The following is a 128,760-nucleotide window of genomic DNA, read 5'->3' as shown; positions in this document are numbered from 1 at the left end:
ATCAAACAAGTAGCTTTGTTGTTGCTATTATACCGGCGGGATAAATGAGTCTTGTGCCCGACGCAAATCTAAAATGGGTTGGTCTGAAGTAGCTAGGTGTGGTTTGGGCGTAACGTGCAATAAACCAAACAGAGCGTCATCTCACATTCCCTTTAAGACTTGTTCTATGGCGGATTGCTATAAAGCTATTAGCCTGGCGCACGCCAGTGAGCTGAAATTGCAAAATAGCACCAGGGAACGTTTGCACCTGAACACACCTCCTCTTTTTGTTGAACCGCCCCCATGAGCGCAAATACATTCCCTAATTTACCAATGTGCGTCTGTGGAGGGAAAAGTCCGCTGTGCGTCGGGTGCAAAATAGGAATGATACATGCATCGGTGTACAAAGGCAATTGCGCTGGGTGCAAGATAGGGCCCAAAGAGTGTTCATCCGTTACATATGTGGACAACAAGGTGCAGCAGGTCAGCATCCTTGAACTTTTTATTACAGAAAGATCTGCTTCATTTTTTCATCCATCTGTCATCGTTCAATTACTCTTTCTATCTGTGCCGATCAATATTTCTCTCCGTTTATCCATCTGTCTCGATTTCATGTTAGAAAACAAAACTGAAGCTGTGTCTGAAATCTCTCGCTCACTGTTCCATATAATAGATTCTCAGTAGTTTCAGTACTCAGTGAGCAGTAAATTGAGATTTCGGACACTAACTTACCTGTACTGCTTGCATTGTAATTTTGAGTTTAATGGCTCTTTTATAGTTTTGTATTTTCAATCAATATTTTAAGAGATTTTAATTAGTCACATAAACATTCAAGTACGTACAAAAAATGTTAACGTCAAACCCCAAGGCAGTGCACAATTCAAGACCATAAATGTCCCCAGTTTTTTATGGCAAAATATTTTTTATGGCAATCCATCAACATGTCAATAAAAGCCCAAAATGTCAAGCTAGAAGAAAAGTCAAGAGATAACCAAAGTTATTTCTCTTCTGGGCCACATGAATATGGAATGTCTGTACCACATTTTGTGCCAATCCATCCAGTAGATTTCACAGAATTAGTAATCACTTTGACCTGCTGGTGGCACTAGAGGAAAGGTCAGAGGATCATCAACATCAGTTTGATTGAGCCTCCGAGGACCATGTGTGTCTGTACCAAGTTGTATAGCAATCTAACAATTGTCAAGATATTTTATTACAAGATAGAAATGTCAGCGTCATAGTGGTGCTTGAAGAAAAGTCAGAGGATCCTTAGGATTATTTGGATTACTCTTCTGGGGACCATGAATGACTCTACAAATGTTATATGGCAGTCCATCCAAAAGTGTTCAAGATATGTGTCTAAAAGCTATAAATGTCAACCTCAAGGTTGTACTGAAGGACTAGGGTGTAATTTCCACTGGGGACAGGGGGGAAATGTTCGTTTGTTGCTGTGATTGTATTTGTAAAAGCCAGACCTGGGACAAGAACTGCAAATTAGCAGAGGCTAGACATCCCAAAAAAAACCTTGCAACTCTCACATTTGGTTGTGATAATGGTATAGGTAATGTCCCTGATAAATAAACAATACATACATAAATAGTTCCTATAAATGTATGTAGAAATGCAGGAAATGGGATTCAAATCGAAAACATTTTTCTGGCAGAGGACCCCAGACCCCCCCTTTTGTGTGTCCCCCCACTTCTCAAACCAAAGTTACACCCTTGCTGAAGGATCACCAAAGTCAGCAGCATTCATCCTCTGGGGACCATTTTGAATGACAAAATCTTGTGCCAATCCATCCAGCAGACGTTTAAGGTCCCATGACATGGTGCTCTTTGGATGCTTTTATATAGGCCCCAGTGGTCTCCTAATACTGTATCTGAAGTCTCTTTTATATAGACCTTAGTGGTCTCCTAATACTGTATCTGAAGTCTCTTTTATATAGACCTTAGTGGTCCCCTAATACTGTATCTGAAGTCTCTTTTATATAGACCTTAGTGGTCCCCTAATACTGTATCTGAAGTCTCTTTTATATAGACCTTAGTGGTCCCCTAATACTGTATCTGAAGTCTCTTTTATATAGACCATAGTGGTCCCCTAATACTGTATCTGAAGTCTCTTTTATATAGACCTTAGTGGTCCCCTAATACTGTATCTGAAGTCTCTTTTATATAGACCTTAGTGGTCCCCTAATACTGTATCTGAAGTCTCTTTTATACAGACCTAAGTGGTCCCCTAATACTGTATCTGAAGTCTCTTTTATATAGACCTTAGTGGTCCCCTAATACTGTATCTGAAGTCTCTTTCCCAAAATTCAGTCTTGGTGCAGAATTACAGCCACTAGAGCCAGTCCCACAATGAGCTTTCCTTAGGATGTGCCATTTCTGTGTCTGTAGCTATTGAGGAGGAGAGGGGTGGGGGTGTGGCCTTGACCAACTGCCACTTTGCTCGTTTGAAAGCCATGATGTCTCTCTCTCTCTCTCATGGGTGGGCCAAATTCTCTGGGCGGGCAAAGCAGAGAAAGTGGAGGTAACCTTGCTCCTTATGACCTCATAAGGAGAAGATTCCTGATTGGTCCATCTGAGCTTTCATTTTCTCAAAGGCAGAGCAGGATACCCAGGGCTCGGTTTACACCTATCACCATTTCTAGTCACTGGGGGACCATAGGCAGGCTGGGGAAAATCATATTAATGTTAAAAAACTTCATAAAGTGAAATTTTCATGCCATGGGACCTTTAAGATATTTCATGGAATAAGTGAACACTTTGACCTGCTGGTGGTGCTAGAGGAAAAGTCAGAGGATCACTAAAGTCATTAGTGTTCCTCTTCCAGGGACCATGAATGTCTCTACAAATGTTTTATGGCAATCCATCCAAAAGTGTTCAAGATATGTGATTAAAACCTAAAAAGGCCAACTTCAAAGTAGTACAAGAGGATCCCCAAAGTCATTAAGATTTATCTTTTGGGGACCATGAATGTCTTTACAAAATGTTGTGCCAATCGAACCGATAGTTGTTAAGATATTTCAGTCAAGAGCAAAAATGGGGGACAAGCCGACAGAACGCCCCCATGGATGGGTCAAACGAACAAAAAGTGAAACAAAAGTAAAAGGCAAGTTGTTTTTAACATTACGAACGCCACATTTAGTGTCATGTGGGTAACCGGAAGTGAAGTAATGTCTGATTTTAAATCAAACCACAATCTTTTTCTAAACTTAACTAAGTATGTTCGCCTTTCAGTGGAAAATATGTGATAAATTCCCTCAAGGGTGGCCTTAAAAATTAAGAAACACGATGCAGTGCCATTTAGGCTGCCCTACATGCAAGAAAACCCCTTTTATTTTCTTAACCCCTGCCTGTCAGACAGCTGGAGTCCGCCACTGGCCTGAGGTGACAGATATGTATCATGAGATCAATTTACAGGAAAGGATGAGTGAATTCCTCCAGCAGCAGCGTCACATAGACCATGCAGATGCAGGTCCAGGCCCAGGGTGTGGAGAATTGATTGCGTCTTGTCAGCGTTTCCGGTGGCAGCTCTTTATTTATCAAGTGGCCCTGTTCCTGCAGACCTGGCAGAGCTGCAGCAGGTGTGAAGGTCAGCAGGAGAGTCATATTTTAATCAAAGACCAAAGAGCTAAAAATAAAACTCCCCCAGCGGGCACCGCACTGAGAGACTCAAGGAGATGTGAAAAGGCTCTGTAGTGCACACATCTTAATTATCATGCATACACACTGGGGTTGTTGTTATGCATAAATGTCAGTTGGACAGGTTTTCTGCTTAGGGAGCCATTAGCGGAGAAGAATGTGCCGCAATGCACCTGAAGTCTGAACTGGAGCCAAGACTGGCAGCAGGAATCACATGCAATGACTGAGTGACAGCCCTGAAAAGACAACGTAGACCGCATTAAGTGAGTGTGTGTATGCCGAAATTCAACAGTCATCTAATGTCATTGTTTGGGTGTGACTGTTGACAATATACAATGTAATTATGGCAGTTAGAATAATTGCCTAAATACTTATTTGCGTATGATATATTTGCCAGGGCGTATTATTTACAGTAAAGGTTCATCAAATAAGCCACGGTGTTCATTAATACTGTTAATTAAACGGCCTAGGGAAATTAGGATTCAAGTACATACTGTGCAGAGATAGATAAAAAAAAAGAGAAGAAAGGAGAGCTTTTGTTCAAGAGCTCCGTATTGTGTTTAATTGACTTTCCGTAAAGTAAAATTTAATGCCGATGTTTAGGGAAATATCATTTCATCTTACAGTTTCTACAATGTGTTGTTGCTTTAAATAACAAGAACTGAAGAACTGGGTCTGTACTTCTTGCGTTATATAAGTTAAGTAAGCTTTCTCTGCACACAGGACAAAGTCTGAACATCTGGCTCACTACACAGTAACAGCGTTGGGGAATAGTGAACACTACTACTAGTATTTTAACTACATTTTGCAGGAGCTTGCTGGTACAGTAGTTCAACTACATTCTCCTTTGCATAGTGAGTTGTTATGACCCGGCTCTTATGCCACAACAAATAGGAGACACACCATAATGAATATTTACAAAAATATATTTTACTAAATCAAACCAAACTAGACCAAATTATTGTGATGTCAAGTACTTCTAATTCTGCACAACACTGTTTCTAATTATGTCAGGATGCATGGGAAATTATGAAACACTAAATAATGATTTATAAAGGTTTAAAGAAAGAAATTTGCCCAGATGTGACCAGTGTAATGTGACTAAGTACATTTACTCAAGTAATGTCAGTGGTGGAAGAAGTAGACAACTTTACTTAAAGGTCCCATACCATGCTAATTTGCAGGTTGGAACTTGTGTTTTGGGTTTCTATACTAGAACATGGTCACATGCTTTAATGTTCAAAAAACATTTTATTTTTCTCATACTGTCTAAATATACCTGTATTCCCCCTTGTCCAAAACGCTCCGTTTTAGCGCCTTTGCCCTCCTGAAAAATGTCCTGGTCTTCTGCCTCTGCACTCTCGCCGTCTCTGCTCCGTCCTTGCAGCCGGGGAACGACTCTGTAACGTCACTTTCTACCTATATACAGAGGTGTATAAAGTACTACAGACTGAAATAACTCAGGAATAGCTTAATCTGCTATAATAGCTAAATAGAAAGAGTACAAACTTACATTGTCTCTGACTTCTGAACAGACAATTGCCGTAATGAAAAGAAATGCGAGGTGAGTAATTAGCGTACCTAACTAACGTAGCCGTAAATACACACTCACTGTAACCTACACAGTCTCCATAGCGTGAGGAATTCACAACAGTAACGAGTAACGATGCAGCACATAAAAAATTTATCAGAGTAAAATTGTTAAACTCATCGAAAATATGTACTCAAGTAAAAGTAAATAAAAAAATAATACTCCAGTAGAGTACAGATACAGCCTTTTAGTACTTAAGTACAGTAGTGAAGTAGTTCTACTTCGTTACTAGCTCTGCCTATATATAGTGTAGTTGTGACATCATAAACCATAAACGGTCCTGACTGCTCGTTTAAAGTCACAGTTACAACAGCAGCTACGGAGAATAAAATGTGGAAGGTTATCAACGGAGAATCACTGCAACAATTAATTAAATTAAACACAACAACAACATAAAAACTGACTTTCAAGCCAAACCTTTCAAGGATTTTACTCAATCCATGACTTTTCAAGGCCTGGACAATAAGATTTTGAAATTGCATGGCTTTTTCAGTTCATTTTCAGTTTCCCATGACGGTGGGAACCCTGTTAACACCCACAGGCATCACACAGCAGCAGCATCGATATGATTGGTCCGTCTCAGTGTGAGAGAGTTTCTGTACTTTTCTACAGTTCAGACGGCTGTTTATGGGCTGTGTTGACCGAGGGTCGTCAGCTGAGTCTCTGGGCTATAAAAACTAACCCATGTGCACACTCATGTCTCTTTATTCCAACAGCTGACTTATTGTAACATTTTATTATTAAGGGGAGTTTTGCTGTTCAAATTTAAAGTCTCAGAGTGACATCATTGTGCGTTTGGATGTGTTCCCATATATACAGCCGTAACATCTAACAGCATAGACCTTTTTTTTCAGAGTCGCACCTTGGCCTGCTGTGTCGAGGAGTAAACCTCTATATATGGGCGCCCGCTTTACCAACTGAACTATCCGGGTGCCCAGTATAGACCTTTTTAATGGAATTCCATTGCTAGGCAACAGCCTGGCCCTTTGTTAACTTCCTATCAGTTGATATCATTCACATACACTGCAACAGGAAATTAGCCTGGGGCCATTTAGCATGTTTATGTTTACAACCGTGAAATGGTCTATATGGCGACATGAAGTAATGCCGAAAACACATTTTATCGTATCATAAGTTAGTTGGATACATTTCATCACACATGGACAGGATCTTCAGTGTCATCCTCAAATCATAAATTCAACTAAAAAAAGTTGTTTTGACAAAACAAGTTTTCTGTGTGACCCCCGGGTCGCCAGATATGAAACACAAACAGAGCGTGCTGCCGTCATCATGGGAGCAGCAACCCAACAACAAGGAGCAACAGCAGATTCATTCTACCCAACCTAAAAAAAAAAACGGCATCTTTCTAAACAGTTGCATGACCAGAGTCGTGGTCAAACACGGGTAAATATTGGGCTACGTTCACACGTAGTCTTAATGCTTAATTTGGATTTTTTGTTGTTGGCTGTTCACATTACCTTTTAACTTGTGTTGTCTTTCCGTCAACCTTGGGAAAAAAAACTGCACGCTGTTGCACTAAAGTTAGGGAGGTTATGGAGGAAGTCAGCATTTTCCCTTTTATTTCAAAATGTTTGTGTAATGGCAGCCGTAACATAAATGATTAGGTGCTGAGGAGGAGAAGAATGAAGAGAAAGAGAGCCAAATTGGCTATTTTGGCCTTTTGCGGGGTTATGACTGCAAATTCACTACAGAGGTCTGTGTGGATGCAGAGGCGAAGCCAGGAGTGGTGGGACTGAGTTGTGAATGGTAATTTCAACATCCGGGTACTCACATTAACTTATTATGGAGTACTGACTTTACTTGATTGCAAAACAAATGAGACACACAGCCGATGAAGTGAAGTGAAGAGACTGGTGCTTTGGGTTTTTTTTTGTGTTGTGGGACTTGATGCTTCAAATTCAAGTTTCTTTTATTAACACACGGACACACTCTTAAGTTTGTTTTCATCTGGTTTTGCTTTTATCGTTTCAGATTTTGCCTCCTCGTCAGGCCTGGCTGTCAGCTCATCACCCTCACCTGGTTTCCATTCCTCACCTGCAGCCCATTCCCTCATTAGTCCCTTAGCATTTCCCATGCTACGTTTACACGTGGCCGGCTATTTTCATAAACAGACATTTCAACTTCTCAGTTTTCAGAAAAGTGTTTGTTTACATGTACCCGTGTATATATATGCCGTTGATTCAGTCAAGAGCACGCCAGACCTGTAAGTGGCGGTGTAACGAGAAGTTCAAGCCCACGTTAGCCAATCAAAATCCCGAAAATAGCAACAACAGCAACCAATCACTTCCTCTTTCTCTCTCTCGGCTGCCTAAACCTCCGTTTGTCTCAGTTTACGTGCAAACGTGCAAACAAAGATTTCAAAAATCTCCACTCTGGCTGGAGTTTTTAGAAAGACTCGGTTTCAGAGGAGAATTCTCCGTTTGCGTGTAAACGAAGGGCACAAACGAAGGGAAATGTCTCCGTTTGTAAAAATAACCATGTACGTGGAAACAGGGTCCCAGTGCCAGATTGTCTTGTGTGTTCTCCAGCATACTCATAGATTATATTTGCCTTTCTTTTTTTTTTGGACCTTGGACTCTGCCCGCCCCTCTTCAGATGTGTTATCCTGTGTGACTGACCTCCTGGTTTTTGACCCGGCCTGGACTGTTTAAGTAAACTGAACTTTCTTTACAAACCCTGACTGTCTTATTGTCGTGCTTTTGGGATGAAAGGCCAGTAGGCTGCCAGTGAACATTACAATTCAAATTTAGTACAAGTGGAATGGCTGTGGCACTGCCAAGGTTATTATAGTTTTGAATTTTCAATTAGTTTTTTGTGTTATTGTAGTTTTGACTTTTCCATTGAATTTTAGTTTTCAGTGTATTTAGCTTGTTTTCATTTAGTTTTAGATTTGTGTCTTTGCTAGTTTAAGACTGTTTAAGTTTCCCGTCCAGCGCCCACATCGTTTAAATAGCAAATGCACCTGTGCCCATCTGTGCGCCCGGGAGGTGTGTTCAGGTTCATTCTGGGCGTATTGCTATCTTGAGGCAGCGGGAAGTGATCACACCCTTGACCAACAAAAACCTGGCTGTTAAAGGGAATGGGAGATGATCTCTGATTGGTTTATTGCACGTTACGCCCAAAACACACCTATGAATTAATGAAGACACTAAGTACAACCCTTTTGAACCAGGCGCCCGGCGCACGGACCCTTTTTTCCGGCGTCAAACTAGCAAAAGTGGATTTGGACACGCCCTAAACGCACCTGAGCCCGTGCGCTTCACACCGTGCGTTTAGATTGTTAAAATGGGGCCCTTAAAGACTAAAGTCAGACACTGTTCTGTCATAAAGGCACAAAGAGTTTTAGTCACAGACTAGAACATTTTACTACCAAGACTTAAAATTTACGATAATCTCAAACCCGTTTGATTTTGTCGGAACATCAAGACAACAAGAAGACTAAAACTGAGTTTTATGACCGCCTTACACCAAACGATTGAGACGACCGGAGCGCGCCCTAACTCTAGCAAGAGTCTCATGATTTCATTCAGAGATTAAAAATGAAAAGTCGTTTGGTGTAAGGTCGGCATTATTTTTGTTCTTGTCAGGGCCAGGTAGACCGAGACAAAGAGACGGAGACAAGGAGCTGTCGACAATTTTCATGGGACTATTGTCTACCGAAGAAGCAGTGTGTGAATGTCCACAGTGAGGTCTGTTGAAAATATGCATCTCCATTGTATGGGGAATCATCTCTGAGACCCTCCCAATAACGAGATGCTGTCGGTTGAAAGTTGCAACCCTGACTAATCTCTACGTAAGAACTACTTTTTGTGATTTGGTTTTTTTCTTAGTAAACATGTTGTCACTCTAATTTGAATTTAAAGCGCTGGTACATGAAGCTCCAACACAACAACAAGTTATACTGGTTTTTATTAGTGACTTGCTTTTATTTTCTTCATGCTGGCTACACCCCTGTTTACAGGGAGATTAACTGAATGCTGTCTTCAGTTTAAGAATTTAAGTTTTTCACTTAAGGGAGCTCTCCCTGCTTTCTGATCTCATTTAAATCAGCTGTTGAAGCAAACTCATCACGTCCTCCGTGTTTACAGACTACTCGCCCTCTGAGAGGTTTTGCAATTGCTATGCAATGTAGCATTGCACTGAAGCGTAGGTTAGAATTCAGAGTAGTGCGGTTTGGTAGCTCTCCAGTGTAAACTTAACACAACTTTTTGTCAATCCTACTGTAGCAGATGACGAGAATAAAGCCGGGCTGGTGTTCATTTAGTTTGTAAACTCCATCTGTGCATCTTTTGGTCTCCACTTGTCATCGTGAAAGTGGCCATTTATGTTTCGTTGGAGGCTGCACGTTGTTTATTTCACGTGTTAAATTATACCGGACATCCAGGTCACACAATAATAAGAAATACTTCAAATAAAATCTAACTAATACAGACTTTTGGAAAATAACAACTCTTATTTATCTTAAGAATGAACACTGGGGCAGAGGTAGGTTTAATCCTTGTGTCTGATTGGCTGTTTTCCCTTCTGATCACCTCATGTTTTATCCATCTCTGCTCTCTTCAAAGCCACCGGACTCATTTTACCTCACAGAACACGGGAGTTGCTGCTCTACAGCTGCCTCCGTCTGTTAGTTAGTCTACATCCACGACGTTCAACTTCTGGGATTGCTCCGTTGCCGCCGGAAATTCGGCCGGATTTCACTCTTTTTGGCCGGATGTCCGTTACCTTCCTCTTTTCTTTGTGCCTGCGTTCTAAACTCCGGTGGATTTGTGAGGACTATGGTTAACTGCTCCTCAGATCTCTGCAGGGTAAATCCAGACAGCTAGCTAGACTATCTGTCCAATCTGAGTTTTCTGTTGCTCGACTAAAACTACTTTTGATCGTACACATTTCACCAAGATTATTTTCTTCCCGAGGCTATTTTGCAGAGGCACCGTGGCTCTGTCTGGCACTTAGCACCCCCCCATGACCATTGTGATTGGTTTTAAGAAATACCAATAAACCACAGCAGGTTTTTCTCCCATCCCAGAATGCTGTTTGGTCTACCCAGACCCTCCTTCGCAGCGCTGTGGAGGAAGGTCTGTTAGTTTGTGTTACCGTGTGACTTTTAGTGAATCCAAAGTAACCCTTTTACACTGTTTCTTAAACTTTGTCAGAGCAAGGACCACTTACCCAATAAAACAAACACTCACGGACCGCCAAACTGCCAAAATATCCCCAAAAACAATAGCCCTCCTACTTCAACAGTATATTACACATTACAGCCAAATTAAATGACAGATGACTCAATCATTGTCTCCGTCGCCATCTTAATGAGGAAGAATGATGCTGCTTCTGCTGAGACATCAGGGAAACAATGTCTGTCTTAATCATCATCAACCCATCTTGGCTTGACCGGAAAGTAACCTTTATTTCTTAGTGTTTCCTTCAAATGTCACGCTGATCATTTGTGATGTAAATTGGAGGCATTGTCGTCTTCATTGCTGAAGACTGACAAGAAAGAAAGAAAAAAAACGGCCAATTCAAACAATGATCAAATGTTGATAGTTTGATTTTATATACAAGTTTATTTAATATTGAAAACAACACATCTACGCTCCGCACTGTTAGGCTTTGGAGTCACTTGCAGACAGTTTGAGAAACACTGATTTGAATTTTACATTAAAAACATATGTTACCAAATCTACTCACTGAGCGCCATGACCGCTCTTTGAGGAATGCAGCTTTAAAGGTCTAACGCTGCCTCAGTTGGTACGTTTGGTTGTCAGTTTTGTTGGTTCCTAACCCTTTAAAACACCAAAGTCACACAATAACGCAAACTAAATAACCAACGGAGGCAGCGGTAGAGCAGCAACTCCTGTGCTCTGCGGGGTAAGTCTGGTGGCCTTGAATAATAATAATAATAATAATAATAATAATAATAATAATAATAATACTAATTTATACTTTATTAATCCCAAAAGGGAAAATACAATGTTTTCACTCTGTTGTTAGAACACACAGGCCTGAACTACACACACATGCTCAGCTCTTATACAATCACCATCTAGTCTCACATTGCCAGACTTTCCTCCACAGCACTGCTGAGGAGGGTCTGGCGAGTCCGGGATGGGAGATAAACGGGCTCTTGTTTATTGGCATTTCTTTAAACCAATCGCAATCGTCTTGGGCGGTGACAAGCACCGGACGGAGCAACGGTGCCGCTGCAAAACAGCCTCGGGAAGGAACTTGTTTTGGTGCAACATGTGTACGTTCAAAAGTAGTTTTAATCGTGCAACAGAAAACTCAGATTGGACAGATAGTCTAGCTAGCTGTCTGGATTTACCCTGCAGAGATCTGAGGAGAAGTTAACAATAGTCCTCACGAATCCACCGTCGTGGATATAGACTACTAACCAACTACACTACACTACACTGACTATGGAGAAGTAGCTCATACAATCACACTTCAACACATCTAAACTATCCCTTTAATAATTTGGCCATGAAAGTTATACACTTTATATGCTTTCAAACTAATAGCTGAAGCAATTAAGTAAATGGAACTGTCAAATTGAGTGCTTAATCTGCCAAAATGAAATCTATTTGTTTTTATACAGGTAATCTCATTGAGACACAGGGTCTCATTTTTAAGAGAGACCTGTTTGGGACAATACACATCATCTTTTACGGACGGACAAACAGATTACAATAGTATTAACAAGATTGACCAAAATAGTGCATACAATATTTAAACAAAAGTGCCAAGTAGACTTAAAATGCTAAAGTACTAAAAACAAGAACAACATTCCAAAGATGTTTTTCCAGGGCTCTATAAGTGAGTTTAAAATCCCCTAGCGGGATCAAGCTGGACAGTTTTAGGTCCTGCTGTAGTGTATTCCAGTTTGAGGGGGCAAGCTCTGTACGAACCGTTGAACCGCGACGTTTAAGGTAATAAAAGCCTGGGAGAGTATAGGCTCTGACTGCAGTGCTTGCGTGACGTCATGTAAATGGATAAATATTTGGGCAGCAACCCGAGGATGGATTTGTAGATTAACTTATACCAGTGCAAAAGTCTGCATATGGAAAATGATGACCAAGTGAGCAAGACTACAGAGTGCAATGATGGGTGAGGGGTAAACAACCAGTGGAGGAAAAAAGAAAAGAAGACTTGGGTCTTTGGAAATCCAATTCAGGGTGGATGCATCAAATCTCGCACAAGAGGGGCTAGGTATTGAGCCCGAGTACTTTTTTGGTGGGATCAAAACTGTCAAGTACTGAAGTCTGTCACATTTGTAATCTGGTTTACTTGCTATTTGATCAGGTAGTTCCCAATTATGTGGCTGCAGTTTGTGGTGGCAAAGGCCAGTGTATTAAATGGCATTATATTAGAATCTTTGTTTGGTTACACTTTACTTGAAGGTATCTACATAAGAGTGACGTGACACTGTCATGAACGTGTCATAAACATTATAAACAAGTCATAAACGTTTATGACATAACGCTTCTTTTAGTAAGTGTCATTCGGTTTTTGTCATGACAAGTTAGGGTTAGGGTTCATGTGTCATGACAGTGTCATGTGTTCATGACTGTGTCATGTCACTTTTATGTATATACCTTCAAGTAAAGTGTAACCCTTTGTTTTTATATCCATCCTGTAGTTTTCAGTGAACAGTATAGGTGCGTTAGGTCGTATTTGATCTTACACACACAGTACACCGGTGTATTATCTTTGGACTAAAGCTGCGGGAAATCTGCACACAATTGGAAAAGACTTGACACCGTCCCTTTAAATTGTTTGTAATCCTCCATGGTTAACTTATCATTTAGCATACAGCAGATTAGTGAATAACAGCAGGTGAATTTCGACATGTGTACCCCCCACACACACAGTGGGGTGAGGGGAGTGGGGGGGGTTGAAATTCAAAGCCTGGTGTCGATCATGTCTTGCTGCATAGGCTTCAACAAACGGAGTCACGCTGTGAGAACCACAGCTACCGTCAAGATTAGAGGTGTTGATAGAGAAGAGGTGTACCTCCTGTCACATTTAATCTCACAACACATTCAATCATGACATGAATTCAACAAGTGTGCCACAGCAATGGCAGCTGCACTGTGACAAAGGTCACTGTCAGCAGGAAATGACTGCTCCAGCTCTCCTCTGCCCCCTGCTGGGGGCTCACTCTCCATGCAAGCAGTCACGACGCACACAGGCGTCACTAATGTCCTCAAATGCAACAACAAGAAAACATGGTGGAAAATGGAAAGGGACAGCTCTCTCCTGGCCCCCACCGCCTGGTATTCAGGTGCACGCCTGGTATGCTGCAGCATTAATCTCCCCTTAATGAGGTCATTCATTTCTGTGTTGACACCTGAGGATGCTCACAAAAAAGTAGAAGACAAGTTCAGTTAAAAGTAGGGCTGCTCGGTTATGGAAAAAAAAATCATCTTAGCTAATAAAGACTTAAATGTGTAAATCGGTTACGAGGAGTCACCCACCTTGCAGTTATCAGGGCTGCTGTGGCCCGTAATGTACAGATCCAAATCATTGCACTTCTTTTTTTCTTAAAGGGCAACCTAATAATTCATCAGACTAATAATTAATTCAACACAGGGAAGTCGTCATGTTTGATCTCATTTGAATTTTAATTAGCTACATACTGTGCCTGTCACACACAGTATAACTGACTTTGACAAGAAATAAATGTGTCTTTTAATGTGAGTACAAGCACAATTTTTCCAGGCTGTTCTCATGAACCATTCATACATAAAGCTACAAAAGGTTATGCACAGTAATTTGTACGTATTTCACGTATTTATTATGTTATGCACCACATTGACGGCTGCTGTATAAGAGTTTGAAGAGAAAAACACAGGGCTTTCAAGGCGAGAATCGAGGTCCGTGTCCCACAAGAAGTTAAGGGGAAAACAGAAAACTTTTCACCCAGGAAAAGGGTGTTTGTGTCCTGGGAGTACTACCTAAGCAGCCCTAATTTTGTATGATATCATACGAATTGTTGCGTATACGTTTTCGTGCAATATCATAAGAACCGGTAAATGAGAATGTGTTGATTTTTCGCACCCTGTATCATTTTCCCTTTTCTTTTTTAATTTTCCCTCATCATTTTCTAGTGACATTCGATGTTGTTTATCCATCTTTTGCTGTTATATTTCACAGTTTTCCTTCAGAGTCTGGTGTAAGTCCTTACACAGTTCATTGTAGTTCACCGTAGCTGATCCTGTCCACCTGGCCTTATTGTTCATGTGAAGACAGTCAAACATCTGGCCTCAGGCTCCGGGGCTCTATCAGGCGCTTAGCGTCACCCAAGATTATTGCGATTGGTTTAAAGAAATGCCAATAAACCAGAGCACCTTTTTCTCCAATCCCGGAATGCTGTGTGGACTAGCCAGACCCTCCTCCGCAGCGCTGTGGAGGAGGGTCTGGCAAAGCGAGACTAGACTCTGCTTGAAAGGAGATAGTTGTGTTAGCTGAACTTGACCTAGCACCTGGCCCTGCAAGTTTAGGGGAAAAAAAACCTGAGTCTTGTTACGATGCAACGTCATCATGTTAGACTCTTGGCTGCAGGCTCAAAAAGAAGTCTCATTATCTCGGTATTCAGTTGTTCATATGAATTATAATCATTTTGGCGTTTTTTTTGTTGTTGCTTCGTGTCTCTTTAGACAAATGTACCCACTTATTATTCTAAACCAGACCTTTAGGAAACATCCATCTGCTGTTGATGAACTGTACACATTCTTTATATGACAGCAGTAAAAACTTTCCTTATGTGACATTTAACCCCTGTTCATGTTTTCCGTGAGACTTTTGCTGTCTTTAACACATGCCATGTTTCTGCTGCTCGTTGCTCAACGTGAAGAGTTTTCTGGAACATCACATTAGTACATTTAGAAAATCAAGCAATAACAATCATGTGAAGGGGCCTCCAGAGAACAACAGTTTATTGTCCGAGGAGGGAGTTTCCAAAATCAAAACTCTCCCCTGCTGGTTCAAGGTTGCTTCCTGAATGTCACGCACAGACATCCCTCCTGTTGTCCTTAAATGTACTAACATCTTTTGTTCTACGGGCCGATAAGAATGCTATAGATCAAGGGTGTTCAATGTTTTTTGTGACCAAGGACCCCTTAGCTCAGGGGTGCCAAACTCAGTTTCACTAAAGGGCCACCCCTGAAAATGAAAATCACATCAAGGGCCAGACATGTATAGTTTATTGACATGCTTTTATTGAGAAAAGTCTAATATCTTTGACTGTATTATTCAATTCAATTACATTTTTGTTTTTTTAGTTAGTATCAACTCATAACAAGGGTTATCTCAAGACACTTTACTGATAGAGTAGGTCTAGACCACACTATAATTTACCAAGAATTCCAGTAATTACCCCAAGAGCAAGCATTCAGTGTGACAGTGGCGAGGAAAAACTCCCTTTTAGGGAGAAACCTTGGGTGGTGAGGAAAACTTCCTTTTAGTTCAGTTCAGTTAAATTTTATTTATATAGCACCATTAAAAATAGATATATGACCAAAGTGCTTAACAAGCTAAAAAAATCAGAGATATAATATACACAAACAATACACAATATACAATATAAAATAAACAACCAACTACAGAAAAAGATATCAAAAGCTCAACTTGAATTGAAAGCCAATGAATAATAGTGGGTCTTAAGCAAGGACTTGAACGTTTCAATTTGTCCAAGCTGTTTTTAGGGAGAAACCTGGGACAGACCCAGGCTCTTGGTGGGCGGTGTCTGACGGTGTCGGTTGGGGGTGTGATGAACAGTGGCAATAATAGTCATAATAAAGATAATGGAACTATTACTAGAAATAGTATTTGTAGTAGTTCATGGCGCAGCAGGGCACTGCAGGGCATAGTAGGGTGTAACAGGATGGAGCAGGGCACTGCAGGGCATAGCAGGACGTAGCAGCGCGTAGCAGCGCGTAGCAGGATGTAGCAGGATGTAGCAGGGCTCTGCAGAGCGTAGCAGTGTGTAGCAGGGCATAGCAGGACGTAGCAGGGCATAGCTGGGCATAGCAGGACGTAGCAGGGCGTAGCAGGGCGTAGGAGTGTGTAGCAGGGCGCAGCAGAGCGTAGCAGGATGTAGCAGGATGTAGCAGGGCTCTGCAGAGCGTAGCAGTGTGTAGCAGGGCATAGCAGGGCGTAGCAGGGCGTAGCAGAGCGTAGCAGGATGTAGCAGAGCGTAGCAGGACGTAGCAGGGCGTAGCAGTGTGTAGCAGGGCATAGCAGGACGTAGCAGGGCGTAGCAGGATGTAGCAGGATGTAGCAGGGCTCTCCAGAGTTAGTAACAAGCATTCTGGGACATTGATGCACACAGATGGAAAGAGAGAGGAGAGAGGAGCTCAGTGTGTCAAAGGAAGTCCCCCTGCAGTCTAAAACTATGACAGCATAATTAAGAAGGGTTGGTAGGTGAATCTGACGACTATGAAGAGAAGCAGAGAACGCTGCAACTCCTCACTCCCTAACTATAAGCTTTATCAAAGAAGAGAGTTTTAAGTTTACTCTTAAATGTGGTGACAGTGTCTGCCCCCCCGTACCCAAACTGGGAGTTGGTTCCACAGGAGAGGAGCCTGATAGCTGAAGGCTCTCTATGTTTTCAGACTGTTTTGCCAATCTTAATCTGAGATTCTTCCAGACTGGAGTAACGCCATTTACTTTCAAGTTTTCGCGAGGTTTGTTTTAATTTGCGAGTTTGGGAGTTATACCAAGGTGCTAGTTTCCTTTGCTTCATCATTTTCTTTTATAAGGGGCAACAGAGTCTAAAGTCGTCCGTAGCGAGGACATCTGCAAAATTATCAATTTGGGAGGGACTAAAGTTTATAAGAGTCCTCTGTTATATTAAGACACGGCATTGAATTAAATGCTATTGGAATATCTTCCTTAAATTTAGCTATAGCACTGTTGGATAGGCATCTAGTGCAGAAGCTTTTATCTAATTTCATATAGTCAGGTACTAAGAATTTGAAAGTTATTAAATAATGGTCTGATAATAAAGGATTCTGTGGAAATACTATTAAATCTTCAATTTCGATGCCATATGCCAGCACAAGGTAACCTGACTCCGCCAGATGGATTGCTTCGCATTTGCTCGGCATATCCATCTGGGAACTTTCCGTTGAAGAACTTTTGGGAAGGGGCGGAAATACTGGTTAGCTGATTGGATGAACCATCTATCTATCACCTATGTTGGTGATAGACGGGCCAAATCAACCAATCAGATCCACGAAGCGTATGAAAATACAACCACAAGCCCGCCCCTGCTGCTGCAGGCAAAGCATAGCTCGTTAGCTCAGCATGCAAACATGTCGGTAAAGGATATTTGCTGTTTGTGTAACGAGAATTTAGGAATAAAAGGAACCATTTCAGGTTCACGGACCATATTCCAAAAGAAGGATCCAAGAGAAAAAAAGCATTAGCGAGCGGCTACCGCTGTCTGAAAATACTGGTTAGCTGATTGGATAAACCATCTGTCTATCACCACCTAACCCACTTCAAAACCAACGCTGATTGGCCCGGTCGTTTGGCTAACGGCTCCAAATTTTCTCTGCCTCAAGATGCCAGACTGATCTGCGAGTGGAAAACTGGAGCTTGCGAGATTAGGACGGTCTCACGAGGCTAAGCACAAGGTCCAGGGTGTGGTTAAAACAGTAAGTGGCCTTATGCACACTCTGACTGAAACCAATTTGATCTAGAAGTGAGTTGAAAGCAGTACTAAGGCTATCATTGTCAACGTCCACATGGATATTAAAATCACCTACAATAAGTACTTTGTCTGATTTAAGGACTACACATGATAAAAACTCAGAAAATTCAGAAAAAAATTCAGAATACGCACCTGGAGCGTGGTACACAACAACAAATATAATTGGCTGTAATGTTTTCCATGTCTGGTGTAGAAGATTAAGGAAAAGGCTTTCGACTCACCCTCCTCAGCCAGAGCCTCGAGCAATTTGAGTATTAATATGACTGGGAGGAGTCGCTTCATTTAGACTAACATGTTCTTCATGGCTCAGCCAGGTTTCAGTAAGACAGATCAATATGATTATCTGATATCAAATTGTTTACTAGTACTGCTTTAGAAGACATAGATCTAATATTTAATAGTCCACATCAAATTTTCTTATTCTGTTCTATCATTGCAGTGGTAATTTTAATTCCAATTAGGTTGTTAAATATAGCTCCTCTTTTCTATACCTTTGATTTAACCGATCTGAGTCGGGGGACAGACACCGTGGTTATGGGACTATGAGTGGGCGACTGCTCCAATGGAAGCACAGAGGAGCGCGTAGTACTGCACCTCTGATTACTGATTTCAACCTTGGCTTGTCATGGTTTATGACCGATAATAGACTCGGTCAGATTTCTTGATATGAGAGCGGCTCCGTCCAAAGTGGGATGAATGCCGTCTCTTCTAATCAGACCAGGCTTCCCCAGAACGCCTCCAGTTATTCCCACATCATTAGCTGGGCAGCACCCCGACAACCAGCGGTGGCAGGATGACATGCGGCTGTTTATGTCATCGCTGATCAGGTTTGGCAGGGTTCCAGAGAAAACAACATCGTCAACATTGTCTTTGCATATGCACAAAGTGACTTAACATTAATTTTAGTGATCTCCAATTTACGTAATTGGGTATCATTAAAATATAAGTGAAGTATGATCTTACTGCATTTAGTTATCTTTAGCCAGCAGCTTTAGATTGGATTCCACGTTGCCCGTTCTGGCCCCAGGGAAGCACACGACCGTGGCCACTGGACCAGCCAACTTCACGTTCCGCAGTATAGATCTCCCAATAACCTGAGCTGGCTGGGCGAAGATGTTGGTGGTTAGCCATAGGCTCCGGTTTAGAGAGACTGCCGCCATATGCGCTCCCCGGTGTAGAGCTAGCGCTACGCTTCCTTCGGACAGTCACCCACTCACCCGGCTGCTCGGGGTCTGCCGGGGGACTGCTAACAGAAGCTACAGTATGTTGGCGTGCACCAGCTACGGAGCGCTGGCTAGCCACAGAAGCATGCCATTTTGATTCCATGGTGCGGCACTGTGCCTCAAACTCACTAAGCCTCGCCTCCAGAGCAGCAAATAAACTACATTTATTACATATATCTTTATCACTAAAGGAGGCAGAGGAATAGCTAAACATCTGACACACCAAGGGAGAGCAGGAGAAGGAGAGGAATTACCCATTGCTAATGTTTAAGCAAAAGTAGCTAACAGCGTTTTAACAATTGTGAGATCAGCGAGGCAGTTGCTGTAAGAGAAGAGAACTATAAGTGCTTGAGTATAACTAGTGTAGTTTATATGTAGTCCAGGCAATTAGCCGCTAAATTAAACAATAAAGCAGCTTGAGTAAGTTTTTGCTGGAGCAGCAAACTAGTGTCCGTGACACGGAAGCACTGGAAGAGAGACAATATGCTTACCGTAAACGGCTGAACGTTGTCGTCAGACTGAGAGACTTTTTGTCGCATTTTTGCTAATATGAAGCCCTACAAAAGTCAGCACAAAAGTTCCTTATCCATCATAGAATTTAGCAAATCAAGCAAAAGAATGATTACATTTGTAAAAGCCGACTCACAGCAACCTGTTCCACAGCCTGAATACGAAAACTCTCTGGTTCTGGGGGAATTTCAGAGTCTCAAAGTCGGAAAATCTGCCAAATTCTGCTTTGAGTGTCACGTTATTGCAGTTTGAAAAACAGTTAGCTATCTTTTGGGGTTTGGCACACAAGTATTTAATTTATTGTGAAGCTAAATTGATATGCGGGCCAGTTCAAAACCTGCGAGGGGCCGGGTTTGGCCCACAGGCCTTGAGTTTGACACATGTGCCTTAGCTGAAAGAGCAAAGCAGGTTGTTTGCATTTCTTTAAACAATTGGCCCTTAACAGTGACTGCCCGCCACTGCTAATTCGAAGGTTGTTGGTGTTTCCCGAAGCGAAGGGATTTTGAGAACGGCAACACACAGAGCGGAAGGTGAGGGACATCCACAGGTGAGCCTCTGATTAGCCCTCATGTCACCTGGGTCTCATTACAACCCTTGTTGTCGTGTGCATTTGGTCTGTGTGCTCCCTTTGTCTGGTGTCAGTTTGTCGTTGTACTTGCTGCTAAGAAGTCCTGTCTGTTTTCTAGTGTTCCTGGTTTTAGCCCTGTTTTCCTGTTTTTTTTATTTTTTGGATTGCTGCCTGCTTACTTGGACTGCAACTTTATTTTTTGTCATTAAATCATGGAAACTCTCCCTTGTATTGCATATTTAAAGGATCATGTGTTGTAGAAGTATGTGTGGCCAAAAAAGTACTTATATCTGCTCATAAATGCATTACAGTGAGTGACAAACAATTATTATGTGTTTATATCCACACTAAATGCTAAACAGGTGGGTTTAAAGTGTTACCAGATTGAACATTTACCTTCCAGTTGCTTTGTGATTGAGTTTAGCAACGAGATTTAATCTCAGAAGCTGTCTCACATAACGAAGAGTGGATATCTGCGCTGAATATGAAATACCAGCGAGTTTTTCTATGGAACGATAAATCTGCTGACACCTCTCCATATTGCCAGGGAATAAAATACTTGCAATACGGCATTTTAATTAAATACTAAAAATGATAAATATGTTGAGCAGCTGCTGCTGTCTGCGGTGAAAGTCAGCAGAAAGAAACCTGGTCCAGAACTCATCTCTTCTCTAAGATCCAGCTCTGATGTGAGAAACAGACCACAGAGGGAAGTTTAATCACATCCACTGGTGGAATGTAACTTTTTTTAAAGTTATATATATACTTGTGGTCCATTTTATTTGTAGTTTGTTTTACTTAGTTTCATAATTAAATGTAAAAGTTATCTATATCTGTATTTTATGTTTTAACAATTTACAGTTTATGTACTTATTAGCTATTGTTCAGACCTTTTATTTATTTATATATTTATTTATATATTTAAAGGTCCAGTGTGTAATGTGTTTTGTTGTTCATTATCAAAATCTGTGTTGCCCGTTCACCAACTTCTCCTTTTTCATAAATATTTACCTCCACCATCAATTCAAAGTATTCCTATTGGCTTGAAATTTTACATTTGCATTAGCATGAACTGGGTTAGACGCTCCATATTCATGCTCCATCTTGAAATACGGTAGCCAGTAAGGGACATACAGGACATACTGCTCCGCCTTTCGCATTTTCTCTGTCACATGATAAACTCACAGGTGCTAATGCTGCTAATGGGTATCGTCGCTTCCCGGCCCCGGCAAGTTTGAAGAAGGAAAGATGGAGGACCACACGTATTCAAAATCCAAATTTCAGGAACAGGAGTCTTCTTCTTCGCCCAGAAAAAGAAAAAGGAGATTGAAAAGAGCAAGAGACCGGCTTTTTGAAGCATGAAGGCTACCGTGGCTGTAATACGTACTTGGAACTGCGTGGCGCAAAAGAGTTGATTGCGATATATGATCTCAACACTAGATGGGAGAAATTCCTACACGTTGGACCTTTAAGTATCTTTTGGTTTTAAGTGTCTTGCCTCTGGTGTTTCCTCACATATGATGGTGTTTCCCCAGTTTAGTTCAGCTTGTTCTTGTTTTGAATGACATAATTTCTGTCAATTTAGGGGTGGTTGGGTAGGTGGGTTAATGAGGCCAGGGGGACATTGTGTGTGGACTTTTGCAGGAAAAGAGTATTTCTAAAGTTCTGTAATGGCCTGCCCGTCTAACACACACAGAATACACAGTTGTGTTTATTTTTGGGATTCTTAATGGAGAGTAGGGCTGGACGATTGATCAAAAAGTAATCTACGTCTAACCCAACGTAATTAGGAATTTTTAATCCTGTTAATACTTATCACACTGTGTACTGTTCATGTACTTTCCTCTTAATAACATGCTTGTGACTCACTCACACACACACACAGACACACACACACACACACACACACACACACACACACACACACACATTACAAGCCCTCTGTTTTACTTTTGAAATGGCAATAAATCATGTATTTTGTTTACAAGTGATGCAAGTAAATATCGTCTACTTAGCTTAAATGGAACGGATGTTCATTGATATAAAAAAGTTACACACTAAAGTTTAAAACGAGCCGTCAGGACTTCTGTATGGTATGATGTGTGATGTGACATCTATAATATATATATATATACACTGTTAATTATTACAGTGATTTCACAATATTTAACAGTATTATTTCACAATAAAATATTGTATTCAGACTTTTACTGTGAAATAAATGTAAGACTGTATGTTCTCTATCACAGTACAGCATCTTATTGTGAAATTTGAATTGCACTTGAAACGCACTGCATTGTGGGGCGATTTCGTCAGAAGCCAAACTCACTGGATTCTGGATTTTGTCACAGACGTCACAGACGATCAGGAGAGATACACGACCAGATACGAGGTACGTCAAGTTGAAGGCAAAAAGTCAATAAGTAAAAGAAGGCAATAGAGTTATATGGTAGATTGTAATTCACGGTGCTTTTAATAGGTATTCTGAAGAATTCTTTGCTTTTTGGTTTAACTTTTAACGTTAGTGGACTGACTTTCATGCTGGTTAGCTAGCTAGCTATCAGACTCTGTCACCACATTTTCAGGCTCAGTCATATATTTATTTATTAAGCTGACACTTTTATCCAGAACGACATACTAACAGTCCCCCTGGACTTGAGCAACGGAGGGCTATATATATAGCTAGCTTACTAGCTAGCTAGCTAGCTATAACGTTAGCTAGCTAGCTACAACGTTAGCTAGTTAGCAGACCTCCACCGTTCTCAGACTCCCTCATTGTGGTGAAATAGCAGGTTGCCCATTGTCCGTTCAGTGTACCTGTAACGTTAATATAATTTTACTTCGGATACCAGTACCTTTTTCTCGTTTTATCAGACATTATCTACTTATCTACCAAAATCCTCCGTTGTTTTCTGCCATTATTTTTTTTTTTTCGCGCTTTTTTTTTTTTTTTTCGCTCAGCATGTTTCATACTCCTGCTAGCCAGTTCATTTAAATCCTTTCCCCCGCCATTTTGTGAACAATGTTTCACTGTAAATTTAGTTTGTGTGAGCATGTGTCTGAGACGGTTAGTCAGTTTATTCACCACACAAAGCTGCACAGTAACACTCCCAATTATCAGTATCAGTGTGGTGTTCCTGACTGTACTTGTATGTACAGCAAAGTGATTGTTTTAAAAACTCATATATATAGAGACCACAAAGCTACAGGATCTTCCCAGTGGCATTTCAAGCCAACTGGCACACTCTTAAAGTGTGTGTCTCAGCCCTGTGCATTCAAGTGTGGCACTATAACTTCCCTTGTAAAGCATTTGAAGGCACATTTACAAGAAGGGTTGGAAATCAAATGCCCATTTAGAGGCTGCAACTGCAGCTTTACAATTGCTTCCAGTTTTGCCTCACATGTTTCCAGGAAGCATACAAGTGGAGGTGTAGAGGATCTAGATGATTCGGTACTAGAAAAGTCTGTTCCCACAGAGCCTTTGGGTCAGCCTGAGCCTGGTCAGTCATGTTCAGACATTTCAGAGGAACAACATGAGCTAGAAGTGCCATTTGCTGTGGATGATGCCCTCTTTTTACACAACCTTACACTTCTTTACTTGAAATTACAAGCTAAGCTATTGTTACCAGCGAGTACCATTCAAACAATAATTGACGACTTCCAAAATGCCCATGAAATTGGTCTCTTACATTCACTTAACATTCTGAGTAAAAAATTAAAGGTACATGGAATTCCTGAGGCCACAATAAGCAACATAATTGAAGAACTATACAAAGGGGATCTACTCAGGCTTTATAACAGGGGCGCTCTGAGCACAGATGTAAAGAGGAAGGAGGCTTTTAAACGGGTTTCAACTACGTTGATCCTGTGCCTTTATTTTTGGGAAATGATGAAAACGACAGAGTGCTTTGCCCAGTATGTACCTATAAAGGGAAACATTGGCTGCACTTTTCAAAAGTGAGTCTTTTCAAGAGCAGTACGCTTTGACACGTTTGCAACCCAGTGCTGATAATGTCTATCAGGATGTTAGGGATGGAGAAGGAATTCAGAGTAATCGATTGTTGACAGCTGAGCCTTCATCATAAATATGTTACAGTTAAGGTTTATTTTACAGCCGTGTGCCACAGCCGCTGATGTGCAGAGAACAGTGATGCTACCGAGCACCCCTGCTTGATTATCCAAGGTACTATTTATATCTGGACTTCATATTCAAATTTTCTAGCACAATGTTTCCTTTAGGATTTTTTTTTAATTACTGTAGTAGTTGTATACAGTCAATGGCTTTAGAGATTTTCAGAATTATCCCGCATTCAAGGGGTCGGGTAGCAAAGCATGTTCTGTAGCTTGAGCTGTTTGAGAGACTAAATCAGTAGATCTTGTTAGATAATATATCAGTAACAAGTGGGTTCACAGTTTAAAGGCAGTGTTGCTAGATATCAAAATCAGAAACATTCTTCTCTTGTTCATTCAACATTCCACTTCTATATCTGTTCATTTTAGGTGACCTGATGAAGCCAAAGACTTGGATGCTATCCACTGAAGGCCAAGTGGTGATGGGGCCAGACGACAGCTTCATCAATGGGATAGCAGCCGTTTTTGCAAGCTATTACAACTTTAATCTGCAGTATCCTGAGGGACGGCTCATGTACTCTGGAGTTTATTCAAAGGTATTGAAAAACTCAAATGTACATTACACACACACACACACTTATATACACACGCCTACAACAACACGGTAAGGGTCTGGATGCGCACCCCAAGGGGGTAAGCTTACCTCAGAACTCGAACCTCCTATGGCGCCATTTTGATGCTACAAAACGATCACCTCCCGTTAGCATTCCATTGACTCAAATTAATATAGCAATAATTTAAATAATAAATAGCAATTTATTTTGACATGGACGTATTCCCACTGCAACACGCTATAAAGTATTTTTTTGCTAATGTATATAATGGTCTTTCACAAAACTTGATTAACGTAATTTTTCTCCCAAATGAAAGTTTTAACCCATTATCAGCCATAAATAGACCCACGGTTGTTTTTTACTCTGGAGCATTCCTTCTAACTGTAAAATATAATGAGCAATATAACATGCAATACTGAAAGTTGTTGTCTTGTCATATTGTTTACAGGTGCTTCTTGGGTATTAACCCTGAGGTGGGCTCCAAATCGAAGAAAAAACAGCTGGGAGGCATCAACCCACATGTGAGCACACTCATGAGAAAACTTGTGGACTTTGAATGGATGTCGATGTAGATATAAAGGATTAAAGTATAGGGACACCTGGCCATTACACCAACAGGAACTTTAACATTCAGGGGCATTGCATTCTAAAGACATGCATTACATTACTGATGGCAAGCTCTATATCTCTCTCTCTCTATGTATATATATCTCTGTCTCTATATCTCTCTCTCTCTCTATGTATATATATCTCTCTTTCTCTCTCTCTCTATGTATATATCTCTGTGTATCTCTCTCTCTATGTATATATCTCTGTGTATCTCTCTCTATGTATATATTTCTCTGTGTATCTCTCTCTCTCTGTATATATTTCTCTGTGTATCTCTCTCTCTCTATGTATATATTTCTCTGTGTGTGTATCTCTCTCTTTCTCTGTGTATCTCTCTCTCTTTCTCTGTGTATCTCTTTCTCTGTGTATCTCTCTCTCTTTCTCTGTGTATCTCTCTCTCTGTATATATATATCTCTGTGTATCTCTCTCTCTTTCTCTGTGTATCTCTTTCTCTGTGTATCTCTTTCTCTGTGTATCTCTCTCTCTCTCTCTCTCTCTCTCTCTCTCTCTCTCTCTCTGGAACAATTTGGTTTTGAAGAATTCTACAATCAGCAATACCACAAGCCAAGCAAACAGCCCGTTCCAAACACATTTTCAGCACTGCACTAGTTTAATCAATGTTATTAAAGTCCTTGTTCGTGTAATGGTCTGGTGTCCCAACAGTTTTGTCAAAATAGTGTATGAGACACTTTCTCTCTCACACACACACACACACACACACACACACACACTCTATCTGAGCTTTTATTTGTGTTTCTGTTGATTGGAAGATGGTTGTAGTATTGTTGTTTATTGACTTCGGGTCAAATTGACCCATTTTCAATTTATTTTTTATATCAGAAAATATGGGACGTAGAAATAAGCGCTGAAATTGTGTTGAAAAAAATGTAACAATTTAAAATGCTGGAAAAAGCAAAAACTGTGGGGGGAAAAAAAGCCTTTTTTTCCTTTAAGGTTGACAGACAACACAAGGGTTATGATAATGTTTAAATGTACCAATGCATTCCTGTGAGGTGAAATATGTCATTATCACATTGGCCAATGTCTTTTTCTGTACTTGGACCCACATAGACAGCAAGATGGTTGTAGTATTGTTGTTGTTGAAGATAATCTTTAAATGTATAAATGTTTTGTAGTTTTATTCATTAAAAAGTTAAACTTGCTTTGTTGTTTTTATTTTTAACATGTTGGTATAGGTCTGGTAAAATCACATCAAATTTACAGTGTTCACTGTAAATACACAGCAAATTGCTGGCTACTGAGTTGCATTACTTTTACAGTAAAAATTCAAAATATACAGGATATTATTGTGATAATATACAGCAAGATACCTTAAAATAATGTAATTCACAGCAAATTGCTGGCTACTGAGTTGCATTACTTTTACAGTAAAAATGATAATATACAGGATATTATTGTGATTATATACAGCAACATAATGTAATTTCACAGCTAAATGCCGCTTTATTACAGTAAATAGGTGTGCCCGACTGCTGTGAAGTTACAGTATATAGCTGTGGATTTATTGTAATTTACTGTAAAATAGTACCGATAAATTACTGTGAAATTACTGTGAAAGTAATGCAACTAGTAGCCAGCAATTTGCTGTGAATTTACAGTGAAACATTTTACAGTGTATATATATATATATATAGGTAGAAAGTGTTGCTACAGTGCCGTTACAGTCAGTCCCCGGCTGCAATGACAATGAATGAGTGCAGAGACTCCGAGAGCACATTCATAAGACCTGGAAACGATGACCAATCAGAGTAGACTTCCCATTGAAATACATTACTTCACATTTTTGTGTTGTCCGCCACGTAAAAACTGACAAAAACGTCTTCGTGAACACGTATCAATAGATTCAAATAACGTCACATTTACACGAACTGCCATGAGACCGGGCTGGCAAGAAGCATGAAACACATTTAAAGGGACAGGCACTAAAACGGAGCGTTTCAGACAGATGGTGACTACAGATATATTCAGACAGACAGTATGACTTAAAATAAAGTGCATTTTCAACATTAAAGCATGTAAATATGTTCTGGTAGAAACCCAAAATACAAGTATGAACCTGAAAATGAACATCACATGGGACCTTTAAGCAAAGTTGAGTACTTTTTCCACCACTGATAGAGTAAATATACTTTGTTACATTACACTGGTCACATCTGGGCAAATGTTTTCTGTAAACATTTAAAAATGTGTTTTTAGCGTTTCTAAATTAATTTCCCATGCATCCTGACATGGCAGACTGTTTATCACGGTCTTAAAATACATATTAGGAACAGTGTAGTGCAGAGTAAGAAGCAGTCGAGTCGCTGTTCCACTTGAGATCAGCAGAGGGAAACGTCGGACACTTTTCCTCTCCAGCTCAGACAATAAAAACAAGGCGAAGCCCACACACACAGAGACGGCACGGCAGCATCTCAGCACCGCTCCAAGCTAAATGTCTGAGGAGTGAAAGAGAGAAACTGCTGCCTGGGTGAGAAATATGGACACACGGCCGCCGAGCTGGGACTAGAGATGTAGTTGCAAGGATGCCAGCCAGCTCCATCTCTCGTTTGCTCCTGTTCGTCTGGATCGGCGCGGTCCGGGAGGCGCTGGCCAAATCTCTTCCAGATCAGGGAGCATTTGGTAAGCTCGCCAATACGGGGGGATGCAGCACAATGAGGAGATGGGAGTGGTTGCATTTTTATGGCTTTTGGCGAAAAAAAAAAAAACGTCGGTTCTTTGCACCGCTGCACTCTGATACTGTATCATTCCGTCTAAAAAGGAGATGGATTTTAAAGGATGGATTCTCTCATCGTATCCGCTTGATTATGTTAGTTTGATGGCTTATCGATTCACTAATATCAACGTGGTGGGCCCCGCTCGTGTGTGCGCTGTGATTGTGTTCAGATGTGTGGTGTGAGATCTGTGTTAAGGGCCTTAAACAGTCTGTCTGTAATGTCAGGCCTAACGTGCTGAAACACAGGCCCTGCTGTCTCTTGTGTTTCTGCTTTGAACAACAATGAGAGAGAAACCAGGGTGGATATGGTTCAGCCTCTAAGACCACACACACGTTGTGTTTTCATAAAGCCCCATAAATTCATTATTTTTTTTGCATGAATACAAACATGAATGTCGATGCAGCAGCAGCTTTAATTAAAAGCTGCAGTGTTTATGTTATGGTGTGCATTTTGAAGGACATTATGTAATTACATTGCATTATGCATGCTTCAAGCTATTTTAGGCTGCATGGATGGTCACAGACAGACCCTGCCTGACTGTAACTAAGTGTACTTTTAGTTACATTTTAAAGGGACATGTTGTACTTTTAACTGCACTGTATTTGTCTGTGTCAGCTGTACTTTACAGTAGGCCTACAAACAAAACACACGATCAACTAGGGATGTAACAATACACGCAAGTCCCAATTTGATACGATTCACGATGCAATTTTTTCTTTCTTCTCACGATTATTTTTAATACAGAATGAGCTGCAGACAAATGACTGAAAAAATGACATTGCATCTCATTTAGCATCGACTTCCAGTTAACATTCACACACCGATGGCAGAGCTCCGGCAGCAATTCGGGGTTCAGTGTCTTACCCAAGGACACTTCACCGCTTCGACACGTAGACTGCAGGGCCAGGGATCCAACCACCGGCCGTCCGATTGGTAGAAGACTGCTCTACCACCTGAGCCACAGTTTTTATATATATATATATATATATAAACAACAGATGTGTATATAAAAACAACAGATGTGTCCTCTTATCAAAAGTGCAACAGACATTGTATTTTATCACAAACATTACATAAGAAATTAATAATTCAGTTTCTTAAACAAATCCCACATTACAATAACTAAAATAAGAAAAAAAATCTGTTCAAATTGATGAACTAAGAAGCTGAGTGACGTCTGAAGTCAAACAATTTTAGTTTTTCATTTTTTTCACATTTATACAGATTTTTTACCGATTCGAGATGCATTGTTACATCCCTACTTTTGATCCTTTAAGTGTACTTTACTTGTCGCGGGGTGGCCGAGTGCTGAGGCAGGAAACAGGATTTCTGTTACACACCCCCCCACACACCCCTCCCCCCCCCCCCAATAATCAGAACTGGCCAGTGCAACCCACCCCTAAAGACCTAAACCTAAAGACATTTGCACCAAAACTTGATGCAGAAAAGGAAGAAATCGTTGCAGAAAAATTCACCAGAATGCAGAAAATGAAGTTGTTTGAAGACCAAACTATTTAATTTTGCTCTCCAGCTGCTGCTCGACTGATTAAATCCTCAATTAATCGATGCCTCAGAGGTGTGTCTGAACAGCTCAGATGTTCCTCTCCTGAGCTGCAACAACTCGCGAGATATTGTGAAGTAAGAGCCGGGCCTTAAGGAAAAAGATCAAACATTAAGTCAGACTCAGTGGTGAGAGAAACCGAAGCAGAGGGACAGACTCAGAGCTGTAGCCGAGCCAACGTAGCGCACTTTTGAATTCATTAACTTTATCAGTTATAGGGCAAATAAAACGCAGATACAGGTAATCTGAAAACTGCCCAAAAAAGGGGCCCAATAATCGATCCATCCCTAGTTTTTGATCAAAGACATTGATGTCAATATTGCAGCGATATTGAAGGGTTGACTATTGGTGCTTTCACAAAATATTAACACAAAGAGAGTTTGATTAAATAATGTGGATATAATGACTAAGTGGGTAAAGGCAAATAAATAGAACAGCTAGAACAGTCGTAGATGGAACGTAGTGATAGGCTAAGGCCTCTTGTGACACAAACTAAGCGGTATGCTCTCTCTCTTTTATACCTCAGGCTATCAGACAGCACAACAAGCACTTTAAACGTACATTTTATAATTTCTGTACTGTATTTATGTATTGTATTGTATGCTCTATCTTTTTATGGGCATTATGTTGGGTACGAGCACTGTAATTTCCATTTATATGGATGAAATAAACTTGACTTTACTTGACTTGAGTCTGGTAAGTTCAGAAAATGACATCACTTTACTGTAATGCAGCCTTTAAAACCAGGAAAAAACAACACGTATGTCATATTACGATATCCAAAATCTAAGACAATATCTAGCCTCGTATATCGGTCGATATAATATTAATATATTCCAGCCCTGCACTTTAAGAAAAAAACGTTAAAACAACGGATAATGTCCTGGCAGAAAATGACCAGTATCTTTTCCGTTAAATTTATGGACATTTGTGTTAATCCAAAAATGGAAAATTCTCAAAAATTTAAAGTGTATCCTCTGTCTCTTTAATGGACATTTCTGTTAATCAAAAAATCAGTCAGCATTTCTACGGACTTTTCTAACAGTGTACGTGACGTAATTATCTCCTTAAGAAATCGGCATCATCAGCTGTTCATTGATCAGACAATTCAATCAGCAACTATTCTGCTAATCGATTTTTTTTACTGAAGTGATTTTTTATTTTTTTATTTTTAACCAGTAAAGCCAAAGACTCACCACTTCCAGCCCGTCGGAGGTGAATAATTGCTGGTTTTCTTGATCTGTCTATGAAAGTACACTGAATTTTGGGGGGTTGCTTTTCACTCTTTCCTGATATTTTTTAAACTAAACAATTAAATAATTCGAGAAAACAATCAGCAGATGAATGGATGATGAAAATAATCAATAGCTGCAACCCTATTGTGCTCTTAGAAACCAGTGATGATGTGTAGCAGTCAAAGGTGCAGTAACTGTTGATTATACAGTATTTAAAGAAAAGGGCAAAACATAAAAGTTAAATGACTAAATTCTTACTAAATATCAGTTTCTTCTCTCTGACTTTGAAAAACCACAGTGTGAATTTTAGAGCTGCAAAGATTAATTGATTAGTTGTCAACTAAATTAATTTTTGATTGTTGTGGGCAAAAAAAAAAAAAAATGCGATGGAATATGCAATTTTATGCCATGCAATTGCAACAATTGCAGTTTGATGAAAAAGAGAAAAAAAAGTGATCCCCCAACACCGTGCTTTTCGATGATGTTCACGTCGCGTAATTACGTCACTTCATAACGTTCCCATGGCAACAGGGGAAAATGGCTGCTCTTGTGTGAAGTAATCGCAACATTTTTCAACTTTCTCTTAAGATATATTATGTGACTTTTTTGTAATGAAAATATGGGGATTATGAAATCATGCAAGCCCCGCATATTTTGCGCGGAAATGCGGCATATTTAAAAAAATGCTGATTGGCTGATTATGCATTGAATTATGCGATCGCATAATCGTGTTTTTCTGGAGGGACTGGTCATTTTTTTTAATCACTCCTCCGTGACAGTAAACTGAATATCTTTGAGTTGTGGACAAAACAAGACATTTGACATTTTACCATTTTATAGACCAAACAACTCGATTAATGGAGAAAATCAGCAACAGATTAATCAACAATGAAAATGATCGTTAGTTGCAGCCCTAGTGAATTTAAGTTCCAAGGATTTGTCTGAGTTTTCGGAGGGTTTACACTCCACTTGATCTCAGCTGAATTTATATTCAGGCTCTGTGAGTGGGAGAGTTCCCAGACTCTTGATGTGACACTGTGTCTCTCAGTGTTTCTGTCAATGGAGCTGCTTCAAGCCCAGATTGAGGAAATCCACTTCACGCTCTCTCTCTCTCTCTCTCTCACACACACACTCTCTCTCTCGCTCTCTCTCTCTCTCACGCTCACACACACACACACACACACATAAGGGAGCTTTTATTGAACCAATTATGGTAATGCATGTAAGCATTTACACACACACACAATGGGTATGGACACACACACACACACACACACACACACACACACGCTGTTTATGATCTGAATGCAGCCATTAGTGCGTTTTGCATGGAGGGGTTTGTCATTAGAGGCGTGGAGGGTTTAGAGGGCGACAGCTCGTGTAGTGCTACATGAACTGAACTGAGCCGAGTGAGGAGGCAGCAACAACAAGAGTCAGCAGCGTGTATCCATGGAAACATCCCCCAGCGTGACCCACATCTAGCTGTCCAAGAGGCAAGGCAAGAAACAAAATGTTCTGGGGCTGAAAGACAAACGGCCGTCAAACGGCAAAACGGCCTCGGGAAGGAACGTGTTTTGGTGGAACGCGTTTACGTTGAAAAGTTGTTTTAGTTTTAGCAACAGAAAACTCAGACTGGACAGATAGTCTAGCTAGTTTAAAATCACAACAAACAACAAAGAAAGTTGAAGGTAACGTACATCCGGCCGAAAATGAAGGACATCCGGCGGGATTTCCCGCGGCACCTGAACAATCCCGGAAGTTAAAACCTCGTCGATATATAGACTAGTTAATCACTAACTGTTTCCTTCTTAATGCAAAGTAACTGTACCTCTCTGTCTTTGTGCTCTTCCAGAGGTGCAAATAAAAGTCCAGGTGTTCGACAACAGCGACCTGTCACCGCTGGTGGACGCTCAGGTGGAAGTCCATAGCAACCACACCGTCTTGGCGTCCAGCAGGGCCGGCAGCGATGGCGTCCTGAGAGTCAGCTTCCTGTACCGCCCCGGAACATGGGTCATCATCACAGCCTCCAAACCAGACTACGTCACCAACTCTGTGCCCTGGCACTCCAGCCGCATCCCCCGTAAGGAAGAACATGCAGTTTGTTAAACGTGAAGAGCACTTTTGTTTCAGTGACATTCATATGAATGCCAATAGATTGAAAGTTACCATTTAAGTTGAATACAATAAAAGTTGAGTTATTTGTCCTTAAAGTTAAAGGAAAATGAACCGTTCAACTCAGCGAGAGCCACAAAGATTAATCGATTAGTTGTCAATTCAGTCATTAGTTTGAATTAGTTGTTGGGAAAAAAAAGTAACAAATTCTCTGATTCCAGCTTGTTAAATGTGAATATTGTTCTAGTTTCTTCTCTCCTCTGTGACAGTAAACGGAATATCTTAGAGTTGAGGACAAAACAAGACATTTGAGAACGTCATCTTGGGCTTTTTGGTGACGTGGTTGATTACGTTACTGTTGATCATCTGTCCATCATCATATAAAGCCCGCCCTGACAATCTGATTGGTCCGAACAGCTCTGGTTCGAGAAGAGTTGATCCACAACGGATCAAGTCCAGACCCAACTTCCCGACCTCAAATGGCATCCAGGCTACTAAACTCCTGTACATGTTCCAGTTTCATTTTGTGTTTATCAATCATTTATTTCAAATATTTGACTTGAGAAAACTGAAACTTTACTATAAGTTGGCTGACATGGTGATAAAACGGGTATTAAAGAGAAATCAAGTCTCTGCATTGTTGTTGTTACACGTTTAAATATCTGCTAGGGCTCCTCGATTATGGAAAAAAAATATAATCACGATTATTTCCGTCAATATTGAAATCACGATAATTTGACACGATTACTCGTTAACTTCTGGAAAGATGTTGCATTTATTGAACTTAAAAAAAAGTGGGAAAAGTTAAATAAATTAACAGTAAAAAAAACACATCTGTGAAATTTGCCTTAATACTTTTCCTATTGAAACTTCATTTTTTCATTCACAACACAAGAGAAAATAAGAGTTTACTTGCAAAACGTAATGAGCTAAATAATTGTTTTTCTCGATTATTCTGTTTTTGTGATTGTTGGGAGCCAAAATCATAATCACGATTACATTTTGATTAATTGCACAGCCCTAATATCTGCTGAGTTCATTTACATTTCTTCCTCTTTTTTCCCCCAGTGTATGCCTCCGTCAGCCTGTACCTGCTGGTTCAGAGGCCAGGAACACTTATTCTGTACGAGGACGTGCTGCAGGTGCTGTCTGGGTCACCAGGTAAAGAAAACAACACATTTCTCTCTGAAGAAACCTTAATGTTTGATGATAAGGCGTGCAGGCTCACTTATCCCATCACACCTCGAATTTACGAGGGCCCGTTGGCTCACTCCGAGGAACCGAGGCACAATTTATCCGTCCAGTGTTTTCAAATGATGAATCACAACGGCGAGTTTTACAAAAATGTAGAGCTGTCGGGTAACGCTAGTCCTATTTTGGGGTCTGTCAGTTTGACCCCTTCAACAGTTCTTCTGTCATCACATCTTAAATTAGTGCGTCTCCAGCAGAGCGTGACGATAGATTCGCACCCCTCTCCTCTCCCGCGTGTCTACTCACGCCTTCACAGATTTCACTGCTTAACATTTAGATGACCCTGTGTTATTTGCTGCTACTCACCATAGCAACAGCTGCAGCAGAGTACTTTTTTTTCAATTAATTTTTTCACAAATACAATACACATATATGGTGGGTTATAGTGAGTTGCCACCCCGTTAACTAACTGGCACCAAAGTCTGGCATCAATACTTTTCCTTCTTTATATTTCCCTTGGTATCTGTAATTCACTCACTATGTTTACATGCACATAATAGTCCTGTTTTTGCCCTTATTTCGAGAAAAGACTACACTCAGCTGTTTACATGGCTAATGAAAGTGAATATTCCACTGATGTTCCCGTTTGCATGTAGCCGTGCAAAATAAGTTTTCCACGGGTGGTGGATTTGTTTGACTGTGTGAACACAGCGTGCCTCTTTCATTCCTTCCACCAGCATCTCGAAAAGGTCACCATTGCGATGTTTGTGCATATCCAAAAACCTGTTAATATCCAAGTCTTAAATAATGTGTGTTTGTGTGTTGGGCATGCATCTCTAACACATGCCTTGCAAAGTGTTAGCTGGTTGGTTTCTGTAAAGTAACCATAGCAACGCACAGAGCTGACCGTAAAGCGTGATTTATGGTTGTGCGCACGCAGAGCTTTCACCGTAGCCTACGTAAGTGGCCTGAAGTTTATACTTGCCCGTTGGTGTGTGCGTCCATCTCTTTAAGAGAATAGCAGGGCTGACGTATGTGTGTGTGTGTGTGTGTGTGTGTGTGTGTGTGTGTGTGTGTGTGTGTGTGTGTGTGTGTGTGTGTGTGTGTGTGTGTGTGTGTGTGTGTCGTGAGTGTGTGGTAGAGCGAGGGAGAGAATGATGGTGATTAGCTTCGCAGTGAGTAGCGACTCTAAACTTGTAGTGAGAGAAACAAAGTGTCTCCCCTGTTCTTTCTGACCACGGTGGGGAATATGGAGCAGGAGAAGTTAACCCTCTCCTTGATCTCATGTTGTTTATGGAGAAGGAGAACCAGGAGATGAGTTGGGGGGGAAATGCAACGCTATGTAGTTACATTTTTCAAGAGGTGCACTTAAGGCTATGGCGTTGGGTCAGTGTCTCCACGTTCCTATGTACGTAGCCACGGCGTAGATTTAATGCAGAAGCATAAATCACGCTTCAGACGTAAACAGGCAAGAGGCCATAAACAGTCACAAACTGCGGTTAAAAACCACGATTGAAACGCATATTCCGAATGCCTCTTAAACCCGAATAATACCGGCATATCCCACATGTCTTAATAAGAAAATGCTAACTTCGGAAAAAAGGCCTTATTCTGAATATCCAAATGGAATATGCTGTTTACATGACCTGTATCAAATTTGGAATATTGTCATATTCCGAATAATAGTGGAATATTGGTGTGCATGTAAACATACTCACTAAAATACCCGTATGCTTACACCTTCAAAGATACATTAAAAGGTCCAGTGTGTAACGTTTTTAGTTGTTTATTATCAAAATCGGTGTTGCCCGTTCACCAACTTGTCCTTTTTCATGAATATTTACCTCCACCATCAATTCCAAGTATTCCTATTGGCTTGAAATTTAACATTCGCATTTTATATGACCTGGGGTAGACCATAGACAGTATATAATGGACCAATAGACCCCGTTGCTCTGGACGGAGACCAGTGAAGGCTATTAGAAGCACTTTTCCGGTGATGGCCAGCTTTACTGCGCAGCCTCCAACTGAGAGAATGTGACGTGAGCAACGTGTCTGAAAGTTGTAAGTCTTCTGGTAGCTGTGCCAAGAGAAATCTCAATCATTCCCAATCTTACAGATACGGAGACTGTAGGTGTATGTAAGGAGATAACATGGGCACAGGCTAATTATTGATCACTAACATGCTAGTTAACATTAGTAATTAAACCTAAACAGCTCATGTAAGTCGAAACTGCCTGCGAGCTTCTCCAGTACTATACGGTGATTCCTCTACTGTGCGACAGTAAGTCTCGTGGTTATGACACAATCGTTAGCCTATTTTTACAAAAACGTCTGCTACGGAGCCATAACGTGAGGTACAAGGTAATGGAGCCTTTTATACGTTGTCGTGTTTCTTTATAAATAAACAACGGACAAATAGAGTCTTTAAACGCTTCAGATGTAAAGTTATTCGCTGTCAAGTGACGTAAAAAAAAAATGGCGGTCAGTGTAATGCTAACAGGAGGTGATCGCTTCGTAGCAACAAAATGGCGCCATCGAAGGTTCGCGTTCTGAAGCGAAGCTTACCCCCTTGGAATATCCGGAGAAAACAAACCCACGTGACGCATTCGTCCAATCAGCTGCCGGTTGTCATTTCTTGGGCAACAATACAGATTAGCGCCGCCTGCTGTTATGGAGGCGTATTACGTCTCGTCTCCTCTCGTCTTTTTGATGTGTCCCGAGGCATTTTTTGCATATTGTTCTATATCTATGGTTTTTTGGACCTCGGGGACACGACTGATCATCTCGACTGGCTTTTCTGCCGTCTGGTACGTGTCAGCACCTATATGGTGGTAGTAAAAAAAAAAATAATAATAATAATAAAAAAGAAATTAATTTTTTTTATTAAAATATCGCCATACCTCTACGATACATATCGTAATATTTTTGCATTGCGATAAATTGTACCACGATGGCTGGCTCGAGTTCTGAAGCGAAGCTTACCCCCTTGGGGTAGACGCTCCATATTCATGCTCCATCTTGAACTACGTTAGCCGGTAAGGGATATACAGGACATACTGCTCCGCCTTTCGCGTTTTCGCTGTCACATGATAAACTCTCAGCTGCTGCTAATGCAGCTAATGGGTATCGTAGCTTCCCAGCGCCGGCAAGTTTAAAGAAGGAAACATGGAGGACCACACGTATTAAAAAAAAAGGATATTGAAAAGAGCAAGAGCGTCGTCAGAAAAAAGTGTGAAGGCTACCGTAGCTGTAATACGTACTTTTGAAATGCGTGGTGCGAGAGAGTTGATTGCGATATCTGATCTCAACGCTAGATGGGAGAAATTCCCACACGTTGGACCTTTAAGACATGAGCTAGTTTTAGGATTTACAGACGGATTGTTTCTCTGCAGGAGCTCGTAACCAGCCGCTGGTGCAGCTCCAGAGGAAATCCCTTCAGCTGCCGTCCGACTCCAACTACACGGCGCTGTCTGCTGCGCTGACCACGGCCAGGACTCAGTATGAGATTGGCGGTTTCCCGTTTCTCCTGGGCCAAGAGACCAACAGCTCAGGTGGGTGTCGAGAATGATCTAGTATCTGGCCGGAGGTGTGTGGATACGTACGTTTGTGTACTTTACTGGGGACAATATATCAATATCATATCATTGTATGATATGAGACTAGATATCGGCTTAGATTTTGGATATCGTAATATCGTGATATGGCTTAAGTGTCTTTTCCTGGTTTTAAAGGCTGCATTACAGTAAACTGATGTCATACCAGACTGTTCTAGCTGTTCAATTATTGCCTATACCCACTTAGTCATTATATCCATATTACGGATGATGTGAAGATATTCACATGGTACCGCCCAGCCCTAATCCAGGCTATGTTTTTTTCTATAGAAGGGAAATCTTAATGCTACATCACACTATGCTATTTTATACAATAGTGAGCTCCCAACTTGTGTCAGCAGTTCAAGGAAGGCTCTATCTCATTTCAAAGTGCACAAAGCCATAAAGAAATGTTTTTCCCAGTTTGGTGTGAAAGAAGATGATTGTCGTGCACGGTGCACAGAGCTCTGACCTCTTTGGGATGAACTGGAACATCGTTTGTACGCCAAACCTGATCACCAGGGCCACACGCAATCTGCGAACGCAGAATTTTCTGCAGATTTTAAACAGATTAAAAATACATAGAATAAAAGAAGAAGAATGTTAACACTTCTTCACCCCAAGAAGAAAAAACGTCCCCCAGGTTTTCATTCTGGATCACCGCTGAAAACTGTAGTTTGGGTCTGCTGATCACCCAATAAATCACCACAAAATTATTATTCATATTTACTGTTTACTATAGAGTCAAATACTGATTGTTTGAATAGTGAAAGAGTGAACATCTTTGCATCTGCCTCAAAAATCCTGATTGCAAGAACAACATTTTTACAGATTTTTAACAGACGTGTTAAAGCTAATATCGGTGACTTTGTCAGGTGCAGAAACAGGGTGGACAGACTTGACAGCTTTGGCCGTGATCAGCATTCAGCTCTTTGACAAAAATGGCCGTGAGATCCAGGTCTCAGATCCGATCCACGTCTCGGTGCCGCTGCCGTCCGACACGCGCAACAGGATGGCCACAAGTGTTCCTGCTTGGCTGTATCAGCCTAAGACGGGTAAGGGTAGCACGTAAAAGATATTTTCCTGTACTTTCTGTAATGTAGGCATCAGATTTTTTTATGCGGCATATGTAATAACAGTGATGATATTTTACATTTCTGCAGGACTGTGGGTTAGGAACGGGACGGGCTACATCAAAAAGGACGGCCCACAGTTTGTGTGGAACGTTGTGGTTCCTCAGATGGGATACTGGTTAGCTGCTTTCCCTTCATCTTCAGGTACTGTAATCAGGGTGTTTCTTACCATTATAAGACTTAGGTGCAGCCGTTTTGGGCACCATCTAAGCCGAATGAATGTTAAATCAACGTGAGCATCAAAAATAACTGAATGACTTTTCTCAGATCTCTCAGATTGCAGTTGGTCCCCATTGGACTTCATTAGCAAGTTTTGTCTTAAAGGTTTTTGAGTGTTACTTATTTATGTGCTCTAGCTGTTCCAACATTTTAGACACAGACATGGTTATAATTATGGTCCGAAACGATGTAAAAATGCATTTTATATTAAAAAACTTAACATTTTCTTGATGGAAGACCCTTTAAACCCCCTGCCAAATATGTGCACCTAAATTATCCACAAACCTAAGGAAAACTAATCCCTCCTGCTCTGCTGCCTGTGCTGTTTTTCATCTTGAGTGTTGCTGCTGTGCCAGCAGATGTTCCTGTATGTCTCTTGGAGGAAAAACAGAAAAACTTAGACTGTAATGTTCTGTTTGGTGCTGAAGGCCAGGCGTCATTGCATAGTTTAAATAAGTCCATAACAACATGCTTAAATCAGTACAGGGAACAATTTGTCGGGTGGTATTCTCATGATGCATCAAATATACAGTACAGTATGACATTTTGTCTCTGGAAGAAGTTAAATCATGTAACCCTCCCATTCAGTGAGAATGAGGCTGGTGATATTCTTTGTTTTTGTTGTCGTTAACACAATAATAATCATAAATGCTTGATATATCGTCTTCCTTTGTGCCATGGAGCTCCATTGTTGTCCAAAAACTATTTAAAACACATAAATGAGCCACACTGTAAAGATTTACACCCTCAGTGGGAAGCAATGGGCTTGAGGCTGAGTGCCACAGACAGGGTGGTGGGGATATCAGATCACTGAGAGACGCACTAACCCAATGATCCAGACGTCTTTCTGCCATGAATTGTCTTGCAGGATTGGGTTTGTCTCATCCAGGCTTGAGGGACATCACCACCTACCACACCCTGTTCCTGCTCTCCATCCTAGGCTCGCTGGCCCTGCTGGTGCTCATCCTGCTCTGTGTGCTACTCTACTACTGCAGGTGTGGGGAGCGTAGGCGCAGGTCTCAGATTTAGGCTTCTATTAATAGCAAAAATAACGGTGATTTTGGTGGTGACTTTAGGCTCTCATTAGATCCGACTCGTATTGTAATCCCCAGCAGATTAAAGGTGTTTCTTTCATTTCTGACCTTCAGTGTCTCTTTACCTTTTAGGCGGAAGTGTTTGAAACCTCGACGGCAGCAAGGGAAAGTCCACACTTCCAATCTAAATGGGGCAAAGAGAGACCAGGGCACATCCACTTCGCGCCTAAATCTGATCTGTGGCGGCCACGTTGAGTCTGGCCCTTCAATTGACAAATCTGAAATGTCCCCATCTCGAGACTACCAGAGTTCACGGGAGGACTTAACCAAGCATGTTCCAGCTCACATGCTGCGACACGCAAAGGGAAAAAATATTTCAGGTCCCCAAAGGGGTGAAAGCTTCCCCATGAAGGTTACACGCGCCACAGAGACCAACAACCTGGACAACCCTCTGCTGCATGAAGACTACAACCGGAGCTACAGCCCTATGGAGGGCAAAGAGTCTGAATATCACCGACACCAGCTCGCCAACGACAACCGAGGGTACTCCTCTGATCCCCCGTCCCCACCTCGCTTTCAAGGCTACGTGCCAAGCCAGTCTGACAAACCTCCCGAATATTCGGCAGCAGCTGCAGACAGCCTTGCCAGACCCACCTCCCTCAACACCCAGCCAGGTCAGATCATCTTCTGCAGCTCCATCGACCAGATGAAGGAGAACATGTACCGGAGCATGGTGCCGACCCTGGTCATCCCAGCACACTACATGCGCCTGCCCTCCGAGTATCCCAAAGATGGCAAGGACCAGAAGGACCAAGATAAAGATGGCGCAGGAGGAGGCCAGCCTCACCATCACCACCACTCCCAGAAACAAGGCCAACAGCAGCAGCAAGGTGGCTCCCAAGGCGACGACTCGGAGGATCCGAGCTGGGCATCCGACTCCTCTGGCGGACCGGTGACCATCCCGGTGCTCTTCAACGACTCCACCATGGCTCAGATGAACGGCGAACTGCAGGCTCTGACTGAGAAGAAGCTACTGGAGTTGGGTGTTAAACAGCACCCAAGGGCGTGGTTCATCTCCCTGGATGGACGTAACAACGCTCACGTGCGCCACTCCTACATAGATGCTGGGAATGACCTCAGTGGCGGAGGCGTTGGGGGATTCTTGGGGGGTCCCAGCAGCGCTGGACGAGACGTCAACCTCGAACCGCCTCTGGAGTCCCAAGAACGCAAGTCGGCAATGAACAGGAAGGGTAAAGACGAGCGTTGGGGGACGGGAGGACGGAAGGGCCACGGCGTTAGCAGCAGTGGGGGGAAGTGTTACTCCAAGTTGGCGTACCCCGACCACAGCGAGCCCAGCAGCAGCGAGGGACGCCCGGTCTCACCTGAGGAGAACTCCCTCACCCCTCTTCTCGACGAAGGTCCGTCCTCCCGAGGATCCACCATCCCCAGGCGAGGACGCAGCCGCGTGAACAGCAGCCGCAGCAGCAACAGCGAGAACCGCCGCGACTCCTTGACCAGTCCCGAGGACGATCCCGACGACAAAGACGGGAACAAGAAGAGCCCCTGGCAGAAGATTGAAGACAGGCCTCTCATGGTCTTCCACCCCAGGAAGTGAGCTGTTTTTTTGAACTTACCGAACGCTTCTTTTCAAAAGGGGGGAATCTTCCCACAACAATCATGGGAGAAGAGTTTGAAGTTTTCACCGAGAGAGATCACGATAAGCACAACCATGTTTCACTGGTCCATTTTCAGGTTGTTGTTTGACCTTTGTGTTTCTAGTGAGGTGCTTTTGCACTTTCTGATTACTCTCGTAGTCTCACTTTCAGTTAATCTCACTGGATCCCACTGAGATGATCTATTGTGTACTGAAACGTATCCAGTTTATTGTGAATTCTATCATCTATCACATCACTGAACCATCGTCTGAGCCGTTGCATAGACTGACTGTGGAAATAGCCATTTTATAGAGCAAAATATAACAATAAAGCACTTACTAATGATTTAATAATTGATTGATTGTTACTTGCCAAGTATTTGGAAGTGGATGACATTTTTTACGGGATTGATGGTTGTTTAGGTGAATTAGATTTCCTTCCTTGGACTTAAACTACACAAAGGCTCATATAGAAGGTAGAAGATGTGCACCTGTTTTCCTTGACTACTCCTCTGCCCAAAACTGTAACTAGAAAAAGTTTTCTTTCAAAGGAAACAGCTTCCCAAAGCTTGAATTTGAAGGGAACTTATCTTTTTTTTTTTTTACCCCTGTGAATGGATAATGCAATTAGAGCTGCAAAGATTAATCGATTAGTTGTCAACTATTACATTAATCACCAAGTATTTTGAGAATCAAGAAAAAAAGTAAAATTTCTCTGATTCCAGCTTGTTAAATGTGAATATGTTCTAGTTTCTTCTCTCCTCTTGGACAGTAAACTGAATTTCTTTAAGTTGTGAACAAAACAAGACATTTGAGGACATTATCTTGGGCTTTTGGAAACACTGATCGTAATTTTTCATTTTATGAAATTTTATAGACTAAACAACTAATCAATTAATTGAAAAAATAATCAACAGATTAATCGACTGAAAATAATCATTGGTTGCAGCCCTAAATACAATCTATAAAGTCCAACCTGCGACTTGCATTTTGCTCCTTCAGGGATCTACTTGATTTCCTCTTCTTGCTGTGCTGTGTTCATGTGTTCATATTACTTATTCAGATAGTATTAAGTTGAAATGTTGAGCATTATCATTCTGGCATCCTCTCTGTTAGTGATTTATTGCCAAAATTTGGACTTTCTGCCTTTCTCCTGTTGTTGTTTAGTCAACAGAGATGGTTTCCTGTTGTGTAAATAGTTTCCCAGACATTTGAAAGACCATTTGGGTTTAGAAAGGTTGCATGCATATGAATGTATGAAGGCACCAAAAGCCCCCCACAGTTCTTTGGGCTGCTGCGTATAAGACAACCCCTAATTGCCAAGAAACGTGGGTAAGTCTAAACAGAAAAAGAACCACTTTACTTGAAGACTTAACCTGTTTAATATTCTACTGAGATCCACAGGGGTTGTTTTCAGCCAGGGCCTGCACCACTTCTCTCCTGTAAGTGCCTTCTTTCACATAGGATCCAGTGATAGGCATGCAGGTCCCTTTTTTAAAATGCAGTTAGTCGTCACCAGGCACTAATAAGCACACTGCATTGTGGTAATAACAGCAACGCATCACTCTGGGGAGCATCGCTGCCAAAAAACTGACAACTTTTCTTGCGGCTATTACGTCCTTTAATATCTTAATTTCTTGTATCTATCCTCTTTTTCACCAAACTTGTAAATGGTATGATGAACTATATGAGATTTTATGTGTATACGACGTGCATGTAACATGTAGAATAGGGTGTTTTTTGATGAAACCCTTCTTTTGAAAATTGATGCAGGATGTTTGGCACAAAAATGTGATGCTTTGAATCGTGTTGCCAAAATGAACTCGGTTATATGAAGATACACTGACTTTTTTTTTCCCCTTAATCTAGTTCTAACAAAATTCACTTCCGGTCGTAAATGTTTACAACGACAACATACTGATCAACACGCTCCAGCTGAATCCTCAGCATCATCACTGCCTACGACGCATCACCAACTGTGAACTTAATTGTGTCATCTAGCAGATAAAAAGCTCACCAGTTTAGATAACTTGAAGATGTTTTTATGTTTTCTTGCAGAGTAACATGTTTGATTATGAAGTGAAGGCTTGTATAAAAGTCACGCTGACTTGTTGGTCCTTTTCACCATTTGCTCGCTGTTCATAAGCCTGTGTAAGTCGCCTACTCTTCAAACTGAAAATGTGATGTAATTCAAAGTCTGAAGAAAACCATGACGCCATGAAACGATTCCTACTGAACTGTTGTGTCCCCTGCTGTAAATGTACTTCTGTTTGGGACCATATATGGAATTTGTAATGATGAGTTGTGCAAATTGTGGCTTCCCTTGCTTGTTTTTTGTTTACCGTGAGAAAATCTGTTTTCTCAGTAGAGAAAGTGTCCCCGAGAAGACACACTACACTGAACCTGTCGAACCACTTTGTTGGAGTTTTGAGTACAAATACTCATGAGGGTGGAGAGGACTGAACTGTAGGCCTTCATCCTGTCCAGTAAATCATTTGCTTCATAAATCTGGTCAGTTGTTTGTAAACTGTATATTGATTATTTCTGTACATGAGACGAAATAGAAATAAACTTGTTCCCACGGTCAGTCAGCGCGTGTGATTCTATTTTGATAGAAGTAAATAGAAGTTACAGACGTACTTGTTAGTACCCCTCCTTTGAAATAACTTGAAACTGACAAAGTAATTGGCATGCACCATCATTTATTCATATTATTTATTGTATAGCGCCAAATCTGTATGTATTATTGATAGCGTAATCGTTTAATCTCTTTTTAGAGTGACCTCATACCACCAGTCCAGGGACAGCGGATGAAAATAGCCTCCAGGCTAATTCTAGCACATTTTACTTTTATGTATTATTAGTGTGCGTTGTCCCTGATAGGTGAACCTGAAATAAATAAGATTCAATATTTAATAGAATCAGGCTTTGCTTTTTTAACATATTTTGATAAAACAAATGAACATGGCATGGACAAAAATGATGGGAACCTTAACCTAATATTTGTTACACAACCTTTAGAGGCAATCACTGCCATCAAGTGTTTTTTGTCGCTCTCAATGAGACTTTATTCCTTTATTCGGATCCCCATTAGCTGCTAACAATGTAGCAGCTACTCGTTCTGGGGTCCACATAAAACATACTGTACATACTGTACATAAAAATGTATGACATATAGTCACATATCACTGTGTGTATATGTTTCGTAAATTAGGGTCAAATAGAATAACTTCACATTCCAACAATTATAGTCCATCATAGTTAATATTACATAATATTTAGTTATTGTTTAAGTTTTTTGTAAGTAGTCTTAAAGGTCCCATGACATGGTGCTCTTTGGATAGACCTTAGTGGTCCCCTAATACTGTATCTGAAGTCTCTTTTATATAGACCTTAGTGGTCCCCTAATACAGTATCTGAAGTCTCTTTTATATAGACCTTAGTGGTCCCCTAATACTGTATCTGAAGTCTCTTTTATATAGACCTTAGTGGTCCCCTAATACTGTCTCTGAAGTCTCTTTTATATAGACCTTAGTGGTCCCCTAATACTGTATCTGAAGTCTCTTTTATATAGACCTTAGTGGTCCCCTAATACTGTATCTGAAGTCTCTTTTATATAGACCTTAGTGGTCCCCTAATACTGTATCTGAAGTCTCTTTTATATAGACCTTAGTGGTCCCCTAATACTGTATCTGAAGTCTCTTTTATATAGGCCTTAATGGTCCCCTAATACTGTATCTGTCTCTTTTATATAGACCTTAGTGGTCCCCTAATACTGTATCTGAAGTCTCTTTTATATAGACCTTAGGAGAAGGAGAAGATTCCTGATTGGTCCATCTGAGCTTTCATTTTCTCAAAGGCAGAGCAGGATACCCAGGGCTCGGTTTACACCTATCACCATTTCTAGCCACTGGGGGACCATAGTCAGGCTGGGGGAACTCATATTAATGTTAAAAAAAACTCATAAAGTGAAATTTCCATGCCATGGGACCTCTAAAACTGGCCTTACTGGGTGTCTCCACTATGATAGTTGGCAAGCTATTCCACATTGCTCTAAACATTGCAGACCTGCACACTGCATCAGTCGGGGTCTTCTGCACCTGTGAACAGGTTGATTGACCCACTCTTCCTGAGCAAACCGTTCTAGCTGATTCAGGTTTGATGGGATCCCACTTTCCCTCAAAAAGCAACAGAACCTGACCTACCTTGACCCTGGAGTTAACCTTGTTTCTCTTTGGCAGCTTTCCTTGGTTCTTTTTCTTCCATTCACACTGTCCTTCTGTTTCATCTTAGACTGATGTTCGTGCTTGTGACAGTGTGAGATGGAAACATTAACATTAAAAACATTAAATAACTCTGCTGAGCTGTAACTAGCTCATGTGACCAAACACATTTAAGTAAATGTACAACAACGTTGTTACTTTCCATACCTTTGCTGCTTTAGTCATGAATAAGTCATGTTAAAATGAATAAATTAAGGTTTTTAAGATGGAGTAAAGGTGCATATTCACTTCTATTTTAATATTCAGTCCGTGGGAAGATTTACATTATAATAGCCTATCCCTTTAACGCTAAACTGCTGAGTCACGTGTATGACTGTGTCATGTGACGACTGAGTCAAAACAGCTTCAAAACGTTCAGACTCTTTACAGTCAGACAGTCATTCACTTCTTTATTACTCTGAATTTTTGTGAAGCACCGTAAACACACGACATATATGTTTACAACTTGGACTCATTGGATAAATCCAACCAGGTAGGAAAAACACGCTATCCGCTATCCGCTAAGTCATTCAAACCTGCAAGCTTTATTGTTAGCCAGCATGCTAAGCTAACTTGTTTTTCTGTGTATTAGCTTGTTTGAAGAAAGCTACTCGTCTGATGTTAGCTCGCTCGTTCCAGTTCACGTTAGCTGAAAGTCAAGTCAAGTTATTATACGTCAAGTAATATATGCATTATAGTATTATATGACAGTATGATGGTGAATAACTGTGTTTTTGGTGTTCTTTAGGTTGTAGGAGGAGTATGCAGTACAGAGCTGTCTGTTAATAATTGAACTCATTCTGCCTGTCTCCGTCCTCTGCTCATAATGGTAAAGTACTCTCACTACGTAATAATACAATAGCCACAGTTGTAAAAAGTAACTAAGTGCATTTATTCAATGCACTTGGGTACAATTTTGACTGTGTTGAAATGTAACAAAGTACATTTATTCAGGTACTGTACTTAAGTACAAAATTGAGGTACTTGTACTTAACTTGAGTCTTTTCTTTTCATCCCACTTTCTACTTCTACTCCGCTACATTTCAGAGAGAAATATTGTACTTTTTACTCCACTACATTCATCTGTTACAGCTTTAAAATCAGAATCCTAAAAGGTTTTATTACCACAATAAGTTACACTTACGTGGGAATTTGCCTTGGTGAACAGTGCATAAACAAACACACATATTAAACATTAATATAAAATTTACAATAAATACAGAAAAAACAAATATATACATACTAAGTAACTGTATTAGTTACTTTACAAGTTAAGATTTCTGCACACAGATGTGGTGTTAGCTAAAGTCGTCAGCACACACCAAATGTTTCGGCCGATGACGTAGACGGCCCTGAACAGCTCAATAGGAGACTGAAGGCAGGATACATTCAGAAACACGTTTCTCACTCAGAACAGCATGGATGTTTTTTTTTTTACAAGTTTGTATGCGTGTGGAAGCACCAGAGACACAATAACACCCCAAATCCCAGAAAAAGTGATTTCTTTTCATAATATGGGCACTTTAAACACGTAAGTTATGGACTGCTAGAGCTGCAATGATTAGTCCATTCTTTGAATAGCAGAAAATTAACCAGCAACTATTTTTATAATTGATTAATTGTTTCATTCATTCCTAAAGCAAAAATGCCAAAATATTCTTCCAGCTTTTGAAATGTTACGACTTGCAGTTTTTCTTTGTGATATGACAGAAAATGTAATATCTTTAGGTTTTAGACTGTTAGTGAGACAAAGTAAGCAAATTGAAGACATCACCGTGACATTTGGGTATATGTGAGTGCCGTTTTCTTCACTAAACAATTAATCGATGATGAAAATAAACATTAGTTGCCGCTCTAAAAATTTACAAAACGATTGCTGGAGGAACAAAATCCTAAACAGTATATTCATTAAATCTTTGACAGTGACTTTGGGCATTGTAAGCAGTTGTTAAGGGTCATGAAATGCCAAACATACCATGCTATACATGAGAAAAGGGACATGAACTTTACAGGAAGAATGTGTTTGGTTAGTGTTGAAATCATAGATATAATAGATATTTCTGGTTTTATATCTATGGTTGAAATCCAGTTTATCAGTAGGAATTCCTGCTAAGCTGCTGTACATACCTATCTTTGTTATCCTTCTCCACAATGATTTAGCTTCTCACAACCAGAAAGAAACACAGAAACCGGGAAGATTAGATGGAATTTGTTAACAGTAGTTCAGGCTCTTTGTATATGGTCAGACCACGTTGCATCATGCTCCATTGCTGACAGCCCTCTCCTCTCCTCTCGGCTGCTGCTTGTGTTCAGACGCTGCAGATGGGGATCTTGTGTCTGGCTCTGCTGGGCCTGAGCTCAGCGCTGGTCTGTCCGGATGGAGGCATGTGTGAAGACAGAAACACCTGCTGCAAGAACACTTTGGGAGGATACGGATGCTGTCCACTACCTCGCGTGAGTTACCATTAGGGCTGCACAATGTGTGTTTTTTATTTTTCATTTTTTTATCTTCATCGCGATTTAAACTGCCGCAAATAAACATTGCGAAAGGCTGCGACATATCACAAACGACAGATTTTTTTGAGTTAGTTGAAGAAAAATATCGGAAGAAAACTGCACTTTAAAATGTAGCTGTTGTTCTTTAAGTGGTGCCTTTTACGTACAATTATTTGTTCAATCAAATATTTTTTTCGTTTGTCATTCAACAAGCAAGCAAAAGTTGCATTTTAGCAGAATACTGAAAGAAAGGCAGAACAACGGAGTACACTTTTTAACGATCTATGCGCACGGCGTGAAGCCCCTGGCACAGCTGTGTTTGGGAGTGTACAAATCCACTTTTGCTAGTTTGATGGCAAAAAAAAAGGGTCCGTGCGCTGGGCACATGGTTCAAAAGGGTTGTACTTAGTGTCTTCATTAATCATAGATGTGTTTTGGGGAAACATGCAATAAACCAATCAGTGTCCTCTCCCATTCCCTTTAAAAGCCAGACACGTTTGGACCCTGGCACATTGCTATTATGATGGAGGATTTGCTGAGCAGGAAGGAGAGATATCCTGAGGAAGAAACCGATCTGCTTGTGCGTGAAGTGAAAGCGCGCAAGCAGATCATATCATAATACTATTTCTGATTGTAATATTTGTGTGTGTGTGTGAGAAGCATAGTTTGTGCACGAGCCTAGGCACATTTTACTAATGTGCTGTTAAAATAACAATGAAATGCTGCGTTATTGACTTTATACCATGTTTTTGTTGGTCAATGGCGCGATCACTTCCCGCTGCCTCAACATAGCAACACGCCAAGAATGCACCTGAACACACCTCCCTGTAAGACCAGGACGCCCACGGGCGCACAGATGGGCTCAGGTGCATTTGCTATTTAAACGACGTGGGCGCTGGACAGGAAATTGACAACTGCGTCGGTCTTAAACTAGCAAAGACACTTGCTTTGCGCTGCGCCGTGTGCAAGATGGGGACCGTCAACTTGAACACATTTATTTAAGAGCGGATTGACTTCAGATGACAGCAATTTCTTTGCTCCTTTTTTCTTCTGAATTTCATATTTGAGCAGATGAAATTTCAAACGATCACTTCTAGAAGTGTGGTGGCCTGGATGACTGAGAATCCTCCCAGACTAGATGAAGGGTGTTTTTTGAGGAGTCTCTATCACATTATAGAGAGTCAAAGGTGTTTTCACAGTGTTTGAGTAAACCCTTTGTTGTCCCTCACCATCTCTTTGTTTTGAATCCACCTACAGGCTGAGTGTTGTTCAGACCATCTCCACTGCTGCTATGAGGGGACGGTTTGTGATCTCGTCCACGCCAAATGTGTTAATAAAACCGTGTCCCTGCCCTGGATGAGACGCGTTCCCACCAAACAGGCTCTGCTCGGCCCTCAGGTAACGGTAAGGGCTTCATCAAATCAAAGACATGTTGTAGTCACTGTTGGGCAGAAACCTCACATCTCATTTTAATGTTCTTTTCATAAATCAATGGTATTGTTCACCCTTTACGTTTGTCTGTGACTTTTTACAAATATTTAAACAGTGATTTAATCTGACTTTGTCGAAGGTAAATAGCTCAATATAATGTTCTTAATGAGCTTTTTTATTTCCTGAAAAGCAACGGTTTGAAATACAACAAGGTTTTTACCCGACAGCGATGTTATTCTTTTGTCTCTTCTGAGCTCATTAGACTTTTAATTTGTAGGATGTTTGGGCGGTTTCTTGACCTTAACACTAGAATTTATGGAGCATAAAGTTCTGGCAGCCATTGATTGTTTTCTGGACTTCATCCTTTAGACATGCAAATGTTATTATTTACAGATACAAATGTATCTGCTGCACTTTGTAAAGTCTTATCTCACTTTACTGTTATCTAATACACACAAAGCAAGCAGAATAAGCTCTTTTTTTATTGAAGTGTACTTTAACACCTAAAAGATTAGTACAAAGTGCAAATGAGAAATAAATGACACTTGGGTGTGGCAGTTAAAAACTTCAGAGTAAACTGAAACGGCATAAAGATGCCACAGATAATCAAGAAAATCCAGTACATTTTTTGGAATTTTGAAACTAAACACCTAAATAATGTAATGACTTGAATTTGTTTACAATAATTATATCATTAGGAAAGAAAGCTAAAACTGTTTCCGTCAGTAACTACATTTCCAGTCCTGCCATTGACCTGTTGTTTTATGTGTCTGTTTTTTTGTTCATTGGTATGCGTGGGCTGTGACGTGCGACGGCTTCAGCTCGGGGAGAGAGTGAAAGCAGTCATTTGTCCGGACGAGGAGTCTGAATGTCCGGATGACACCACTTGCTGCCAGCTTCTTGACGGCTCCTGGGGCTGCTGTCCATTACCTAAGGTGATATACATGAGCTCACCCTCGCATACTAAAACACAAGCCCTTCACACCAAGAAACCGATTACGTGGTCTACTGGTGAGTGTTTAATGCTGCCAGCTGCTCTGGTGGAGAAGAAACGGATTTATCTAGGGGTGTAACGGTACACAAAAATTACAATACGTACCACGGTTCTGTTCATTGATATTTGGTAATTCAGTTTCCATATTATTATTTGCTTGTTATACATTTAGAATCCTCTACCACTGACAGCATACAATATGAGCATCTGTTAATTTCCATTATCTGCAGGAAACTGACGAGTGTTCCTGACTGTCTGAAATGATTTTCTTCTCTTCTACAGGCGGTGTGTTGTGAGGATAAACTCCACTGTTGCCCCGGGGGAACAAAGTGTGATCTTGCTCACTCAAAGTGTCTGTCTGCCTCGATGGAGTCCTTCCCCATGCTGCAGAAACTGCCTGCCAGGAGGAGGGAGAATAATCCAGGTGGGGAATTCATCATGTAGATAATAGGTCTGCTTGAAAAATCCCATGTGATAAAGATTTGGTTTTGGTTTGGTTTATTTATGGATATAGAAAGACAACAAGGGGATCCAAGGGATAACATGTAAAAGCGAGAAACACTTTTTTCCAACATGGTCCCTGATGTAAGAGAACAGGACATACAACCCATGCAAACACATACAGTCCTAAGGTTAAAAAAAAATAAAAAATAAAACTACACATCAAAAAACCAGCTAAAACACCATGACCTACCAAACAATAAATGTCCCTGTCCCCAATCTAGATTTTATTTCCCCCTAATTATCTATTTTATTCCATAAGTAGGCCCTAACTTAATGGCTAAAATCCCTTTTCGTTACTGCCATTTTGATATGAAGTGGAAGACTATTCCATAAAATAATTCCTGTATTAAAAAAATGATTTTCTGGCTTCGCTATTCACACATGGCACCTTACATGAACGGACACTGGCCCTAGTCTCATGGGCATGTTGAGTATGTACCATAAAATCTGAAATCCCAAATACTTTGGGGCTACACCATTAATAATACTGTACATATGATTGAGTTTAAGTTGTTCAACTCTAAGCTTAACAGGCAGGAACTCAACCCTCTTAAACTCATTTCTTCCCACATGATACCTAGAAGGTTTAGACAGTATAAAACGGATCATATTATTTTGCATAATCTGCATATTGTTTTTCATTTTCATCGTTAGGCCACTATACCATGCTGAGCATGCATAGTCAAAATGGCATTGAATGAGTGCTGAGACGAGGAGTTTTTTTATTTTGGAGTCAAACTGTCTTGTATTACGGTATAAAAATTTTAATTTGCAGGCACTTTTATTCAGTAATTTCTCTGCAATGGAATATCCTGACAATGTTTGGTCCAATATAATACCTAGATAAGTAACAGAATTCTTTGCTTCAATTTCATTTTCGTTACATATAACTTTTAATGCAGATGCTGTAAGTTACGTTTGGTGCCAAATTGGGAGATGTCTTTTCCAGACACTAGTAGTGAAGAATCATCAGCATACAATAATAACTGACATTTGACTGCAGCTGGCATGTCATTTACATATATTAGGAATAACCAAGGGCCTAATATCGAGCCTTGGGGTACACCACAAGTTATGTTCATGGGTTCAGACAGGACTCCATCAAAATCACAAGTTTTATTTCTTTCTGATAAATATGATTTAAACCATTTTAGAGAAGCCCTGCCAAAACCCATGCATTGTAATTTGGATAAAAGAATAGAGTGATCCACCGTGTCAAATGCTTTTTGTAAATCCAGTAACACCATGCCAGTATAGTTACCTTTTTAACTTTTTTGTCTGATGTAATCACAAAGATAAGTGAGGCATGTGTCAGTGGAGTAAGCAGATCTAAATCCAGATTGGTGGTCATATAACAGATTATTCTTGATCAAATGCCGCTCCACTTGATCAAAAACCACTCTCTCCAATATTTTGGATACACTTGGTAGTATTGACAATGGTCTATAGTTTTTCAGATTCTGTCCTACTGTTCTTCTTAAACAAGGGGAGTACCCTGGCCCTTTTCATCTCAATTGGAACCTTACCTAGTTGTATGGACAAATTTATGATATGTGCAATAACCTCACCAATAGCATTAGCACTATCCTTTAAGAATCTGGCTGGAATATGATCCATGCCAGTAGCTTTATTAGTAGATAAAGAAGCTAACATTTCTATAATCCTCTCCTTTGATACTAGACTCAGATTGAATGTATCTGATGACACATCTTGATAAAGGGAGTTCAGGAAGGATACCCCATACTTTCCAGCTCCTGTTGGTAAATGTGAAGCCAAGTTGGCAGCAACAGTAGTAAAAAACATATTGAAATGATTTGATATCACTTTTTTTATCAAAGCAAATATCATTATCAATGTCAATCCCAGTGTTACAGCTGTTACTAATTATTTTCCCTGCACCTAACTCTTTAAGAATTTTCCATAATGGTTTTTGGTTGGTGAATATTCTCTGTCACTGCTTCAGCATAATAGTCAGCTTTAGCCTTCTGTATATGATATCTTGCTTGGTTTCGGTTATACACATATTTATCAAAATCAGGTTGCATATTTGACTTCTTATACTTCCTGAAATATTGGTCTCTCGGTCTAATTAAATCAATAATTTCAGTAGTCATCCATTTGGCCCTCTTCTGTTTCACTCTAATTTCTCTCATTGGTGCAACCATATCCAATACTATTAAGAACTTCTCCTTAAACAATTCCCATGCCTGATCGGCATCATTACTGTTAATAACTGTACTCCAATCCTGTTCAGCCAGTTTACCCTCCAATAGCTCCTTAGAATATCGTCTTGTACATCTTATTTTTAAGGAGTGATGAGACCCTTATCCTATTTTAATTTTTTAAATTTTGCGAGTACAGAAAATAACTTTATGATCACTGATTCCAATATCAAAAACCCCAGAGCAGCTGATATTGTTTCTATCAGTAACCAACACCAGATCCAGAATAGATTTAGAATACCCATCTATTCTGGTTGGCTCCATTATAAGTTGCTCCAGACCAAGCAATTTACAGTAATGTAAAAACTTTACCAACAGCCCATTTTTTGTGGACATAAGCAAATTCGTATTAAAATCACCTAAAACAATACATTATCTCTCCATCAACACATTACTGTCAATACATACTGATTCTAGTAATTCATAAAAATAATTTTGTTCGGGGGGTCTGTAACACACGCCTACAACAATAGGCTTTGTTTTAGGTAGTCAAATTTCAACCCAGGCAGCTTCCAGTGTCTTTCTGTATTGTTTATAATCCAGGATATCGGGGGAGCACATTTCCATAACGCAACAGGCATTACACACCAGCTGAATGTTTGCCTGAGCTTTTATGGCCAAGGTGTATGTTTGATGTTGTGTAAGATATCTTTTCAAATGCTTGCTCTAGGGGGGAAGGGGATAGGGGGGTTGTTGGGTCTCTGTAAATTATAGTGTGGTCTAGACCTACTCTATCTGTAAAGTGTCCTGAGATAACTTCTGTTATGATTTGACACTAAAATGGCGAACACTTCCTAAAATCCATCTGTCACTCTACAGTTGTATGCTGATGATACTGTACTAATAACTAAATACATTGTTCCTTTTTAAAGTTTTTAATGTTTATGTACTACACTGTACTAATGACTAATGTTTATTTATTCATGTTTCTGTGTATGCTGATTATGCTGTACTAATAATGAATGACCTTGTTTCTTTCTCCTTGTTTCTATCATCTACCGTCGGTTCAGTGACATGTCCTGGTGGGAAAAGCAGCTGCCCAGAGAGTTTTACATGTTGCCTGCTAACCAGTGGAGACTACGGCTGCTGCCCTTACACAGAGGTACATTTGACTCTGTTGAAGATATATTACGCAATTTGTCAATTCATTGATTTGGTGATCTACAGAAAATTAAGCACCAACTGTTTTAACTATCAGTTATTTGTTTGTCATGTACATTTGTTTTTTATTTGTATACATTTGCAGTTTCTAATGGTCATATAATCGGCATTTTATTCTATTTCCTGACATTTTAGAGACTAAATAACAAGTCAATAAATTGAGAAAATTTGTTAGCTGCAGCTGTAAATACTTTGTTGTGTGTGCTTTAGATGAGACAACTTTTTCTGTTTTTTTTATTTTTATTTTTTTATTATTATGCCAAATAAAGTATCACACCAGAGAAAACTGAAAAACTACATGTTGGGAGATACTGCGGAGGGGATTTTATTGTCAAAGTTGAGCACTGTTTTACCAGTTAGCTTTTGTATTCCATTTAATCAAATTAAAATCTTCACAGTGGATCATTGCACACAGTTGTTTTCATTTCACAGCTGCACAGTGATGCACCCTGGTGTATTCCAACTTGGATATTCAGGATGCAGAAATAGAAACCTATATGTTGTTGTGGTTTGAGGGCTTGATTGAAATAAATAAAGGTTTATGGTGTGAGATTCGTGAACATCAATTAAGGCTATTGAACACTGTTTTGTGTGCATAAGTGTAAAGAAAATAATGGATTTTGCTTCTTAAACAGCAAACTTTGATTTTTTTTACTGACTCTGATATTTATATCTTGTGCAGGCCATGTGCTGCAGCGATCATATCCACTGTTGCCCTAGCGACACCATATGTGACCTGGAGCATGGGATCTGCAAGTCTGGTGACACGAGCGTGCCACTGCTGAAGAAGATTGCTGCCGTACCCAATGACGGTCAGCACTTATTACTGAAAAGGGACTGGATGTATTTTTTAGTTGCTGATTTAAGATAAAACTGTGTGTAAGAAATAATCATTTGTTCTGGCTTCTCGTCCTGTCAGTTGATTGTCCAGACAAGAAATCAGCATGTCCTGACGAGACAACATGCTGCCAGATGACCAACGGCACATATGGCTGCTGTCCGATGCCAAATGTGAGTAACCTGAACTAACCTGGATACGCTTTCCTTCCCAAACAAAACCAGAAACCTGAAAGACCCAGAGTCCTAATCTCTCATAAATGTTGTTGGGTTATTTCCAGGAGTCTAGTTGACAAGTGTTTGTTGTGTAGTTGTTGTCGAAAAATTACATCTTGCATCACTGTAGCGCTAAGCAGTTTTTTTCCCCAGTTTTTTTTAAAAGACTGAGAGTGTTTCGCGGTCCTCACTCAAGAAAATGTTAAGTTTTTCAATATAAAACATATGCAAGATAATAGACCAGATAATATATAAACACTCAAAAAGCTTGAAGAAAAAAAACTTGCTAAAGAAGTCCACTGGGGACCAACTCCAATCATTAGATCTGAGATATGTCATTTAGTTAGTTTTGATGCTCACATTGAATTTTCATTCATTCGGCTTAAGCGTGATTTATGCTTCTGGGTAAAATCTACGCCGTGGCTACATACGTAGGTACGTGGAGACACAGACCCTACACAGGACACAACATCGTAGCCTGACGTGCACCTCTCGAAAAATGTAACGGCACATTGCGGTGAAATGTTGTGTATTGGCAGTGTTGCATTTCCCCCGACTCATTTCCTGGTTCTCCTTCTCCATAAACAACATGAAATCAAGGAGAGGGTTAACTTCTCCTGCTCCAGATTTCCCACTGTGGTCAGAAAGAACTCTTTGGTTCTCTCACTAGGACTCTAGAGTCGCTACTCGCGCCGAAGCTAATCACCATCACTCTCTCCCTCGCTCTACCACACACTTACGACACACACACACATGCCAGCTCAACGCACACACCGCCACACAGGTATAAACTTCAGGCCACTTATGTAGGCTACGGCGAAAGCACTGCGTAGAGCCTCCGCAGAACCAATAAATCAAGCTTTAGATGGTGCCCAAAACTGCTTGAGTGCTGTGCCTACGCCTTAAAATATTAGGGAAAAGGCTGGCACCAGTCATCAAGCTGAGAGAAAGAAAAAGTTTCCCATGGAAAATAAAAACCATCTGACTTTCAACTCAATCCAGAATTAAAACCATATTATTTTGAAATAAGAGCTCAACATTTCTCAAACTGTTTTGAAAACACATAAATATAACATTAAAAAAAGTTTAAAGATACTTTTATGACGCCACACTTCACTCAGTTCTGTGTCTGAAACGTTGAAGATGAATATAAGTAGCAAATTAATTAGGACCACATTCTTAGCGTTCATTATGGAGTGTCAGCTCATTTATATCATGTGTGAAACTATTTATTTCTTCTGCCAAAGTGCAGTAGATTACGAGTTTCCCTATTGGCTCGACACTTAAACCAATAAACTGCCCTAAAGTTCAGAGGAATAGACGATTTAGATGCTTTCCTCGTTTCTTCCAGGCCGTCTGCTGTTCAGATCACGCCCACTGTTGTCCTGAAGGAACAGAGTGTGACCTCTCCCACAGCACCTGTGTGTCCGCCCGGGGAGAGAACACCATGACCCCGAAGATCTCCGCTGCTGCCACGGAGCTGGTGGCCATTCAGAGCAAAGGTCAGAGGAGGACTGTTGTCATCACCAGGGGGGGGATCCATTTTAAAGCAAAACTTGTGTTTTGACTCTCCATGACCTTCTCTAGTCCTAATTGGCATTGACTAGTTTTCTCCAGCAGCTTTTATCTAATGTAATGTTAATGTAGTGTCAATTTACCACTGAGATTATGGGCCCTATTTTAATGATCTAAGCGCACGGCCTGAAGCGCCTGGCGCAGGTGCGTTTGGGGCGTGTACGAGTCCACTTTTGCTAGTTTGACGGTGGAAAAAGGCTCTCTGTGCCAGGCGCATGGTCCAAAAGGGTTGTAATTAGCGTCTTAATTAATTCATAGGTGTGTTTTGGTCGTAACATGCAATAAACCAATTCAGAGTGTCATTTCCCGTTCCCTTTAAAAGCCATTTGTCCCTTGGCACATTGCTATTATGATGGTGGATTTGGTAAGCAGGAAGGAGAGATTTTCAGGAGAAGATCTGCTTATGCGTGAAATGAAAGCGTGCGAGCAGATCATATCCTTATACTATTTCACATTGTAATATTTTTGTGTGTGTGTGTGTGTGTGTGTGTGTGTGTGTGTGTGTGTGTGTGTGTGTGTGTGTGTGTGTGTGTGTGTGTGTGTGTGTGTGTGTGTGTGTGTGTGTGTGTGTGTGTGTGTGTGTGTGTGTGTGTGTGTGTGTGTGTGTGTGTGTGTGTGTGTGTGTGTGTGTGTGTGTGTGTGGCATAGTATGCGGCATAGTATGCGCACGCTGTGCACAAGCCTATAGTTAATAATGTGCATCACAAGTTTCCATAGCCCAAAATAAAGTCTGTAGTAATCAATACACAAATGTGTTGTTTTGTCCAACCAACACAAATATATTAAATTTACAATGATTTTTACAAAAGTCTACATTGCATTGTGGGTATTGTAGGCACCAGGCTTTGACAAAGAGGAAGAATGTTTGGAATAAAAACTGTTATCTTTGTTCTGCTGCATTGATTTAGATCCTTCTTTAAAAAAAGATCTTTCCGTCCGTGTTACAGGAATGCAGTGATACTCCTTTTCAATAAAGTTTGCTCACGTGTGCACTCATAATAATGTTTATCTTTCAGTCGGTGAAGTTCCCTGCGACGACTACGTGGCCTGCGCTGATGGAAACACCTGCTGTAAATCGCCAGTGGGAAAATGGGCCTGTTGTCCTCTACCTGAGGTACTAACATACTGATGTGTATGAGTCACACAGACTCTGACTGTGCCTACATCTACACTATTCTGTTTTGGTTTAAAAATTTGTCTTTTGCTACGTTCCCGCCTCGCGTCTACACTACTCCTCCGTTTTCTGAGCCCATAAAACAAAGACATTGGGGCTGCCCCCATCAGGAATTCTAAGTTATGTCAACAGCGGTGTTGGCATGTCTTCATAACACAAGCCTTCTGTGATTGCGCATCACCACCACCACCACCCCCACCACCCCCCCCCCCCACCACCCCCCTCCCCCCCCCAGCCATTCATTAATATCAAAATGTTATGCACTTAAGCTTTAATATGGACAGAGATTTGTTCTGCTACTGACAGATGGTTTTTGTCTCAAAATGCTCTGTAAAAGTAAAAATGTAGTAGCTTAGATGTAGCCTGTTTTTGGCCTCTGTCCAGCTGCACTCACTTACTCATGAGCATCACAATTCATCTACCGCCTGCTTTGAGAGTTTAGTTTTTTTTTTCGGTCAGTGAGGTCAACAAATTACTCCTCCCCTAATCTCAGCTAAGTAACACTCAAGGAAATTTGTTTTGCTGTAGAAAAAGTCAATATATGATTAATGCAAGTCTTGGCACGTATTCCGGTTCGTTGTCCAGTAATGGAGGTCAGCGTGAAGGAGGAGAAAGGAGGGCAGAGACACACATTCTAGTAGTAGCTAAATAACATATGTAATGCAGATTGTTTGTATCTCCTCCCTGTAGGCTGTGTGTTGCGAGGACCACCTGCACTGCTGCCCCCACGGCACCACATGTAACCTTGAAGCCTCCACGTGCGACGATCCCTCAGGCGGCACCGTGATGCCCTGGCTCGGCAAAGTGCCCGCCTTCCCCTTACTGACCGATAACAGCAAGTGTGACAAGACTACGTCGTGCCCTGGGAAATCCACCTGCTGCAAGACGGAAAGCGGAGGCTGGCCCTGCTGTCCTCTGCCGCAGGTAATGTGGGACCTGAGTGATGATCCTGGGGAGGGCCATCTGTAAGCTACCGTTGGCATTTTAAAATCAGGAGTCCAGCACAGATAGACTCAGATAAAGCTTCTTTAGGACTGCAACTTACTAACTTTAGTAGGGCTGCCACTTCTTAGTCCATTAGTCGACTAATGGGTCGTTTTGGTCTTAGTCGACTAAGATTTCTGTAGTCGATTAGTCATTTTTTATGCTTATTCATGCTTAATTACTTATTTCCAAGAAACTTCCGAGCACATTTATGGTAAACACAAGATTTAAAGTGGTGCTTTTGCAGGATTAATTGTAGAGAAACTCAGTTTTACAGATGGTTAATTAACTACATTTATATTGTGCTTTTCTAGTCTTAACCACCTCTCAAAGCGCACAGCTCTGTCAATTAAATCAACTAATCGATTAGTCGACAAAATTGTATAAGTGTTAGTCGACTAAGAAGTTCTTTAGTCGAGGACAGCCCTAAACTTTAGTGCCTCAACATGCATGTAAAACAACAATCACAGGCGATAACGTCAGAATAAAGTTTTTTTTAAGTATGAAAAACAAAGCCAAAAGTAAATATATGCAGGTATTCCACAGTGTTTGGTTTTGTGCTACAAAGCTTAATGAAACCGTACACCGTGTGTATTCTGTGTTCCTGGCAGGCTGTGTGTTGTGACGACCACGTCCACTGCTGCCCTCACAGTACAGTCTGCAACCTGGAGGCTGAAAGTTGTGACGACCCGTCGGGGTTCTTACCGTCCCTCCGCTGGGTGGAGAAGGTGCTGGCTCTGACCGCGGAGGTGGAGGATGAGAAATGTGACAAGCAGACGATGTGTCCAGGAGGCACCACCTGCTGTAATAAAGGCTCGGAACAGTGGGCCTGCTGCCCCTTACCTCAGGTCAGTGTCTCCTTCTTCACATTAACCCTCCTAACCCCAAAACCCACCGGCAGGTTTGAAAAAGCATATTTTGTTTAAAAGCTCACCAAAGAAAAACCACTTATCCTAGAAAAAAGCTGTAAAAACCAAATTGTTCGTCGGACTCTCAAAATTCCGACCATCCCCGAATGCGTCTCAGTAGAATGCGCCGACATTATGTAAAAAGCTCCAAAGTTAAGCCAAAAAAACACTTACTGGATAAAAAACTCTCATTGAACGTGTCCTTCTTCAAAAATTGCAAAAAATCTAACGTTTGCATGATCAAGAAGCTGTAAAATGCATACAATTCTACACTTTGTTGCTACGAGGGGCAATCTTTCTGTTTACAGAGTGACGCATAGCCATGTGATGAAAATTCATCCAGTCCGTGACTGAAACTGCAAGCTTCAGCACCAAACTACAGCACAGCCTGAAGTACTTGTTTCTGAGGGTTTGTTCTTGTTCTGGTGTCAGCTGTAATTTAGGTGGGATTTATTACAGACATCCAGGATGTGAAAGTCCTGTTAGATACTGTTAGATCACAGCTGGAGCTTTTTCAAACCTTGGATGGTCATGAAACTTTCCTGGTTGAATCATCAGAACAAATTGATGAACAACTGAGTTAGAAAATGTCTGGTTCTTTGATTAAAAAAAACAAAAACATGAAAACTAAGAGAGAGAAGTTAATTAAGACTCAGAAGAAGCATTTTAGTAAAAAACATCCAATCGCAGAGCTTAGAATTCTGTTATGTGCACCGCTAACGACTACACCGATTACACTTTTTAAAGTTGCTCTAAGCGCTGTCACCCATTTTTTAGGCTACACCATTTTTTGTCACATACAGCAAACATCTCCTCACTATCTGCTAGCTGCCTGTCCCCTGAACACACTGTAAAATGACCATCTAAGGTTTGTAAATTATAGAGTGTGGTCTAGACCTACTCTATCTGTAAAGTGACCTGAGATAACTTAGTTATGATTTAACTCTATAAATAAAATGTATTGCTTAAAGCACCTTTTTAAATAAAGGATAAAAGTCAGTTTTGTACATAATTGGAAAGATGAAGCATTCTGAATTTGCTTTGATTGAATTGTACAGACCATAATTATGAGCAGCAAAGTGGGAAAAATGTTTAAATATTTAGTTATAATTCCTTGTTAAAGATTTCAGGAATTTCTGACTGCTTTGTTATCTCCCAGCTGGGAAAAAGAACTACAAATACCACCATTATTGTTAGCTTTAATACAACTGGTAATTCAAAGGGTTTTCTACGTTGTTTGCTAAGCTTGTCAACAAACTGCTTAAACTTCTCTTATGCTTCATGTTACTTTATATAAATAGGTAATTTAGGTATTATTAATCTTGAAAGAATGTGTGTTCGTTTCCTGTGTTTTTTTTTTTTTTTTTTTTTTTTTTTCTGCCAGTCAGATGTGACTGGCTTCATCTCCGTAACAACCCTGACTGCGGCTTATGGTTATTATTCTTATGTATCCATCCACCAAACTGTGAAAACTATGAAACTTTTAGTAACATGAAATCATGTTTAATTGACGTTGTTAAGGAATCGGAGACATGACTTTCTGATTACTGAGTGATCAGAACAGATGAGATTTGGACAAAAGAAGAGCATGTCCGTTTCACTTCTGCATGACATTCTTTGACTTTTTTGTCATTTGTTGGAAGCCATGTTGCATTAAAAGATCTTCCATCTGTTCTGAGAATCTGAAATTTAAAGGGATTTCTGGCAACGTTAAAGTGCTATTTTGTCTTCTTTCTTCCAGGCCGTGTGCTGTAACGATCATGAGCACTGCTGCCCCAAAGGCTACAAATGTAACATGGCTGAACAGACGTGCGATAAACCCGGTGACCTCAGCCTGCCCTGGCTGCAGAAGATACCGGCCCTGCAGAAAGAGCCCAGTCGGGCTGTTTCCAGTCCAGCTCTTCCGGCCAGGAACATGTGTGACGCCCAGACCAGCTGCCCCAGAGATACGACCTGCTGCTTCATGGAGAAGACCCACAAATGGGGCTGCTGCCCTCTGCCGAACGTACGGGGTTATTAAAACAGAGATAATTACGTGTGATTTATCGAGAATTCAGAGTAGGGCTGCAACTAACGATTATTTTAATCCTCGATTAATCTGTCAATTGTTTTCTCGATTAATAGATTACTAGTTTGGTCTATAAAATGTCAGAAAATAGTATAAAAATAAATAAATAAAATGTGGATCAGTGTTTCCCAAAGCCCAAGATGACGTCCTCAAATGTCTTGTTTTGTCCACAACTCAAAGATCTTCAGTTTACTGTCACAGAGGAGAGAAGAAACTAGAACATGGTCACATTTAACAAGCTGAGATCAGAGATTTTTTTTTTACTTCTTTTTAGAAAAAATAACTCAGCGAATAATCCATTATCAAAATAGTTGGCGATTATTTGTAATAGTTGACAACTAATGGATGAATCCCTGCAGCTCTAATTCAGAGTCACGTGTGCTGCTCTTCAGGCGGTGTGTTGTAGTGATGGAAACCACTGCTGCCCCAGCGGTCACACCTGTGAAGCTCAGCGCTCCTCCTGCTCTAAGGGCCCCCATGTTGCCATACCCTGGTTCAGCAAGCTGAGCGCCCTGACCGAGCCGGGCGCCGTGACAGACGTTAAATGTGACGACAAAAGCAGCTGTGCTGCCGGAACGACCTGCTGTAAACTGCAGACAGGAGAGTGGGGCTGCTGCCCGCTGGTCAAGGTCTGTACATCACTCACTGCACAGTATTTGGCTGTTAATTTGATGTAAGATAATGTATTTTAGTGACCGTGAGTTTGAAAATGCACCGATTAAAAGGGTTAGGGTTAACTCTACGTGGCCGAAAGTCCTGTTTTAGTCAACTTTTTAGTGCCTTTAAAGAACCATTTGACATACATTTAGGAATCAACTACAAGTCAGTGTTGCTTGAGACATTTAAGATGAATAATAATAACCTTTTGTGTTTCACAACATGCATAAATATGTCTTTATTTTTTAAGGAAGTTTGTTCCATTGTTTACCTTGGGCTTGGTATCAAATCTTACTTTCTAAAACCTAAAAACACTTGGGCCCACATGGACTTACAAGACAACATGTATACTTTTGTCAGAACTCTTTTTACAGGCTATAGATCCATCTGTGGATGTGCTGGAACACATCATCAACATCATACTAAAAAATATATTCTCGTCCACTGAAGAGCTGAAACATCTGGTCTGTGTGGAGCACGCACCTCTTCTTCTGCCATGAAATGATGGAGAATTAGCTCCGCCAGCTGTTTTATTTTGATTAATCGTCTCCTAATATTCACATATATAACAGTAGTGGATGGAAAAGTGCATTAATTATTTTTTTTCTTTTGCCCATTTCTGGAAAGTTATGTTAAAAGTTGTCACTACATTTGGATGGACGCCTGGAACATTCCATTGTAACCGGTTATTAATCGGAAATTAATCCTACAAATAAAGAGTTCCACTAACTAATCCAGGGATGTCAAATTCAAAGACCTTTTTCTAGTAAGCTGCTGTTCAGAAAGTCTCCCAAAGCTGGATCGTCTCACATTTATGTCATTTCTGAAATATTATGAATTTGAGTCCAACAGTCAGACGTTAATTAAAAAAAAACCAAAACAAAAAAGAGTTTGCCTCATTTGTTTTTTTATCACCAAATCTGAACATTATGGTTCAGTTCAAATGTACAACCTTTTATCAGAGGGCACGATGACTTCCAACACTACTAACTGTTGAAATGTTTCTCCTGTGAACGTACCGGCTGCACGAAACGCTCCGATCAGATTTTTGATTCTTGTTCCGTCTCGTCTTCAGGCGGTGTGCTGTGCGGACCACGAGCACTGCTGTCCTCAGGGCTACGCCTGCAACATGCAGACTGGAACGTGCGAGAAGAAGGACCACGACGCGCTCATCCTCAGCCTCCCTCAGAGCGAAGTGGTACAGTCCGAGCCGAGAGACCCCGAGGACGACGCAGACGTTCCCTGCGACGGCACGGGGGAGTTTCACTGCCCCGAGCAGGACACGTGCTGCAAGGTCTCGGCCACCGAGTGGGCCTGCTGCCCCTCCCCCCGGGTACGATCACACTGTACTCACATCAGCACTTTCAGGCCCTGTTTACACCACAACGCTCGCGGGTGAAAACGACCAAATATTTTATCAGATGTGCCTTTCGTTTAGATGGCGACGGGGTTTTGGAGGCTTAAAAACGCAAAAAAAGTGAAACCACCCTCCAGAGCGGAAATCTTAAAGTGATGGTTGGGAGTAATGTCACCCTAGGGTCCTTTGCACCATGACCTCAAGCCAAACACCCCCCCCCAGAAGCTGTTTTCACCTGGGTCGAACATTGGGAGAGTTAGCGTAGAGTAGCGTTATCAGCTGAATAGCTTAGCGCAGGGGCTAATGGACCGACGTTTGTATCTCGTAAATGACCCCACTAATAATGCCCGAAATGATACCAAACTTCTACACTAGTACAAATAGGTTATGTACTCATAAAACAATGGATTGTAAAGTTTGTAAGTACACCAGAAGTTTATGAACACTTGCCTGCTGGCTTCTGCTCTCTGTTGCTGCTACCTGCAGTAAGATGAGTGCTTAGGGGTCGTCTACAAATTACTACACTGAAAAGAGATGCAACAAAAATATTTATTAATTTAATGATTAAATAAGGTAATGTCTCCAAACTTACCTCAATTATAACTTGTCTCCTGCTAGTTATTCTACAGCACTTACTTTAAAAAAAAAGTTAAATTAATAAATATTTTTGTTGCATCTCTTCTCGGTGTTGTAATTTGTAGATAGCCCTAAGCAATCGTCTTACAGCAGCAACAACAACAGCAGAGAGCAGAAGCCAGCAGGCAAGTGTTATTTACATAAACTTCTGGTGTACTTACAAACTTTACAATCCATCATTTTATGAGTACATAACCTATTTGTACTAGTGTAGAAGTTTGGTATCATTTCGGGCATTATTAGTGGGGTAATGTTAACAGACACTTCGGATCTATTAGCCCCTGCGCTATTCAGCAACTGCACTGCTTATTTCTCTCTTCAAATGTTTTCAGAAACACGTTTCGGTGAACTATTTTAGTACAATATAGTAAGTAAGTAAGTAAATAAAGTTTATTTATAGAGTGCTTTTCACAGATAAAAATCAAAGTGCTTCACAAGGTACAACCACATTGAAATACATTGGATGAAGATAAAACATTTAAAAAGTCAAAGATAAATTAAACCCAATCAACTAAAAGCTTGTTTAAATAACAGTGTCTTGAGTTGCCTTTTAAAAGAATCAACAGAATCAGCCACACGGAGGAGCAAGGGGCAAGGCGTTCCAGAGTCTGGGGGCTACAGCCTCGAAGGACCGGTCTCCCCGGGTTTTAGAGTCTTTGGGACCATTAAGAGACTTTGGCCTGCTGATCGAAGGGCACGGCCTGGGGACTATGAGCGTAACAAGTCAGCAATGTATTCTGGGGCCTGACCATTTAAAGCTCTAAAAGTTAAAACCAATATTTTAAATTCAATACGAAATTTAATTGGTAACCAATGTAGGGAGGACATTGAGATTGAGATAATGAGATCGTGTTCTGGACGAGCCGCCATGAAAGTCTGGCTTTGAATTCACGGAGAAACCAGACCCACGTGACGTGTTCATCCAATCAGCTGCCGGTTTTCATTTCTTGGGCAACAATACAGATTAGCGCCGCCTGCTGTTATGGAGACGTACTACGTCTCGTCTCTCCGGTGTGTTCTGAGACACTTTTTGGTCCAACTCGGGGAGACTGATCAGTCTAGCTGGCTTTTCTGCCGACGGTCGGCAATAACTCCACCTCCTCGTCTGTCCAGACAAAATTGTCAGCTTTTGTTGATCGCTTCGCCATGTTTTGGTTTCGCACTACTAGGTAGAGAAGTAGAAGGAAGGTTCTACACAGGCGCACGGACTTAGTGGTGTTGTGTGGCAGAGCTTCACACTACCACCTAGCCGCCTGGTGTGCATACTACATCAAATTTCACACACTTTTGCGGCACCATATGCACGCAGATTTCCCCCCTAAAACGCTTGTCTAAACGCCGAATAAAAAGTGAGAACGGCAAAGCCACTTTTGCGTTTTCTCTTCACATCGTTTCCGTCTAAACATAGCCTTATATTTGACTGTTTTCTAGCCCTACTGACTTAGTAGTTAGGCTTAAAAGTTGTTATTTTTCCTCTGACAGGCGGTGTGCTGCTCCGACTCAAAGCACTGCTGTCCTGCAGGATACTCGTGTGACCTGAAGGCTGGAGGTTGCAGCCTGCACCCCCAGCTGACCTGGGACACTTTGATTGGGGAGAACAGAAAGAAAGACTTTGTCCGACACGGACTTTAATCCCACTCAAAGGTGCGGTTATCTTCTTCCGTCTTGATCCATAACATTTATCTACAGCTCATGTTGTCTAAAGACAATTCTGTTTTATCATTCACAGAAGTGTATTTACCAAGTGTGTGCCCTCCTGAGTATTTTTGGTGGTAGGTGTGGAGGAGATGACTGACTCGGTGGCAGACATTATAATGAATTAAAAGCAATTATATACCTTAACTTGAAGTAAAAAAAACAAACCAGTATTTTCATGTTTTGCACCAAGAAAACTCCTCGTGATCACGCTCACTTTTTGGAAATAAACCTGTAGATGATACAATGTGAGAAGCACAGTGACTTACGGTGTCTCTACAATATAACGGCATTGGTTTGATTCTATATTTTTCTTATTGTCAACATGTCCCATGCAAAGATCAAATGTTAGTCCATCTCTCTCTCAATTAGGCATGGGCCGGTTACCGTGTTCAAGGTATAGCGCGGTTTGAAAAAGTCAAGGTTTCAAAACCACTAACATTATCTGTCCTAGCATTCCTAAGGTATGAGCTGTTTTTTATGAGTGGACAGGACAGGATGTACAGTTTAGAAATCCGTCTCCCTGCCAGTGTGCAGTGTGATTTAAAAATCAAATACATTGTGTTCAATGGGGGAAAAAAAATTTTTTACCCAGATATAAAAGAAATGTGTGGGATTGAGTCAAAATAAAATACAGTGTGTGTTCATGGGAAGAACGAAGAAGCTATATCTTTAATACACACACAATACATGTTAGCAGATACATGCAGTATTGATTTTGGTCTTTTCGTGGGATTCATTGACATTAAGAAACATACAATATCACAAGTTTTATCCTTGAAGGCTGCTTGGTTGTTTTTGTTTGATTGCCCTGTTCCATTTCTCGATGGAAAAATAGAAACGTATATCCAGTTTATATCATGTACTTGCAGCCCTATTGTGGGCAGCATTTGATCCGTTAACTCCTATTTGGTCGAAGGTGTTTCTAAGAATAGTTCTGTTCCTCTTTATGGCCTCACTTGGAAGGAGGAAGCAACATTTCCTTGTTTATTGCTTCATGGGCACAAGTTTTTGGCTGTTAATCTGCTCGCCTGTGGAGGCGATTTTTATTTCATCTTTATTTGGTCTGTGATTTATTGAAAAGGCCCTGGATAAACGGTGGTGATTGGTTACAAGTGGGGTGTACAAGTTTTTTTAGTTGGTTTTTTTTGTTTTTTTTGCTACACACTTACCGGTAATTAGAGCACAATAAAACAATAACTGACCATACAAATAGCTCATGCCTTCTAGGATTTTACTGTTAGAGGGGCTGCTGGGTCAGGAAAATCCATTCCAACATTGGAAAAGAACAAACCATGCCTTTTTTGTTTTCGGACATTTTGGGGAGGTTGAGTGACGATTTCTGTTGATGGTCAAGAAATAAGAGCCAAGCCTTCTTAATGTCGTGAGGAAACCAATCCAGGGCTCGCTCCATCAGCAGAAGACCAAAAGTGACTCTCTGATCTGGTTTGGAGCTTTTAAACTACACAGGTTAACTTGTATGTCTATGTTTTTGTGCGTCCAGTCATTTCAATTGCAGCAGCTGTAGATACATGTTCTCATTGAGAGACTTTTGAAGTTTCCAAACACTGGAAGTTGTTGAAATCCTGCTTCTTGACTTGTGTAATTGGGTGGATGTTTTCACAGAGCTGTTTCTAAGCCATTAGGGAAATTGTAATATCATTAAAAATCCACTTTTTATGAATAAAGATTGGACCCAGATTGAAAATAAATTGCCTGAACATGTGCTCACCATCCACATCATGTTGTCACTGCTACTTTTAGATACTCGTCATGAATGTGTTTTTTTTCTTGCTGTGATTTTTGATATTTTTGCGGCCTTTCGAGGAAGATGTCACTCCGAAGAGGGAAAATAAAGTTCTTCAAATAAATACCCGTTTGGTTGATGTGATAATTAAATTCAGTGAGGTCATCGTTGAAGTTTATCAGTTGGCAGGATGTGCAGATACTCACACAGGCCCACACACTTCCTCTGGCCTTCTCTCTCCATATCCTCTTACCCCCACCCACCCCCTTTCACCTCACTCACTCCTAGTCATCAGAAAGTTGTTATGACGACCCGAGAGTAAACACAAGACAGCCGAGTGGAGACAAAAAACTGGGGGTTGTGTGTCCCACTTTGCCTTCAGCTCGCCTGGCCGGCTTCGTCTTATCTTCTGCCCTCTGGTGGTCAGAAACAAACATGGCTGCTCTTCTGCTTGAGTTGAAAACAATGAGCGACGCACGCTGTTTGGACTCTGAATGAGGTCAGATACTCCTCTCCTGTGAGGCCCCATTGTTGAAGATCTCCAGGACGGTTACTTAAGTGAAAGCCCTTTAACACAGGCGGATGTCTCTGGAGAGTGGAGAGCTGGCTGTTGTCTCTTTGAGAGTTTATTTGAAATGACTTTAATTTGTTCCTAAAGGACAATCAGAGGCAAGTAAATTTGCAAATACATGTTTATGTACAAAACATTGCCGGACAGTGCTCTTTCTTTAAAATGTGTACTCAAAATTAAAATGGTAATGATAAATCTCAGTATTTTTTGGTTTAAAGTAATCAAATAATGTAAGTTGTACAGTACCAGTCCAGTACAAGTGTGGACACTCTTTCAATTCAAGTGAATGAGAAAACATGTCCAAACTTTTGACTGGTACTGTAGCTTATAAAAGATATGTAAAAATGATAATGATTCATAATTATAAAAATGTATGAGAAACCTGCTAAAGGTAATAATTCAATATTACCACCATGGAAAGTTAAAAGGAAATGCTTATATTTTGAAGTTGCAAGTTAGTAACCCACCCAGTGATTATAGGAATGTCCGCGTCACTTTATTCTCGGCCACGTTTTTTGAAAAATAAAAATGTTTTGGTAATTACTCGAAGCTTCTTCTACACCAGAGTCACTAGCGATTTCCAGTCTTTGTGCTAAGCTAAGCTACCTGGCTGCTAGCTGGGGCTTCATATTTAATGGACTCTCAACAAGGAAATGTGTGTGTGTGTGTGTGTGTGTGTGTGTGTGTGTGTGTGTGTGTGTGTGTGTGTTTACAATGTTTTAGTTTGGATTAATCCTAAAACTTTAACCCTAACCCCAGTGCATTTCCACCATAAATTCTTGCATACAAATTCACCATAATGCAGGAAATAAAGACGTTTGACGTTTTAAAATGTCTTAGGGCTGGACCCTCAGACCACCCCCCACCCCCCCTGATACTATATGTCACCTCAATGTAGAAAACAAACGTATTAGTTTTATTGCATTCGTTTATCAATCAATCAGTCTACTGTTTATGATTTAATTAGTTTCTGTACGTAAATGAGCTGTGTAACGAGCTTTATTTAGCCTCTGTGAGGCTTTTCAGCTCTATGTATAGCAGACTTGACCTACCAACAGCAGAGAGGACTAAAGTGACAAAAACCCTTTGACGTGAGAGCAAACTTTCTCCTCCGCTTCACTATTGGTCAGCCGCTGATCCCGTTCAGATGTTGCCAGGGAGAGGGACCCTCCACCCTAAAACACACACACGCACACACGCACGCACACACACACACACACACACACACAGCTCTGGTATTTTGTTAATTCCCACAGGAATGTTCAGATTCCCATCCTCTTTATGTGGGACATCCAATGTGTTGGCGGAGAGGAAGCTAAACAAAGTCAGCAGATGTTATCATTGCTTTTTTTCTTTCTATAAGAGAACTACCCTTTGACTGTGAATATTCATATTTGGAAACAAAACTTAATTTCGAGTGGTGACTAAATTTGACCTCGTGGAAGACTCGATCGGCTGCCCGTTGACCATTTTCTAATTCTCGATGAAACTAAATTGATTCCCACTCCCAATTTATTTTTGTACTTTGAATAAGGTACTGGTGTACATTTAAAAAAACTGAATCAAAATAGAGCTTGTTTATCCAAAAAACAAGTGCCTGCTCAAATCCTTAGTCTGGTTCAACAAAAGTACATTTAATGCCTGATGTCAGGTGGATGTGTGCTTCTTCTGCTCTCTGTGCAGCATTAACAAACTTTGAGCTAGCGAGCTACACGCTGAAAATGAACGAGGAAATGATTGTAATAATTGACAAAGAATGTGTTTAGGGTGTTTCCTCTCTAACTGGGACGTTTTGGGACCGATTGCTGTGGATGAAGTACACCCGGAGATACACTGGTAAGAGCTAAAGGCAGTCGGACTGATCAGCCTCCCCGAGTTCGTCTAAAAAGTGCCTCGTATCACACCGGAGTGACGCCGACTTGAGCGTACGTTCTGCGCGTGCGAGAGACGTAATACGTCCCCATAACTGTAGGTGGCGCTAATCTGTATTGTCGCCCAAAAAATGAAAACTGGCAGTTTATTGGACGAACTCTCACGTGGGTCCGGCTTCTCCATGACCATAATGGTGGCTCGTTCGGAATACGATTAAGGGAGAAATTGGCAGTTAGCATTAGGCTAACTGAAATAAAACCATGCCAGTCTCTAGGTATGGTGAAGGGTATGTGATGTGGGGGGGCTATTTTAATTCCAAAGGCCAAGGGAACTTTATCAGGATGCATAGTATCCTGGATCCATGAAATAACTGGCCTTTAAAAATAAACATCTGCCTGTCTCTATGGGAATTTAACATAGGGGTGGACTCACTTATGCCCCCTGTATTTTAAGGAAGAACATTTATTTATTTACGATACATTATTCATTCACAAGGACAATTGGTGTCCTTAAAGGTTGGATTTTTCCTATTTTTTTTAATTAAGGCATTAAGATCAATTTCCAAAAGATGATTTTTTTTATTCCTCTTTTTAGTCAACTTTACCATGGGTGTCCTAATTTTTTCACATGACTGTATATAGCACATTTCAGCAAGATGGTAATTCAAAGTGGAGCTGCAAAGATGAATCGATTAGTTGTCAATTATATCAATTGTTTGCGTCATTTTTTTATGAAAAAAAGTCTAAATCCATTGATTGCAGCTTGTTGAATGAGAATATGTTCTAGTTTCTTCTCTCCTCTGTGACAGTAAACTGAATATCTTTGAGTTGTGGATAAAACGAGACATTTGAGGACGACATCTTGGGCTTTTTGGGAAACACTGATCCACATTTTAAACCATTTTCTGACATTTTATAAACCAAACAAACTAATTGATTCATCGGGAAAATAATCGTCAGGCAATGAAAATAATTGTTAGTTGCAGCCCTGATTCAAAGTGCTTTCACATAAAACATTAAAGAGCAGTTAAAACAATTAAAAATTGACGAGATTATAAAAACTTAGATGGAATAAGACCGGTATGAAGTAAAGGAATAAAAGTTACAGTGCAATGTAAGAAATGAATGAAGATCCAAAGTGTCACAGAGGGCATCTAGGGAATCCATCCGGAGTGTGTGTGGGTGGTGGGTGTGTTGGGTGTGTTGGGTGTGTTGGGTGTTTTGGGGGGGGTTGGTGGGTGTGTGTGTTGGGGCCGGGGTGACTGAGGTGTTAGAGCTCGTAACTCACACACATGGTCGACCAATCAGCAGAGCCTGTGGGGGCAGAAAGCCGGTAGGTTCCACTTGGACATTAACACGCAGCAGGACGAGCAGAGAGACAGATACCAGACAGACAGTCAGGAAACCATTCTCCGTGTTATTCTTCTCTTTCTACAGCCGAGGGATCTCACCTGAACCCGAGACCCGGTGAAGAGGAGGCACTGATCCGCACTTTCTGAGGTAATGTGCTCTGCTGGTGCCCAGTTTCACCCGGCTGGAAACTTTAAACCACAGCGTCAAGGCCGACTTTTGTTCTGTCGGAGGTGTTCTCGCTCTCAGGTCACGGGGGTGGGAAGCACTGGAGCCGACAGGAAGTGTAGTTAGTGGTGCACCATGGGAAGAGTATTTGGGATCAATGATCTTTCATGTCCTGGAAGATTGAGGGAGTCTTAAAAAGTCACTTTAGTACCAGGAAGTTTAAATGATAGTTTATTGTCACTTTAACTTCTAATGTTTGTCTCCAAGTGCTCGTGTACAATTCGGTTGTTTTATTCTATTCCTATTTTAGTTTTATATATCTTTTATTTATATATTTTACTTTCTTTTTTTACTGTATCTCTGTCAGTGTGCTGCTGCAACACCTGAAAGGTTTTACTTATCTTTGTGTTATCTTAGTCTAAGTCCTTGTCCCGTCTTAGTCTTTGTCTTTATCCTTATCTTAAGGTCTTTGTCTTATCTTATATTTGTGTTATCTTGGTCCTTGTCTTATCTTTTATCCTGATCGTATCTTGTCTTACCTTTATCTTATCTTTGTCTTAGTCCTTGCCTTATTTTAGTCTTTGTCTTATCGTAACTTAGTCTTTGTCTTATCTTAATCTTATCTTTTATTTCATCTTATCTTAGTCTTTGTCTTAGTTGAAGTCTTTGTCTTATCTTGAACTTCTCTGAGTTTCTGTACTTTGGGAATGTTGCTCAGGTGATCTTTTTATTTTACCTGTCCTCAACACCTTTTTTTAGACAGCAGCTCTGTAAACTTCACAATACTAGAGTAGTTTTAGTTTTAGGTCAAAGTAAACACGTGTTTATTTCCTTGTTTTCAAATGTTGACGTCCTTACATTGTCAAACAAAAGTTCTTCAGATAGCTCTGTAGGACTTCAGGTGTGTGTGTGTGTGTGTGTGTGTGTGTGTGTGTGTGTGTGTGTGTGTGTGTGTGTGTGTGTGTGTGTGTGTGTGTGTGTGTGTGTGTGTGTGTTCGCTGTCAACATGGCGAGTGTTTGAGGAAGAGAGACTTGGACAGCTGGCCCGGCGCAGTGGAAGGCATGCGGCTGCTTCCCTGGGTGCCAAATCTCTGCATGCTATTTATACTGACCTTGCCAGGATCGCTGGTGGTGTCTGTTCATTCACGCCCGGCCACGAACACTCAAATGATTGGCAATTACAAATCAGCTGTTTCTGTTATTTTTGATTTGACATGAGGTGTTTTTGTATTACGAGGGCTTTTCTTCTTGTCAAAAAATTAGTGTGGAAAAGCCTCTTATATGAACGTCACTTAAAATCTACTGACAACCACAGTTAAAATAATATTCTCTCTGTGTGTGTTGCTGCCTCTTATAGTTTATAATTGATCAACATAATTAGAGGTGCATGTTTCTGGCTGATAGCGTCTTTGTTTTTTAGCCACGCTAGCGTTGGTCGGTAGGTCCATCACATTGCTCCAGAGTTAAATATCTCCACAATTATTGGATGAATCAACATTCAGTTTCGTACAGATATTCATGGGCTCCAGAGGATGAACACTAATGATTTTGGTGATCCTCTGACTTTTCATCTAGTGCCACCTGCTGGTCAAAATTTACACTTAAACTCCAAGTGAAATATCTCAACATCTACTTAATGGATTGGCAACAGATTTGGTGCAGACATTCATGGTTCTACGGTGATGATCCTTATGACGTTAATGATCCTCTGAGTTATCATCTAGCACCAACATTAGGTTCAAAATGTCACATATAGACAGACGGACAGATGGATATACATACATACATACATACATACATACCATACCATACGTACATACATATATACATACCGTACGTACGTACATACATACATACATACATACAGACGTACATACATACATGCAAACATACATACATACATACATACATAAAAACACATACGTATATATACACACATATACTGGCTAATGAAGTAGACTTGCTGACTCCCTTTTTCCATCTCTTAATTCTTTGTAGAGCTTGTCGAATTGTTGATGAAACAAATTCATGCTTCACAGTGTCTTTTTGTTATTGGTTATCTTTCTGTCTTTGGCTTAGATTTCCATGTTCAGAGGGTTTAAACATCCCCAGACAACATCTAAATACTGACATGTTTTGTTCATCCTCTTTCCCAGTTCCTACAGCAGATGCACAGCAACGGAGAAATGGCCATACCCCGGATGTTCAACTCCAACACGTCGTTTGTCATCGTGACCGGAGGATCTGAACTCTCGTTTCTTGGCAAAGAGGACAACAACGGCCAAAGACGTGAGGAGGAGAAGGACTCGCTGGTCCAAGCCATCGCCCCTCATCTGAGTCGGGTGATGCAGCTCGGCACCGCCAAACACGTGGCCACTGAGGGGAAGGAAGTGACGGATGAGGATCCCTGTGTTTCCATCGTCGCGCAGGCCGAGAGTACGTGGATCAATGAATGAAGCATGGGAATGACCACAAAGAGGCCTAAATTATTATTGGGGAAACAGGCTTAGTTTTCACTGGTGCTATCTGTGATGAACAAGTGTAATCATGATGGATTTTTAGGGGGATTCGGGTAAAAACCTCTACTCGATTGGCATGTCTTTTCTCCTGGATGAAAAAAATATTGCACAGTGTTTGATTAGTTTGAGTGCACTGAAACTTTCCCACATCAAACGGTGATAAAGAAGTGAATAAAAGTGGGCATGAGGTGCATTATGGCACATAGTCTAGGTATTTCTATCTTAATTTATCCAGAGGCTTAAAGTCAGGACATCTCAGCTTCTGCTGCTTCAATTTAAAATACTAATTTGGGCTTTTATGTGGTTGTAAGCAAGTGATTTTAGTAAAACAACATTTAAAGCACTGATGTATGTTAAAGGAGTGTTTCAACATTTTTGGAAAATACGCATATTTGACGTAATACGTCTCCATAACAGCAGGCGGCGCTAATCTGCATTGTCACCCAAAAAATGAAAACCGGCAGCTGATTGGACAAACGCGTCACGTGGGTCTGGCTGCTCCCGGATTTGAACAAACCAAACAGACTCGAGTCACTGACCTCGCCAGACTGTCCGACGGCAGATAATCGGGTTGGTGTGTCAGCGCCTTTACTGTGTATTGATAAATCCATGACACTGACCATCCGTCTGCTGAAGTAGCAGACAGATTTGTAAACTATCCATCCCACCCCGTTAAAAATGAACTAGTCTACATCGCTGACGTTTCATTTCCAGGATTGTTCAGGTGCTGTAAATCCCGCCAGATATCCCACATTACGGCCGGATGACCGTTACCTTCCTCTTTCTTTGTGTTGGCGTTCTAACCTTTGGTGGATTTGTGAGGACTGTGGTTAACTGCTCCTCAGATCTCTGCAGGGTAAATCCAGACAGCTAGCTAGACTATCTGTCCAATCTGAGTTTTCTTTCGCACGACTAAAACTACTTTTGAACGTACACACGTTCCACCGAAACAAGTTCCTTCCCGAGGCTATTTTGCAGAGGCACCAGGGCTCCATCCGGCACTTAGCACCGCCCAAGACGATTGTGATTGGTTTAAAGAAATGCCAATAAACCAGAGCACATTTTTCTCCCATCCCAGAATGCTGTGTGGAGTAGCCAGACCTTCCTCCGCGGCGCTGTGGAGGAAGGTCTGGCAATGCTAGACTAAAAATGTACAAATTACCTACTTGTCATTTCCCAAAATGTTGCACTTTTGCTTTTAAGAGCTTAAACTCATGCTTTCTCTTCACCCCTCTTTGTAGTATTTGGCTGAATGTATTATTGTTTTTGAACAGCAGTTTCTATAACATTTCAGCTAAACATTTGTCTGTCCCAGGAGAAGACTTTCAGGAGTTCAGCCCTACCAACACACAGTGCCCTTACTCAAGATCTCAGCTGCTCAAGAAGCAAAGGTACCTCACCACGTACACTCCACATCACCATCAGTATGTCTCAACAAAAGAAACACTCCAGCCGAGAGAGCACAAACATTTTTTTTATTCATTTAATGTTATGCCATCAGAATAATTTGGAAAAAGAAGCAATAATGACATAAAAGTTATTTTAAGTTTTAAGTTAAAGGGTTAGGTATTAACCCTTACACTTGCAGAGCTTTAGTTCGTACCCTGATCATGACATATAGCTGGTACTTTGCAGGTCTCTCAGCATGGAAACTTCCCTCCTGAGTGACACGGAGGACGAGGACTTCGCTGTGGCCACCCATCTCCCGCTCCACCACTTCCAGAAGAAACAATGCAGGAAAACCAGACGACAGATCCAGGAGGACGGGGAAGAACGTCCAATCATCCGGGGCCTGTGGGTGCAGGAGATTGATTGGCTGAAGTCTGCGGGCAGAGAGACGACGTCATCATCATCCGCTGAGATCATACCGCCTCCTCCTCAGTTCACTGATCGCTGCCTGGGAGACTCCAGCGTGTACGAAGGCTGTGCAGATGTGTGTGTAAGAGGATTACTACCAGTAGATACAGACGACACTTCCAGCTCGGACCCCGGAGGAGGCTCGGACTCTGATTGCGGCCTGGAGCAGGACTCTGAGTCTATTTGCACTCACGAAAGTGAGTCGGACTCGTCCTGCGGCGCAGAGGACGACACACAAACACCAGCAAGTTTTGGAGTTGAAGCCAGAATGTCAAGTTTAACCTTTGACCTGATGCAGGTGTCTGGTTTTACCTCCAACTGTCATGCTGAGTGGGATTTTGACTCTACAGGGTGTGTTCAAAGCCTGCTGGGAAATTCAGACACCACAAGCGCTGTGAATACATTCCAGTGTGCCTTTAGTTTCGATGACGTGAGTGATATTGACACTGTTTTGGACGGCCTAAGAGGCAGAGTGACACGGCTGCCAAAGCTCTTTGTTTCACCTTTCTTTAGAGATTTGATCAAACAGACTCTGAACGCCTGGAAGACCACAACATCTGTCAACGAAGGACTCATATTTCATCATGTAAGACTTTTACATCCACTTTATTTACACTGTCTGATGTGAAAATGAATCCCATTATAAGCTACGAGTTCAACGTTTCAACCATGCATTTTTATCAATACCACAGTCGGTGAAGTCACAGCAGGAAATACAAGTATTCAGAGTTTTATTTTGAAGGGGTTTAGTACTACTACACTTCCATAGTTCTTCTGGGACTCAAGAGACACAAATTAAAAGAAGAAACTGGTCAAAAAAGAAGCAGCAGAAGCCGAGATGTCGTCACTTTTAGTCCCTAATATGGGTCAAGCTCAAATAATGCTGCATCCTACATTTCCCATAATGCAACCAATAGCATCAAATAAATGTGGAGTAAAAAGTGGAATATTTCCCATCTAAAATGCAGTGGAGTTGGGTATAAAGTAGCATTCATTTGAAGCTTTGTTGACCATAAAATCTATAAACCTGGTTCATAAAATGGGTTTTTTCTGTCAGATTAACCTTTTCTGGCCACTTGTTGGCAGCAAAACAAGCTCAAAACACAGCTTCTGACATATTATCAGTTTTTAAAGAAGTTATGATGGTGATGTTAGCAAATAGTTCCATATTTACACATCCAGTAGACATGTAGCAACATAAGCATCCATGTGGCAGCCCTGTCTCCTGTAAATTACCTTTACAACAAGTCAACTAATCGTCTAAGAATTCTTTAGTCGATTTGTCATTTTTTTTAATACTTTTTCATGTTGAATAACTTATTTCCAAAAAACTTCTGAGCTCATCTCTGGTGAACACAAGACTTAAAGCTTTAGTGCGGGGCAACAGAAACTATGCACTATAGCTTTAAAGTGGTGCTTTTGCACGATTCTTTGTGGGGAATCGTGTTCTGTCGTTGAATCAACTAATCGATTTGTCGACCAAATCATAAATATCAACAATTCACAGTGACTACAGCGTTATTAAACATATTCATGGTTGTGTTTAGGCACTCACAGCACTTGGTTGAGCTTAGGGAAACATTGTGGTCTTGAGTCAGCAGTGACATGAATCACTGTCACCAAAACCCCCATCTTTCCCTAATCTAACCCTGGTCTTGCTGCGCCTTGTGTGCCCACCACCCATCCCGATCACCTCACTGTTATTACGCTCAATGAATAAATGTAGCACTTCATTCACTCAAAAAATCGTTACCCGTGACCATAATCCAGCCAGCGATCATTTCTATCAGCACAATGTAATTGGGAAAACAGTTTAGTCTTATATAAACGTATTTTCTTTTAGGAGACAGGGTTGCATGTGGAGTTGTATTCCAACTGTCAAATTTAATTTGGATATTCTTTCTCTTTTAGCTCTGTGTTTGGTCTCCATTAGTCTCAAATTGCTAGACCTTCCTCCACAGCGCCGCGGAGGAAGGTCTGGCTACTCCACACAGTATTCCTGGATGGGAGAAAAATGTGCTCTGGTTTATTGGCATTTCTTTAAACCAATCACAATCGTCAAATTTCTTTTGTATTTTTGAATGTACATTTATGAATATATTGAGTTTATTTATAGGCAATCAACTTGTAACCTCAGCCTATTTAATTTTTTGTAAATACCAATAAAAAATGATCACAAAACATAATAAATAGATCTCCGTTAGATAAATATTACAAAACAGAGAAAGAGGAAGGTAACGGACATCCTGCCGAAAAGACACCTGAGTAATCCTGGAAGTGGAACGTCGAGGATATATACTACTGGCTCTTACCCACTGCTACTACCAGCTCAGCTCGGATCGGCTCGGCTCGACCGCGGTGCCCCGTGCTCCTTTTTCCATTGCAGATTTAGCACGGGGGGGAAAAAGCTTTACATTTTCCTAAAGCGTAATGCTTTTGTGTTGTTTAACAAACTGAGTGACTTGAGTAAAGAAAGTGTGTTTTCCTTTGACTACACACAGGAAACACCTGCTGTGACATCACTGATTGGGGTGTGGCCAAAGTGCACCAGGCTTTCTGATTGTGTTGATTTACCCTTTAGCTTCTCAGCCCCAATTTACACTGTCGACGTGTACTTTAATCATAGAAATAAGTATGTATAACTAGAGAATGCAATTTGTGAAGAAATTGCAGTGTGAATGCTGTATGTTGAAAGGCTGACGATACACTGAATGTGTGAAATAGGTGAAACCTTTTGAAGTGAATTTGTGTCAAATTAGAAAATTCCGTCCATTTACTTGAATGGGGAAAACTTCCCCGAAAAAGTTAAATATTTCAGAGATTTTGTAAGTTATGGAAATGTTGTGTAGAAGAAAGAACATCCTAATCGTGCCGAACGTTTTGATGATTGAATGAAGTTTCTATGTCGAAAAATGTGGAAGGAATTAATGTGCAAAAAAAGGGTACAGAAAAATAATGCCTTCAGCATTCACACTAATAATATTCCTATTACATATATCATCCTTCAGCAACTTCAGCCCAGCAGTTCTCAGTACAGGGAGGGAGAGGAGTACTGCATCCTTCACAACATCCAGAACGGCTCGTACGGTGATGTCTTCTGCGTCCGGGACAAAAGGACTGGATTCCAGTGTGCTGCCAAGAGGGTAAGCCAAGAAAGAAAGAGTGAGTCACTTAAAACCATAAACAGCCAGATATGCACCACCCAAAGTCTCCGGCTCCATCGACACCGAAACACAATGATTGAGTTAAAAATGATTGAAGTGTTATTCAGCACATTTTGTTTCCACTGATCTCAGATCCCACTGAGTCACTTCAGCAGCGAGGAGGTGAGCACGTGGAGCGCTCTCAACTCTCCTCGTGTTGTGGAGCTCTTTGGGGCTGTGAGGGAGGGCCTCAACATCGTGCTCTTCATGGACCTGAAGCCAGGTAAAACAGCTTCAGTCTCAATAATACAAAACACAAATACTCTACTCTTTATGCATTATAAGGGACCACTTACAGCCAGTAAATTGCAGTGTGAAAATAAAGATTTTTCCAAAATCTCTCCAGCATGTTTGGCCCAGCTTGTGAAAGAGATGCTTCAGACTCAGTAACAGTGAAGGTTACGATCGATATTGAAATGTGTCAATAAATAAGGTATCTGCTGTATTATTGTGTTGCAAAGTTGCATGTAATCAAATGACAAAATGATGCGGTGGGGCAGGAAAAAAAAGCAGTATTTCGCTTACAGAGTGTAACTTTTTCTGTGACGTTGTTTGATTTACAATTACTCTCGAACGTATCATCTGGGGTACTCGTGTTTTAGTCTATATCCACGACGTTCCACTTCCGGGATTGCTCTCGTTCTGTCGTAAATTCCACCGAATGTCCCTCTTTTCGGATGTTAACTTCTGAGGACTATGGTTAACTGCTCCTCAGATCTCTGCAGGGTAAATCCAGACAGCTAGCTAGACTATCTGTCCAATCTGAGTTTTCTGTTGCGCGAGTAAAACAACTTTTGAACGTACCCATGTTCCACTAAAACAAGTTCCTCCCAGAGGCTATTTTGCAGAGGTACCGCGGCTCCACTTGGCGCTTAGCACCGCCCAAGACGATTGTGATTGGTGTAAAGAAATGCCAATAAACCAGAGCAAGTTACTCTCCCATCCCGAAATACTGTGTGGACTCGCCAGACCCTCCTCCGTAGCGCTGTGGAGGAAGGTCTGGCACGACATTACCGTGTTCTGACGGAAGTTAGAGTAACCAGAGGGGTCAAAGGTTATATGACGCCACTGACAGGCGACTAAATCAAACGGCCCGTGTCAGAAATAAAATTACAGATTTCTCTGGGTTTGAAAATTGTTGGAAACATTTGGGATAGTGTAAGTACACAACTCAACCAAATATATAGCATAGGTACAGTCGTTTTTAGACATTTTAATGCAGAAATGTTACATATTGTACCTTTCAGCATGTTTGGCCCAGCTTGTAAAAGAGATGCACTCGCTCCCCGAGGATCTGGCCCTGCACTACCTCCATCAGTCACTGGGGGCACTAGAGCACCTGCACCACAGAAAGGTCCTTCACCTGGATGTCAAAGGTATGTTGTATTTTTATTTGTTTTGAGCACCAGATCCTTTATTCTCAAGTAAAATTTTTCAAGCTACTTGTACTTGAGTATTTTCATTTTATGCTATTTCAGTGCCAGAAACGCTTCAGATTTTTGTCCACATGACTACTTTTACTTCATAATTCAGACATTCAGCACCCCTTTATAGGCTGAAGGAAATTATCCTTTTTTTCACCGCGACGATTCAAATCAGGCTCCAAAGATTGAATCGTGAAATTGTCGACTATTCGGGGTCAGCCCTACAAGATATACAAATGAATATAATAATAATAATAATAATAATAATAATAATAATAATACTTGTACTCTACTACATTTCAGAGGCAAATATTGTATTTTGTACTCCACAGTGTTTGTTTCACAGCTTTAGTTGGGCACAGCATCATCTCATGTCAAGTCCGTTCAATTTGTGTGGTTCAATGTCACGAGAGTTGAGGGAAATTCATGCTGTCTCCTTTTTGTTCCAGTAATTATATTATAGCTAAAAAAACTAGACCTGAAATGATTAACATTCATTTTTATAATTTTTTTAATAGTTTTTAACCTGGCAATATAGTTTCAATTTAGTTTCAGTTTTTCTTAAAGCTATAGTGTGCTACTTTTCTATATTAATTAACGTCCGTTCCATTTAGGCCATTGTCAAATGAGTTGCTACAAAGCTAATTAAGCCTATTAGCTCCACACAACTCTTCTTCTGATGACTCCATCATGTTGTTTTTAAAGGTCCCATGGCATGAAAATTTCACTTCATGAGGTTTGTTCAACATTAATATGCATTCCCCCAGCCTGCCTATGGTCCCCCGGTGGCTAGAAATGGTGATAGGTGTAAACCGAGCCCTGGGTATCCTGCTCTGCCTTTGAGACAATGAAAGCTCAGATGGGCCAATCAGGAATCTTCTCCTTATGAGGTCATAAGGAGCAAGGTTACCTCCCCTTTCTCTGCTTTGCCCACCCAGAGAATTTGGGCCACCCATGAGAGAGAGACATCATGGCTTTCAAACGAGCAAAGTGGCAGTTGGTCAATTTGGTTTATTTTGAGTTTTAGTTTACTCAAAAATGTTGTTAGCTTCAGCTAACGAGGGATATTCGGATATATGCGAGCAGGAGGAAGGATTACTCGGGACAAGAGTATAACATTTATCTTCCTTTACTGTGGAGGATGGCAATATTTGTACAGTCTGTATAACGCTCAAACCCTGGTGTAGACAAACTTTTTGGGTCCACACCAAAGCCAGCGAGCAATCACAACAACATGTTGTACAAAATGGAACTAGTAATTTAGTAACTTGTACTACCAGTACTTAGAGCTGGGCAATATATCAATATTATATCAATATCGTGATATGAGACTAGAAATCATCTTAGATTTTGGATATCGTAATATCGTGATATAACATAAGTGTTGTCTTTTCCTGGTTTTAAAGGCTGCATTACAGTAAAGTGATGTCATTTTCTGAACTTACCAGACTGTTGTAACTGTTCTATTATTTGCCTTTACCCACTTAGTCATTATATCCACATTACTGATGATTATTTATCAAAAATCTCATTGTGTAAATATTTTGTGAAAGCACCAATAGTCAACACTACAATATCGTTGCGGTATCGATATCGAGGTATTTGGTCAAAAAAAATCGTGATATTTGATTTTCTGCTGGTTTTCATTTACTATAATAGCTCTGCTGTGTACTTGCAGTCTTTGGACAGGGCTCTTTATGTTGTTGATATGTGTACATTTAGATTCAGCTTGTTTAGTTTGTTGTGAGGCCCTGCAAGTAGATTGGATTTTGATATAATCAGCAGTACTTACAGGGAGGGAGGGAGGGAGGGAGTCCAGTAAAGCCTCTAGCTGCTGTTTCTACTGTCAGATCGTATCCCCCGTGTTAGTACCTAATCCTAAACTGACACCTCACCCCTAAACCCTCAGTAATCCCTACTGAGAGGATTGAAGAGGAAGGGGCTTGCTCAAATCGTCTCCCTCTGTTTCCCCTCTATGTTCACTCAGCCAACAAACATCAAGTTAACCATTCTCATTATATCAGATCGTCATGAAGGGGTGGAAAAAATGCTTTAAAAAAAAGAAAGAGGTTACCTTGTGCTACCTCCAGACAGCTTTGGCCCCCTGTGAACCCATCACTCTGACAGGCTCTGACAGCCTCCTGATTTCTCACTCAACTGTTTCATAATGAGCACCAAATGAAAACAAGCTGTCCCAATGAATCCTCTGTGTTGATTTTATTCCAGTTGACAATGTGCTGCTGTCTGCAGACTGCAGAGACACATTCCTCTGTGACTTTGGTCTCTCAGAGACTTTAGATGACAACGGATGGAGCACCAAAGCATTCAGGGGTGAGTAAAGTCTAAAAAGTCAACAAAAAAGTGTGACAAAATTTACATTTAAACACAAATATTCACGTGATATTGATCACATTATTGGATTTGGTTGCACAAATGAACTTTAAATAGATCAGCAATTTCCTTCTGGATAAATAAAGATGTATCTTATCTTAAAAGAGGACAAAGGGTTACTTAAAAATTTATAAATTTACCATTCATCAAATATAACTACAATTCAACTTTTTTTACAGGGAGAAATAAAAAGGTTGTGATTTAAAAAGTCGTTAATCCTTGAAACGTTGTTATATTTGTTTTTTGCCTCATTGTCAGTCTGACTGGTGGGTTTTGTGTTGTCTGGTTCCTTCGCGAGTCCATGATGATTAGCCATGTCAACATGTATATAAACCACAAGAGTACCATTATCAAGGCAAGGTCATTAAGAAGTAAAAGACTGAGAGGTTGAAATGAATTCACTGTTCACTCTGGAGACGGGTTGGTTGTCTCCAGAGTGTCATTTGAGAACAAATTAACAGCAATGGGAGAATAGGAGTGATCCCAGGGGCATTGATAGAAGAGAAGTAGGAAATAAATAAGTTCCACCTCGTCTTAAATGTATCTCCCTTCCATCTCTCAGATAGCTTGTATTTTTGAGATGGATGCAGCTCATCAAGTCACATACCCAGTTGATCTGAGTAGGTGGTTAACTTGATTTCATATTGAGGAGAATCAACCGTCTAGCTATTAAAGTACAGAAGGCATGCAACCCCTTAAGTCAAGTCAAGGCAACTTTATTCTCAATTCTGCAATATGTGCCAGACATACAGTGGAATCGAAAATAAGTTGCTCTCCGACCATCGTCTTTCCGACCACCATATGAAGATTTGACAACTTTTTAGTTTTTGGGGAGAGGCCAAAAAGTGCAACAAGTGGTAAGGGTTAATGACTGAGCCCTGTGCCACTGACTAAGAATTAAAGATTGATTTCCAGAAAAAAAACTTGGACAGAGCCAGAACATGTGAAGCACAGAAGCTGGAGCCTGCCTGCACCTTTCACATGTAGGGTCTGGGTTAAAATGAATTCACTTACTCACTTGTTTCCATATAGGAGCTGCCTTCCCCGGCACAGAGACCCACATGGCCCCCGAAGTGGCAGGAGGGGATCAACTGAGTGCCAAGGTGGACGTGTGGAGCAGCTGCTGCATGCTGCTGCACATGCTCAACGGATGCCACCCATGGATACGCTACTACTCTCACCCACTGTGTCTCCAGGTGAGAGTCCTCTTTATCTTTATTAGAAAGTGGGATGTTTTCACCCTGAAGTGGAAAGAACTGCATTGAGGTTTTCTCACATTTCCTGTGATACGTTTGTCAGATTGTCAACGAGCCTCCTCCTCTATGGGAGGTGCCGTCCAACTGCAACAACTTCACGGCCAAAGTGTTCAGGGCTGGACTCCAGAAAAACCCGGACAGACGAGCATCGGCAAAGGAGCTCCGGAGGAAAACCACCAAGGCCCTCAGAGCAGGTTGATGTGATACATGTTTAAGAATCATCTTATAATGTAAAGATTATTTATTCTTTATTTATTGATAGAGCTCATTTCTACTTCTAAGTACCACACAACATAAAAAATTAAACTATCAAGCAATACGAGAAGAAGAAGAAGTTATGAAATATTTTACATTAAAAACAAAACATTACAAAGGACTTAACAACACAAAAGCAGAACAGGAAACCACAACGGGGCAATGAATACAGAAAACAGATATACAGGCTTAATACACACAATTGTGGTTAAATGACTAAATAAAAAAGATAAAATAAAAGTAAGCTGAATTAACTAAAAAGGACACAGACTTAGTGAAGGTTACATTAAGGTTTGTATGGACAGTTCAGTGATCTCTCACAACAAATTAAAGCATGTATATGACTTTAAGTGTCTTTTAAAAAAGTATACAGGTAGGTGGAGTCTTTGAAATGCTCTATAGTTGATAAAAAGACAACGAGATCAGTAACATGGTGATTAAAATCTTTACATCCAGATTTAATTGAAGAACATTGGTTTGCCATTCAGTTTTTGAAGTCAGGTAGACATTAGAGTGCAGCATGAAAGCTATAGCTGAGTGTCGCCAGCATAAAAATCAAAGGAGACTCCATGGCTGTAAATAATCCCCAAGAGGAAGCAAGTATAGGGGTTAACAAAAAGGGACCCAGGATTGAGCCTTGAGGCACTCCAAACCGTTTTTTTTTACTTTAGAAGATAGGTGGTTGTCTGTTTTTTAGGGAGGAAACAGTGTATCTGTATCTGCATCACTGAAGACTCTAAATTTGCTCCACAGTTGGAGGTTTGAGTCCCTGGTCTGTCAAAAGTGCCTGTGAGAAGCTGCATAATGACAAGAGCCAGAATGAAGACACCCCTTTCTCTTTGTCACCTGGAATCATCCCAACTAAACCATCAGCCACGATGTACTGGGTGAGCCCCTGGAGGACTACAGCAGTGGAAGAGGACAGCAGTGACTGGAAAGATGGGGACTCAGACCAAGCCTCTGAAGTGGAGACAGATTCCTTAACTAGGGAATGGGAGTCTCGGCCAAAATCACTGCAGGAGGATTACACTGCAGATGGAAAAGACTGGGACACCGGTTCTGATTCAGAGGTCGATATCTACATGGCAGAGGAGGAACACGTTCAGGAAAAGTGGCTGAAAAATGATAGGGACTATGAGGGGGATTGGGAAGAGGAAGGAGATGAAGAGGAGGAGGAAGGCGAGGATGGAAAGTGGGACTCGTCCATGTCTACAGAGTATCTCCGTGCTCTCCGAGGCATTTTCCCTTTGCTGCAAAAAGGCCAACAGACAAATGACAATTCATGGGGATCAGAGCCAGAGCTGGAATACCTTCGAGACGGTGAGTCAGAAGCGTCATGATGAGATGACAGCTCAGCAACTGAAATGCACTCTTCTTTAACGGTTTGTTGACTGGGTACACTTAGCCATATCATACTGGTTATTTGTAAAACTCATTCAAGTTTACTTATGTTGCGTTGTGATGTGAGGAACGAGTTCAGCAGTACATATTGATCCCTCAAACAGAAAAGGTTATCTGTCCAAAGGAGCTCCTTGCAAAGACGCGCCTTGGGTTTCTGAGCCAGATTCCCCCAAGACGAGCACCTGAGGATCCTGGTTATTTGGGCATTTATGGATACGACTAATACTAGCAAATTGAATCAAGTGGTCAATGGGTTGATTTGAAAAGTAGCCTATACTGGATTTGTAGTAAATGCACTCAAACATGAAAGAAAACAATGACTGTCATTAGTGGGAAGGAAAGCGTGTTGTTAACAGAAACTGCTGATATGTTTTCTCTCATTAGACGTAGCTATCGGCACAACCATCCCGACCCCGTCCCCTGAACCTCGAGACGATCCTCCGTCCTGTTTTAGCTGCTCGGACACATCGCAGATGGATGCCTCAGAGAAGGTGTGTGTTGATAGATGCAGGTGTATGTGTACTGTACACGGGGAAAAAATCCAAACCCTAAAAAACCAAAACGTTCTCCACCTTTAAGGACTCTGATCACTCGTCTGACGATCTGAGCTCTGGAGTCTTTTCCTCCTGCAACAGTCAGACAGACGGACACTTGGAGTGGTTGGCCTCGGCCAATCAGCCCTCCTCGTACTGCTTTGAAGGTAGGATGGCAGGGCTGTATCACTTTATACGCTGGCCGACTTCTGTTTTTGATTGTTATTCACTACTCTGACGCTCCAGGTGTTGACATCTGGATTGAGAACGTCCAGGGCGAGTGTCTGAGGATACGTGAACGTCGGCAGGTCAAAGTGGGACACGTTGCGATAGGAATTAGTGATCAGGTGAGATGGATGATTGTTTGAATGTTTGGGATGGTTTTCAGGTATCCAGCTGGTTTTTTTTTCCAAGGAAACAGTATAGCTGGGTTGGTACGCCTCCCATATCCTGACATAGGATCCCACCTCTGCTGCAGGTCTTTTTTTGTTTTTTTAAGATGATTTTTGGGGTATTTTCGGCATGAAAGGGCTGAGAGAGGGGGGAATGACAGCAAAGGGTCGCAGGTCGGAGTTGGAGTAGAACCTGGGCCCGCTGCGTCGAGGAGATAACCTCTATATATGGGCGCCCGCTCTACCAACTGAGCTATCCGGGTGCCAATGTGTGGCTAATTTTAACTACTTTAAGTTCAATCTTTAACAGTGCAAAAGCGCCAATGTTATAAAGACAATTCTGGCCAAAATTGGTTCCCAAAAAAAATTATTTTGAGAGTATTTTAACCTGTTTTTAACTCAGATGAATAAATACAACTGAAACAGAAAGTATGAGGCACGTCCCTGCACTAGATTTAAGAGAAATGAAACCTAATTTCAGAAACTAAATGATATGCACTGAAAAGCTACAGTATTTTCACTTCACAGGGAGATTTGCTGACGTTTTGAAAAAAGAAGGGACTTAATTATAGACTAAAATGACTTGAGAGTTTAAGGACAGAGGGTGTTGTATGCTGTACAGATTGTAAAACCCTCTGAGGCAGATATGTGATTTGTGATATTGGGCTTTATAAATAAATGTGACTTGACTTGATAAGAAGGGGATTTCTGCATCTGCAACCAATGCATCATATTTTAAAGGTTTATCATATGTATTGTACTGTTTACAATAAGTAACAAGTTACTACAGCAGTCAAATAAATTAAGTGAGTTAAAAGTATTTCCCTCTGACATTTAGTGGACTACAAGTATAGAGTTGCATGAAATGGAAATACTTAAGTACTTCAAAATTGCACAAACTTTAAGACAGTGTTTTAGAAAATACTGATATAATGACTTTGTGAAATATAAACATGTTTTTCTGCAAAAATGCCCCCCAAAAAATAGAAGAAGCCAAAGTTCATAAATGTTGGCAAAACACATGCAGCTACAATAGCTTTATATATAATAATCTAAAAATGATGACATTATGAATCCGACCCTTTTCAATACCTGATGCTACAGACACATTTCAGTCCACCAAAGTCCACATGAATGATCTCATGTGTCGTTAACAGATCTCAGGGAAAGCCTTCACTCTGGAGACTCTGGACAGGAAGACGGTGTCCTTTGAACAAGAGATCCAAGAGTCTTGTCTGTGGCTGCGCTGTGTTCCCGCTCCGGACCGATGTCAGCGCTGGAGGTGGAGAGTCAGAGACGGAAAGCTGGAACTTCGAGAATGAGACGGACATATTTGTTTTTATGTTTTCGTTGTTTGCACTAATTTATGCATTGATTGTTATAAAGACGTGTGGATGTGAAAATGCGTACATGTACCTGAAGATGTTGTGCTGCTGATATGACTGATTCTCCTCTGTACTATAAATATAAAGTAGGACAGCCGGTGCTTATTGGTAGGAATTTGAGATTTCAGTAAGATAGGATTTTAAAGCAGATTTTTCTATTTGTAAAGATGATTTTTCTATATTTGTATCTTGCCTTATATTATTAGATGTTTGGGGGCAAAAGAGATCGAAATTTCCTTATACCTCCTTTGTTTCAACAAGTCCTCCAAAACATATACGACGATATCGGTCATTTATTCCTCCCCTCTAGTACGAGCCACAGGAGCGTTTTCCTTCCTCATATCTAAACCAGAGAACATAACATTGTGAAACTGCACAGTTTGGTTATGTTTAGGCACAAAAACTACTCCGTTCCGTTTAGGAAAAGATTGTGGTTTGGGTTAAAATCAGACGTTACTTAAAGGTCTAATAAGTAAGACTTATACAACTACCTTTCTGTCATATTTGCTGAAACTGACCCTATGTCCCAGTAGAACTACATGAAGCAGGTCATTTAAATAAATCCAGCTCCTCTGGCACAACCTACAGCCTGTAGTGTGATTTGCAAAAATCTACTGCTCCCTGTTCAGATGCACCAATCAGGGCCAGGGGGGGTGTCTAACTGCATGTCAATCACTGCTCATGTACACGCATTCATTCTCCCTTGTGGGGGGAAGGGCTTAGGAGACTGTTTTGGGCTCTAGCAGAAAGGGGGGGGAGGGACTGAGAAGCTGTCGATGTTCAAATCTTTTGGCTAAGTCCTGGATCCTCGCAGTCCCACCTACAGCACCTTTAACTTCCATTTAAACGCGCAACGCAAAACGTGACGTTACGTAGAAAAGTTTATTCTGTAAAGTTAACCGACGAAAGACGCACCAGTGTGTCCAAAACGATGTTTGACAAAACTTAAAAAAGCGATATTACAAAATTTCATTTCAGACGTTTATTAACTATATTAATCATATATAACCCTAAATACTTTGGTCAAGTCATTTCAAGCACATCATTAAGGTTTGTTTTCAAAAGAGATTTGAGGAATTTCAAATAGCCAACATCAACGTTTCATCTTTAACGCCAAATTATCTCTTTACACTTCACTCTAGAAGAAATGTGGGCGTCACTTTACAGAAAGTTGAGTTTGTTCTGAACACTTTATATGCTAATATCCTTAAAAAGGTACATTTAAGAAGATATGTGAAAATGCCCTTAGACCTCAGAGGGTTTAACTTTATTTTCAAATGGGTGAAAGTCCTGTGTTTGTTTGAACTTGGCGCTCCTATACTTTTCTCCTGTCGTAATTACTACGGCCACTAGAGGGTGGCACAACTATAAACGTTAAAAAATGTGTCGTAATTGCTGCTTAAACAAACGACTTCTATGGCCGTTTTTTCGTGGTAGGACAGTCTCCTTTGATCCCCTCTAATCCCAAAGGTTTGTCATGTTTCTTGGTGCCTTTTTAAAAAATGCCGTTCATAATGATTTAGCTGCTTAAAACAATGAATAACTGTCATGATAACATATGAGCCCTGAAGACTTTAATACTTGAACGTTATTGACATTTTAAATAAAAATGACCTCCCAGGCAAAAATGCTACTCTCTTCTGCCTCCTCTGCTTTTTTTCACCAATCATTGCCTCCTTAATGCACCTTGTCCTCCAGCTTCAATCCACATGTGAGGCGAGCAGCGATACATTCAAGACACACGAGCTGATGACAATGCCTCATAACCATATAGACTAAGACCAGAGCTGTAGAACATTAACACTAGTAAAGACACTAGAACAAAGAAAGTGGCTGCATCATGTGACTGCATGTGATCAGATCACAAGATTCAGACTCATGGTTTTCAGACATTTCATCTATATTCACATGCATACAGACGTGTTGGTTTGTGGACATTTTGCATGTGAAATGTTTTCATTCAGATGTGAAATGATTGTGAATTTTTCCAATGGTTCAGCTACCAGTGAGGACACGGAGGTCATGTCTGTGAATTGGTTTTATTTTTTGGAGAAGTCGAGGGTGTTGATATTCAACAATTAAAAAACATGTAGTGGATATTTTATCGGCTGATTCCATGATTTTCTACAGGTGAAGACTGTAGGGTAAAGGTTTTAACTAACAGATAGCAGCATGAAATGTCCCAAGTTAATTACTTACATTAAGACAAGTATTGTTTGTATCACAAGTTTTCTGAAATCGCATGTTTCAATTTGCAAATGAGGCACTATCTTGTTAAATATGCGCTCATTTACATAAATGTCCAGAACAGAAATGTGAATTTTGGATAAAGCCAGGCTAAAAAATTATTTCATTTTATTCACATATTAAGCCGCCTACATATAATACGTGATTTGCTCTCTGCGCACTGCTAGGTAGGGTGCAGAGCAAAGCGCAGGTATTCGTCCTCAAGGATGGCAAGGAAGCTATTTCCCGTTGTCACCGCTCTCCCCATAGGAAATCAATGGAACTATCATGTGTAGGCGGCTTTAGAGTCAAATGTTTTTACAGAGGGAATTATGGATATCTCTTTTTATCTCTCCATAAATCAGAAAATACTGTCAACAGACATAAAAACTCAATTTTCTCCATGTTTATAGATATAAAATGTTGTATAAATCAGGCTCTGAATGATATATGAACAAAGCCCTGGGTAAAAAGCTTCAGAATCTAGATGGGAATGAAAGTGGAACGTTTGGTGTCTGTAAGTGCTACTGAAGTGGAGACTTCTGGCTCAGAGTCTGAACACAAAACCTTTAAATATATAAAGTTCAGACATTTTGAAGACACTAGGCCTACGGGTGAATAGCAAAGGAGGTTGAGATCTCCACTTTTGGGCAATGAGTGATGCAACACTTCATTCATTTTTCTGCAACAATTTGTACCTTTTCTGCATCAAGTTATGGCCCACGTCTTTATTTATGTAAAGGAAATATAATAGGTTTTAGGGGGTGGGTTGCACTGACCAGTTTTGATTATTGTAAATTACACCTATGGACTCATAACTTTAGTATTTCTTCCCCCCTCAAATGGTGTTTGAGGAATGTGGAGCTAACAGAGTCACTCAAGCAGCTCCTCCCATAGTAAATATTTAAACATGGCCCTGCAGATTGCAAGTTTTTCTTTTTTTTTTGGCCACATAACTCTGTAACATGATTCTTTACATGAGGATTAGAACTGGGCTGAAACAGAAAACCACAGAGGATCATAATCCAAAGTGCACAGTGGCATGATTAGTTTAGAAAGGGATCTTTGTTGACTTTCAGCAGGTGTCCAGTAGCTCAAAAATGGCAAAATGTCAACACTAAGGATAACAGACTTCTGCCTTGAAATGGCTGACTGAACAAAAAAGAAGAAAGGACTTGTTTAAGTAAAAACAATGTGACGCATCAATGTCACATTTAAGTCAAGTAAGTTTTATTTCTATAGCCAAATATCACCAATTTGTCTCAATGGGCCTTACAATCTGCACAGCCGACGGCACCCTCTGTTCTTAGACCCTTGGTTCGGCTAACTTCCCCAAAAACATTTAACGGGGGGATAAATCGAAGAAACCTCAGGATGAGCAACAGAAGAGGGATCCCTCTCCCTGGACAAACAATGCAATAGATGTGTGTACAGAATAAACCAACAGGACAATTAAGGTTGATAAAAGTATAGTTATTGAATACATAATTTAGGATTGTAGCACTATAGGGGATTACATTTCACCAGAATTGTACCTCAACCTCGTACAGGATATATGGATTAATATTCCTGCTGCATTAATGTGTGCATTTTACTGCTGTAGATGTTTAAGGTTGTGTTCATTTTAGCTCCTTTATGTACTGTTGGGTAGTTTAATTTACAGCATTGCATCACATTCTATAAGATCATCATATGTAGCATTGCTGTCCTGTGAGAAAACGTTTTACAACTTTTCATGGTGTCAGAAAAACAGCCCTGTTTTTAGCTTTGTGGCAATGCATATTCCAGCCGATCCAAGAGGCTTTTTTAACGACTTTATTTAGCTTAAGAAGTAGGAGAATTTTCTCAACACATAAAGGAACGCTTCATCCTTCGGTTTGTCACATAAACATTCAACATCAACACATCTGGAGATACGGGGTTTTCAGCGGACAGGAAAGGGATGAAAAACTGTCATCTGAGAAGTAACTAAAGCTGCCCAATCGAATGTAGTGGAGGAAAACGTACATTATTTACCTCTGAGATGTAGTGGAGTACAAGTATAAAGTAGGATAAAATGGAAAAATACTCAAGTACAAATACCTCAAATTTGTGCTTAAGTACATTACTTTGAGTATAGTTAGTTACACTGTCCCAAAGGAGTTCGATGAGGCCGAGGTCAGGGCTCCACGCAGGCCAGTCTTCCACACCAAATTATCAGGAACTAGGAAAACTAAACTGTGAATACCAGTTCTTAACCCAGCTGGCTTTGTGCCCATGCAAGGACACGTTGTCATTGAAACAGGAAACAGGTGACAAACACAAAATGTTGGCACACACTATTGTCTATTGTAATATTGGCCTAGCCTGAGCCATGAAACAACAGAACACCTCTGTCATACCTTTGGTCCTAGATTGTGTATATTGCTGAGAAACAATACAGTATCAGTATAACTTAGTATAACTTTTGTCAAGCTGGAGTTTTGATCCCATGCGAGAAAACTTACTCAAAGTCCAGTCAGTTTTGTTATTCACTGTGTCTGAAACTTGAATAAACTTGTGTGCGGTTCACTTCCTCGACATTTTGTGCAATGTGCACACAGGGACCTGCCGACATGTGATTGGACAGCGGGACAACAGAAGGCGGGTTATTAGTCGCACCATTTGCACTGCGATTGGAGCAGGTTTGATAGTGGGAAGTGCCTGTACGCCGGTGTCTCCCTGGTTGCGCAAGACGCCATTTTGGAGTGACAGTGAAAGATAACGGAAAGATCGAGAAGCTGTCTTTCTAAAGGTAATAACTCGCATAAAACGCGCTCTTTTTCTTCCTAAAATGTCATATTGTGTGAACTGACTGTGGTTCTGTCCGAACGGCTCGCGTTCTTTGGCGGTTGACCCGACGTCACGGTGTTCTCTCTTAACTGTGACGCGGCATTTTGCTAACGGCTAACAGCTTGCTAAAGCAGCAGTTCCTGTAACGTCAACGGACAGATCTAAAGAGCTGTCACTGTCGGTTATAACTTAGCACTGGACTCAAATTTCACCGACTGGTTTTCAAAACGTGTCGACGTTAGATGTGCCGCTAAGGTGTCGCCGTGTGTTGGGAACTGCGGTGCTTTTTTTCGACCGTTAACGTCCGCGAAATTGTGTCGCCTCCGCTAGCAGCAAAGCTAACATAAGCTAACCGAAGCATCCGCCCTTAGTGAAGCTATCGGTAAGCTGCTCGAGTTTTATTAACCAGCTTATGCGACACCACTTCGGTTATTGACATATCTTAAACAATCAGCGATTCCCCACACATTTATTTTAGATTTTAACCGCACGGACACATACGTAGCTGGATCGTCGGCCTCTTGCTAAGGTCGAGGTGTTGTTAGCAGGCTCTCGCATACAGTAACATTATCACATAGGGACCGAGGTTGCCAGCTGGAACAGGCCTTTCTTATCTGGTGACCAGTTTATTCGGGTTAACAAGGTAGCTGCCTCTGGAAATGTGATGTTTTTGCTGCTGATTTGTGAGATTTCCACATACGCTATGCGACGTTTACCGCCATGTTGTGTAATTTAACGCAGGGGAACGTTAATAATGGTTGATGTTGTTGACGGTTTGAGCCGGCTTGTAACGTAACCCGTAACGTTTAACCATTCGCTTCCCAGCAAACATAAATCGGACGGTGACGTCGTCGTCGTGTCCCTGGCCAAAAATGGTCCGATCGGACGCTAAAAAAACGGCCTCTTGGCTTACGGTGTGACGTTGTTTTCCACGTCCAATAATGTCAATAATAAAGACTCATTACTCATCTCATGTGTCATTAGTGCCAAGGCTGTAGCTTTCTACATTTGATTGTAAGAGCGCATCTATGATCGAAGTCTGACACCAATACAAGGAAAATAGGAAGAAGTCATACGTCATTAAAATGTTGTATTGGTGCCAGACTTTTAGTGTCAGCCGCGATTCTCACTGTAACCATAATATTAGATGATGTTTCACCTTTTGAGTGAAAAAATACTCAAATAAAAAAAAAAACACACTACGTAATTTTAATTCTTTGACTAAATGTGAACATGACCAAACGGGGCAGGTCCAGCACATACATCCTGACAATGGTTAAGCTAGAGGGGCTGTAACATAACACTTGTTATCACTCACAAAGACCGCAGCTCGGAGTCTTTTACACCTTCACAAGGATTATTTCTCCCTAACGGGGTGTTATCTCCAAACAAATGGAGGACGTCTCAACCGAGAGATTGCAGGCTAAAGTTAGCTAATCAAAGTGCAAATGCTAACACTAGTTAATTGACAAACCAAAACGGGCTACTGGTACCTTAAGTAATAGAGGTGCATCGAGCAGCTGTGTATGTCCTCTAATTGAAACTAAGTATAACAATGTTTTGTAAGAGCCAAAATACATTTTTTTCCAAGCTGTTTGATAGCTTGGAATTGGGTAATTGCAAGAATTTTACCTTTTTTAGGGTATTCTGCCAGAAAGTCAGGTAACGGTATGAAGACTGACAAACTTCTCAATGAGAAGAAGTCGGATCTAGTACAGTACTTCACTCGGTAGACCGGGGGTTCGAGTCTGGAGCGAAACGGGAAGTTTACTTTGCTATTTCTAGACTTAGTTGATTGGTCGTGGTTTCGACATCGCTAGATAGTCCCGGAAGAACGTACATCCAGCAGGCGGCCAGGTGATGTCGTGGACGTCGGCACAATTTTCATTTTTTAAAATTATTTTTGGACCATAACAATTGGACGCATCTCAATGTTGTGAAAATCAGCATTTTTACTCAACCAAATATACTGCAGTCATCAACCTGCAGTGGTGGGAAAAGTATTCAGATATTTTACATAAAGTAACAATACTACAGTGTCAAAATACTCTGCCTAGATTTGTTAAAGTACAGAAGTATTGGCATCAAATTAAATTTAAAGTACTCAAAGTAAAAGTAGCCTACTTGTTATGCAGAACGGCTTAACCTAATGTACTGCTGGGTAGCTTAATCTGTAATATTTCATAATTTATTTATGTTCTGTATAAATGATCTAAATCTGCAATATTAAAGTTATCAAATACATTTAGTGGAGTAGAAATATAAAGTTGCATAAAATGGAAAATACTCAAAGTACAATTAGAGCTGGGCAATATATCTATTATATCGATATTGTGATATTAGATTAGATATTGTCTTAGATTTTGGATATCGTAATATGACATAAGTGTTGTCTTTTCCTGTTTTTAAAGGCTGCATTACAGTAATTTACTGTAAAGTAAATTGAACTTACCAGACTGTTCTAGCTGTTTGTATTATTTGCCTTTACCCCACTTAGTCATTATATCCACATTACTGATGATTATTTATTAAAAAACTCATTCTGTAAATATTTTGTGAAAGCACCAATAGTCAACACTACAATATCGTTGGCTTTTGCCCAGCCCTAAGTACAATTACCTCAAATTTGTACTTTTTGTACAATTTGTAATTTGTACATTCTACTAGAGCCCGACCGATATATTGGCGGGCCAATATTAGATATTTTCCAAACTATCGGTATCGGCGTTTATAACTGCCAATAAACGAATATTTAAAAAATAAAATAATAAAAACGAACAAAACCCCCTTCAGCCATGTTCTGAGTGTTGGCGTTGCGTAGTCTGTCCACCAGATGGCGCTCTACAGCATCCCTGGTGGCAACACTCGTGTTTAACCCTCTAGTTTTATACCTTAAGTTTGTATTTTTATACATTTTATTTATCAGAACTTTAATATATTTTGATGTTCTGTTGTGACAATAAAACCAAACAAGTTTATTTTTAAACTGCATTATCATATAAATTTAGTGAGGACTCATAAATAACTAATATTAGGGAAATCTGTTTTTGTTATACATTTCTGGATTATAATTTTTTTACATATAAATATATATCTGCCTATATTTTATTATTTTTAAATCGGCAAATATTTGTATCAATATCGGCCTTAATAATCCTTTATCGGTCGGGCTCTACATTCCACCACTGTCAACCTGTTTTGTACTTTTATTTGTTTCCTTAAGTGTCTAACCATAATAAAATAATAATCTATTTACCACCGGCATACCAGTCTGACTAGTGTTCATCTTGACGGTAGAGTTTTGTTTCCTCTTGGCGTATTCTTCCCTGAAACTGGAACACTTGAGACGTTACTCTCCTAACCATGTTTCCTTCTCTACTTTGACAGCTTCGTCACCATGGGGAATATATTTGCAAGCTTATTCAAAGGCCTTTTCGGCAAAAAAGAGATGAGGATTCTTATGGTTGGGCTTGATGCTGCTGGAAAAACAACCATCTTATATAAACTGAAGCTTGGAGAGATAGTCACCACCATTCCCACCATTGGTAACTATGGATATCCTTTATTGTATTCATCCATTTTGCCCTTTTTACAGTTGTTTTACCAATTTAACACCTTGTGGTGTATAGGGCTGGGTAATTTCTGAATGTTTTTAATACTTGTGTTAATACAATATCCAAATTTTGGACTCATACCAAGACTTCAAAATGTGATACCTTGTGTTTACAACATTTTAAATATGTTTTTCCTCTAAAAAGAAGACGTTCTTGAACGTTGCATGTTTTCTGAACACAATCAGCCCTACCAGAGCTCTGCCTCCAGTCTGAAATGTGCAAAGTTGATGATATAAATCTTCGCTGTCACACCAAATGCTCGCTCTTTGGAGACATGTTGGGTCTCTGTAACATGTGGCCTAGACCTACTCTATCTGTAAAGTTTCCTTAGATAACCTCTGGTATCATTTGACGCTATAATTAAAGTGAATAGAACTATTTGATCAAAAATAACTACAACAAATTAAGAATCTGACCAGACATTTGATGCCAGCTTTCAGTTCTTTCAGACAGTTTTTATACTTATGGACACATGAAAAGGTATCGGGGATTAATACCCAGCCCTGTTGTTTCTTAAACAATCACACTGAACTAGAAGTTTTAAATTAACTTTATTTTAATTTGTATTTACAGAAATGTGCAAGGGCATGTCGACTGTCAGCATTCAGAAATTTGAATTGTACATTTATGTTTTTCAACCGTTTTAGTGACTCATCCTTGTTTCTCCTCTTCTGTCCAGGTTTTAATGTTGAAACTGTAGAATACAAGAACATCAGCTTCACAGTGTGGGATGTGGGCGGTCAGGACAAAATCAGGCCGCTGTGGCGCCACTACTTCCAAAACACTCAAGGTGAGGTTTTTTTATATTGGCAGGCAGCAGTGTCAGTGAACATTACTACCTATATGTGGCCTCATTGGTGCATAAAAGATGATCTTATAATCATCCAACCAATGACTCAGACACCATTGTTCAATTCTCAAAGGGCGTAATGTGTTACTCCTATTTCCTGAGATTGAATTCATCAGAATTTGTGAAGTAACTGTAGGCTAATGCAGCCTCGTGTTTCCTACTAATGATGCATCCGGCAGGTAAAAAAATCATTTTGTTACACTTTTATGTTATGGTGCTGTTCCTCCTCGTTTTCCTCGCACGCACCCGACGGACATCCAGCTGCAGCAAACCTCTCCATCCACATATTGAGTGTCCAAGTGTGAAATTGAACGTGTGAATCCCTTTGGTAATGACAGTTAGATACAGCATCGTTAATTAAAAAAAGGCCAGAGAGTATTCCAGAAACTGCATGACTTTACGTCAGAATAAATTGGTGCACATAAAGATGCTGATTCTTGCTCCAGCACATATACACAGGCCCATAGACCTGCCGACTGGAAAATATCACAGCCTAGGGATTTGGGAACACCTAAGGAGTCCCAAAATACATTTTTAATTACAAGATTATTAAAAGGATAAGAAAGAAATAGGACTAGGTCGAAACCTAGTTGATTATGTATGGTCAATGTGCTAAGTTGTGGGCAAATTCTTGCAGGGATAGGCAGTGGTAGAGAACTAAAACTCACACTCTACATTTACTAACTCTTGACATCTTTACTGTTATTTCCTTTGCTCCGATCACCGACAGCTGTCTATCTCTGAGCTCATCCACCATCTCTCTCTCTCTCTGTCTTTACCACACACTCGCGTGGCACAGCAAAAACTGCGTATGTGTTTAGGAAGTGGATCAGCTTTCCGATTTGACTGCTGTCCTTTTTGAAAGCGCAAAGGCCGATGGGGAAACTCCAACTCGACGGACCATTGGTGTCAGTGACACTATTGTTGTTTTTCCATTACATGGTACCTGCTCGCCTCGACTCGCTGTGCGTCCGTTTTCCATTGCAGATTTTAGTATCGCCTCAGCGTGGCTGGTCGTCATAGCGACTGCCGTGGGCGTGGCTTAGTAGCTTGCTTTCCCATTGACATATCCCCGACGCATTTCCTGGTTCTCCGTCTCCGTAAACAACATGATATCAAAGAGATGGTTAACGTTTACTGCTCCAGATTTCCCACCGTGGTCACATATATATGACTCTAGAGTCACTACTCGCTTTGTTTCTCTCACATACACTACCGGTCAAAAGTTTGGGGTCACTTAGAAATTTCCATTCCACTCCATTCCAGACACAATACCTGCTGAGATCAGTTGTATTGTTTTTTTTAACCAGGGCAGCAGTTTTCAGATTACATTATGTGCTTACATAATTGCAAAAGGGTTCTCGACTGTTGTAGAAAGAAGTGGCTGAAGAAACACTTAAAATTCATGCTTTTTGGTCTAAACGTCATACCCAAATTAAAAGTGGTCCAGCTCCCATATACTTTGACACTGAGGGGTGTGCCTGATATCATTGGAAAGGTGATTGATGTGGGTTTGTTTGTGTATTTGAGAAGTGTTGTATTTTGTAGTTTTTTGGCTTTTTTAGTTGCACTTTTCAAATAGAAATTAAAAAAACGCACAGACATATTTGTAGAAAAGAATTCATATAAATCCATTTTTGAGTCTTTTAGCTTCTGAATTTTTTTCTGTAGTAAGCTGAGACGTGGCTAATGCTGTGTTGTCTGTCACCTGTCAGATGTGTTTACAGCAGTGTATTTTAATAATTTCACAGATTTATAACTTGGACAGAAATAAAAAATCTCCATTCTAGCCTCTGTAACTCTGTCAGTAAGGCCTAGAATCACCCTGACACAACTTGAGTGTTTCCTTTCCAATGATATCAGGCACACCCCTGAGTGTCAAAGTATATGGGAGCTGTACCACTTTTAATTTGGGTATGACGTTTAGACCAAAAAGCATGAATTTCAAGCATTTCTTCATCCACTTCTGTCTACAACAGTCGAGAACCATTTTGCAATTATGTAAGCACATAATGTAATGTGAAAACTGCTGCCCTGATTAAAAAAAACAATACAACTGATCTCTGCTGGTATTCTGTCTGGAATGGAAATTGACCCCAAACTTTTGACTGGTAGTGTATATATGACTCTCGAGTCGCTACTCGCTTTGTTTCTCTCACATATATATGACTCTAGAGTCGCTACTCGCTGCGGAGATAATCGCCGTCACTCTCTCACTTCTCCCTCGCTCACTAGCTCGCCACACACACACATACGGCGACTCGACACACACACATCACACGTGCATACACCAGCGCACCAGTATAACCATCAGGCCACCTGTATGCTACGGAGAAAGCTCTGCGTGGAGCCTCCGGCAGGAAAAAAACACCGCTGGCTAAATTATTTAAAAATGCCGTCTCTCGCTAGCAATGCAGTGATCAGTGACGCTTCTTTCCGACCAATCAGCAGCCTGCAGGGTTTCACATCACCTTCTCGGCTCGCCTCAGCTCGCTTGGAACCTCGACTGAGCAGGTACTAAAAAAGTACCTGTTAGCAGGTACCAGGTACTTTTTTCGTAATGGAAAACCAAAAAAGGCGAGTAGAGGCGAGGCGAGTAGGTACCATGTAATGGAAAAGCGCCAAATGTTTGATTATAGGTCTGACCCCTGCTCTGACCTCTCAGATGAAGTTATGAAATACCGTCACCACGTCAGGCCTCTACAAAATCATTCAGATAAAAGAATCTGAGGTGGAAAAAAAATCACACTTTGGTTGAACTGCTAATTGGTGTCCATACTAAGACGGTAATAACTGACTGGCTAGTAGTCCTTACCTAGCACTTACTGCACATGTGCGACTCCCAACAAAGATGGAACAGAAGTGAGATGTCTCACTCTGTAGCTAAAACAGAGAGCTCAACACAGGGTGAAAAGAGGAGCTGCAGCAATGTACAGTAGATCAAAAATATGGTGTTTTAAACCATGTTAACCTATTCTTATATAACCTGAATACAATTATGAACTTGAAAATGAGCATAATATGTGCACTTACTAATCGATTAATTAGTTTGAGTCATTTGTTTATTAAAAATAGTAAAGATTCTCTGATTGGAGCTTGTTAAATGTGAATATTTTCTACTTTCTTTACTCCTTTGTGACAGTAAACTACATATCTTTTGAGTTGTGGACAAAACACGACATGTGACGATGTCATCTTAGGCTTTTGGGAAACACTGATCCACATTTTTCACAATTTTCTGACATTTTAGAGATAAATAATAAATAATAAATGATAAAATAATCGACAATAAAAATAGTTGCAGCCCTAATGCTTTTGTGTTCTCTGGCAGTTTAGAGAGTTAAAACCTTAAAAACAATAGTGTGTCACGGTTTGGTTACTCCAATACCACACTGAAAAAACGCACTTTATTCGACCTCGTGCTTTCAGCGAGTATTGATGCCTTTTTGTTTTTGTGATATTTTTCACACAGCAGGGGGAGCTGTGATGTAACAGAGGGGTGCTGTGTGCAGATACTGGCGTTAAGTGCCAACTCCGTTACAGGCGCGTGTTGTCTCTGACAACTTCATCCATAACAATAACTTGTTTGTGCGTTTAGTAAGCTACAGGGATCATAAAACCTTCACCAAATGTGCTTGCTCATACATCAGGAAGCATTCATACACTACGTAGATCCTCTCTTGCTTCATGTTTGTCAAATACAAACGTCAAACCACACGAGGTAGAAAACTGCAGCCTTGTAGTTTTGATTTGATAAATTTGACTGCAAGACTCATGGTAAAAAAAAAATAAATAAGTGTCTGATTCGTCAGAATGCTGCATTTACATAATTCATAGGATTAAGTCAGTTGTCAGATATCGTGATTTAAGTGTTTGCCGTCTTTTGGTTCGATAACATGTTCACTCCACAGACCTGCGGTCACTAGGGCTGCAACTAATGATTATTTCAGGGTTCATACGTTTTGAAAAAACCTGGAAAAGTTATGGACTTTGAAAAATGCAGGCAAAAGGCCTGGAAAGGTTTTGGAAACTTAAAAAGACTCAAAGTTTTGGAAAAGTCATGGAATTTTTTTTAACACAGCATAATATGTGATTAATAAATAAATGTATTTTCACGTGGTCTTAACCTCAACGTTGTATTCGGGGAGTGATATTAAGAATCCCACTATGAACCAAAAATTGTCATTCATTTTATAGTTAAACCTCTGAGGGTAAACTTTAACACAGATTTGTATTCTTATTGTGTAATGTCGACTGACATTTTCAGGAACACATAGTCATGGAAATTTGCCGAAAGACTATTGGTGCTTTCATAAAATATTTACGCAATCAGAGTTTAGATAAGTAATCAATGTGTAGGGGTGTAACGATACACTCAGCTCACGATTCAATATGTATCACGATACTGGGTTCACGATACGATATGTATCACGATATTTTGAAAAAAAAATTGCAAAAATTCAACTGAAAATCAAATAACAGATTTAAAATTAACAGTGTTCAATAACTGTCTTGTTATACATACAACTTAAAAAATGTACAATACTTCAATATAAATCTAGATTTAGTTTAACCTTCTGTATGTAAAGTCAGACGTCATATCCTATTCATTGGAGCATGAATGTAAACAGCCATTGGCCAGTCTGGCGAGGTCAGTGACGCAAATCTGTTCGTTGTGTCCCGTGCCGTCGTCAGTTTGGGGGGCTGTCGGTGTTCATTTTGGCCGACCTGACATGTTCGGTCGGAGGCAGGGCAGTCGGGACTCACCCGGAAATGGCGAGCAGAATGAGGTGACTAGAGTCTCAAAAAATCTGATGAAAATCTTTTAAACTGACCTTTTGTTGAGCTGAAATGAAGACGGATTCAGCAACTGCATCGCAGCCTATTTCTCCCTTAAAATGTTTTCAGAAACATGTTTCAGTGAACTATTTTAGTTCAATATGAGATCGTATTCTGAACGAGCCCCCATGACAGTCCAGGTCTGAATATCCCATTGACATATATACAATGGACCAACAGACCCCGTTGCTCTGGACGGAGACCGTGAAGGATATTAGAAGCACAAGGTAATGGAGCCTTTTATAAATTGTGTTTCTTTATAAATGAACAACGGACAAATAGAGTCTTTAAACGCTTCAGATGTAAAGTTATTCGCTGTCAAGTGACGTAAAAAAAAATGGCGGTCAGTGTAATGCTAACAAGAGGTGATCGCTTCGTAGCAACAAAATGGCGCCATCGGAGGTTCGCGTTCTGAATATCCGGAGAAAACAAACCCACGTGACGCATTCGTCCAATCAGCTGCCGGTTGTCATTTCTTGGGCAACATTACAGATTAGCGCCACCTGCTGTTATGGAGGCGTATTACGTCTCGTCTCCTCTCGTCTTTTTGATGTGTCCCGAGGCAGTTTTTTGCATATTGTTCTGTATCTATGGTTTTTTGGACCTCGGGGACGCGACTGATCATCTCGACTGGCTTTTCTGCCGTCTGGTATGTGTCAGCACCTATATGGTGGTAGTAAAAAAAATAAATAATAATAATTAAAAAAAAATAATATTGTTTTTATTATAATAATATCGCCATACCTCTACGATACATATCGTAATATTTTTGCATTGCGATAAATTGTACCACGATATATCGTTACACCCCTAGTAATGTAGATATAATGTCTAAGTGGGTAAAGGAAAATAATAGAACAGTTACAACAGTCTGGTAAGTTCAGAAAAGTACATCACTTTACTGTAATCCAGCCTTTAAAACCAGGAGAAGACAACACTTATGGCACATTACGATATCCAAAATCTAAGACGATATCTAGTCTCATATCACGATATCGATATATTGCCCAGCTCTACTTCATAGTGTTTCATACTTTTTTTGTGGCAGTGATGTATCCGGTTTACGGTTACTGTAACGTTATCGGGTTTCTCGTGCCGCGATACTGGCACCCGAGTCTTATCTCCAGTTTTAGGGTTGCTTTTCTCCAAAAGTTTAATCTGTTTTAATTATTTTATTTTTTTGGAGCAGGGATTAAAATACACAGACCAGCGTTTTTGCCAGACTGTCTGACGAGTATTTGTGAACGAATGCTCAGCCAGCTGGTGCCTCGCTAGAGCGTATCTTTACCTTTGCTCAAAATGCCTGAAAACGACACCAGGCAGTATAACGATAACCATACACACTTCTACAAACATCACACTGCTCGCTTGAAACTCAACGTTTCTCCGTTCTTGGCTGAGATGGACGACTTAGTGCTGCATAAATTAGCCAGCAGCTAGCTGCTTGATACCGACAAAACCAGCCACAATAAATTTCAGCCTGCGTGCACGTTTTTCGGATGCAGTCCTATTTGTAATCATATGTTTTCGGGTTTATTAATTAAGACAATCTCCACGTGAGAACTGCGGAGTTTGGGGCTGTAAACATCCATTACATAGTATGAGTATTAGGCTTTTTTTCCAGCTCAAAGACACTTGAGCGGGAACAATTTGTACAGAATTGATTATCAAAGGACCAAAGTCGCAGCTTATGATCTGTGAGAAGAAACCAGAAAATAAACTATTACAGCGCAACCTTCCTGTGTTCTAACTAATAATACTGATTTCTGTGTTTCTTGGTCTTAACGGTAAACTGTGTGTTTCTGTTTGCAGGGCTCATCTTTGTGGTGGACAGCAACGACAGGGAGAGAGTGAACGAGGCGAGGGAGGAGTTGTCCAGAATGCTTGCTGAGGACGAACTCAGAGACGCTGTGCTGCTCGTTTTTGCAAATAAACAGGTGAGGTCACATTTCTGTTTCCTGAAGTGTCTTCTATACACTTCTTCTTTCCTTTCCTTTTTTTTTAAAATATGTTCATCTGTACGGCTCTCTTTAATTTCGATCTTTGGTCGGTTACTTTTACAAGCCCTCAGGGTTTTCTTTTTATCCCACCTGTGGATTTTATTATTGTATATTTATTTTTTCCCTTTTTAACATGCAGAAAGAAAGAAAAGATTGAGACTATCTTGTCTTTAATTGCTAGCTAGATGTAGAGGTATAATGACTAATAATTTGTTTGTTTTTGTTTGTATTTTTTTCCTCCCCAGGATCTCCCCAACGCTATGAATGCTGCAGAGATCACAGACAAGCTGGGCCTGCACGCCTTGCGTCAGCGCAGCTGGTACATCCAGGCCACCTGCGCCACCAGCGGGGACGGCCTGTACGAGGGCCTGGACTGGCTCTCCAACCAGCTCAAGAACCAGAAATGATCCATTCCACCAGTTTTGATTTTTGTTTGATGTTTATTTTTTTCTGTTTCAACACAGCGGCAGCACCGGAACCAGGCCCCCCCCTTTTTTCGCTCCCATCTAACCCCGATTTCCCAACCCCAGCGCTTTCTTTCAAGAACTTCCTTCATTCCCCCCGCCTCCTCCCCTCTTCCTGCTTTCTGCCCTCGTCAGTACTCTCTTGGGGTTCAAGCCTGTGCTGCTTGTGTGTGGGCGTGTGCGTGCGTGTGTGTGTACCTTGTGTGTTCAGCGTGTGTGTGGGTGTGAAGGCGTCTCTGTGTATGTTGGCTGGGATTGGGAGTAACCCTGGCGTGCCTTTTACACACCTGTGGAATCAGCAGTCTGGTTTTCAAGCCCCTTTCTCCATCCACCAAACTCAGCCTCTGCCCCACTCAGCCTACCCCCACTCCAAGTCTTGCACGGCCCCCTACTCCCCCACCCTTACTCTCCAGGGGAAGCATGGTTTTCATACGGCAAAGAAAGAGCAAGGGTGCAAGCTCTCCTCCCCCCTCCCTCCCTCCCTGTAGTATATATCTATGTTAACTAGAAATGTTCACCTGATGTAGACTGAATGCTAAATGTTCATTTTAACCTCTTTTTTTGATTTTGAAACCTCAAACCCACCAGTAAGAGATTCAGTAAATTGCATCTTAACCTGTATCAGGTCGAAGCAAATCAAAAAAATGGAAAAATGGAAGAAAAAAAAAATGCCCATCCTCGATCATTCTGGTGTCATTTGAAAATCATGCTGTTTTTGTTTTATTATTATTATTATTATTATTATTATTATTATTATTATATTGGAATATAACAGATTATTCTTAGCAATGGTTCTCCAGTGAACACTACCTTTTTCCCCCCACCAAGCGAGACCGTGAAGCACAAAGCCAACAATTAAAAATAAATAAAATTTAAAATCTACTTTAAAAATGTCAAATTGCATATACTCAGATCCTTAAATTTTAAATAGCTAGCATTTAATTCCCTGGATGACATTTGGATTTTCGAGATAACCTTCAGTTCTATTAATCATTGTGACAGTTAGTCCTACTCTATGTAGGTCAGATACGAGGTGTTGGGCATTTCACAAACTTCAGCCGGTTAACTGAGACCGGTGTCCTGATACATTCACGAGCTTCACATGTTATTCCTTTCAGAGATGTTACATGTGTTTGTTTTTTTTGTTTGTTTTTTTTGGTTCTGTAACTAGTTTTAGCATTTCTATTTGTACTTTTGACTGCTGAACCAAATGCATTTTGAGCAGTATGACAAATCCTGTATATGAAAGTAGTGCATCCTTGAGGGCCTGACGCTGTTTTTCTCACTAACGGTTGGCAGTTTTACTTTTGAAATCTGAAAGCATCCAGCGGTGTAATTGTTTTTTTTCCTGGTTGGGATTGAAGGATTGGCACCAAATATGAAGGCTCATTAACTGTGAACGGTCCAGACATGAAGAAAGGGGGAAAACCTATTTTTTCGAATGTCTGGGCGTTGACAGGCTACTACACATTATAGCGCCGCATTCTTCATGACTGAAAAGACCAACACAGCAAGTACTCCTGTCAGTGGCTCGTCGGTGAGCTGGAAGGACTTGGTGGTAGACCTGTTAAAGGGGGAATAGGTGTGCAGTTAACTGGTCGTGAGATTCAGCAGGCGTTCTCAGTGTCGAAACCATGGGGGTTAAGCTGGCACTTCTGTCGAGAATGATTGTAAATCTGTACGTTCCCCTGTAAACAGTTTCTGTGGGGATTTCCTGAACACATTAATAAACATGATTTGATCCAACAGTTGTGCCGAGAGAGACTCTTTCTTGAGCTTCAAGTGCGTTATGAATTTCTCCAACACTTTTGACAGACTGCAATTAATGATTATTCTGTCCCTTATTCTCTTAATTCATCATTTTAAGTCTATTAAATGTCTGAAAAAATCGACCGACTTCTCTTCTGCAGAGGTAAAACATTGATGCGTGTTCCCAGAACACCCAAAATATTCCACTGGTCCAGAAAATAAACTATTTAAAGTGCAGACGTTTGACTACCTAACCCTTCATTCAGCAATGAGGTTGCCATCTAAGAGCACAGAGGAGAGAGAGAGAGAGAGGGCACCCTTTCAGCAGCTTTCACTTGCAGTGGGTGACCACAGAGTATTTAATGTCACCTGGGCTGGGACCCCCCCCTGCTGCGTTCAGGGACCCCGGCCAATAGGGAATCGGAGTTCTTGAATGTGACGTGTAGGTGTGAGCTAACACTTCTCTAGTTTTTTTTAGACCTCCGGCCATCTTTTCTCATGGAGGTGTGACTTTTAGGCGTTAACAGTTGCACGGAGGCGGCATTCTTATTTTGTTTGAAAAGGGCGATAAGGCCACGTGTGGGACATGTGGTTTCCTTTGTTTCAGAGGTCACATGCTCGGAGATCTGTTTAAAAGATAGCGTTTAACCACGCTGCTCGGTTTTAAGAACCCCAAAGTAGAAAATGGGTCAAAAATGGAGAAGCTGTTAAAAAAAACTTACTGAATCTTAAATGTAACTAAAGTAGTATTGGAAATTCATTTTTATTAGGAATAAACCCTTGAGATGTAGCATCTCATTTTCAAGGCAAACTTATACAATTCATTCACAATTAGACAAAACAACTTGAGGAGACCTCAAGAAAAACATACATCAGACATACATACTGACAAACAAAAGCAAAGCTCTCCTTCACGCCAAAACCAGTATAAAATAGAAATGCTAAATTGTGCCAAAGTACAGTACTTGATTAAATGCACTGAATGAGAGTTAAATCCGTTATTCCATGAAATTTGATAGTGGTGATAAAGTTTCAATATAAATATATATATATTTAGAGAAACCCAATAATAAACAGGATTTCCTCCAGCAGTTTGTGCTGAGAGAGACTTTTCTTGAGCTTCAAACTTCTTCCAACACTTTGCTTTATGACCAAATGTCTGCAAAAGTAACGATGTTCCCAGCAGCCTCAGCTGCATGGCTGCAATTAATGATTTTACATCACACGTGTCAAACTCAAGGCCCGCGGGCCGAACCCGGCCCCTTGCAGTCTTTGATTCGGTCAGCGTAGGTTCACAAAACATTTTGGCCCCCAAACAGACAGGAAACTGTTTTCACACCGTTATTACGCAACACTCAAAGCAGAAATTGGCAGATTTGCCGACTTTGAGACTCAGAAATTCCCCCAGGACCAGAGAGATTGCATATTCAGGCTGTGAAACATGTTAAAAAAAAAAAATGTAATCATCGTTTTGCTTGATTTGCTAAAACACTCTGATGGCTAAGGAACTCTTTGGTGACTTTTCAGGGCTTTATTTCAACCTAAGTGTGACAAAAGTTGAAAAAAATGGGGGGGAAACAACAAAACGTTGCAAAAACAACAAATTAATTAACAAAAATAATCACAAAAAAGTCAGAAAATGCAACAAAAATGACAAAAAAAGCGGCATGCTGTATACAGTCAAAGATATTTAACTGTTGTCAATAGACTGCACCCGTCTGGCCCTTGATGTGATTCTCTTTTCCTGTGTGGCCCTTAGTGAAAATGCGTTTGACACCCTAATGTACATGATTGATTATTCCCTTGATTCATGGTTTGGTCCATAAAATGTCTCAAAGTCTGAACAGTCCAAAACCCAAAGATATTCACAAGCTAAATAAATTAATAGAAAAATGTACATAATCTGCAAAGTACCTAAAGTTATAAAGTAGAATACAATTGAAATACTTAAGTCAGAATTGTGCTGAGGTACGTACAGTAGGTAGTGGGTTAGGGTTAGGGTTAGGGGTTAGTAAGTGGTTTCTATATATATTTTAAGATTTTAAGGAAAATGACGATGTGAAAGAATGAGTCAGCACATTCTCCCTGTCAGGCCAGGAGCAAACATGCAGCTGCTGGAGACTAAAATATGTCCTCTCTGTTAGAATACTACAGTAATTATTATTATTTCCTAGAACAATTGCCTCAATCAGACCCTACAACACCTGCACCACCAGGTTGTTCCTGTTTCAATTACCCACCACTCACCACGGCTCTATATCTTTATTGCTATTATCTGTATTTATATTTTTCCATTCCGAGTACTTACTTTTTCAATATTATTTATATTATGGTCACACTTCAATATCAGTTATATAATGGTTAATTACTTTTGCTATGTTATTTAATTACATACTATTCAATCTGATTTCACGTCAATTACTTACTTTCATTACAATATTTTTCGTACTATGGCCAGCGCACTTTACTTTTATTCACAATAGTTTTTATATAATTCCACTTTACATTCATTCAGTACTTTTTGCACATTGTCTGTTGTTTGCCTGTTGTAAAACTGCTGCTGTAACAAGTGAATTTCCCCATTGTGGGATGAATAAAGTATTATCTAATCTAATCTAATCAGCTCAAAAGTGTTTGAATCTCATCTTTTATGTGTCCTTTGTTGCCACCAGAGCTTCACAGGTCTGTTGATATGTAACCCAGGTGAAACATGTGGTTAAACTTTTGTTCAGAGTGAACCGTACATGTCAAGTGAAGAAATAACCAGCTGGTCACCAGTCACTCTTCAGTTCATCAGATTCAACCACTAGGTGGAGACAGGTAGCTTTCAGTACAACTAGTTAACCCTTGTGTTGTCAGTTTTTTATATCAGAAATATGGGTTTCTTAACAACCAAATTGCCCCAAAATAACATGGATGAACGCATGTATGTTGTATGGAAGCCATACAATACCTACATCCATGTTCTTCGCAGGTAAAATTAATGATTCCTTCCATTGAATTTTGGTTGATTTATTTAATTTCATGGCATTTGGGAAAGAATTTTTTTTTTTTTTAATGGTTTCAAAACAGCATCCTGACCAAATTTTGACATAAACCAGTCTGTGATTCACTCAACATTCTCTGATCTTATTCTATTAGTCAAAATAATTCATAATATCTGATTTTTTTCAAACTCAAAAATTAGGTAAATGTAATTTTATTAGGTTTATTGACCATGCATTTAAAAAAGCATTAAAAAGAGGTACAAAAACGTTTAAAAAAGATTTCAAAAAAGTTGGATAAAGTTCCAAAAACAACGCATTTTTCAATTTTGACCTGGAATGACCTGGATGAAGTTCATGGACGACGGTGAAGGGTTAAATAAATGCCACTCCTAGCCTGATTTATACAACATTTTATTCCTAATAACATGACGGATGCCTGTTGAGAGTATTTTCTGATTTATGGAGTGATAAAAGAGATATCCATAATTCCCTTTGTAAAAACCTTCGACTCTAATATTTGAACAAAATGAAACAAGAATTTTGAACCTGGCTTTATCCAATGTTCACACTTCTGTTCTGGAAATGTATCCACATTAGCACATATTGAATAGGATAATGCCTCGTTTGCAAATTTAAACATAACATTTCAGGAAAATTGTAATACAAAAAAACTCTCAACTGGAGAAGTTTCATGGTGATATCTATTAGTTCATTTATTTTATTTTCCCTATTCAGCTGCACTGTCTCCCCTTATATTATTAAATAAATTGGTGTAAAACGTCCAATATTTGTCTCCAGATTGAAGTGAAGTAGAATTATAAAGTAACATAAAGTGGAAATACTCAATAGAAAGTAAAGTACAAGTACCTCACTTGAGTAAATATACTTAGTTACTTTCCACCAGTGAAGACTGTGTTGTAAACATAAACAATCTAAATGACCCCAAGGTGATTTCCTGTTGCAGTATGAAGCAGTGGTGTAGTCTAATGTATTGATGTATTGTAGTGGGTATACTGTACTATATATATATATATATATATATATATATATATATATATATATATATATATATATATATATATATGGGCCAGAATGGGCCTTTTTGGGGGGGCATTTCATAGTGGGGGGGTCTTGGAGTCCTCCCCCAGGGAAGTTTTGAGCATCAACGACAATGATGACAATTCAGAATATATCAAAGTTACAATGCAAAGTATATTGTTACGTGTTATTGGGCATTTTTAAGTGGGTATAAGGAAATCCTGGAGCTTCCTTAGCCCTTGTGTTGTCCTAACCAGGTCCCCGGGACCCGTTGCATTGGCCTGGCGTTGAGCTTCGGGTCCCCCGGTGGCGATATTATGAATCCCACTATGGCCACGCCAAGACCCGCCCTTCAATAGCGTTCACACACTACTATTGGCCAAGCGTCCATGAGGTCCTATCCCCCTGACCAATCCCTTAACCCTAACCCCAACCAATCGAGGTCAAGGGCGGGTCTGGGCGTGGCCATAGCATTGACATATTGGCCATAGTGGGATTCCTAATTCTGGTATGAATTACATCTACTGACAAGGAGTTGGTTAACAAGGGGCCAGGCTGTTGCCTAGCAATGGAATTCCATTGAATGAACATGAAAAGTACATGAACCCAGAAGTAACTCATATTTGAACCCACTGACCTACTATAACGGCTCCATCGCCACGGTGAGGGAGAGAGGGAGGGCGGGTTTACCGTGCACACCTTACGGCCAGTCTCCGCCCTTCTTCTAGCTACCTCTTCACTCAATGTTGTTGCCACTTTAGTAGTGACACGGCATCCTGTTTTTGTGTGCCACGTATAAAGAAGAAGAAGAAAAAAAACACACTAAGCTAACAAAGCATCCCATTTTGGGATTTAAACGATGGCCGACAGCTGAAACCTGCCCACCGACCACTCAGCGTTCACAGGTAGGCAACGTTGCTGTTTTGTCCGGAGATGCTACCAAGCTAGCACAAGCAGAAACAGGTGCAGGCTGCCTTTAACCGCGAATATAAAGTTCACACAAAGAGAGGTTTTAGCCGAAGTTAGCCGAATTTGTCTTTGTGTTAGTGTCAACTTAATCAAAGTGTCTTAATGTCGACAGAGCTTTAATGAGGAAGGGGGAGCTATTTTATTTAGTTTCAGTATGAGGTTTTGGCGCTTTGACTATACCTGTTTTTTCTTCGATTTTAGGCTTTTTAAACATCCAGGAGTTAGTCTGTTCCATCTTTTGTTTACAGATATGAGAGGCAAAATGTGACAGAGATATGAAAGTAATTTAACATTTCTTAACATGAACTTTAAAGGGTTTAATGTGGACTTGTGAATTTGTATTCCTTCACAGCAGTTATTTCAGCACACATGGTCTGCGTTAGTCTGTGAGGTGTTAGGTGTTAGTCTGATATCAAGTGTTTCCACCCCCAGCATGTGTAATATAATGTCTCAGGTGCTTCATATTTAGGAGACCCTTATTATCATTGACCTACTATATACTGTAGCGTATTACTGTAGTATTTGTTATAATTTAAAACAGTTAGATAACTATAGCTCTTTGTTTTAGCAGTTATGATGCTGAAACAAATACAAATAAATGTATTCACAGCAATTTTAATAATCTATTTATCATGTTTAATCAGTTTATTAAGCAAAAATGGCAAATCATCACTCAGTCAGCTTTTAGATTGTGAGGATTTGTTGCTTGTGACAATAAGCTCAATATGTTTGGAGTTTTAGTCTGTTGGCAGAACAAAACAAAGCAAGTTGAAGACGTCATCTTGGGTTCTTGGAACATTTGATGTTTTTTTTATTATTTAATTTTTATTTACGGTTTTCTAACATTTGATAATCATCTATTAATGAAATGATTTATCAAACACAATTGGGAATTGGTAATGAAAATAACTGTTTGTTGCAGCCCAACATCTTTAGACACTTTTCTACACACGTACACCTGTTTACACACTTTTAAATACTGTACATTTGATTGGGAGAGATTTTTAAACCACTAACTGCTGCATGTATGGGTTTTGTGTTTGGAAAAGCTAATGTGTGTGTGTGTGTGTGTGTGTGTGTGTGTGTGTGTGTGTGTGTGTGTGTGTGTGTGTGTGTTAAAGGATATATTTTCAGATTCTCTCTGCGTCCTCACCTGATCAGAACACTGTGTCTGTCTCTAAACCTGCAGGCTGCCACTCTTCTCCTCACATATGCTGCATGGTAATACCAAGACCATAAACCCTGTCTTTCTGGACACTAAAGCTGCAACGATTAAATGATTAGTTGATTAATTGTCAACTATAATGATAATCTGCTAATCGGTTTGAGTCATTTTCTTTTTATTCTCTGATTCCAGCTTGTTAAATGTGAATATTGTTCTAGTTTCTTCTCTCCTCTGTGACAGTAAACTGAATATCTTTGAGTTGTGGACAAAACAAGACATGCGATGACGTCCTCTTGGGCTTTTGGGAAACACTGATCCACATTTTTCACCATTTTCTGACATTTTAGAGACACACAAACAACTAATCGGTTAATCGAGGAAATAATGAACAGAATAATCGACGATGAAAATAATCGTTAGTTGCAGCCCTGCTGGACGCTAGATACCATCTGATGTAGGGTTCGGTGATATAAATGAAAGAAATATTATGTTATTATTAAGAAGAACTTTCCAATGTCAACATACTGTATATCTGATATTTTCAACTTCACTTTTGGTATCAAACTTTATGCGTAGTGAATCTTTTAGATCTGCAGCGGATTATCTGAAGCCAGTATTTGTGTTGTTGTTGCTGCTGCCTCAGAGCGGGCTGGCCCTGATAACCGCAATCATATTAATGATTCAATAACAACTGCAAATCATTAAACTCAATAACAAACTAAGCCAGGAGGAAAACGGCATAGTTGAGTCACACTTGCGTCACTAAAAATAGACTTTTCGTGGCTCAGAGCCAGAGAGGAATATTACAAACTGGAATTTCTACACACGTACGTTACCCTACATGATAACAACACCTGTTACTGCGTGTGTTTGGTCTGAATATGTCATGAATTCATTTGACATGTAGGCATTGTTACATTTGAATAAAGTGCAACCGATGCAGATTTGCAGACCTTGTTTCTGGCTTTGAAGAAAAGAAATTAGAAAAAAAACTTGTTATACAACAGTCCAACATAGAAAATAACAATAAAACAGACAATGACAAACAACCGCTACACACTGAACAACTTGAAACAGAGACAAGTAATAAAAGAAAACAAATAATATATATTTATATATAAAACCCATTACCTTCCGTTCAAAAACTATTTTCAAAGAAGTGAATGATGGAAGCATGCAGTCTGCATATTTTCTATATGCACTGCATGCATGTACCAGAACAAAGTAATGTACATTTAGTGTTCTTGATTTATAAAGTTATGTAAATTAGGGCAGCAACTAACCATTTTCATAGTCGATTAATCTGTGAAAATGGTGAAAAATGTGGATCAGTGTTTCCCAAAGCCCAGAATGAGGTCCTCAAATGTCTTGTTTTGTCCATAACTCAAAGATATTCAGTTTACTGTCACAGAGGAAAGAAGACACTAGAACATATTCACATTTAACAAGCGGCAATTGACATTTTTTTTTAAATAAAAAAAAATGATCAAACAGATTATCAAAATAGTTGGCGATTAATTTAATAGTTGACAACTAATCAACTAATCATTTAATCTTTGCCGCTCTAGTGTCCAGAAGACAGGGTTTGTTGTCTTTATAGTAGGAGGAGCGAAAAAAATGTAAATATTAGAAAATATTCACATTAAAGAAGCTGGAATCAGAGAATTTATGACTTCTTTTTCATAAAAAATGACTCCAACCCAATTAATGGATAATCACCTTAGTTGACGATTAATGTAATAGTTGACGTATATTGATTCATCTTTGTAGCTCTAATGCCAACAGGCTAAACATCGGACGTCCTCCTTCCCCTTCAGGTAACATGATGGAGGTGGCCGGTCCCTGGATGGAAGTATTCGAGGGCTCGGAGATGACGGAGGCGTCTGGAGGAGCAGAGACGCTGTTGGGGAGCTCCACTCTGACTCTGGCTCCTCTGGTAGCCGACTCGCCATCCGTACGGCGCTCCCTGCCCATCAGGATCACCTTGAACAGGTGCGGTTAGGGCTGATATTAGGAAAATATCCACAGTAATGGTGTTTATTTTGACTGATATTGTGATATGATTCACAATATTGGAGGGAATGATCCTTTTTGTATCATTAATCTCCTTTTCATTGAAAAATATATAAAAAAAATAAAAGATTGAAGTGTGATATTTATTTTATTTTTTTTGCGAAGGATCTGTACCAAACAAAGATTTTTTTTTTTCTCTAGTCTGTAGGATACGATTTGTAGGCCGGGACGTCTCTGCAGCACCACAATACTTTATTTTAGAACGGTTTTACACATAGTTTGCCTTTAACAAATATGCAATTTGGATATTGCACTAGTTCATATTCGGATTTCAATAAAATTGCGATTAGTTGCGCAGCCCTAGGTATGATCAACAGGAGCGTGCACACAGACAGCATTACTCACTCTGGGCGGGTTGCCCAACATGCACACACAGTGGGCATGAGTCAATAGTCTTCTTAAGGAGGGTATTGACTCAAGTCATGACTCAAACTCAGGCCAAAAGTCGTGTGACGTGTAAAGCAGTTTCTGTTGAGACAGCTAGAAACTGTCTCAAAGCCTTAAAGACACAAGTCATAAAAGTGTGATTGTCGAGTGGGCTGGGACTGTGTGCTCTGCTGTTAGAGACGCTGCGTCAAGTTTCTGTTTCACTTCCTTGCGTCTTCACATATACGTGGTGCCTTTTTCTTTCTTCTGCCCTGAAGACAAAGAAAGCAGTGTATTCTTTATATAATGAGGTCATTATGTCAATAGTAATGCTGCCAAATAAATGGTAAAACATTATTATCTGGACACTGGCTTGTTTTTCTGACTATACAACAAAATGAAGCAGTGTTTAGCTAAGGCAAGGCAAGATAGGAACATTTTCTTGTCTGTTTAAAGTTCCAATACACAAAATTACGACGGCATATTAGGGCCATTGTCGGTAACAAAATAAATATATTACGAAGCCTGGGAGGGGGGTACCATTCTGAGAAAAAAACTCAACATTTTTTAGATTAAAGTGATACATTTACAAAACAACACTCACACATTTACGAGAGAGAAAAAAAACAGATATTTTCTGATATTATAGTCATACATTTGCGAGAAAAAAGTCAGAAATTCTCTCAGATTAAAGTGAGAAATATACCAGAAAAACATAGTGTTTTATTTTTGTTGTTAAGAAACCCCATTGCTTCACGTTGCAAGGTTGGCTCAACCTCCTCACACCACAGAAGCCGCTGCTTGCTGTGTATAAGCTGTGTATGCATGAGCAAATTATACTTTGCAATTAAATTAAGCAATGAGGAAATACTCATTTTACTCTACTTTCTTCACTGCTATCCCTGTTTTTCCACATCTAAAAGGAATATGCATGTTTAAATCCAGTGTTTCTGAGGGGGAAACATACAAAAAACTGATGCCAATTCAGGTAAAAATGGAGTAAACTTCCCACCCATGCATTCAACGATTCCCTTCACTAGTCACTAGTTTAACATTACTTTTTTGGCTGGTGAGTAAAGGAAATCTACCCTCCATTTGCATATTTTACCAGCATTTTGCTGGCGGCCGGTGCTAATTTTGAGCCCTGATCATAAGCATCCTGACTTGAAAAGACATTGCTGTGAATTGGGCCAATTCAGAAGGAAACTACTGATTTGCATATTGATGGCTTGTGTGCATCAGGAACTTTTTACTTTTTATTTATGACTTTAGAAATGATATAGAAATTCAAGTTTGGACCCGAAAATGTACGACTTTAACTTAAATTCTGAGAAATTCTTTTTTCAGAATATTCCCCCCCCTCCCTCGGCTCTATAATTATTTTTGACCTATAATGGCCCTAATACACAGTCGTTGGTACAAATAAGAAAAAATATAGAAGATCTCCAGACTTATACTTTAATGGCATTTAGTTGTAAATGAATGTTTGATAAGATAATTTATCAGCTTCTTCCTGCCTTGTTTTTGTGTTCTTTTCTTCATTTCTGTCACTTTTTTCCAGGGCGAAAGGCACCGAGTCATTCTCTTCCTCTGTCCCGGCGATACCCAACCCGTTTCCAGAGCTGTGCAGCCCCTCCAAGTCTCCAGTGCTCATCAGTTCACTTCCTCCACCGGCGACTAACAAACATGTGAGTTCAAAGCCTCGTTAGTAAGCAGCTGAAGTCTGAAGTCTGTAGAACCTTAAAGGGTTTAATGACACACCAGACTTTAGGCGTCTGGTTTCAGTGTTTTTTTGTAGCTGTAAGATGTCAAGTCATCTTTATTTATATAGCGCATTTAAAACCGCATAAGTTGACCCATAATGCTTTTCAAGCAGGGCATATACAGGGGATACATAGATAAACAACAGCAGGCTACATGAACAAAAAAAGTACGTAACAAACACAACACCACAAAATGTAATATTAAACAGCGTGCATGGTAAAACCAAGGTCAACAATAGGGAAGTTAGAAGAATGAATTAAATCAGCAATGGCTTAAATAGCAGTTTAGGGAATAAAATACAATTACATTACAATCCCAGGCTCCAACATATACAGTATATATATATATATATATATATATATATATATATTCATTCTTAACCCCCATAAATTCATTCACATTTTAACATTTTATAAAACACATTAATTTCATAATTGAAGTTTTCGAACGATTCATAAATAAATTACATAAATTAATTACATAAGTTACTGACAAGCTTTATAATTATACATAACACCTTTTGACAGAATGAGGCTATATTTACAGTATGTTAATGGTCAAGCCCCAGCTTATATCGCTGAACTACTGAAGCCGCACGCTCCTCTGAGGTCATTAAGGTCTGCTGACCAGCTACTCTTTGTTGCCCCCTAGAACGTGGCTCCAAAATAGGGGAGATGGAGCGTTTTCAGTCGTGGCCCCTGAGGCTGTGGAATGAATTGCCTCTGCATGTCAGATTGGCCCCCAGCCTTGACATTTTTAAATCATGACTTACTTAAAACTCACTTTTATTCATTGGCCTTTAAACCTGTTGAAGTTAGTGGCCATTGTTAGGCTTACGTTACCTGCTAGTGTGCACCACCCTGACTCTTGACTGTGATAGGCACACACACTGCCACTGGCCCAAACGGCTTAGTGACTGTCAATCAACTTGCCCGACAAGCTTTTTTACTGGCCACGGGCCATCGGGTCATTGCTTATGTCGAACCCTGAACCCATTTGCACATTCATTAACATTTCAGTTTTCCCCTCAGTGTAAATGTGCCTATTTTCATTTGTAGTCCGTGTGCAATTGAGTGGCCAAATGTTGCAGCAAGCACTACAACACAACACAGTACAATATATGTATTACCCACTTGATTTGCCCACTCTGATATGTGTGAAAGATTAAATAAAATGGTCAGAGCTCAGAATTCAAACTTCATTTTAGATTCAAATTTGGATCCACATTTAAAGGATAAGTCTGGCTATATTCTGTGTAGGGCTGCAACTAAGGGTTATTTTCATTGTCGATTAATCTGTCGATTTATTTTCTCGATTAGTTGTTTGGTCTATAAAATATCAGAAAATGGTAAAAATAAAATGTGGAGCAGTGTTTCCCAAAGCCCAAGATGACATCCTCAAATCTCTTGTTTTGTCCACAACTCAAAGATATTCAGTTTACTGTCACAGAGGAGAGAAGAAACTAGAACAATATTCACATTTAACAAGCTGACATCAGAGAATTTTGACTGATGACTTTGATTTTCACTCAAACCGATTAATCGATTATTAAAACAGTTGGCAATTAATTTAAACTAATTGATTATTCGATTAATCTTTGCAGCTAATTCTTTGTTATTCTAACTGTCAACAAATCCCATGAAAAGACTAAATGTGTATTAATCCGCTACTGAAAATAGTGCCCAACAAATGTGCTATTTCCTCCTGTATGAGTAACGCTTAATACAAACTACAGTGACCAGCTGTTTGAGGAAATTTCTCTTCGTTAGAAAAAAAAGATAGGAAACTATATTTTGTGAACCGTTTCTAAAGATTCACGTCTTCAGTAGGACCTGAAAGCCACAGACAGAGACCCAACGACGACGGACCAACACAATGCTGGTTTTGATCTTGTCATGCCATTCTTTTTTTTTGACAGCAAGAAAAACACCGAACAACGCCAGCTTTGATTTGTGTTTTGGCAAATCACGCATACTATGTTAATCCCATCACACCTGCCTGAGCTGTAGGTCTGGCAGGTGGATCTCTTTTTAAATGTGTCTTAACTTGTTGCTGATAGTGCAGCTAAAGTTCAGTCATGATTGTGAGTGACAGGAAAGCTGTGTTGCCATGCCAGCGCTGCCTTATTTTGACTCCCAAACACCGCCAGGATAAACATGTCTGTGATTACAGCAGCACATCGCCGTGCCACACTCTTCTCTGTGTGTCGGCTCCTTAGTTCCAATGAAGGGAAATCTTCAACCTCACTTCAACTCTAAAGCATTTCTCTGTGACCTTAAATATTCATGAATAAATGAGAAACAATTCAAGTTCAACTGTCAAAAAAAAGAGAGTTTGATTGTGTTTTTAGTGGGACTGTGTGGCTGTAGTTTGATCAGATTTGATTGAATGCAAACATACAAACAGGCAACAAAGACTTTTCTTATTATCGATTAATCAGCCAAGTATTTCCCTGATTAATCAAGTGATCTTTTGTCTATAAGATGTCACAAAATTGCGAATTTTGAATGTCTCACAGGCCACTGTGATCTATTTCAAAAGCTTGTTTTATTCAACTAACAGTCCAGGACCTAAACATGTTCAGTTTATCAACATTATTCTCAGGAAAAAAAGAATTCTAACATTTGAGAACCAAAGTTATGCTTTAAAAATGACACAAATCATTTCTTAATTATTAGTGTGACTAGTTTAAACTCTACTTCCCCACAGAAGCAATTTCTTCTTTACGATCACCACTTATTTTAGAAGTGTAGCTCTGTTTATTTATTTTTTTATTCACACATTATTAAGAACAACAACAATAAGGCTAACCCTACCACCCCTCTGAGTAACAATAGTTACACTAAGCAGCAGTGAAAGTCCGAAAAAAAAGAGCAATAAAATAGGGTGTAAATGTACGAAATGGACTGAATTAATATCTTAAAAGTCTTAAGACATTTAAAATTAGTGGCCTTTTTAAAATGTTTTTGGAATGATGATAATGTAGATGTTGATTGCAAATCTGTGCCTGTTGCTGCTGGCACGCACAATAACATGTGTGTAGTTGTAAGTCAGCAAGCCTTGTGAGCTGTAAAATCAGTTTGGGGATGGATCAGCAGATTAAATTTCAGATTGCATGCCCAAAATGAAATGCTGCTACAGTGTGTTTTTAAGTGTTCAATGTTTTTGGACCTGATCTCCACTGTTGTCACGTGTCGTTAGCTTCATGTCCCAAGCACAGAACTATTTTCCTCCAGCTCCCCCCTGCTCTTTAATAACAAAAAAAACAATGAAAAAAGCTCTCAGAAGTGTACTGACCAGATATTAAACTGTGAGGTTCCCACTGAAGGAATGTTCCTCCCCCGTAAAGCCTCCCCCCGGTTGATACTCGCGCATTATTTGCCCCGACTGACGTCGGCACTCGCCCAACCAGTCGGGACTTGCGGATTGACAGCCTCCTGCAGGTTTCTGGTCGGGCAGGTTTGTTTTCTTTTGGTTTGCTGCATCCAGACATTGTGTCAGACAGCTGCGCGCTTTCCGAAGAACGCCCTGACCCTGGAATAACCTGCAGCCAGAGCACCGCAGCAGCATCACAGACACAGACAGCCAACACACACGGCTGCTTCTTTAATCCGATCGTTATCCTGAACACATGCAGAGAAGACCGGGAGAAAGCAGGAAGATAGGAGCATTTATTTGTTTACTAGACAGCTTATGTCACACAGAGTAAGATATGAATCCTGTGGTCTAAACTTAGGAAGAATTTAAGAGTCAAGGCCTATTCGATACAGGTCGACTGTGTCTGCGTTGGCAGTGCAGTCGACGGGTTCTCGGACTCACATTTTGGCGTCTTACTTTGAACAAAGCCAACGGTGAAAAGTATGTTGTGAAATCAGATTAACATTAAAACCTGTTTTGCTTCAACCTTTTACGCTCATTCATTCAAAAACTTTTTTAAATTCAGAGTTCACTGAGGAATTACATAGAATCCCATGAGAATATGTTAATGTAATCAAGTTGTTTCCGACTTTTTGTTGTTTCGAGTTGTTACATGAATTTTCCCAGTGGGGGAACTCAATTGATTACTCTTTACAACCCATGAATACCAGATATGCTTGTGAAGGCAACTTGAATCCAGCCTGGGAATGGCAGACTCTGACACTAATAATAAAAAATCCTACTATACAGCATATAGAGAGCATTACTGAATGGTAAAAAAAAAAAAAAATTAGAAAAGGTAAAATATAAGAAAATTCACCCCAAAAGCCAAATATATCAATCACAGCAAAGCGGCATATCCTCACATTTAATAAGCTGGACATTTGTGTTTGATAAATTATTCGGTAACCATTTGTTCAGCTCGCTCAGTCGCCCCCAAAAAAATGTCCCCCCACCTTTGGGGGACACAGTTTTTTTTTTTTTAGCTCTAGGAGGCTGACACAAACAATAAAAACGGCTAAATATAGAGAGACAAATACTGGATGTAAATATGTGGGGTTTGGTTTCATGAAAAGTAACTTTTAAGTACATTTTTGACATTATTTTTGTGATTAACAATTTTTTTTTTATTTTATTCTTTAACACAACATAAAACATACAACTCGCAACACCAACAAATGTGTGTGAATGGTTCCTGTTCTATGTAAAAATGCTTTGAGTAGTCGACTAGATCAGTGGTTCTCAAACGTTTTTCAATAATGTACCCCTTTTGAATAGTTTCTATAAGCCATGTACCCCCCCTGACCAGCGCTTATCATTTTACTGTTCCTCTATAAACAGGAACAGTACATCGCTGTCAGCGATATATTTACTAAACTACATCCTTGGAACTGAAAAAAAACATTTAAATGCTGATGAGAAAAAGAGACAAAAACTGTAAAAAAGACAAAAACTTGGAAAAAAAGATGGTAGAAAGAAGGAAGGAAGTAAAGCAATAGGTCAAAATAGTATTAGAAGAAAAAAACGAGAAACTTGTAAAAAGTAGGACAGTATAGGAAGGAAGGCAAGATTAGGTCCAAAGAAGGCGACACAAATGTCACATTTTTGTAGGGGTGACCCCGAATAGTCGGAGATTCGATGCATCGATATGCGGAGGCTGATTCGACCACCAATCTCACAGTCAAATCTTCGCAGGTGTTATTATCAAACGAGGATCATACCATTTTGGCAATATGGGGGTGCTCAATGTCAATTTAATTTCACACAGAACTACTGGTTTTGTACGGTTATATTAACTTATATACAGCGTTTTAATTATGATAATGCTGTAAAAAAAAAACATGAAAAGAAAGAAGCGTTCAATAAATATTTTTTACGTGTGTGTGTGTGTAAATCCAACCACCCCTGTGACAGATTTAAGTTTCACTTTCCCTGATCCGTGACAGACGAGGAGCATCTTGGCGGCAGGGATTAATGTTAACAATGACTGGAAAAATAAAATCTAAAGTGTGGATGCACTTTGAAATGGTAAAAGATGATCCAAAAAAAGTAAAAGGCAAGTTGTGCCAACAGCTCATGTCCTACCACTCGTCAACAACAAACATGGCTTTCCACTTAAAACGGGTAAGTTTATTACTTTCATATATAACGGCGCTTTTAATTTACAAATAGCAATATCATATGTTGGGACTTAAAATAGATAGATTTATCCAGATCCACCCACAGTATCAGACTGACGACGGCAGTTCATCTAGTAGTAGTAGTAGTAGTAGTAGTAGTAGTAGTAGTAGTAGTAAGCTACCGGAGCTGCGCAAAAACTAACTCAAAGAAAGCTAGATTTGAGACCGGCATTGTCCGAGAAAAGGAAAAGCGAAATCACGGACAAAATTGCAGAGTTTATTGTGTTCGACGTGAGGCCAGTGAATGTTGTGGACGGTGAAGGTTTTAAAGAATTAATGCGCACACACACATAGATGATTCGACTATCAGTCGACTATAGAAAGATTCAAGAATTCTGATTCGAATGTGTAAATCCTTAGTCGGGGACACCCCTACATTTTTGGTAGGAAAAAACAATTCTACATAAAGAGGAACAATGTTCTTGCCTTGTAACTATTAAAAATTTAGTTAAATATCTCCCGTACCCCCTGCAGTCCTCCAAAGTACCCCTAGGGGTACACGTACCCCCATTTGAGAAACACTGGACTAGACTATAAAAGCGCGATATAAACACAGTCCATTTACAATATTCCAAACCATTTAACGAAATAAACAACAACAAAAAACAGATTCTTTCCCCATTTTCTAGGATAGACCTCTAATGTGGAAAACCTTTTTCCAGATTAGACATTTTTTCAAACGCCACCACCCCTAGCCATTCTTCCATCATTTTTGACATTATTGGTATTTTTAAATTGATCCTGAATATTTGCTCCTCTCCTCCATCAGTTGATCAAGGTGTACGGAGAGGACAGCCACAGCCGCTCGGTGTGGGTTTCTCGGGCGGCGACAGCCAGAGAGGTGTGCCACATGTTGGTCCAGACGGCTCACTGCAGCGACCAGGAGAACTGGGCTCTCCTGGAGCTCCACCCCACCCTGGGCCTGGGTACCACTGTGCTTTACAATAAACCAAAAAAAAAAAAAAACTTTAACCAAATGGTGTGAAATGGCTTTTAAAAACGTTCTGCTGTCTCCTCAGAGAGATGTCTGGAGGACCACGAGGTCGTGCTGGAGGTTCAGGCAACCTGGTCCCTGAAAGGCGACACGAGGTTCGTTTTCTGCAAAAACTACGCCAAGTACGAGTTCTTCAGGAAACCAATGGTACGCAGCCGCAAAGCCCCTAAACATTCAGTGATACATGCTCTGGAAAAAAATGGCTTCAAAACAACAAGAGACAGAACAAAAGTCCATCCCTGCCTTTTGAATAACAATGAATAAAATGAATGAGTGGCAGGTTTGCGTGCCGATGCAGACACGCTGCGTAACACCTCAGGGATTTTATGACCTCAGATCTGGTGCTATTAAACTCCGATGACACATTAATAACTGGTTTTGTTAAACCTCCCACTAGCATCTCCATAAAGTATGCCCACACTGCTTCCAGCCAGAGGCGAATTTGATCATAGATTCACTTCATCTATCTAAAGTTTTACCCTATTTACCTGTAGTGTCTCCCCCTAATAGTCGGTCTATTAAATGCCAAAATAATAGTTCAAATAAAGGCCAGAGATTGAGGTGATGTGTTAAAGGTGCGCTAAGCGATGTTGGGTGACGTCACTTCTTGTTGACGTTCAAAGTATTGTCAAACAAAACGAGGCTTGCTCGCCCCTCCCTCCTCCTCCTGTCCCCTCCCTTCTGCGCACAAACCCCACCCCCAAATCCTTCTTGTTTGTTATTGGCTAGAATACTGTTTGTTTGGTGGTGCAGGTTTGCCAGTTTATTTTTGTTGCCGTTTGTGGAGCCTGGGCTGTCTACAGAGACGTTTTTTTTTTTTTTTTTTTTTTTTAGTGTGTTCAGGGGACAGGCAGCTAGCAGATAGTGAGGAGATGTTTGCAAAAAAAATTTTGTTGCCTAAAAAAAACGCACCACATCGCTTAGAGCACCTTTTAAAATGTCTTGTTTGGTTTGACCAAGAGTCTGAAACCCCAAAGATATTCACTTTACAATCACATAAGACAAAGAAAAGTGGCAAATCCTTACGATCGAGAAGTCCTTATGGGGGAATATTTGGCACTTTTAACTGATTAAATTGATTCAAAACTGTACATTTTCTGAAAGAGAAAGCAACAAACCTTTTTAATTCAAGAGGCTGGAACAAGAGAATGTTTGGCATTTATTTCACTATTTGGGCTTGAAACGATTGATCAACTATTAAAATGGTTGCCGACTCATTTTGTCAGTCTGCACTTCAGCTCTAGAGTCATTTGCACACTCAGAGCCATTTTCATCTGCGTATGCAAACAAAGATACCAGCAGGATCTCTGTGTCCCTCTGAGACAGCCGCATATGTGGCTTAACTTTGCATACATTTACTTAACACTTATGTTAAAGAAGGAGCATCGAGGTGTGTTTCATCTGCGTATTCAAGATAATCACGGTCATAAACAGAACTATTAGGGCTCCTGCACACTGGCTGCGTGGCGTGAGCGTGGCGTTTCTGTTGTGTGGCAGCTGTGTGGCGGTTGCGTGGCAGCTTCACCCTTGTTCGACATGTGGAGAGAGAGTTGTGGAAATTTACTGCACTCAAGCAGTAGTGTACTTCATGTTTAAACTACTGAATACTGATCTGATTACAGCAAAGACAACGTCGGCAGTATTGGCGGCAAAATAGGCTCCAGAATATTCCGTTCTGTATTGACAGGTGCCATCTTTGAAAACAGATACATTATTTTTTTTTTTTTTTTTTTATTGCATCTATATCTGCATTTATGTGAAAACCTAGAGACTTTCAAACATCAAAATGTCATTTATTAAATGTATTTGTGTCTAAATGACATATAAACATCTTTCCGTGTTCTATTTTGCCTGGAAACGCTTCCAACACGCTTGCGTGTCGCGTGAAAAAATAGGCGTCGGTCCTATTTCTAGCGTGCACGCGCCTGAGATGTGTGTGACACGCAGACAGCGTGCACGCTCAAACCTGTTACCATGGGCGCCGAAATACAGACGGACACGCCACGCAGCTGACACGCTCACGCCACGCAGCCAGTGTGCAGGAGGCCTAAGTTATTCCATTGCCTCTAAATACCTGTTAAACAAAGGAGCCGGAGTCCTTCCAGGTGTGTTTTTAGATCATCTCGGTCCTAAGCAGAATCCTGCTGATGAAGTGACGGCAGCGCAGACTGCAGCAGAAGCTGCTTCTTTGTCTTGTAAATAAGGATTTCTCTTTTTTTAATGACAACCTTGTCTTTCCTGTCTCTCAGCTCTTCTTCCCAGAGTGCATGATCTCCGACAGCGCAGATGTCAGCAAGGGGATGACATCGTCAGAGCTCATTAAGGTGAACCGGCTGAAATCAGGAGCCTCAATCACACAGATTTAAAAAAAAAAAAAAAATAAATAAAATAAAAAAAATGTTTTGCCCTCGTCAGGTTAGCGTCTAGTTTGCGATTAATTTCTGGTGATCAACTAATTCATCAATCCTCGAAGCATTTCAGCACTAGAGCAGTTCAAACTGATTTTAAAGCTTTTTTTCCGGCCCTGTACACTAGAGGTGGGGGGAAAAAATTGATACAGCATAGTATTGCAATATTTTCTGTGACAATACTGTATCGATACACAGACGCCATATATATGTGTTGGTCAGTCTGTCTGCTTGACAATCAGATTTTGCAGCAATACAATTGAAGTGAGATGAACAAACAGAGAAATTTATCTTTTTTTAGATAAAACAGATGTTGACAAAGTTCCCTTTTGGGGACATCATTTGAAATTGGGAAAAATTTGAAGTTGGAAAAAAGTTAATGAATTGCAATATATCGCAGAATATTGCAAAATGTTTAAAATCGCAGTAATATCGTATCGTGACATAAGTATCGTGATAATATCGTATCGTGAGGCCTCTGGAGATTCCCACCCTTACTGTACACATAAAATGACCCTCTTGTGATGATCACAGCTCAGATATCATCTGTCAATTAGTTTAAAAAATGGCTCAACAACCGCATACATTTTGAAAAGATTTTTTTTAATAATTTTTTTTTTTCAATCAGATTTTTTTGTAATAAAATAAAACCCATACATTTGGCTAAATATTTAGGGGCAAATGCAAGCCAAAAATCACTGAGCTGTGAGTTTTGTGTTCCTCAGAACCTGCTGAAGTCTGGGACGTGTCCAGAGATTCAGGGCTTCCTGCAAGTCAAAGAGTCCAGTCGGAAAGCCTGGAAGAAGGTCTACTTCTTCCTCCGCCGCTCGGGACTCTACTGCTCCACCAAAGGCTCCTCCAAGGTCAGTGAGTCACGTCAAACTTCTGCTTTATAAAACAGAACCCAGTAGGGCTGCCACCTCTTAGTCGATTAGTCGACTAATCGGTCGTTTTGGTCTTAGTCGACTAAGATTTCTTTAGTCGATTAGTCATTTTTTATGCTAATTCATGCTTAATTACTCATTTCCAAGAAACTTCTGAGCACATTTATGGTAAACACAAGATTTAAAGTGGTGCTTTCGTTGGATTAATTGTGGAGAAACTCAGTTTTACAGATTGTTAATTAACTACATTTATATTGTGCTTTTCTAGTCTTAACCACCTCTCAAAGCTCACAGCTCTGTCGATTACATCAACTAATCGATTAGTTGACAAAATCGTATAAGTGTTAGTCGACTAAGAATTTCTTTAGTCAGGGACAGCCCTAGAACCCAGACTATCAGTCGTTTTGTGTGTGTGTGTGTGTGTGTGTGTGTGTGTGTGTGTG

The 128,760-nt window shown here is 40.3% G+C and overlaps 5 protein-coding genes and 1 long non-coding RNA gene across 12 annotated transcripts in view; all 6 read left to right on the top strand.

Annotated features, from left to right (window-relative positions):
* Nucleotides 1–24,888: 24,888 nt before the first annotated feature.
* On the top strand, nucleotides 24,889–25,509 carry LOC114548488 (uncharacterized). The gene is made up of 2 exons (XR_003691371.1): nucleotides 24,889–24,921; nucleotides 25,388–25,509. It is a non-coding gene; the product is annotated as an uncharacterized LOC114548488 (long non-coding RNA).
* A 2,367-nt stretch (nucleotides 25,510–27,876) lies between these two features.
* Nucleotides 27,877–42,673, top strand: fam171a2b (family with sequence similarity 171 member A2b). Of its 3 annotated transcripts, none has more exons than XM_028567788.1 (8): nucleotides 27,877–28,189; nucleotides 32,933–33,160; nucleotides 34,261–34,353; nucleotides 37,779–37,937; nucleotides 38,861–39,034; nucleotides 39,143–39,256; nucleotides 40,200–40,347; nucleotides 40,498–42,673. In XM_028567788.1, the coding sequence occupies exons 1-8, from the start codon at nucleotides 28,093–28,095 to the stop codon at nucleotides 41,978–41,980; spliced, it is 2,496 nt and encodes an 831-aa protein (XP_028423589.1). In that variant the 5' UTR covers nucleotides 27,877–28,092; the 3' UTR covers nucleotides 41,981–42,673. The 3 variants fall into 3 exon arrangements, with proteins under 3 accessions (XP_028423589.1, XP_028423588.1, XP_028423590.1); XM_028567787.1 differs by having other exon boundaries at nucleotides 27,878–28,189; nucleotides 38,855–39,034; XM_028567789.1 differs by having other exon boundaries at nucleotides 27,879–28,189; nucleotides 38,855–39,034; nucleotides 40,200–40,326.
* Nucleotides 42,674–46,612: 3,939 nt separating this feature from the next.
* grnb (granulin b) lies at nucleotides 46,613–69,067 on the top strand. Of its 3 annotated transcripts, XM_028567339.1 has the most exons (18): nucleotides 46,613–46,774; nucleotides 47,030–47,110; nucleotides 48,595–48,735; nucleotides 50,035–50,181; nucleotides 51,030–51,143; nucleotides 51,485–51,626; nucleotides 54,939–55,030; nucleotides 55,772–55,901; nucleotides 56,009–56,100; nucleotides 57,494–57,644; nucleotides 58,734–58,831; nucleotides 59,582–59,815; nucleotides 60,487–60,723; nucleotides 62,525–62,788; nucleotides 63,244–63,480; nucleotides 64,584–64,841; nucleotides 66,984–67,145; nucleotides 67,231–69,067. In XM_028567339.1, the coding sequence occupies exons 2-17, from the start codon at nucleotides 47,108–47,110 to the stop codon at nucleotides 67,131–67,133; spliced, it is 2,490 nt and encodes an 829-aa protein (XP_028423140.1). In that variant the 5' UTR covers nucleotides 46,613–46,774; nucleotides 47,030–47,107; the 3' UTR covers nucleotides 67,134–67,145; nucleotides 67,231–69,067. The 3 variants fall into 3 exon arrangements, with proteins under 3 accessions (XP_028423140.1, XP_028423142.1, XP_028423139.1); XM_028567341.1 differs by having other exon boundaries at nucleotides 50,035–50,175; nucleotides 66,984–69,067; XM_028567338.1 differs by having other exon boundaries at nucleotides 66,984–69,067.
* A 3,692-nt stretch (nucleotides 69,068–72,759) lies between these two features.
* Nucleotides 72,760–90,072, top strand: map3k14b (mitogen-activated protein kinase kinase kinase 14b). Of its 2 annotated transcripts, XM_028567336.1 has the most exons (15): nucleotides 72,760–72,885; nucleotides 75,060–75,339; nucleotides 76,738–76,813; nucleotides 77,058–77,865; nucleotides 80,288–80,422; nucleotides 80,576–80,705; nucleotides 81,730–81,858; nucleotides 84,133–84,237; nucleotides 85,330–85,493; nucleotides 85,597–85,747; nucleotides 86,562–87,128; nucleotides 87,594–87,700; nucleotides 87,789–87,909; nucleotides 87,989–88,089; nucleotides 89,292–90,072. In XM_028567336.1, exons 2-15 carry the CDS (start codon nucleotides 75,072–75,074, stop codon nucleotides 89,454–89,456), a joined length of 3,027 nt encoding a protein of 1,008 aa, XP_028423137.1. In that variant the 5' UTR covers nucleotides 72,760–72,885; nucleotides 75,060–75,071; the 3' UTR covers nucleotides 89,457–90,072. The 2 variants fall into 2 exon arrangements, with proteins under 2 accessions (XP_028423137.1, XP_028423138.1); XM_028567337.1 differs by lacking the exons at nucleotides 87,594–87,700; nucleotides 87,789–87,909; nucleotides 87,989–88,089 and having other exon boundaries at nucleotides 89,292–89,435.
* A 4,322-nt stretch (nucleotides 90,073–94,394) lies between these two features.
* arf2b (ARF GTPase 2b) lies at nucleotides 94,395–108,071 on the top strand. Its single transcript, XM_028567137.1, has 5 exons — nucleotides 94,395–94,518; nucleotides 97,944–98,101; nucleotides 98,850–98,960; nucleotides 105,672–105,796; nucleotides 106,105–108,071. The coding sequence occupies exons 2-5, from the start codon at nucleotides 97,954–97,956 to the stop codon at nucleotides 106,264–106,266; spliced, it is 546 nt and encodes a 181-aa protein (XP_028422938.1). The 5' UTR covers nucleotides 94,395–94,518; nucleotides 97,944–97,953; the 3' UTR covers nucleotides 106,267–108,071.
* Nucleotides 108,072–112,621: 4,550 nt separating this feature from the next.
* The window catches only part of grb7 (growth factor receptor bound protein 7), a 27,234-nt gene continuing 11,095 nt past the window's right edge, over nucleotides 112,622–128,760 (top strand). The window contains exons 1-8 of one of the 2 annotated variants that reach the window (XM_028568016.1): nucleotides 112,622–113,002; nucleotides 114,188–114,287; nucleotides 116,049–116,223; nucleotides 118,232–118,358; nucleotides 124,801–124,957; nucleotides 125,051–125,172; nucleotides 127,275–127,349; nucleotides 128,159–128,296. In XM_028568016.1, the coding sequence (XP_028423817.1) occupies nucleotides 114,278–114,287; nucleotides 116,049–116,223; nucleotides 118,232–118,358; nucleotides 124,801–124,957; nucleotides 125,051–125,172; nucleotides 127,275–127,349; nucleotides 128,159–128,296 (804 nt within the window). In that variant the 5' untranslated portion in view covers nucleotides 112,622–113,002; nucleotides 114,188–114,277. The remainder of the gene's footprint in view (nucleotides 113,003–114,187; nucleotides 114,288–116,048; nucleotides 116,224–118,231; nucleotides 118,359–124,800; nucleotides 124,958–125,050; nucleotides 125,173–127,274; nucleotides 127,350–128,158; nucleotides 128,297–128,760) is intronic. The other variant, XM_028568017.1, reaches the window with a different exon arrangement.

Source organism: Perca flavescens, chromosome 21, assembly GCF_004354835.1.
Source record: "Perca flavescens isolate YP-PL-M2 chromosome 21, PFLA_1.0, whole genome shotgun sequence".
NCBI lineage: Eukaryota > Metazoa > Chordata > Actinopteri > Perciformes > Percidae > Perca > Perca flavescens.
This window is presented reverse-complemented; position numbering and strand designations above follow the sequence as displayed.

What these genes read in the sequence shown, in the direction of transcription:
- fam171a2b (XM_028567787.1), top strand. Translation starts at nt 28,093, where the DNA reads ATGCCAGCCAGCTCCATCTCTCGTTTGCTCCTGTTCGTCTGGATCGGC. An exon ending in TCCAGATCAGGGAGCATTTG is followed by an intron (nt 28,190 to 32,932) that starts GTAAGCTCGCCA and finishes GTGCTCTTCCAG; the next exon opens with AGGTGCAAATAAAAGTCCAG. An exon ending in TGTGGGGAGCGTAGGCGCAG is followed by an intron (nt 40,348 to 40,497) that starts GTCTCAGATTTA and finishes TTTACCTTTTAG; the next exon opens with GCGGAAGTGTTTGAAACCTC.
- map3k14b (XM_028567336.1), top strand. Translation starts at nt 75,072, where the DNA reads ATGCACAGCAACGGAGAAATGGCCATACCCCGGATGTTCAACTCCAAC. An exon ending in CATCGTCGCGCAGGCCGAGA is followed by an intron (nt 75,340 to 76,737) that starts GTACGTGGATCA and finishes TGTCTGTCCCAG; the next exon opens with GAGAAGACTTTCAGGAGTTC. An exon ending in CTTCATGGACCTGAAGCCAG is followed by an intron (nt 80,706 to 81,729) that starts GTAAAACAGCTT and finishes TGTACCTTTCAG; the next exon opens with CATGTTTGGCCCAGCTTGTA.
- grnb (XM_028567339.1), top strand. An exon ending in TGCTCGGCCCTCAGGTAACG is followed by an intron (nt 50,182 to 51,029) that starts GTAAGGGCTTCA and finishes CGACGGCTTCAG; the next exon opens with CTCGGGGAGAGAGTGAAAGC. An exon ending in GCTGCTGTCCGATGCCAAAT is followed by an intron (nt 56,101 to 57,493) that starts GTGAGTAACCTG and finishes CGTTTCTTCCAG; the next exon opens with GCCGTCTGCTGTTCAGATCA.
- arf2b (XM_028567137.1), top strand. Translation starts at nt 97,954, where the DNA reads ATGGGGAATATATTTGCAAGCTTATTCAAAGGCCTTTTCGGCAAAAAA. An exon ending in CACCACCATTCCCACCATTG is followed by an intron (nt 98,102 to 98,849) that starts GTAACTATGGAT and finishes TCTTCTGTCCAG; the next exon opens with GTTTTAATGTTGAAACTGTA. An exon ending in CTACTTCCAAAACACTCAAG is followed by an intron (nt 98,961 to 105,671) that starts GTGAGGTTTTTT and finishes TTCTGTTTGCAG; the next exon opens with GGCTCATCTTTGTGGTGGAC.